Below are 119246 nucleotides of genomic sequence, written 5' to 3'. Positions count from 1 at the left end.
TCCTGCCATTATAGATTTAATAAACAGGATGGGGGAAACTATTCAAACTTTCAACATTTCCTTTCCAGAACCAAGATCACTCCAACCTTAGTCATTTTGATTGCATACGTGCACACTCAGGGCCAAGATACAACCCAATGTGAAATCCTTCACCAAACCTTACTTGGCGCACACCATTTATCTAGAAATTGGAGATCTGTCACCAACCTCCCTCCGTCATTCAACACAGCCCCCGACAATCAAGATCCTTTGGGAGGTACTGATTGATGGAGAACGCTTCCCAATCCCGAGAGCCAGCTATTGATGTCCAGACACGTGATAAACTACACCACAGTCTTTTGTGCACCAGTCCAGCATGTGGCTGCTTGAGGGTGAGATTTTAAGAACGCAAACTTAAAAAAAATATCACCACTCTCAAGGTCAATATTTCCTTAAATACCTTCCAGTGAATATTGATCTGAATAGTAAGGTCAATAGTCTGTTTTTATTCTTATCAATACATTTTTTGTTGCCAGGGATATTTGTTTTAATTACTTGTGTGAACGGTTAAATCGCGAATGTTGGAAATCTGACCTGTAAAAGGAAAAGTGCTTAAAATACCAGTGGACCAGGCAGCATTTGTGGACGGAGAAACAGATAACATGTCAGGTCAATGATTTTTCATCAAAACTAGCAAGCAAGCAATTCAATTGCTAATGTCTTATATATTTTGTTTAAAATTGCTGCTGAGCTGGTTTGGCTTGAGTTATTTCACTCAAATCCAACCACTAAATACAAAATGGGGAATTTTGGAAAATTTTCAGAAGCATGACTTTTCCCTCTTTTACAATTATCTTTACAATTAGCTTATTGTGTGCCATCTTCCTTTTAGCTTCATCTTTGAGGGGTAATTAATTAATGAACGTTAAACGTTTTTGCACCATTTGTCCTTCCTGCAGACCATTTTCTTTATCTATTTTTTTTTTGCTGTTTTTGCAATGTGATGCATCCTGCTGATACAGATTAAAACAAAGTATCTGGTCTGTATAATCCTGTATAATCAATAAATACTGAGGAGGAAAAGTGGAAGCTGACTGTGAAATATTAGGTTTAAAGGCATGGTTAAGATAACAGCCTGCTAACTGAAGTCTACTTTTATCCAATCTATGAAGAAGCAGTATGTTCTTTACATAGTTAAACAACAAATTATTTATAGCAATCATCAGGCAGAGGGGATTGTTTTATTAAATTATCTATCAGAGTAAAGTACTACTCTCTCAAACCAGCTGCCTCCAACTCTCTTTCTGCTTTCTCTGGGTCAGACAATGACAAATGCAATAGTGACTTTATTGGATTTGTCTCATTAACAGTGAGGCATAAAAGCAGACAGTTGGTAGCAAAGATCTTTGGTTGGTAGGTGGAAACAACAGTTACTGTTCCCTCAGGCCACATGCAGCAGTCCTTTAACATCTATGCTTCAGCAGATGATAAGACTCATTGAGAACAAGGAAGGGATTTCTTAGAATTGGAAAACAATGCAGGAAATGCCCTTCAGCCCATCATTCCAATCCTACCTTATTGAATGAAGAATCCAATTATTTCCTGTTCTCCTGATCTTTCCCTAAACCTGCTTAGGTTTGCGTGCTTCAAGTCTTTTTCAGTCGCGGAATGGTTGGAATCCAGAACATATTGTCTGTGTGGGTAGTAGAGGCGGGTATGCTCCCAATATTTAGGTATTAAGTGCTAATAAATGGGTATTTGATGGTTAACATGGACATGGCAGGGCATTGTGCTACTGCATTGAGTTACTACAATTCTAATCCTTTTTGGTCGTACAAAAGTCTTCATTTTTGATTGATCTTTTATCCTGTTATTTTTAACACTAATTGTCATCCTGTCCTCTTCAATCGTAACTTATTCGATCAGTTCATTAAATTTTACATTAAAACATATTTCTCTTTCCACCTTATTTCCCCTTAACATGAGAATGCAACATTTAAATTCTTTATATCGCTAAACAATTTGCAAGTCACACTTTCATCAATCATTTTTTATAATTTTGAGACTGAGCTGGCATATACTATTAGTAAAACTAAACTGTACCATTGATCCAATAATTCAGGTTATTAAATGGACAATACATTTTAACAGCAATAAAAATAGCACATGGTCTTTTGTAACAAGTGAATTTCACCATTTTGATGGCCTTTCATTAAGTTTTATATATATTATTTACATTCTTCTGCCTTTTTAAGTTGTTAAAATAGTCATCTTTATCACTGACTGGCTGCATGGACATACAGTATTGCTCTAAAATCTCATTGATGATGCAACCTATTGCTTCTTGCTAAGAGGTGCCAATGACCAACTTCTAACATTGGACAACACTGGCATCTAGCTGACAATGTAGAAAATTACCCAGATATATCCTGTCCACAAAAAGCAAGACAAGTCTGACTAGCTACAACCCAATCAGTCTTTGTGCAATTACTGTACAAGCAAAGTTGTGAAGGGTATTTATTGTAGGTAGTGCTATAAAATGACAATATAGTTGATTCAACATCCATTAATTCACTCAACATATAGGTGATTCAACATCCGTAACTCACTCAACTGAGTTCAAAATTTGCATCAGACATTGTATTTTAAAACATCTATATCTTTTTCTAGCTGCTTGGCCTTTTACAACTCCTTCAAATCCATTCACAGCCATGAAGACTATTTTTAAATTGTAATTTAGATCTGTGTATTGCACTTATTTTAATAGTTTCAAAAATGTCTTCAGCCAAAGATTTGAGGGAGAAATAATTCAAATAACCACGTGTGTTTGTTTCTGTTTCTACAAGCATGTCAATTCTGAAACAAAAATACAAAGATCCAGAAACAATCTGCAAATCGGCCAGTATCTATAGCAAAAACATTTCATTTAAAATTTAAGATACTGAACTCTTGACAGAACTTTTTGAATTTGGGCAAGTGTTCAACTCAGGGGATTATATACCATATCGGCAAATGCAGTAGAATATTTTGGAAAGATAATTGCTCTCACTCACAGTGCAGTGGATTAATGGCTTCCCACATTGTGACCTTTATCACAATGAATCTTCAGTTTACTATAGTAATATATGAAATGAAAATCTACAACATGTTTCATTAGAAATGTCACACATTTGGATGGAATATTCTCAATTTTTTATCGTAATCAGTACAATTTTAAAATTCTACATTAAGCGATCCAACGGGTTTTCATATTTTGCATAATACATTGTTATGGTGGGCAATTTGTGCATTTTTATATTGATTGGATCTTTGAGGAATTCAATCCATGGAAATCACAATCCTTCTTAATAGAAATAAAAGCACAAGTTGACAGTTTGGACTATTAGGAAAATCCAGTTTTCTGCAGCAGTTCCAGCAGACCGTTTAATGTAGAGTTCTTTCGGGTATGACTTAGCCCACCCATACCAAACCCTGCTCAAACACAAACCTGCCAGACTGAGTGGTTAGTTTGTGTCTTCATTCAAGATGCTGGCAGCACAATGTTAGTTCGCATTAAATTCTCTGTTTGTCCTCTCCATCTTTCAAGTGTAATGCAGAGTTCTGTTTACATGCACATTGAAATTAGTCAATAACTGGAACTATCAGCATCATAGGATTTTGGTTGATAGAATGTGACACTCTGATCAATTGACTTGTATTCTCCTTTAAGATTGCATGTTGTGCAATTCATCATTACTAACTGAATTTATTGCGTAAAGTCCCATTTCAGCTCATTAAAGATGCACAAGGTTAGGCCATTATTGACACCAAGTAATAGGTCAATACTTCACATAAGTGCAACATGCTGGCCTGAATATTTTAACCATGCAGTCTTTCAGTTGAGTCAGTACATTGAATACAAATTGTGAAATAGAATACTTTTGAAGAAGATTATATGCTTATGACAACTTCCATTCTAAAATGGAATATATGGTTAACATATAGTTTATATAGCATTAAAAAAACAAGATTTTAGACAGCAAAGGAAATTCACATCAAATATAATAATAGGATCTAAATCTTCATGGTTGCTGCAGAGATGCATTTTAGAGGCATCCATTCCTTTTGGTGAAACCACAATATTTATAAAATCATGGGGGCAGAAATGGTTTAATGAAAGTTGTTGGTTCCCAGGCGAATTCCAGTCAGTTCTAAAACATCAGCAGAACTGCACCATTCCCAAGTTAAAATAATAAAGGATGCATAAATATCATTACATACTATCCTAGAATATTTCTTGAAGCATTGCACCTGGAAAATCTAAGTGAATGATTACCTTACATTAATGAAAGGTAATGTAACATCAGAGATGTCCTCATTCTTTAGGGAATGGGGGTTCCCCTCTTCTATTATAGATGAGGCTCTCACCAGGGTCCCCTCTATATCCCGCAGCTCCCCTCTTACTTCCCATCCCCCCACTCGTAACAAGGACAGAGTCCCCCTTGTCCTCACCTTCCACCCCATCAGCCGTCGCGTACAACATATAATCCTCCGACATTTTCGCCACCTCCAACGGGATCCCACCACTGGCCACATCTTCCCATTTCCTCCCCTTTCTGCTTTCCACAGGGACCGTTCCCTCAATTTGTTCCTGCTCAATTTGTCCCTACCCAAACCGACCCCTTCCCCAGGTACTTTCCCTTGTACTTGCTAATTAGACTTTTATGTAGCTTATGATGTTTGCTATTCTTTCATAATGGAAATCATAGAGGAAAAGAAATGAAGCAGCTTCAATGTTTGTGTTTTTATTTATTTTCCAAAGACTACCGCTATGTTAATATTACCGAATTACTGATCCTCTTTATCCATTTGGCCCGGCTTTGTGTTTTATTTTTTCCTTATTTTGCTCAATTAGCCTTGTGTCCTTTTTTTCTGAGCAATTTCAGTATTTCCTTTCCATTATCTTTCTTCCTTTCCTCTTGTTATATTCCTGCAGAGGAAACTGCTCCAGTTCCTTCAACATCTCCTTCCATTGTCCTTTCCGATGACTCGCCTAAAGGACATGAATGAGTGCTTACATTTACATTCAAGCAAGTTGCCATGCATACAATCAGATAGCAGCAGAAAATGATCATGCACATGATCGGATGGATAACAGCAGCATGTTCTCCAGCAATCATATAGAAAAGTTGTTCAATGCAGACTAGAATAATTTGTTACTGGTTTGTCTCTCATCTGACCACCTAAATGACTTAGCAAGCCACCCCGCTCAGGGCCAAATGTATGACCAAATGATAGCCTTCCTAGATACTCCCATTCTATGAATGAATTTGGAAAAAAGAAAATCAATTGCAAGTGGAACATTGAAAGAAAAACAGGTGTTTCAGCCTCTTGAACTTGCTTTGTCATTCACTAAATTCATGGCTTACCCCGAGCCCACGGTTCACTGTTACCAAATCCCCATTTCGTTCGAGTCCATTAGTGTCAAGAAATCTATTGACCTCAGTCTTAAGCCTTCCTGTTTCTTTTTTGTTTCTGAATATTAGCCCAGTACACCAAGTCATAGGTACCCCATTCAAGAATTGCAATAGTGAATCCTTGGTCTTTTATTGTTGCGTCCTCTGGTAATTGCCCCCATTAAGAATATTGGAACATGAGAAACTGAACCTGGAGTATTTTTATCCCCTGCTTGAGCCCCCTCTATCATTCAATAAGATCACAGCTGATTCTATGTCTCAGGTTCATGCTCCCACGTCATCCCCTCATAGATTTTCTTAATGTTCAAACGCCTATTGATCTCAGCTTTGATTATACTCAGTGGCCAGACATCCACAACCATCTGAAGTAGCAAATTCTGAAGATTTACTATTCCCCGAGCCTTTCGCTGGACTCTGCAGCTTCATAAAATAACTCCTCTGCATTTATCCCATTAATTCTTCTCATGTCATTTTGTATCACAATGAAATCACCATAGGTCTCATGAGTATGGGTTCAATCTCTCTTAGCAGGGCAACTGCCTTATTCGAGGATCAGGCTATCAATCTCTCCAGCACTCATTTCAGGGCATAGAAACATAGAAAATAGGTGCAGGAGTGGGCCATTCGGCCCTTCGAGCCTGCACCGCCATTCAATATGATCATGGCTGATTATCCAACTCAGTATCCTGTACCTGCCTTCTCTCCATACCCCCTGATACCTTTAGCCACAAGGGCCACATCTTAAATATAGCCATGAACTGGCCTCAACTACCTTCTGTGGCAGAGAATTCCACAGATTTACCACTCTGTGAAAAATGTTTTTCTCATCTCGGTCGTAAAAGATTTCCCCCTCATCCTTAAACTGACCCCTTGTTCTGGACTTCCCCAACACCGGGAACAATTTTCCTGCATCTAGTCTGTCCAACCCCTTAAGAATTTTGTAAGTTTCAATAAGATTCCCCCCTCAATCTTCTAAATTCTAGCGAGTACAAGCAGAGTCTATCCAGTCTTTCTTCATATGAAAGTCCTGACATTCCAGGAATCAGTCTGGTGAACCTTCTCTGTACTCCCTTCTATGGCAAGAATGTCTTTCCTCAGATTAGGAGCAAAACTGTACGCAATACTCCAGGTGTGGACAAGACAAGAGTACCTGTCTTTAGGCAGTGACCAAAAACAGCAACAGAGCCCTGTGATATCACAGCAAGACTCTCATACATTTGTGCTCCAATCCCCCTAGTAATAGAGTCAATAATTCACTCATTTTTACAATTTCTGCATCCTTTTTGCTAATTCAGTGTCATTATCACTGCTTCATTGATGCAACTGTTTAAACAGGGTTGCGTAGATGATGGTGTTGGAATGGGACAAACAGGAAAATGGCCACCTTGGCCTGTAATCATAGAAACATAGAAATTAGGTGCAGGAGTAGGCCATTCGGCCCTTCGAGCCTGCACCGCCATTCAATATGATCATGGCTGATCATCCAACTCAGTATCCCGTACCTGCCTTCTCTCCATACCCTCTGATCCCCTTAGCCACAAGGGCCACATCTAACTCCCTCTTAAATATAGCTAATGAACTGGTCTCGACTACCCTCTGTGGCAGAGAGTTCCAGAGATTCACCACTCTCTGTGTGAAAAAAGTTCTTCTCATCTCGGTTTTAAAGGATTTCCCCCTTATCCTTAAGCTGTGACCCCTTGTCCTGGACTTCCCCAACATCAGGAGCAATCTTCCTGCATCTAGCCTGTCCAACCCCTTAAGAATTTTGTAAGTAATCATATATCATTGTAATCATATATAAATGGGATACAGTTAAGGATATGCCTACATCTGACCACCAGATAACTTTAAGGATCCATCCAGACATCTTTCTAAAAGGACACAAATTTAAAGTCCTGCACTGCACCCGCTTTTATTGCATGGAACACAAAGGCAATTCTACATGTGCAGCAGGTGTTGCTGTTGCTGCTGCTGCCACACAGTTCCAACATTGCAGATTTGTTCCCTAGCTCTGCTACTGTTTGCGTGGATTGGCATATTCTCCCTGTGACCTTGTGGTCTTCCCCCCAGCTGTTCCAGTTTCCTCCCACATCCCAGAGACAGGCTGGTTGAAAGCTTAATTGGCCATTGTAAAATCTCCCTCGTGTTTAGTTTATAATTATCATTTTTATTACCCTAAATGATAATAATTTGAATCCTTAACGAATAGTCCCAACCTGTTTAAAGCCACGTAATGACCAGAGCACAGAGGTAGCCAAACTGCTTGACAGTGGGTGCAACATCTCGGTGTCAAAGCAACCCTTGGCACTAGGTTATGGAGAATAGTTCCTTTTCTCTACACCTCATCTGGTTTCCAGATCTGTAAGCCATCCGAGTTTCACAGAGTACCAAAGTAATAGCCGCAGTATGTCCAGAGAGGCTCGAACTTTACTAATGTAGCTTGTGGTACAGCATCAAATGTTTCTTCATAGAAGATCCATAGTCCTGCACACAGCCATTGGCTCAGCGCCACAAACAGTAATAGTGCAGGATCATTCCCAGAGCTACTGCAATATATTGTATACAATGGTTAATGGACAAGTTACAGTTAAAAACTGGCACCAGTTCAGATCACAAACTGCACTGTATCGCCATGGAGGTATTTGCCATGTTGGTTGCTAAATGCAATCATTGTGACAGGTAATTGTGTCAATTTCCTGACAATGTTGCATTACAAGAAACCCAAATGAAGTCACCATGTTTCTGTAGTGTTTCTTTTTGGCATTTTATGAATCTGGTATCCTAAATAATTTACTGTGAACTACAAATCATTTATTTACTGAGCACTTTCTACATGTTTATCGATGTTTAATTTTGCCTCAGTAAGAGCATGGTTGCAACCGATCAGTAATCAAGTCAGAGCAGAGCTAGGAAGGTCCAAGATTCAACGTACTCCAGGTTATGCTGGCTGATCTCAGGTGACTGACAGAAGGGGTCATTTGATTGGCCTCAGCCACAATCAATTGGTCTAAATCCAATTAAATCATCCCTACCATCCATCAAATGTAAAGGGCATGACAGTTTAGAGGGAGAGGGGCTGCCATTGATGGAGGCATCGCTGTCTTATGTGCCCTGGAGATGGGTCTGAAGGAAATTATTGTTGTAAATGAACCAACTAGTGCAGAATTTCAAGGTGAGGATAATAGTGTAGACACTAGTCTGCGACTTTGTTCAGTTCTACAATTGGAACCATTATGCCCTTAACATGTGGATTCCTCTCCATCACTTCATTGTTCAGCTGGGGTGGAAGATTGCAACCTTCACGTGGTCCGCCCTGTTTCGACGAATGCAATCAACCTGGCGTGCACAAACAAATAAGATCAAATAGAACAAGTTGTCTTACAAGTTTAGGTTGTACATGCCATACGCAAAAAGAAGAAGATTGTTCAGCGTTTCCCAGTTATGTCAAAGATAATCTGGAAACCTATCACCAGCTAGACTGCTCCTTTCTTGTTACAAATGAATAAATGTCAGTTTCACTATGCAATCAAAACATGAATTTTTGAATTCTCACTAGGAATGCCTGGAAGCTAATTTACATCAAATGGGCACATTTTTAGATATTTGCAAAATTTAATACTTGATGGTGCCTAGGCAATCATTTACAGGGTTGAGCTGAAAATACGTCACCGTCCCTTTCTGATTGGAAGCTTTCTTGCGATTTAACACAAAAGGTCTGTTTCACTTCTTCCCATGTCTCACCGATCACTTCAACGTCCTTCTGCACAAAGCAACCCAGAGCAGTCCTTTTTCATGCCCATCTTCCATGTTTCAAATGTTGACATCGCTGTCGTCATCCGTCCTGAAAAGGACGCAAGCTTCCGGCGACAATCAGAGGGAGCCATCACTTGTTGCAAAAGATGATGGTGGTAGCAGAATTAGCTCAGGATACTTCCAGTTTCCAGCCCTGTGGCATGGGAGCTTCTGCTATGGGGCCACTTAGAGCAGTGACCTCAAGCCATCAATTCACATAACTAGGCATCGACTAATTCAATCAGTGTGCACCATCTCTTTTTTTTCTGTCTTCCTATTCATTTAATTAGACGCAGTTTCTGAAACCAGATACATTTTACTTGCTTGTTCTTCTCCAGATAGCAATTAATTAGCGTTAGTTAGCTAGATAAAAAATGCTTTGGCTGAGCTTTTGAGAAGATAATTTTTTTCCACGGAAGCTCTATTAATAGATGTAAACCTTCCCATAATTAATATTATTGTTCAAATGGGCCATATAAATGACTGGTCTGAGAAATGAAAGTCTCATATCAATTCAGCTGTGTATAATTTATTAAAGTAAGTTGGTGAGAGATCTTATCATGCATTGATAATTAAAAGATAATCCCTTTATTGATACCCAATTGAAAATATTAAGATGCTCAATTCCCAGTAAGAGAAAAGGAAATATCAAGACCCAGTTAAGATGATTTAAACCATCCTTCCAAAAAATATTATTTAATTCATTCAATTTGATTTAAGAATATCCATATTTGAGGAAGAATGTGTTATAAACTAATGACTTAGATTCCATATTACACCAAAATAAATGATCAGGCTTTGGCTTCAAGAATGCTGGTTGGGGTATCTGTAATGTTGACACAAAAATGAATGAATATACTGTAAAAAATATGACAAGAAATCTAATGCACACACATTGACAGCACCATCACATCCCAGCACACACACACACACACTGTACAGATTAAGAAAAACTTAGATACTTAGAAAACTTAGAAACATTCCCTGTTTGAACTGTTGCCGTCAGGCAGATGGTACAGATCTACAAGGACAAGGACAAACAGACTTAAAAACAGTTTTTACCCCACTGCTATAAAAGCACTAAATGTAGCCACAAAGGAACTCAGGGGCGATACATACTAAGGGACTGTGGTACACTGTGAAATCGACAGAAGGATGGAGGGTTGGGTGTTTATGCGTGCTATTTTCATGACATTTATTTTAGTTGTTTACTTTTAATATTTTATCTTGTATGTATCGTTAGCTTTTAGAAATGTTTGAATGGTGCACTGAATGGCTGACATTCTTAAATTTTGTTGTACATGGTTCATGTTACAATGACAATAAAGAAACTATTCTATTCTATTCTATTCTATTCTATTTGCTAGACTTAAAACAATATTAAAAGGATTTGGGTGATGCAATACACCTTCACTCGAAGACCCTAGTTTGCATTCAACAGAGTGAAGTAGTGAAATACTTTTTTCAGCAATCATTATTGGAAATCGTTCCAGTTATAGTATATTGTCATTTTCTGGTTCACAGGATGAAACTTGCCACATATAACCAATAGCACTAAAAAGAAGCTGCTTTAATGGTTGATATGGAAAATTAGAACTTAAGAGTTTGGAGAAACAATGACATTTTGCTATCTGCAAACAATTGAAGGAATAATGCTCCCCCAATGGATTTGGTTTTGTATTCATTCAGTTTTATTATAGAGAACTCGAATGGGATGTGCATAACCTTTCAATATCGTAAGGTAGCTAGTTTGTAAAGTAGACCCAAAGCTAGCCATGTTGATGCAATCCATGGGGATTCTGTTGCCTTACAAACAAAATAGATCAAAGAATATGAGTTAACCGAGTAAGATAGATTTCTTTAAGAATGATTTCTCAGTTCATTTCAGAAATAGTTGTCATTGAATATTTTTCCATTTTCCTGGTTGCATTTGAAGACCTAGCTTTGACATATTTCCTTCCAGAATCAATGAACCAACCATGATACGCATCTCTCCAGTTGGCAGTCAGTAATAAATAGTAAAATTATCACAAACATACAAATAGTATTTTTTCACCAACAGCTGACCTTTACAATATGATAGAATTTTATTTATTTGGTCTGCCAACAGTCATAAAACACAGGATACATGAAATGAAAGTGATGAGTGGAAAGTCTAGGATTGGGGATGTGCAAAGATTGGGGGTAGGGAGTGGGGAGTCAGTCTACCCCACGACAGAAGAGGAAGGAGTTGTACAATTTGATAGCCACAGGGGAAAAGGATCTCCTGTGGCATTCTATGCTGCATCTTGGTGGAACCAGTCCGTTGCTGAAGGTGCTCCTCAGGTTGACCACTATGTCAGTTGTATTGTCCAAGATGCTTTATGAGTGCAATTGTTTTCTTCTATGAAGTAAAGCAACTCTTCACAAGCTAATGATGATGGATCCATTAATTTAAAAACCCTCTTTGAATACATTGAACATTGTTAATGTAACTGCAATTATTGCACCCATTACCATTACTTTTTGGAGAGAATATGCTAATCACACTCAAAGTTGACTCACAATTCCATGTAGTTTTGTGTTAATATTGATCATAGAGAGAAAACATGTCCTGTGTTATCTCTCTCTTAGCTTTCCATTAACCTGCCTGTTTGAAAACTAATCAAATAGGTGCTTTGGTCCAATTAATGGAGTGGGGTGCATAGTGAATGAAATGAGGAAGGTTGCTCTCGGTGGACTAATCTATATTTCAGGAAAAGAACATACACTTTAAAATAGAACAAATAAATCAGTTTGATTTCCTGACACTCATATAGGTAAACATCTATATTGTTATCAATTTGTATTGCTGGAGCACAAAATGCCAAAACTGTTGATGCTGGTTTAGAAAGAAAAGACACAATGTGCTGGAGAAACTCAGCGGATCAGGCAGCATCACTGGGGAACATGGATAGGTGACATTTCAGAAATCTGGATGGCACTGTGGCGCAGCGGTAGAGTTTCTGCTTTACAGAGACCCAGGTTTGATTCTAACTCTAGGTACACTCTGTACAGAGTTTGTACATTCTCCATGTGACCACATGGGTTTTTTCCGGATGTTCCAGTTTTCTCCTACATTGCAGGGTTGTAGGTTAATTGGCCTCTAAATTGTCACTAGTGTATAGGATATAACTAGTGTATGGGTGATTGCTGGTTGGCACAGACTATGTAGGCTGAAGGGCCCGTTTCCACATTGCATCTCTAAAACTCTCTCATAACATGTACTTATGTACTTAATAAGACCACGCTTCTTTAATCAACAGTTAACTAAGTATGTTCCTTAGTAATAAGAACATGAGTTATTTCATATATCAGTAGCCAAATTAATCTCAGACATGTCTGGGTAGACACCTTTGCCTTGTGTTACTATGTCCTCGAGGCTGCATGATCTGAGGCCTCGTGATTTATTTATTAAGATTTTCACTGTGAGTTGCGGTTTTCCTTTGCTCGAAGGCGCCAACTAAATGATTGGAAACCTCAGTAGGTGGCCTGTATGTGAAAATTGAAAATTCAGTCACGCAACAGACGTGATAATAAATGTAGGGTTTATAGGATTAAAGGCAGGGCTTCTGTGCAGGAGACAACAAAAACAAAAGTGTAAGACACCTTTGGCATCGTAACATTTCCAAAGATGCTTCACAGAAGCCAGACTAAACTTGACCTGAAGTCACAAGAGACATATCAGGGGACATATTCAAAAGGTCTGCAATATTGATGCATATGGATATTTGCAAATCAAATGTAAAACTTGGGAGGACCATTGGTAAAATAAAAAACTATTGTGAAATGTAGTGTAGAAATAAAATTAGTTCAATGACAGGAAGTGGAAGACATGATAGGTGGATACAGGCGAGAGGTGTTTTTGATAGGGAGATGGTTGGAGAAAGACAGATGATGTGAAAAGGACGAGATAAGGATGGAAGAGCAGATTGTGAAGCTAGAGGAAGGAATATTGTTGAAAAGGGACAGGGGTAGTGGGAAAGAAAGATATGTATGCAAACCCAGGTGGGACACAGGGAAGTGTGTGTGTGCACGCGCATGTAAGCGGAGGGGGAGGGGGGGTGTTATCCAAGTGAAACAGGATATGCTGTTCCTCTAATTTGCATGTGGTCTCTTTGGCAATGAGGAGACCCAGGGCACTAAGGTCAGTATAGGAATAGGAGGGCAAGTTAAAATGGTTCGTAACCAGAAGATCCAGCATACCCTGGTAGACCAAACACTTGTTCAGTTAAACGGCCACCTAGTCTACCAAAAACTAGAACACCAAAAATTAAGGTTAGAGGTAGTGCACATGAACATGTCTCACCTGGAAGTATTGCTTGGGTCATTAGATGTATGTGAGGGAGGAGGTATAGGGACAGGGGTTACATTTCCTGCTGTTACATGGGAGGGATTGGTTTGGGTGGAAATGGATGATTGAACTAAGGATTTGTGGAGGGAGTGGTTTCTGCAGAAGGGGAAAAGGAAGGGGAGAATTGTGTTTGAGCTACGATTCAGAGAAAATGCAGGCGAGGGATCCATCTATGACAGCAGGGGAGAACACTGCGTTTACTAAAAATTCCTAAAGCATCTTGGGGTCAAATGTAGTGGAGGACAAGAAATTGGGAGTAGGGGATAGCGTCTTTGCAGGAGGCAGGGTGTGGGGAGGCGTTGTCCAGATAGCGGAATCTGCAGCACTCAAAGAATCTAGAAGATCTTTCACTTTAAGGTTTCTATTTAGTGATTAAAAAGTAAAATCTCTTGATTTATTACACAAAACCTCCCTGCTATTCGTTGTGCAAGAGCCATTTGTTAACACTGCTTTCACTTCTAAATAGCCAAGATCCATCTTCTTTTTGAAATGCAGTTTGTTCTGGTACTTGTCATGGAAGAAATATTCATGCAAGTGGCTGCCGCCTTACAGCCAATTTACTATGTCATATAGACTAATCGCAATGCTTTTCAGAAGAGATTTCCATACCTTAGACACTGAATTTTCTAATGCCTCTTCTTGCGGGTCACAGTTCTGTGGATACGAGGAATCTCCATTTCTTCATCCAGGTGGTTATTCATGCAAAACCAATGAACAATGTAGGCAGACTAATGAGGTTTTCATTCACAGAGCAATCTTCCAGACAGCACTAGATGGCAATTGCGGACAGAGATTCAGTTTCTCCACCCACTCTCCCTCCGCCACTCAATGAAGCTACACCAATGCAAGCTACATTTCCCTGATCACTGTGGCAGTCAAGAGCAGCGCAGAAAATACATTGACACATTTAACCATATAACATATAACAATTTACAGCACGGAAACAGGCCATCTCGACCATTCTAGTCCGTGCCGAACACATATTCTCCCCTAGTCCCATATACCTGCGCTCAGACCATAACCTTCCATTCCCTTCCCGTCCATATAACTATCCAATTTATTTTTAAATGATAAAAACGAACCTGCCTCCACCACCTTCACTGGAAGCTCATTCCACACAGCCACCACTCACTGAGTAAAGAAGTTCCCCCTCATGTTACCCCTAAACTTCAGTCCCTTAATTCTCAAGCCATGTCCCCTTGTTTGAATCTTCCCTACTCTCAGTGGGAAAAGCTTTTCCACGTCAACTCTGTCTATCCCTCTCATCATTTTAAAAACCTCTATCAAGTCCCCCCTTAACCTTCTGCACTCCAAAGAATAAAGCCCTAACTTGTTCAACCTTTCTCTGTAACTTAGTTGCTGAAACCCAGGCAACATTCTAGTAAATCTCCTCTGTACTCTCTCTAATTTGTTGACATCCTTCCTATAATTAGGCGACCAGAATTGTACACCATACTCCAGAATTGGCCTCACCAATGCCTTGTACAATTTTAACATTACATCCCAACTTCTATACTCAATGCTCTGATTTATAAAGGCCAGCACACCAAAAGCTTTCTTTACCACCCTATCTACATGAGATTCCACTTTCAGGGAACTGTGCAGTTATTCCCAGATCCCTCTGTTCACCTACATTCTTCAATTCCCTACCATTTACCATGTACATCCTATTTTGATTTGTCCTGCCAAGATGTAGCACCTCACACTTATCAGCATTAAACTCCATCTGCCATCTTTCAGCCCACTCTTCCAACTGGCATAAATCTCTCTGTAGACTTTGAAACTCTACTTCATTACCCGCAACCCCACCTATCTTAGTATCATCTGCATACTTGTTGACTTTTGATTTATGTGGCTCACTACAATGAATACAAGACAAGGTCATTCAGATATATGATATGTGAGTAGTCCAGCGCCATTACCAAATCCAACCAACTTCATTTGTCACTTATTGGTGGCATGTTTTCATGTTCAGTGATCATTTACCAACAGGAGATCTGTGCTTCCCATCAATCCCGAGTGAACTGGTGCATGTTTAAAAACAATATTTATTTATATTTAATTTTTTTAAGATTTTACCTCTGGACCAACATATTTAACTAATTCCTGAGAACCACAGACTACACGATTGCTTTGACAAAAAAAAAAGTTTTACAGACCTCTCAGACCCTGCAGACGATTGACTGCTCCACCACACACACCTTAAACATTTGCTCAAACTATTCAAAAATGTGTACATTCAGCACTGTCCAATCGTTTTAAAACCTAGTTATCCATACGGAAAGGAATTTCAAAACAAGAAGAAATGACATTTAAAAGCTAAAGTCCCAAGATTGGAAGAGACTTCCATTTGACTACATTTAAGTGCCACAATCTGCCACAAGCAATGATGGTTCAATTCTATAATGCCATCATAGAGTCTGTCCTCACCTTCTCCATCAAGATCTGGTTTGGCTCAGCCACAAAGCATGACATCTGGAGGCTGCAGCGAATCGTTCGATCAGCTGAGAAGGTTTTGGCTCAACCATCCCCCCATGACAAACTAGCGGCAATCTGCAGGGCTAGGCCCAAACGGGTAAAGCATGGAAGACCCTGGCCACAAACCCTTTGAAGCCACTTCTCTCTGCTTCAAAGATCACACAGCCAAGCCAGCCCACAAAAAAAACACCGCCCCCCCCCCCCCCCCCCCCCCCCCCCCCCCCCCCCCCCCCCCCCCCGCCCCGCCCCCCCCCCCCCCCCCCCCCCCCCCCCCCTTCCCCCCCCCCCCCCCCCCCCCCCCCCCCCCCCCCCCCCCCCCCCCCCCCCCCCCCCCCCCCCCCCCCCCCCCCCCCCCCCCCCCCCTCCCCCCCCCCCCCCCCCCCCCCCCCCCCCCCCCCCCCCACCCCCCTCCCCCCCCCCCCCCCCCCCCCCCCCCCCCACCCCACCCCCCCCCCCCCCCCCCCCCCCCCCCCCCCCCCCCCCCCCCCCCCCCCCCCCCCACCCCCCCCCCCCCCACCCCCCCCCGATTTTGAAATTTATCGACGAGCAAGGAGCCTTTCGACGACTCAATAAGACCAGTCTGTAGCCTCTCACCCTGGCCACAAACCCTTTAAGCATTCCCTCTGGATGATTTTCGGACTGTCAAAGCCGCCACAGCCAGACATAAAAACAACATTTATCGACGAGCAGTAGCTCTACTCAATAACCAAAAGTCTGTAGCCTCCTTTTGCTCTGGTATTTTATTTCATTCACATGTTTTATTCTTAATGTTTTAATGTTTAATGTTTTATTCTTAATTGTTTACTGTATGTTATGTTGTTAATTGCGAGCGGAGCACCAAGGCAAATTCCTCGTATGGCCAATAAACTTACTCATTCATTCATTCTTAATGTGAACCAGCTGCAATCCCTGTAAAGCTCATCATTTCTCAGCAGTATATCAAAGATGGCCAAACCCATAGAGCAAGCTGTCAGAGCAAAAGCTGTAATATATTCATATCTTGTGATTTTCTAATGTTACACATCTAAGCATCATCTGTATGTTAATCCTCAATCTCATTCTCACCTTTGTGGTAGATGTACTAGCCCAAGGGGGTTTCAGCAATGACACCAGAGTCCCTATGGTGGTGAGATCCCATCTTTACAGACATTGTCACCATGCTAGATTAAGATAGATTCACACAAATGCTCAAATCCAGGCAGCACTGAAATACAACACACTGTTATCAATGGAATTGTGTTCCAGCACAATCTGTAGCCTCTGGGGCCAGGATATCCATCATTGTACCAATGGCTTCAAGTAAGAGACCACAGTGTCGATCTAGAAAGGCACTCAGTTCATTGAGTTGATATTCATTTATGTTAGCCTTAAAATGACACAACATTAATAATGAAAACCCACAATCAAAACCGAGTAAAAAAATTTTACATGATTTTTCCATTCCACCACATTTGGCTCTATCAAAGTTGATATCGGCAAAATACAGTGCATTCAGAAAGTATTCAGACCCCTTCACGTTTTCCACATTTTGTTGTTACAGCCTTATTTTAAAACGGATTAAATTCATTTTTTTAAATCATCAATCTACACACAAGACCCCAGAATGAAGAAGCAAAAACAGGCGTTTAGAAATGTTTGCAAATTAATTAAAAAGAAATAAATGAAATATCACATTTACATAACTATTCAGACCCTTTGCTATGACCCTCAAAATTGAGCTTAGATTCATCCTGTTTCTATTGATTATCTTTGAGATGGTTCTACAACTTGATTGGAGTCCACCTGTGGTAAACTAAATAGATTGGCTATGAGGCACCTGTCTATATAAGGTCCCACAGTTGACTGCATGTCAGAGCAAAAACCAAGCCATGAAGACAAAGGAATTGTCCGTGGACCGCCGAGACAGGATTGTGTCGAGGCACAGATCTGGGGGAAGGGTATAAAACAATTTCTGCAGCATTGCAGGTCCCGAAGAGCACAGTGGCCTCCGTCATTCATAAATGGAAGAACTTTGGAACCACCAGGACTCTTCATAGAGCTGGCCGCCCGGCCAAACTGAGCAATTGGGGGAGAAGGGCCTTGGTCAGGGAGGTGACCAAGAACCCGATGCTCACTCTGACAGAGCTCCGGAGTTCCTTTGTGAAGATGGGAGAACCTTCCAGAAGGACAACTATATCTGCAGCACTCCACCAACCAGGCCTTTATGGTAGTGGCCAGATGGAAGCTACTCCTTAGTAAAAGGCACATGACATCCCGCTTGGAGTTTGCCAAACGGCACCTAAAGGACTTAAAGACCATGAGAAACAAGATTCTCTGGTCTGATGAAGCCAAGATTGAACTCTTTGACCTGAATGCCAAGCGTCACGTCTGGAGGAAACCAGGCATCGCTCATCACCTGGCCAATACCATACCTACGGTGAAGCAAGGTGGTGGCAGCCTCATGCTGTGGGGATGTTTTTCAGTGGCAGGAACTGGGAGACTAGTCAGGACAGAGGGAAAGATGAACGGAGCAAAGTACAGAGAGATCCTTGATGAAAACCTGCTCCAGAACGTTCTGGACCTCAGACTGGGGCAGAGGTTCACTTTCCAACAGGACAACGACCCTAAGCACACAGCCAAGACAATGCAGGAATGGCTTTGTGACAAGTCTGTGAATGTCCTTGAGTGTCCCAGGCAAAGCCCGGACTTGATCCCGATCAAACATCTCTGGAGGGACCTAAAAATAGCTGTGCATCAACGCTCCCCATACAACCTGACAGAGCTTGAGAAAATCTGCAGAGAATGGGAGAAATTACCCAAATACAGGTGTGCCATGCTTGTAGCGTCATACCCAAGAAGACTTGAGGCTGTAATCGCTGCCAAAGGTGCCTCAAAGTACTAAGTAAAAGGACTGAATACTTATGTAAATGTGATATTTCAGTTATTTCTTTTTAATTACTTTGCAAAAATTTCTAAACACCTGTTTTCACTTTTTATTATGGAGTATTGTGTGTAGATTGATGATTTAAAATATATAATTCAATCCGTTTTAGAATAATGCTGTAACGTAACAAAAAGTGGAAAAAGTGAAGTGGTCTGAATACTTTCTGAATGCACTGTAGGTGAGTGAATGAACAACGGACCGATCCCATTACAAACAAATGGGTGTATAAATTGTAGGGGCAGTTATTGCATTATGTGTGGTCCTTTCTCTTCACCCTAACGTTTGGTTAAAAAAAACAAAAAACTTTCAAATAACCGGCCTGAATTATCATAGTGGTAAAAAAATGTTTTAATTGCCAGTGTGTGAAGAAATAAAAATCATAGCACCAAATTTAAGGTATCACATTTTCAAAATAGTTTAGAGATATAGACTCAATCCAATACATGCATATGATATATGCAATTGGTGCATATACTATACCTCCCTCACTATTGACAGAAAATAGAATACTAAAATTAGTTAAACTTTCAATTTGATTTGGTATTTTGCTAAATATTAACATAACATCAGGGGGAATGCTACCCAGGGAATATCTTAGGTTAAAAACCGTGCACCGCTACATAAAAAGGCCTTCCTCTTAGGTTTGCCCTTCCATAAAAGGGGAAACCTAAAACCTAGTGTTTCTCAAACATTTTGATTTATAAATTTAACAGATTAAAAATGTAAAACACCGGTTACTTTATAATACAACTATTTTTATTTGCAAAATCATCAAAAAAACTGCTCCACAAGTTGAAACAGCAAAGCAATTACATCCACAAAATATTCCATCTCAATAGAACTTAAGCTTGCTCGGAGGTGGGTTTTAGGGATTTTAATTGGTCCTGCGATGGGCACTATAGATAGCTTGGTGCCTCTTAGTTTGAGTTTAAATATTCTCTATGATTGTGTGGGTTTCCCTCTCCCAGTGCTCGTTTCTTCACACATCGTGAAGACACGCTGGTTCTTAATCGATTACTGAAATCACCCAGGTGTAACTGACTAGTGGGGCTGAGTTGATAGGCGTGTAGGAGAGAATGGGTTACAGGGAAATAGGCATGGAAGGAAATGGATCTGACAACTAGCACAGAACAGCTCCATTTGCTTCATCAAGTTTGTGACACAAAACAATGTGGATTTTTTGGAGGTAATTCCTGAGTTTATGCCCTAAAAGACTGAAGGCTCAACCATCAGTTATGGGATGAAGGGAGTGGGGAATGACCAAGCAGCCAAATATAGTAGTGCAACTGGAGGTTACATTAACTGAAACAAGAAAAGGAAAACATAAATGGTGTAACTAAAAGGATTAAAATTTTCCAATGAGGCATTGAAAAGCCAGACACAATCTAGGTACCCTTGCAGAGAATTGGTGGATTGGGAAGATGGGACAGTCAAGAATTTTAGATAGGATTGGGATGGGCCTAGAAACTATTGGAATTAAAGATTCACAGATGTACGATGTAGGGAATAATGTGAATAACTTAGTGCAAGATAAAGTCCAGTAAAGTCCAATCAAAGATAGTCCGAGGGTCTCCAATGAGGTAGATAGTAGCTCAGGATTGCTCTCTAGTTGTTGGTAGGATGGTTCAGTTGCCTCATAACAGCTGAATCGAGAGGAATTTCTATACTTTTTGCCCGATGGGCGAGAGAAGCGGGAGTCCTCGGGGTGCAAATCTTCCTTGATTATGCTGGTGGCCTTGCAGAGGCAGAGAGAGGTGTAAATGGAGTCAATGGAAGGGATGTTGGTTCATGTGATGGTCCGGGCTGCAGTCACAATTCTCTGCAATTTCTTTCCGTCTTGGATGGAACTGTTCCCAAACCATGCCGTGAAGTTCCCGATAAAATGCTTTCTACGGAACCACTGTAGAGGTTGGTGAGAGTTGATGGGGAATGCCGAATTTCCTAAACCTTCTGTGGAGGTAGAGGCATGGAGGCAAAGGGAATGTAATTCTCTACCATGTAGAAGCATCAAATTAATTAGAGTAAAACTGAGTGGAGCACCCAAAATTAACCAAGGCATGAGTCGTGACAAGAGTGCACTCAGCCCAATCAACCCTGCAAATAACTTATCACTAATATCTGACAATATGCCAAAATTGGGGAATTGTTTATAGGTTGGTCATATGAGAGCCTGACAGTCATACCAACAAAAAAAACCTTTAGGCCAATATCGCATTATTCAACTTTCCTAATTAGTGGCAAATGGTACACAGTTGGAAGAATAACAAAGTGTGCAGGGAACAAACATGAAAAACGTCATAATAGGCTCCTAACCACAAAATGAATCATTACGTCAGAAAACAGCAAGGATAACGACTTTTCTGTATTGATTTGAGTAAATTAGCACTGTACTCCAGATGAGGTCTTCAACATCCATAATGAAAAATGGAAATCTAATTGAAATCTCTTCACAATGCATTAATCTGATATTGCCAACATACACTTCCAGGAGCTCGTCGGGATTTCACATGATATTGAGAGCAATTAGCAGCAATGGTTTTTTTAAAGTATGATCTATAACTTCTTTTCCTGGCATCATCGTGAAGCCACACGATTTTAGTTCTATAAGAAATTCTAATGGGCAATCCAAGAACAAATTCATCGACAACTAATGAATCTCAACCAGATCAGACAAAGGCTCTGAGTTTTTGCTACATACAGTCATCAATGTAGTGGCTGATATGGGAAGCAGAACTATGAACTTTCCCAAACTCAATGAAAGCAGGCACCATCAGAGTAAAAGCCAATCTTGAAAACATTTAATTTCTTCAGCAGGAAATGTAAAAGGGGTAAAACATTTCATTCCCCCCCAGGCCCCCCCCCCCACCCCCCCCCCCCCCCCCCCCCCCCCCCCCCCCCCCCTATCACAGAAGCTTAATCAGACCACCCCCCCCCCCCCCCCCCAGGCCGCCACTATCACAGAAGCTTAACTGCAATTAAATCACTACATCTGAAGTGATAGAAAATCTGAATGCATTGGATAAAAAAGAAAATGGGTCCAGGCAACATCCCAGTTTGAATGTTAGAACCATCTGCTTCAGAATTAGTTGTGTTTCAGCCCAAGCTGTTCTGGTACAGCTACTATATGGGCACCCAGCCACCTATGAACAGCTGTTGTGATACCTAGTCTATAAGCATGACAATTCAACAGTTGCCCCATCGGTATTACCCAGAATCAGAAGTTGCTTTCATTCAAAATGTACCAATTACCTGCTCACTGATTCATCCAAGTGTACTTAACCCCAGACTTGACCTAAACACAGACAAATCATGCCCTCTAATGAAATAAAGTAAGGCAAGGTGAAAAAGGCATCATTGACAATGAGAAAATGAAAATTAAGACCATGGGGAAAATAGTTGAGGGGTTTAAGATGCAAGAGTGTGGGAACCAAAGCCAAACAAATTTAGTTTTTCAAAGGCAATGTCAGCCTCTGGTCATGGCTGCACGAGCCCATCCTGTGCCAATCCAATACCTCTATTTGGTCAGAAATGCTAATGCTCAATAATAATTGCAGAAATATTCTATTCCAATCTCAATTGCTCAGTAAAAAGCAATTGATAGCTGCATATGGCTTGATCCTGTCCTAGTAACACTCACTGACACAAATGCCAAGCAATCAAATATACCCCAGTACTGCCCAAGGATCACAGTAAATCAGGAACAAAAGAGGATTCACCATTTAAATACTGTAGTTTGAAGAGCAGTTCACAGCCCAAATATGCTATAGCATATTGGTGACATTTTCTGCCATCCTCAACTACATAGGTTAGGAATGTAATTAAATATTTACTAGGATGGACATGCAATTCCATAAATAGCAGAACACTCCAAAGTAATGCTTGGCTACCCATCTTCTACGTTTGAAAACATGGAGTTATTCCTGCACGAGTAAAACAAACTACAGCATTTCAGCTAAATATTTATTGCTGCAACTCACCAATATACTGTTGGAATGCACAGCAATAGGAACATACATTGGAATACTACCTGCAAACTTCCTTGCAGGTTGTCTTGAATTTGGAAACATCAATGGTCCTTCATTTATGCTCAAAAGCACTTCCAAGTACAACCATGTGTATATTCACGGTGAGAGACTCAGCAGCCTCTTCAAGAGCAATAGGAGGTAGACAATGAATATTGGCTTTGCCAAATTGATAGTCGTTTAACAAAATTAGATCATCAAACTATTTAAAGTCAGAGGGACAAACATTTTTCTCTTCCAAACCACTCTATACAAATGCTAATATTTATGCCAAATATCATAAATTAATTTCCCGACTTCAATTTCCTCAACTCCAATGGAGACAAATACAATTGGAAAAACAATTAACTTCAAATCCACTGTTATCCGATCTGAGTTGCAGCAGAACTGTTAGGTGGAGGACCAGGCATCACCACAGTTGATTATACCTGGCTGTATATATTTACTGTATTTGTGCACCTCCTGGTGGCAAACTAAAAGAAACTCCAAAAAGTCTGGGGACTAATAACCTAGCATGAACAACATGCTTTCAAATTCACTTTAATTTATCCAAACAACACAATGTGCAGTTAGATGTAGCTACTGTTTGTTAACAAACATCCTATGTTTGCTAACTAACTGCATAAATGTGCAATCAGAATCCTGCATGACCAGTTGGGTTTCTTCAAGTTACTAAACAAAGATTTGGAAATGTTCCGGTACAGGTTTCTCTCGTCTGCAGAAGGCTACATTTTGAAAGATGTAGAAACAATACAATTGATTAAAATGCGTCATGATTAAAATCTACATTTTTATTGCCTGCTTGTGATTACTTGGGTCTTAGGTCTGTAATCCAACTGTAACTCCTTAATAGTATTGTGGAAAATGTTAGGTGTCCTCTGGGAAGTTGACAATGATGAAAATGTGAACTATGGGGTAAACAAGATAAAGTTAGAATGTAATTACAATGGATTAACATCACAAGTTTCAGATGCAATGTGTGGTTCCAAGAACATATATTCAGCAAGTGTAGACCACTCAATCACCTGAAATACAAAATAAATACATTCTGCAAAATATTTTGACAAGAGTTTTGAGTATCATAATTCTTCATCTGGTTTCTGATATGCAAAGAAAGATTGCATTCAAAGAGGAATTTTGAGCTTTTACACAGTTCTAATTTAAAGAATATAATGATTGTTTGACACAATGAATTCACCACATTGTCTAAAGTGCTTAAAAATGTCAAAATCAGTAAAAAAAAAAACAAAAAACAAATACACAGCAGTTTTTTCAGCATGTTAAAAGGAAAACAGGAGTGAGGTTTTGCAGATGGTATCTGACGTGCTGCTTAGATACTGGTCATGTCGTGTTTCTGTTTCCAGTTCAGATACCCAGCATGTGGTGTTCAATCTTCCTTAAGTGTATGGCTTCTTGCCATTCATTATATAAAAAAAACATTTTTTCACGCAATACTGTGATTGCTTCTGTACAAGACGGTTACCACTACTGGTCTTCCCAACCAGAAGTGGTCAATGCAAAATGGAAAAGAGCATGTTAACAACTATAGAATTTTGACATATTGGAGTTTTAATTCATAGACGACTATTCTTGGAAAGGTGAAACATGGAAATCTATTCCAATGAAGTACCCCACTTCTGCGTCAATAGCGTTTTATGATGAAATGACCAAAAAACCTGCACGTTAAAATACCAAGAGTTGAATAGCTCAAACATTATTGCATTTACTTTATTATAAAACAAGAAATTATGTAACTTTCTGTACTGATTTTTATTCAACTCTCATTGAATGTTAAAAATTACAAAAGGATAACACTTCTGCTTCAGGCTTCCTCATACACCTCTGCAAATACAATACTGCTACTGCTGGTGGAAGAGACATACAAGGATCCTCATGAGAAATCTAACATAAAGGGGTCTGTCTTTACACAATCTACAAACAGGGACTTTAGGGGTTGATGAAGCCAAAGCACTATAGAAGTCAAATTCTTTCATATACAAAAAAGCACACAGATTGACTGGAGTTGAATATTCATAATGAATGTATGTGCATTCAAAAAAAAGCCAGGAATGATATTCCTCAGTTTGTTTCAGGCACGGGACAAAACCAAAATTACAGAAAAAGGTGATGGACAGTTCACTAGTGTTTGCTCTTCTTAGATTTCTTGTGTGATCGATGTGGAGATCTGGACTGGGATCTAGATTTTTTTGAAGATTTCCTGGGTGTCCTAGAACGAGATCTTTTGGACCTTTTTGGAGTCCTCGAGCCAGATCGGGATCTGCAAAAAATGGAAAAAAGTCACAAACTACATATAACACTTGTAATTAAAGCACGTTGAGTTATACAGATAGTTGTACAGCAGAGAAACAAGCCACACCAACTTTATGTCCACATACACTAATTGTATTTCCCCTCATTTTATCTTTTATCCTTCTTTATTTTTATCTTAGTCTTTTATCCTTCTGTACCAAGCCTATTTAACTGCCTGATCGAATTATTTTCAAAACAGAGATTGTATCTGACAGCACCACTTTCTCTTGAAATGAATTCTACACCCCAATCGATCAATCCTTTCCCCTCAAAAGCACTATTTTTTTTTTAAATTTCACTTCAAACCTTTGTCCTCTTATTTCCAATATCCCTACCACGGGGGGGGGGGGGGGGGGTATTTTACCCGAAAGGGTATTTTTCTTTCATTTCAGTTGCTACAACAGAATTATGAACTACACCCAAATATTTTTTTTAGATAGTTGCAACTTAGAGATTGTGTAAAATCACATACACAAGAATATAGAATTAGGGATCCAGAAATCCTTGATAAATTAATATCCTACATCTATAATATCCTTTTAGATATTGAGGTCCCATCGACAGAATTACACAGACAAGAATGGGAAAATGAATTGGCTCAACCCATAACGAAAGATATATGGGATGAAAGTTTACAACACATACATCAATGCTCGTTAAATGCCAGACACTCTTTAATACAATTCAAAGTACATCGATTGCACTACTCTAAAACAAAATTAAACAGAATTTTTCAAAATATCTCTCCTATTTGTGATAAATGTCAATGCTTAGAAGCTAATCTAACTCATAACTTTGTAAACTGCATAAAAATCAAAAGATTTTGGATAGATATTTCTAAAACTTTTTCTGAAGTTGTTAATATCCAATTGGATCCTGATCCAAAACTAATAATATTAGGAATATCAGAACAAAGTATAAAACTTACAATAAATCAAATTTTCTTGATTATAGTATAATAATTGGGAAAAAAATTAATACTAACATTTTGGAAAAATCCAACAACCCCCACAATTAAAATGTGGATTACGGAAATGTCTGAGACCTTACACTTGGAAAAAATTAGACTTGTCTTAATTGACAAGTCAGAACTATTTGCAAGAATATGGTCTCCATTTATTGATTTTCTAAAAAGGTAAATTGGTTCAACATGGAAGCTGGACTGAAACTTGAGTCCAGGACTGGATGAATAGTTACACTTTATAATCTACATCGTTTTTTCAAGAAGATGTGATTATCCACAAACACACACAAATAAAGAAATACACAAACAAGATCATACTTTTAATAGGTATATGATATAATAGTGGCACAAAGTGAAAAATAATGCAATTCCATTTTTAAAACATGACACACCAAAGAAAGCAAATAAAATAGAATGCAAAGATCATGGTTCCACACTAGGACTTACCTTTTGGATTTCTTATTTGTATCTCTAGGTGTGTCTTTTTGCACTGATCTAGTGTGTGGGCTGTCTTTGGTTCGTGATCTATCCGACCGTTCTGAACGCGGTGACGGTGATTTCACACGCCTGGCCACACGAGTTGGACTGACAGATGCACTGTGTTTCCTTTTTCTAAAACATATTATGCAATTACAACTCAAAGCAGTTGCCCAAGTTTCAATAGTTTACTTTTGATCAGATACTTTTGAACATTTCAATAGTTTGCTTTCCATCTAATATGCACAAAATATATCGTAAGAAGAAAGAAAACGACACATTTGCCACTTCAAGTGAGCTTTTGCAGGTCATGATTTAAATAGATGTAACACACAAAAGACAATTAATACTAGCATCCAATGATTTTACTGGAATGGGATTAAACTACAAATAATAATTCCACAAAAATATATAATATGCATCCTTTTACTTACTTAATTAATACCATTCTCTTACTTTCTTATGTTAAAGAACACAAAAAAAAACAAGTAGACTGTTCAGCCCTTGTACCTGCTCCAACACTGTGTAGGATTATTGTGGATCTTTTTGTTCAATGGTATGCATTATGTGGATTTGTGAGGATGTTGCCAGGACTCAAGTCTCCGAGTCAAAGGGAGAGGTTGAGAGGCTGGGATTTGATTCCTTGAAGCACAGGAGGATGAGGGGCAATTCAATAGAGGCATACAAGATCACGAGAGGAAGATAGGATAAATGCACAGTCTTTTACCCAGAGTTGGGGAATTGAGAACCAGAATACATAGATCTAAGGCTTGGTGGGGGAGGGTATTTAATAGCATTTAATAGCAACCAGAGGGAAGTTTTTTCCCCCCATACAAAGGGCGGTGAGCATATAGAACGAGCTGCTAGAGGAGGTAATTGGGGCGTCATATCCCAACATTTAAGAAACATTTAGACAGGTAAATGGATTGGATAGGTTTAGAGGGATATGGGCCAAACGCGGGTAGGTGGGATTAGTGTAGACAGGGCATGTTGGTTGGTGTGGCCAAGTTGGGACTGTTTCCATGGTAGACGTCACAATGCCCTTCAATAGATGAATTTCGACCAATCGCCGCAGCCCTCTTTGATAGTGAATTCCAAAGATTCTCTATTCAGTCGGTGAAGAAATTTCTTCCCATTAGTTTTGAACGGATGACTCATACGAGTATTCTATGTTTCAAAGCAATCGTACCTCATTCTTCTAAACTCCAGGAAAAACAGACCCCGCACACTTAATCTCTCACGGGAGAGAATACCGGTTCGCTCTAACAATCAATCTTGTGGACCTTGGGTGCACTCCCTATTTTGCAAGTTCTTAGCTAGGGAGATCAAGTCTGCACACAATATTTCAGACACGGTCTAGCTAGGGTCCATAGAACTGGAATGTGATAACTATGTTTTTGTACTCAAACCATTTTTCAATAAAAAGCATCATCATAGCTAATTTATTTCCTCTGTATCGGTTTGTTCATGTACGAGGACATCCAGGTCTTTCTGAATACCAACCTCTTTCATAACCTTATCTTTTAAAATATGCTTTTTTTGTTTTAAATGTCGACGATTCCACCGTTTTCTACATTATTTTCAACTGCCATGCTCTCACCTATATATAAAATTTGTATTTTCTTGAAATATCTCTGCATTTTCACAGCACACACCACAATCAATTCTCCCATCTGATTCTGAAGAGAGCCTACATTAACTTTATCAAATCTTTTCCTTAACGTTCACACTAATAGAAGCTTCTGTCTCACCTAATTACTCTGTTGAATGAAGAAATCCAAATAAAATTATCTAAGCAAACTATCCCTTTAGGACCTTTTTCCAATCACCCTCACTGGACTATATCATTCCAATCCAATTCTGATCATTTTTGGGGATTGGCAGATCACTTTCTTTCGCCTATCTGAAGTTAGGTGGGGGAGCTGCCACAAGCATTTCAGTACTTGATGCATCCACACATTGCATCTTTTTATGAATTATTGGGAACAATTATTATATTCATCCATGTACTAGTAAGTACATTGCAACAGCAGTGCACAATTTCCTTCGCCATCCAAGCAAAACCATGTTTCATTTGGGAGCCTTTTGAAAATGAGACAATTTAACACTCCCCCTTCCCCAACTACATATTCCAATAGCATTAATATCTTGAACTTTCAAATGGAATAGTGACTGCTCAAACTCTGAATAATTAGGTATCTTTTCACAAAAATGACATTTACGCCTATTTTGATTGCTGGGTTATTACTCTCTGTTGTTTCAATCTGCTTTGAAACCAGCAATATGAAACTACTATTGTAGTTAACCAGATTTAAACACACTGCTCAATGACATGTAGTCATCTTCACTTGCAACTTGGGCTTTTTAGCATCTCTCTACCAAACTAAAGCTCTTAAATACAGAAAAATCCTCAACTGAAAAAATACAGCAGAGAGACAACCCAGGATGGACAGTAAATGTTCACACACCAAGAATAGAGCAATAACAATTTAAAATTGAACAATTTTAAGATAAGCGCGTTAAAATGGTTGAAAGTCATACTTGGAAATAATACCTTTCTTTGACTGAAGGGGAGGAGGAGCTCTCTTTTTCTTTCCTATCTTTTACACGAAACTCAGATTTAATAACATCTTTCTCCTTGTCCTTTTTGTCACGTTCCCTTTCTCTTTCCAGTTCTTTCTCCTTCTCCTAAATGCAACACAAAATACTGAAGTTCAGGTTATAAGATTATGCTACTAAAGTAGCGGAGCACAAATAAAAAGAAAATCCAAAACACCACCAGTCCAAGTGCATGCAAATCAGCTTCTACTAAGAATGCATTATGAGGCACAGAATGCATGGGGAATAAATACATTTACAGAGCAGAACAGTCAATTTGCATCTATAAAAGAGTTTATGCATGTCAAAAGTTAAATTTGTAAATTAAATGTCAGATCATGAAACTGGTTGCCCACCATCATAATTTATAATTGTACTCAGTAACTTGAAAGTGACGAACTAAATAAATCAAATGAATCAAGGGAATCCCGGCAAGATGCACATGGCGAAAGATCCTCCGGCGAGCCGCCGCCCATACCAACAGCAAGCCAGGCTGACACACTGGTGGCAGAGGGCTCCTGAGATTCGCTGCGGAGTCAAACTTCCCAGTCCGCGGACCGAGGCGCGCTCTCTCTCCCTCTCACCTGCTGGCACATGCGGCGGCAGGCCCAGTTGGCCGCTATGAGATAAGACTGTTCGATGAACATTTGTAACTTTGTCAGTGCCAGAAAGATGATGACTGTTGCCTAGGTGAGGTCTGCTGGATGATTTTACGGGATTGTATGCAAAACAATTACAATAAAGTATCATTGAATCATTGAACAAAAAATCGATGTGAATATGCTGGGCTTACCCGCTGAAGCAGCTTGTCTCTGTAATGTTCCACTTGCTCTTGCATGGTCTGACCTGTCTTTTTAGGCCTTTTCCCAGATTCCAATTCATCTTGGAACTTCATTACTTTAAGCTTTAAAAAAAAAAGTTCATTTTCACAGACAGGCACTTTTATAATTCAAAGTAATTGGTTGTAAAATTATTTTGCTGAAAGCAGATTGTTACAACACAAGAAATATCTGCACCTCTATTTCTCGAAGCTTTGCTCTCTTTTCTTCAGACATTTCTGAATACTTGAGAATAGGTCTGTGTTCTGATGTTTCTTCTTTGATTGGGTTAGTAAAATAAAGCAACTCTTCTGATCTGGACATTTGATCATCAATATCATCATCATCTTCATCATCACTTTCTTTTAATGTACCGTCCCTGTTAATTACAGAACATTTTCCCATTGTAAGAGCATCAAAAATCAATGTGGTTTAAATTGCAGGACCATCAATTTACAAATTCCTGCTCTTCACACGTTTGGTGGACAAGTTCATTTTATTTGAAGCTACCCTGTTGCAATAGATTTAAACAGGTTCATTTTGACTCCCAGCATAAAACTAGACGTTTAACAGCTATACGCTGCATTGGGAGGGCAAAGAAGCAAATTTTGTCACAAAGGAGAAAAACAATAAAAGGTTTAGTGTAAGGCTGATGCACACAAACCTCAAATAAAAAGCATCAATGCACTATGTACACAATTTTCCTTATGCAGCCTTGGCAAAACCATTAATATCTGCTGCATAAACAACAAATACAACACAAGTTAAGGCCAGAGTACAATGCAGTGCCTAATTTGTTAAACTAATGAGATTGTAATGAATCATTCATAACATTTCAAAAGCTAACTTTTGAAATAAAATGTCACTCTCCCAACTAGCCTATCTGCATTATAGCATCAACATTTCAACATACGCTGGTTGTTCGTCTTCCTCTGATTCAGTCGGTTGGTCAAAGAGCTCCCATTTTGAAGTAGTAACAGCTGTAAGAAAATTATGCTGTGTCACTCAAGGTAATAACCACCAATAAGCTAATTTCACAGTTTTGGAATTTAACATGAAAACATCTGTCCAATGTATTAACTGATCAACATTAAAAAGCCTTATGCATTCCGAATTACTGAATTTGAGACTTGAGGGAAATACCGTTTAGTTAATTGTTTGATTAGTATGGGTGTCAGGGGTTATGGGGAGAAGGCAGGAGAATGGAGTTGAGATGGATCGGCAATGGTTGAATGGCGTACATTTGATGGGCTGAATGGCCGAATTCTGTTCCTATAACATGAATTTATGAATAATGGCTAGTTATGTTCACGTCCACATCAAGACCAGTGCAAGCTCTACATTATAAACCAAGTCCATTTTTCAAAGATGTGTACAGTAGAAAAATACTATGTTAATATTTATCTGAAACTTACCTTGTGATTCTAACGCAGCTTCATCAACTGCTTCCCATTTTGATGGAGCAACTTTAAATACCGACTGAAACTTCTTTGAGTCTTCAAGGCCATCGACTGACAAAAGAAAGCTAATTTAGCAATCAAACACCATCAAATGAAATTTCTAAATCAAATTCTGATGTAAAACAAAGGCCCTTTTAATTCTGGAAAATACATTAGTATGTCATACAAGCATTCTATTGCATATTATCAGTGAACAAAGATAGTGTCCAGGCATTACCCAACCTCTTTTAATCCGGTCAATGCAAGCAGTTTGTGTTGTTGATTTATCTTGGAAAATAAATAAAAATCTCTCAACTCAGAACCAAGATAAAAATTATCACCAGGACGAATCAGCATCTGTCAACCAAGCTTCTAAATAGACACTGTATAATTATGAAATCAAATGTGTTTTAATCAATAATTATGCATCCACAGGCTCTGACATTAAAGATTAAAGCTGCCACCAAATGGTACACCAATACCTGCAAAGCATTGACCCAGAAATACACATGCATTCCTTTTGGGTGTAAACACAGGAATTCCCTACTTCGCAAAGTTGTGATAATATTTCACCATGAGCCAAAGGAAATTAAGAATAGACAATTAAAGCCCAGTAATTACAGAGCCTAAAGGGCCTGACCCACTTACGCGATTTTTTCGGTGACTGCCGGCACCAGTCATAGTTGCAGTAAGTCGCCGAAGATTTTCTAAATGTTGAAAATCCAGCGGCGATCAGAAAAAGATACGACTCTTTGGGCGACTACTCAATACCATACAGGCGACATGTCGCGGGGTGATGCCTGTTTGGTCGTGAGTAGTTGCCGAAAGAGTCGTACCTTTTTCTGGTCGCCGCTGGATTTTCAACATTTTGAAAATTTTCGGTGACCTGCTGCGACAATGGCGAGTGCTGGCAGTCGCCAAAAAAAAAAAATTGGGAGTTGCGGAGTGAACGGTCTCTGCGGAAGGCGGAAAGGGGTGGAGATGGGAAAATGTGGCTAGTGGTGGGATCCCATTGAAGGTGGCAGAAATTTCAGTGGAGTGTGTTGTCTGCGACAGCTGATGGGATGGAAGGTAATGACGAGAGGGACTGTCTCTGTTGTGACTGGGGGAGAGGGGGAGCAAGGGCGGAGCTGCGGGGTACCGAGGAGACACGAGTGAGGGCCTCATCTATGATGGGAGAGGGGAACCCACGTTCCCTAAAGAATAAGGACATCTCGGATGTTCTAGTATGGAACACCTCATCTTGGGCGCAGATGCGGCGTAGACGGAGGAATTGGGAGTAGGGGATAGTGTTTTTGCAGGATGCAGGGTGAGAAGAAGTGTAATCGAGATAGTTGTGGGAGTCAGTGGGTTTGTAATAGACGTCAGTCAATAGTCTATTTCCTGTGATTGTGAAATCAAAAAAGGGGAGGGAGGTGTCGGAGATGGTCCAAGTAAATTTGAGTGCAGGATGAAAATTGGTGATGAAGTTGATGAAGTCCATGAGTTCTGCATCCATGGTGAGGCCGCAATTGGAGTACTTTGTGGAGCTCTGGTAATAAGACTATAAGGTCAGGTACATAAAATAAAATGATGGTGTCTGGATAGGGTAGGCTGCAAGAATCTTTCCTCCATTTCAGAGGAAGATAAAATTAGAGGACATAGATTTAAACCAAGGGGTAAGAGATCACGAGGGAATCTGACAGGATCTTTTTTAATTCAGAGATTGGCAAGTACTTGGCATACACTGCCTGAGAAAGTGGTGCAAGCAGTGTTGTTAAGAAGCACTTTAATTGCTTAGGCATTGAATGCTATGCGCCGTGCTGGGAGGTGGGATTAATACGGATGGGTGACCACTGATCGACATGGATGTAATGGGATGAATGGCCTGTTTCCATGCTGTATGACTAGGATAATTTCTAAGATACTGATCTCTCTCTCCCTTTCCCTTCTCTTTAAAAGCAATTAATACTTACCAGGCTCGGAGCAAATTGTATACACACAGGACATAAGATTAAAGCCACTTACTAGGAATCCCATCAAGGTCATCATCCAGCACCTTCATAGGTATACCATCTAAATCATCGATCACAACGCTCAAATCAATTGGAACTCCATCTACATCCTCCAATGGGGCACCATCGAGTTCATCCTCTACCGGTGTTCCATCAAGATCCTCAGGTTCAGGCTACCAAAAATAAGCACATTACCATAACCATCTTGGATTTTACACATCAAACCTGCACGTTCTATATCACAGAAGTGATTTTTCTCCTTGCTTTTGTTAAGAGTGCAGAATCTCATTCAGAGACAAAAAAGTTCAAGAAGGTGATTAACCATCTGGGAGGGCGGCAGGGAACGGAGAGCTGCAATTGAATTTAAAGTTTTAAAGATGCCAGAGTTTATATCTGAAACACACAAATGAGGGCTGATTATAGATAACAAGGCCGCCCCATACACCACAAGAGAATAAGATAATTAAAGTACTTTGACACATTACAAGTTTAAACTTCAGGATTACAGTTGTCTTCCTAATATGTCAAAGTTTTATTTTTAGGAGCAGCAAACGAAAAGGACAAAAAAATTCAAGGATCGAAGATCATGTACTTACATGCTTGTGTCATAGAGGCAGCATTTTTGTCCATCGAGTCTACGGCAGCTCTCAGCAGAGCAATTCTATCAGTCCCATTTCCCAGTTCATTATTTCCCTGTAGCACTATTCTCTCTCTTGACCATCCACTCCCCTTTTGATTCTTGATTTACACTCGGGCAAATTACAATAGCCAATTGATCTATCAACACATTCAATTGGACATGGGAAATTCTGGGTGCACAGGAGGAACCCAATGGGGAGAACGTGCATCTTTTGTACTGATAGTACCTACAACAGGATGGGATCTAGATCTCCGAAACGATGAGGTAGCAGCATAAAGTTGTGCAACCACGCAGAAATTTACAAAGGTAGCAAAATACAGATGTTCCACGCAAAAATAGCGAATTACATTGATATGTAATTAGCCCGTGGAGAGTTAATTCAAGGTGGCAATTGATGTATTTTTGAACATATGGGGAACCAAAGCTGTAGCGTTAGTAAAGGGGCAGTGTGATAAAAGACAAGCCAAAATCTTACTGAATGTCAGAGGGGACCAAAGGAGCCAAATGGGAGACACCCGATTTCAGATCGTATTTCCTAAGTTGCAATGTAAAACATCTGCATAATTGAATGACGTTAAAACATGATGCCAATTCACACAAACAACTTGGCTCAGTGATGTCTATTTCCATTCACCATCACCTCAATGGGACAAATATTTTTGCTGAACAATCATATTGTAAAGCATGAAAAGTTACGCATAGGGGATGGAGGAAGGCCAAAAATGTGGACTGATTTTATGTGAAATAAATCAGAATTTAACACCTAAATCATTTCAACTGAGTTGTTTGTAGGCAAAATGTTTGTTCATTTACATTCAACCACTTGATATAAAATCAACTTGCACTAACGATGCAGTAACATAAATCGTCACACTTTTTTTGCCAAAATTCCTTCATGTTAACAACTGCACTGCAAAGAGCAATACATTCCAAATTAAACACCTCTCATTTTTCCTGAAATTAATGGTAGACAGTTCAAACACAAATCTTAATCTGGATAATTTTCAATGCCCAGCATTTTACTCATGTAAAAACAATTTACATAAATTACAAGCTCACTTTACTCGTAAATAAACAGGAAATAAACCTCTGGGGCTCACTTTGACAGAACAGAAAAACACAGAACTAAAACTTTTCTCAAACTTAATTGACACAATTGGAATGCTAAAAAGAGTTTTGATTTCTGTTTAAAGAACTGGAGAAGCTAAGTAATATTAGAACTAAAAGTTCAGAATTATACGTAATTCATTAATAGATTGCTCATTCCCTGGGAGAGAGACATCCAAGTGACATTTTCTGGTGAAAACTTATTGACATGAAAATATGATTTGCTTCTCTTCACACGTGCAGCCTGACCTGTTGAGTTTTTCTTCTTTTCGTTTTAGACTTACATCAAGGTAAGATTATGAAAGTGACAAAATGAAGATAAGGTTATGAAAGAGTTTGATAGGTAGTAGTTGTGCATTTGAGGGCTAGAACAAATCTAAGAGCATGGAGAGTCACTAACAACGTTAACAGAACTAAAAGATAAACACTTTATTTATTCCAACGGTTAAAATATAGAGCATGCCATCCCAGGGAGAAGTGGACAATAATAGTTTACATATAATTAAATATTAGGAAGATGGGATAGGATAACAGAGAGGTACAAGGATTCTTTTGTAGGGACCCAAACAATAAGCATAGACTAACAAGGGGGGTAGATATTTTGCAGCTGTGTAATACTACACAGAAAAAAGGAACGAGAAAATCAACTTAACTTTGGCAATGAAAACATAACAATACCGTGGAATACCATAATAATCAGCACATAACACCTCATTATGGAAAGACGAGGCACAGATAAAATACATGGATTACATGGACTACCTGTCGCTTAGAAACTTCTTTAATTTCTTCAACCTCCACAAGCCCAAGGTAGATATTCTAGGGATTAATGAGGAATGGTGTCATCAGAAGTCAAATAAGTCAAAGAACATTTACACATTTTCATGAGTTCTGTTCACCACAAAACAAGATGTAACACAAGCATTTTTTTCCACTTTAAAATAAAAATTCAGTAGGTTGCTATATTTAAACAGAGGAAGAAAACATCCAATCATTCATAAATACCTGAGGTTTGCAGAGTTCTTTACTTTCCTCTTCGAGATCTACAAGTCCAAGAAAGATATTTTGTAGTTTAATGAGGAATGGGTCAGGATAAACTGTCCAATCTTCCCATGCTCTAAAGCAACCCATTACTCTTTGCTGCAAAACAAATTAGAATATTTAAATATATTGCTAACAACATGGATTACCAAACTAAGACGACAGTTGCGAGAGTTATTTTAAAATATGAATATGATTTAGATTTGGAACTATTTTTTAAACACTGTGCCTTTGCCTTATCTTCCCTTCAATAGTACTTTTCCATTTAGATTTCCTCACTACTTCAGATTGAATTTTTATCTTTTGATTTTCTGACCTTTGGGGAGTTTCCTTCAACTCAACTTGCTGAATCTTTTCATTTTGTTTGCTGACTGAACACAAGCTTGTTTCTCTGACCTTCAATACTGACCATCTCAGTATCGGACACAAACACAATACCCAAATCAGCTCTGGCAGATTCACAAAGCCTTAAAGAAGTCTTTACAAATATTTATTTCCTAACCACTCCACCACCTCTTCAATTATTTATACCTTAAGCCCCGACCGGGAGAGTCAGACACAGCACGAAATACAAACATAATCGGGTCCTATGTTGTGATCCAGTTACAGATACTGTTCCTGTATTAGCTAACAGAGGCAGGCACCATGCCCCAATGTTTTTCCTTGCTAACCCAAGGGTACCCCCAAGGCATAATTTAGGGTCCTTACGAGAAACCTGACTGAAGCCACCTAACTCAGCACAATCTGGGATCATTGAACAAACTTGAACAAACTTGCTTAACCATCGATCAAGACCTAGTGACTCCTTAGACAGCTTTGTGACAGCTCTTTCGTTTAATTAATAAAAATACATATCAAAATCTCAAATATTAACCAAAGTATGCTGCCCATCATTATAATTTTAATATATTTTGACGGGAACAGACCAAAATATGTGTGACTATTAAGTGGGGATTAAAAGCTAGGGATTTAACCTAAAATTGGTTTACTCCGCAATTAATTTTACGTAACATTTTGACACCAAGTTAGAGTCATAAACATACAGCACAGAAGCAGGCCCTTCTCTAAGATCACCCTTCAGGCTCCTATGCCCCGAGGGTTATGTCCGAGTCTGCCCAACCTCTCTCTATAACTCAATCAAGAGTTCCGACAATATCCTTGTAAATTTTTTCTACATTCGTTCCAGCTCAATAACATCTTTCCTATAGCAAGATAATCAATACTCAACACAATACTTCAAGTGTGGTGTCACCAATATCTTGTGCAACTGCAACATAATATCCCAACGTCTATACTCAATACATGTACTGAAGGCCAGTGTGTCAAATGCCCCCTTATTCACACTGCCCACCCGTGATGCTGCTATATGATACTCCCAGGTCTTTCTGTTTTACAACACTCTCCATATCCCTACCGTTCACTGTGAAAGTCCTGCCCTGATTTGACGTCCCAATATGTAACTCCATGTACTTACCTGAATAAACTCCATTTGCCTCGGTCTACTTACCCAGCTGATCAAGATCCCACTGTATTTCCTGATAATCACCTTGATTGTCTACAATACTGCTTATTTTTGTGTCACCTGCAAACTTACTAACCATATTTTGTACATTTTCATCCAAATCATTGATATAGATGACATACTATTACTCACGTGGCTCCAGTCTGATATATTCTTCCACCATCACCCTCTGCTTCCTACCATCACAACAATTATCCTTCAATAGCTCGCTGCCCTAGGATCCCATGCAATCTAACCTTCCAGAACAATCTACCATGCGGGACCAACACCTTGTTAAAGTCCATGTAGACACTGTATACCACACTCATCTACTTTGTCACTACTTTAAAAATCTCAAATTTGTGAGAAATGATCTTCCATAGACAACGCCATGCTGACTATCCCTAATCAACCAGTCTTTCCAAATGCATGTCTACCTAATCCTTCAGAATACCCTCCAATACTTTACCTTGGAACAGGTGGCAGGCTTACTGGTCTATAGTTCCCAGGGCTTTCTTTGCAATCCTTCTCAAATAAAGTCACAACATTAGCCACACTCCAGCCTTCCACTAACAATAATGCAAAACCTCAGCTCGGGCCTCCACAATTTCTTATCCATCTTCCTAGTGTTCCTGGATATACTGACCAGGCCCTGGACAGTTATTACAAATATTCATACAATTCATACAATTTAAGACAACCACATCATCTCGACTGTAAAACAGACACTTCAGCCAACAATGTCCAGGCCAAACATGATGCCAAGTTAAACTAACCCTGCCCGCACGGGATCCATTTCTCTCCATGCCTTGCATATCCATGTGCTTAGCTAAGCCCCTTACATGTCACTATCGTATCTGCTTCCACCATCACCCCAGCAGCGCATCCCAGGAGCAGTGCATTGGAAAAACTTACCATGAACATCTCCTTTAAATTTTGCCCCTGCTCCCCATAAATCTATGTTATCTAGTCTTTGACATTTCCACCCAGGGTAAAAGATTCTGATGGTCTACCCTATCTATGCCTCTCAATTACTATACACTTCAAAACTCATATCTTCTGCGGGTTCAAATGTACATATCCACTTTGGTCTTTGAGGGATCCTATACTTTCCCTTGTTACTCCTTTGCTCTAGATATACCTATAAAACCTCTTTGGATTCCTCTTTATCTTCTCTGCCAAAGCTCTCTTATATCCCCTTTTGCCCTTTAATTTGCTTCTCAAGTATACTCCTATATTCCCAATACTCCTCCAGGGATCCCAGCTGCTGACCCATGCCTCCTTTTTTCTGACCCAAGCCTCAATATTTCATCATCCAGGGTCTCCTACTGCTGCCGGCCATGTCCTCACTCTAACAGGAACTCGCAAATCTTGAACTTCGTTATCTCACTTTTTAAACCCTTCCACTTGCTATGGTCACAGGTCCCAAAGTGCTCTGCATCTGACACCTCAAGACACTTGCCCCGCACTATTTTCCAAGAATAGGCCAAGCTTTCCCCAAGTATAGCACTCGGGCAGGCCCAGTCTATATTACCAAAAATAAAATCTTCTGTCATGAGCTGTCATCATCACTGGAACATTATAGCCATTACATAAACATGGCTAGGGGATGGACATGACTGGCAGCTTAATGTTCTGCAGTAGAGATGAGATATAGATGATGGAAAGAGTGTTGCATTTTTGATTGAGAACATCATGGCAGAAATCAGAAACGGGCTCCCTCAGCACATCTGTTCTGCTAATTCCAGGTGACTATTTGGGGGACTATCGGCCAATGTTCACATGAATCCTTTCTAATTTCTCAGCACCATCCATAGAGCCTCACAGGATTGATCCCTCAATAATTTCATTTGGGACTTTTGCCATGCTTTCTTTAATCAAAATGCAACTCCCCATCCTCTTTATCCACCACCTCTAACCTGTCTGTAGCATCTATACTGCCAGCCATGTCTGTCTCCTAGCCATGTTTCTGTTGTGGCTTTAATATGCAAGTCCCGTGTACCTATTCATGTCCTGAGATCAGTCTTTTCCACCTTGCATTGAAATAAATGTAATTTAATCCAACAGTCCTTTCTTGCTTGCTGCTGTGTCTTGTCCACAGAATCAGATGCCACTGACCTCTATCAACTTCCAGCACCTCGTCTGCCTCACTACTGCTTTGGATCACAACCCCCCACCAACCTAGTTTAAATCCTCCCTTGTTATACTGGAAAACCTGCCTGCTAAGATATTGGTCCCGCTCCAGTTTAGGTGCAACATGTCCCACTTGTATAGGCCACCCCTGCCTCAAAAGACATCCGAATAATCCAAGTACCTGAATTCCTGCCCCAACACCACCTCTTCAGCCATATATCTTTTTTGTCCTATTCACACCATCACTAGCAAACTGTTTCGATTTTAGTAACAAGATCTAATATACAATACTACTACTGGTTAAATCTCATATTTACTTAAGAATTAAGTTTTTTTTGTAAGGTTGAAATAATAGTTAAAATGTCCTATTTAAGTACATTATGTAATCGAATAGTTGTGATATTTCAAAATGATCATGACCATAAAAGCAAATAGCACATGGTAGCTATTACCTTGAAATTCTCAGACTGTAAGTGACCTTGAATTGACTTGTAAGTTGCATTAAGGTTTGCAAATATCTGGCACAGCTTACATTCAAAACTGCGAGAGAAGCAGAAATTTTATTTTCTGGAATAAATTAAACTTTGGTAAAATACAAGAAACATATCTACAAGAAACATTAACATGTTTGAAGAAGGGTACCGTGCTGAAACGTCACCTTGCCATGCTCTTGACCTGCTGAGTTACTCCAGCACTGTTGTATAATTTTGTAAACCAGCATCTGCAGTTCCTTGATTCTATATCAAGTTAGGGCTCAAACAAGTTAGGGCTTTATTCTTTGGAGCGCAGAAGGTTAAGGGGGGACTTGATAGAGGTTTTTAAAATGATGAGAGGGATAGACAGAGTTGACGTGGAAAAGCTTTTCCCACTGAGAGTAGGGAAGATTCAAACAAGGGGACATGACATGAGAATTAAGGGACTGAAGTTTAGGGGTAACATGAGGGGGAACTTCTTTACTCAGAGAGTGGTAGCTGTGTGGAATGAGCTTCCAGTGAAGGTGGTGGAGGCAGGTTCGTTTTTATCATTTAAAAATAAATTGGACAGTTATATGGATGGGAAGGGAATGGAGGGTTTTGGTCTGAGCGCAGGTATATGGGACTAGGGGAGATTATGTGTTCGGCACGGACTAGAAGGGTCGAGATGGCCTGTTTCCGTGCTGTAATTGTTATATGGTTATATGGTTATATTCTAAATATTACTAATTTTTGCTCGGCTTAAAAAAAGATAAACCTTTTAACTTGTTTTGCAATATAACAAATTGTGAAAAACACCTTGAGATTTCATTAAATTCAACAGTTTGGGTGGATTCCTATCCAATCCAAAGATTCTAAAATCCAACAATAACTTAAATTCCCCTTATACAAGTCTTTCCTGCACCATAAATCTGTATTTTCGAAAATGCACTTCACATTAGGAGAGCACGGTGGCACAGCAGTAGAGTTGCTGCCTAACAGCGCCAGGGACCTGGTAAAACTGTAAATTTTCTCCAGGTGCTCTAGTTTCCTCCCACACTCCAGGCAAATTGGCTTGGTAAAACTGTAAATTGGCTCTAGTGTGTAGGATAGTGTTAGTATGTGGAGATCACTTGCCAGCACGAACTTGGTGGGCTGAAGGACCTGTTTCTGCGCTGTATCTCTAATTTAAAATTAATATATTCTGACTTCTGTTGGCTGGTTTAACACTACTCTTGGCAGTTCCCTTTCTGTCTAAAATAATTTACTTTACAATATGTCTTTGTGAAGAACATTGGAGTTTGTCTGAAGTATAAAAAAAACCCAACTCTCCATGGTCCAAGAATATTACAAGTTTATACTTATTTATTTAGAGTATGTGGGAGAAATTGGCAGACCAAAAAGCTTAATGCCCATTCCCATTGCCATGGTTGCTAGCAAGTCTCCTAAGTGTCCCCAAAGGTAGTGGTTACCCTCTTGAACAATTGCAGTCTTTGCTGCACTCTCGGTGCTGTTGAATAGGATTTAGAATACAGGTGATTGGCAGGTGTCTGACACATGTTGATGTTATTTTGACCTCAGGTTTTCAGAGTAACAGGACAACTGCAGCATTGGTGATGGTGAAATTGTTCATCGTAAACTTTACAATGGCTTCAAAGACCCCTCAACACTAAAGACATAAAACATAACAAATGCACCCAATGGCCACAAACTAAAAAATACTTTCAGGTTGTGAAGACCTGCTGTCTTGACACTCGAATGTCAGAACATGCTTAACAGCTGCAATAAAGCTGCTGCAAAATAAATACAAGGTCCACAGTATTCATTGAATGAACCCAACAAAGACACTAATATCACATCAAATAATATTTTTATGTACCTACTGGGAAATATCCAAGAACATTTCTGAAGATAACTAAAGGAGGATTTCTGAACCTGATATGACACATTCTTGAACAGATTAAAAGATTATACTCCCATCTGGAATTTAACCCCTAAATCTCTCTTATATCCTTCTTTCCCCTCCCCCAATTGACGAATCTTCTGAAATTTCCTTGCACTATCAGCATGAATTTCAAAGACCTTTCTTAACTATTTTTCTACTGCTCAATACCTATGTGTTCATTGCTTCATAAAACTCTAAAATATCAATGTATTTTAGGAATACAAATGCAATTACACTGCTTTGAACAGGGCATTTTTTTAAACTGTTCTGGGAAATATATTTTCCATTTACTAATAAATAGGAAACACAATGAGCCGAATCATGCTGGCCGCTTGCCAAGAATTGCAAAGGGAAATACCAGTGATCAATAGAGCATGCCTCAGGAAATATCAGATGTTCACACATGCAGCCAAACATTCTAATGGTCAACTGCTGGAGCATTCAACTGTACATTTCACTCTGAGCTCAGCAGTGAATCCTGCAGCAAAATAGCGACTCACTTAAGAGTGGCACGATTCACTTTGCTTCCAGTCTCAGCTTAAAGCCAGAGGGGGTGGTGTACAAATTACAACCATTTGGATGGGGTCAATGACTATGTGGAAGGTGGTAAACACAGATAATCTATTACTTATTACACTTCATTTTGATTAAACTATGTTTTAATTCAATATAAATTAGTTTGGCTACATTTTTAATTTGTATGCTTTTTAATCATTTAAATAATTTCAATAGTCAACATCAGAGCTGGTAAAATACTTCTTTAACAGCCTTAAAAGGCAACATGCTGTCAGGAATTTTCACATCCACAAAAATCCAAATGTAAATGGATCCCTTGGAAAGTGATTCCAGAGAGTTAGCTGGGTCTGGACTGATTCAGCACTATGGATAATATGGTGAAAATTAAATTAACTAACCGTGCATACTTACTATTTTCTATAATATGAAGCATTTGCAACTTTAGCCGATGAATTGTACAGTACATCAGACACCAAATAAAGCCTGGCGATCTGCAACAGAAGAAATACATTGCTCAAGATACCAGCATCAGCATCTCGTGCCTTCAGAAATGTGTGAATTTTCTATCAAACTGATACCTCTGGTTTCAAACATAATGTTGTGACACATGCAAAGAGCATAATAAAAGTACTGGCAAACAACCACAATGCTCTTCAATTCTCAAGTTTTTAAAAGCACATACATCGACTCTCTTGATGCCTCAAAATCTACCAGAAACTAACAACATTGGACTGGAGTATGCCCAGCATCTGAGTCCCCACAGTCCTCAGCTTTCTCAAGGACAATGGTTGTCTGCTAATACTTGATCACTTTCTTACTTATCTGGAACTAATCGCAATACTTTAGATTCTACTTCTTTGTTGCTATAGATAAAGTGAATGAAACAAAACTCACCTGAAACCATGCAAGAGTCAAGATCAAATTTGCTATTGAAAAGTCACCAAATCATCCAAAACAAATGATAATGAAATCTAGGGGTGTACCATGAATTGACCGATCTTTTACCCACAAATTAAGTAATCATTTAGGAGCAAGTGAAGTTAACGCCAAGCAAAATCTCACTCTTCAAACACTTAACAACATTGTGCCACCTGGTGGCCTTATTCTATGCACAATGCAAGACCAAGGTGTACCAGGTCAAACTAAGTTTATCCATACACAAAATATAATGTAGGTGAAGCATCCAGATAAGAATTTGACAGCTAATAATAATACAACAAAAACCCCAAACCTGCTGGCCAAAGCATAGTTCAACGGACATTTCAGCATTCTGCAATATATTCAACAATTAGATACAAACCTTCTTCGGCAACGGAGTTTTTAAAATGGACAAAGATTCTGCAATACATTCCACAATTTCTTCAGCAGCCTCAGCATGATTCAGGCAGAACACCATAGCATCACCAACATCATTTTTTCGAGGGGTCAGTCCACGCAAGAGCTCTTCCAATTTATCCCTTTGACTTGAATAAAAGTTATTGCATTACAATACAAATAATAATTTAAAAACCTAGGAGTACAGTATAAATAAATTTGTGTTGAACAATTTTATAATTGCTCATTATCAGAAATCAGTGGGTATTTTGGTCTTGTGAAAGCAACAAATTAAGGATACCGGTACCACAGTGAACGACCAACTTCCAGTTTTTTAATGAAGCTTTCCCTAAAATTGCCGGCTGACCTCTCAAGTTGTGCATTGAAAAAGGCCAGGAATTGAAAAAAATTGCACTCCCAGTGATTTGGTCAATACTGAAAGATATTATAACGATTCAATTAAAGGAATCCTGCTATATTCTTTCACACGCATTTTATAGTATTATAAAGTGTTTCTTATAACACTTAAATATTGGAGAGATACATTTAACTCACTCTTCTTTTAACTGTCCTTTCTTTACATTCTCTTCAACACGAGCCTCTGTTTCTTCTGATATTTCTTGCAGATATGGGTTGAGAGGTGGAGGTCGCCAAAACGAACCATTCTTGAACATGCGGAAATCTATGGTTCGCCACCGAGTTGGCGAATCTCCCTGTCAGATAAGTACCAGTATTATGATTTGAATGATGGGATTATCAATTAACAAATTTACAATTTCACAAGCATTAATTTAATATACCTGTAATATGGAATACAATTTCCATCTGTAATAAACATGGGCAGGACTTTGATTCTCAAAAAGAAACCTGAAAAACAATATATATTTAATAATGTAGTATATGTTAAAGTTGATTAATAAAAATTAAATTCAATGTAAAATGTTCTTAAAGAGATGGTAAATAATTTAATGGGAGTGAAAACCTGAACATGGGGTTGCTTATTTCTCTGTTCATGATCATTGCCTCGAACATGGGTCCTTCACGCACGACAAATTCGATCATCCGATGAATTATGCATAACAAATTTCTGCACAAAACAAAATCAAGATAACCAATTCATAAAAATGGACTCTGTTTTAAAGAACTGAAGAACAAGATATAACCATATAACCATATAACAATTACAGCACGGAAACAGGCCATCTCGACCCTTCTAGTCCGTGCCGAACACATAATCTCCCCTAGTCCCATATACCTGCGCTCAGACCATAACCCTCCATTCCCTTCCCATCCATATAACTATCCAATTTATTTTTAAATGATAAAAACGAACCTGCCTCCACCACCTTCACTGGAAGCTCATTCCACACAGCTACCACTCTCTGAGTAAAGAAGTTCCCCCTCATGTTACCCCTAAACTTCAGTCCCTTAATTCTCACGTCATGTCCCCTTGTTTGAATCTTCCCTACTCTCAGTGGGAAAAGCTTTTCCACGTCAACTCTGTCTATCCCTCTCATCATTTTAAAAACCTCTATCAAGTCCCCCCTTAACCTTCTGCGCTCCAAAGAATAAAGCCCTAACTTGTTCAACCTTTCTCTGTAACTTAGTTGCTGAAACCCAGGCAACATTCTAGTAAATCTTGGATACATGGATTGATATTCTAAAATATATCTGTGCAGTATTTTTTCATCAAGCAATTTAGTAACTTGCACAGCATTTTAGTTGCTTTTAGTCACCAATTGGGAAGTAAAATGGCTGTATTATGTTCAAAGGAAAAACCTAGTGTTTTCATTCATGCGTCAAAATGCTTCTTTGTGCCCTTTGAATTTGTTCTTCAAATAATATATTGACCAAGTAAAATCTATAGCTCGCGCAACTTTACCAGTCCTACAAACGAAGCTAAATAAACACATTATTCCAGCATCTTTCTCAACAATCGTGTTAATAAAAACACGTACATTATAATTAATGATGTCTTGAAGTGTTTCAATGATCAATAAGCATTCAGATATCCAACCCAAATTAGATTGAAATTTGAATGCTTCACACATGCAATCATTAACAAATACTCGTTTACAGTTTGGCTTAAAAAATCCTGTAACTTTGTATGCATTACAATGATAACTCTCTGATAAAGCAAGTTTAAATAAAAAAACAGCAAGTTGTGCAAGCCCTGATGCCGCAATACTTAAAGCATATATGAGATTTGAAGAACTGAAGCCTTAAAACCAAAAGCATGCGCAAGAGCAAGTCATTATTCAAGTCAATTGAGAGTCATGTTCAATTTTACAGAATTGGGGTTATTGCCCCCGATCAACCTATAACCTATATTAGTTTAATAGAATTTATGACCTTGGCCTATATTAATCTGAAGATAGACACAAAAAGCTGGAGTAACTCAGGGGACAGGCACCACCTCCGGAGAGAAGGAATGGGTGCCGTTTCGGGTCAAGACCCTTCTTCAGATGCAATCTGTTCAATTGCATTTACTATTCTTCCTGTGCACTGTGTAACTTATTAGCTAATCTTGCTGCTTAATTAACATGCATACCTTTTGGGTATGGTTGAAGGGGAGGGAGAGTGAGAAAGACCATGTAGGAGAAAGCAGCAGCAGCAAGGTCTATGCTACCAGGTCTGGTTCTGAAGGACGGCAGGGTAGAGTGAAGTCAGACAGGGCTATAGTGATATGAGACTTTATAGTTGGGGGGAAGATTCGGGAGATTCTGTGGCCACAAACAGGACTCGAGGAGAGTGTGTTGCGTCCCTGATACAGGATCTAGGATATCATAGAGCAGCTACAGAACATTCTCAAGGGAGAGGATGAGCAACTAGAGGTCATTGTGCATATCAGTTGCAAGAAACAGAATGAGACCTGCAGAGTGAATATGTTAGGAAAGAGGTTAAGAAGCTGATCTGAAGCATGGCCAACCTCTGGATTACCCCCAATGACATTTACGTTGCAATAGAACTTTATTTGCTAGCGAGGATAGGATAGGAAGATGAACTCAAGACTGAGGAGTCTGTGCAGTGGACAGAGGTTCAGGCTTTTGGATCACTGGGATCTCTTCTGAGGCAGAAATGAGCTGTACAAAAGGGACAATTTGCACCCAAAACCATTATTCTGGGGGGAACCATTATTCTGGGGGGAAGATTTGATTGTGCGACTCAGAGTTTAAAATAGATTGGCAGATGGGATGGAGGGTCCCAGATCATGAAGGAAGTATATGAGTAATTGGAAGCAAATGCTGCAGTCAAAGAGACCAAGATTAGCAGATAGGTGCACAGCAAAGTGAGGGAAAGTTCTGGTGTTCTAAACCATTTATTACAATGTTATAGGCTCAATAGGTGAGCAGATGTACTAAGGGCATGGAATGGCACAGGGAACCGCTGCTCTTAACGTTGTATATTAATGATTTGGATGAGGGCATTGGGTTTGTGGCCAAGTTTGCGGATTATATGAAAATAGGTGGAGGGGCAGGTAGTGTAGAGAAAACGGGGACTTTGCAGAAGGACTTGGACAAGTTGAGGCCAGGTTAGTGGCCAAAGAAGTGGCAGATGGAATACAGTGTGGAAAAGTGTGGAGTCATGCATTTTGGTAGTTGGAATAAAGGCATAAACTATTCTATAAATGAGGAGAGAATTCAGAAATCAGAGGTGCAAAGGGACTTGGGAGTGCTGGTGCAGGATTCCCAAAACGTTAAAGCCCTGTCCCACTGTATGAGTTCATTCAAAGAGTTCTCCCAAGTTTGCGCTGATTCAAACTCAGAGATTTACGGTAATGGCCGCTCGTCAGTACTCGGGGCACTCGTGGACATTTTTCAACATGTTGAAAAATCATCACAAGTCTTCCCGAGCATACCGCGTTTCCTGAGTACCCGCCGTTAGCTTTACGAGCCGCTGAGGGACTCCCAGAGCTCCGACGTACCCGCTACGTTCATTCTACGTGCTTACCACTAGTTTGATTATTTTTTTTAAACTCGGGAGAGCACTTGAATGAACTCATACAGTGGGACAGGGCAATTAATCTGCAATTTGAATCGGTAAAGAAATGCATTTATCGGTAAAGAAATGCGTAAATGCATGCATTTATTTCAAGAGGGCTTGTTCAAAACAAGTAATTTTTCGTCACGTTTGATAAGTGTCTGGGAGTATTACATTTAATTTAGCGTTGTTACAAAACCTACCATCAGCAGCGCTAGAGATCTGCCACTGCCTGTGCATGCGATTCCGGAGGCTTTGGGGGGGGGGATTAAAATGCAAGTTTGTAATGGTTGTCGGAGAGGGTTTTCCTCGGGCTGCTAGCTGATGAAGAAAAATCGTTCGCGCTACCGTTTTTTAATTGCAGTATGATTTAATCGCTGGATTGAAGTTAAAAGTAACTAAAAACGCCTTCAACCTCACGTATCGCAATATCAGGACAAAACAAAAGGTATGTCGTTTATTTAACATATTATCTTGCTTTTTGGTGTGGCTTCTTATTTTAATCTTCTGATGCGAAAATGTTATTTAGGCCCCCATATGAATCGGCCGTGTCTTGCCTGCCGATATGGGCTTAAATTTATGGCAACGGCAACATTCCAATCGATCACATTCCAGAAACATCCACTCAAGATAATCAAATTCATTATTTTTTTGCGCAATCATGTCATAACAACATCTAAATCATCTATATTGTGTTATTGTCTATGATCAATATTTTCATACTAAATATCCACAGTACAGTTTTAGTCAGATGTATTGTGCAAAAAAATAACGATTTTGATTATCTTGAGAGTGGATGTTTCTGGATTAATTTATGGGAATTAAACATTAAATTCCTTCCATTTGGCATACAAGTTCATGACAAAGTGAAATTTAAAAATCATGCTATATTGTGAATTCTTGTGTGAATGGGATCAGTTTGTTATTTGTTATTTGGATACATAGGCTATTTAAACGTGTTTGCCTTTTGTTAAGAAATGGATAGATGTTTAAATCTAGTAATTGAATTTAGACGAATTCAATTGATTTGATGAAACTGATGAATATTAATTTTTTGTTGGGTATTTACTATTTGTTTTAGCGTTTAACTTTATAATTTCTACCTTTTTTTCTAAAACTGAAAATAACTTGTTTCTGTTAATGCTGTTCAGTGTTTTTTTTCCTTTACATTTTAAACAGATGTCTCCGAAGAAGAAATGCAAAATTGTCGATCCAAATGCCCAGCAAATGATTTAGACAGCATTCGCAGAGATTATCCAACTTTGGACTACTTCGAATGTGATGATCTACAGGACATTATTAATGGGAAAGTAGTGGGCAGAAAGGCATGTCATGCGTAGTGTGAAGAACAAAAACTTGTAGTTTACAATGCCAAAATTGAAAAGTTGATGAAAAACCAAGGTGTACAGTGTTGCTTATTGGTTACAATCTGAGGAGTATGACGATGCTACTGATAATGATATGCCAATGTACCAGCTAGCAACTGATCTTCTCCATAAGGACTTGGTCTTTTGCTAGAAATTGTAATTTCTTTACCAGTATGTTACGGACTTACAGCATATAATACAATAATATTAAAGTTCTGATCGTGAGAATATCAGTTTTGAATTTTCACGGCAGCCTGGGTGTTTATTACTATTTCCGTCACAATTTTGTAATTAGCTACAATTAGGTAACTAACTAATTATAGGCTTTAATTTCAGGTCATCCAAGTAAGATGTTTCATTTTGTTTCAGAATGCTTCAATCTATAATAACTGAAAATTTCATTCAGCTCTCTTTTTTTCTTAAGAAAGTTATGGGCTTTTGACTGTCCTCGATCACAGCTTTTGTGTTAAGTCAATGGAAAAGCAATCGGGAACAAGATGTTAATTTCCGAGTATGAAAATGACCATACCTTTTTTAATACTGAAGATATGAAAGTGAATTAGGTATCAAATTAAAGTTCCTTTATGCTTTATCTGATGGGATAAATTACAGGCTTGATTTTCAAAATCTCAAAATTCTGTAACATTCCTATTTAATTACCTGCTGCTTCACTGAAGGTATTTCAGTTTGCATCTACATTTGATCAATTCTTATGATAAATCACCTACCAAAAACAACACCGTTCCTCTATTACAACATTACTCTGGGAGAACATTTATTTAAAATCTGACAGAAATTGGAGAAACAAAAAAGACCATTCATTCCATTGTTTTAAAACCTTCACCAACTAATAATGATGTGTGTTTCTTCCAATATTTGGTTTTATAAACATCCTATACAAAATTTCCTTTGCATTGACAATCACTACTTCTGGTAAAATATTCCTCGTTTTGCAAGGAAAAAATAATATTAGGATAAAGCTTAATTTAAAAATAATTATTGCTCAGATTAAATGCATACTTGAAGCATGCAGTTAGTGAATACTGAGTTACAGTACATTGTACTCCATGCATTCCAAAGTCAAACACACACCAAAAATTGGTTAGTTTAAAAGTGTGCATATTTCCAAGCCAACACACATCATTGATCATTCTTGCAGGCAGAATTTGACTTATTTTTAAAAAACATTCATGAGATTATGTTACAGTTGTAAAAGGTGTGGTTGCATTTGGAGTATTGTGTTCAGTTGCAGGAAATATGGCATTAAACTGGATAGAGGGCAGAAAACATTTACGAAGATGTTGCTGGGACTCATGAGCTTGAGCTTCTGGGAGAGGTTGGGCAGGCTAGGGCTTTATTCCTTGGAGTGCAGGAGGCTGAGGGGTTATCTTAAAAGTGCATAAAATCATGAAGGGAATAGATAGGGTGAAACCACAGTCCTTTTCCCAAGATTGGGGAAATCAAGAATAGAGGGCGTAGGTTTAGGATTTAATAAGAACCCACGGGGCAATGTTTCCCACGTAGAGGGTGGTAGCTATTTGGAATCAGTTGGCAGAAATTGTGGTTGAGGCAGGTACAATAATATTTAAAAGTCATTTGGACAGTACTTGGACAGGAAAGGTTTACATGAATATGGGCCAACCCCAGGCAAATGGGACTAGCATATATGGGCATCTTGGTCAGCATGGACAAGTTGACCCCAAGAGTCTGTTTCTGTGCAGTAGGACTATGACTGTCTAGGTGCCGAGAAAAGGCATATTTTTGGTCACTCCTAACGCCCTTGAACTGAGCTGCTTGATAAGCAGTTTCTGGATCTGGATCAGATAAATACTGCAATTTCTTTACTCTGAAGAAAGAAATTAGTGAACCAATGAAATGGTTTCCCACTCACATTATTACTATAGTCTCTAATTCCAGATTATAATTTTTTTACAAAGACAATTATCAAATCAGGTTTTGACTCTTCTGCTGGTCAAGAGCTAAGGCAGTGGATTACTAATCTATATAATTAGTGCACATTGCATCCAATACAAACTGATCTGAATGGTGACCACTCAATTTTAAGAAAGAAAACATTATTGACACAACTGGACGAACCTTTAATCCAGAGGCAAAGGTTAAAGACTATAAACTAGATATACACACTTTAAAAAAAAGATGGGCTTTTTGGTGCCAATTTATTGTTGCATAATTAAGTTAGCAATGATGTTGTATATCAGCAGATTTCAGTAGAACTGCAAATAGACAGTATCTGAAAGCCTACATGGCTAAAGCTATCGATGGAGTTCACCTGGCTTTAGAGAAACTAATAAAATTGATGTTCATGCTTATTCAAATGTTATTGCTGAAGCTGGGATGCACAAAAACCTACAAACTACAATCACATATCAATCTAATCAGACCTATTCCCCAGCTCTTTCCTGATTTTTTAAAAACCCTTAAATATCCATCGACGTTTCTTTTTACAAACACGTGAATCTGTTCCGCCATCCTTTCAGATGACTAAACTTTGCCTGAAGAAGTATTTTCTTCTTATCATCTGACTTCGACTACTACTTTGTCCTCTGGATACTATGCCTCGATATAAATGATAGTAATACATTTTGAAGCTAACAGCTTCTAAGCATTCGTTTAGAAAAATAATTTGTTTCTTTCAACAACCCCAACCTGGTTCCCTCGCCTTGTATCTTTCCATTTTGTGGAAAAATAAATTGAATGAAAACAATTTCCTTTCTGGTTGGTCGCAATACTATTCCATAATCACACAACTATTTGGTATATGGCAGGAACCCACGATAGAAATAAAGCAAAAGGGGAAGGATTATTGTACCTTAGACTTCCTTGCCTGGATAGAATGCAAGTGGAAGCAATAGTCCACCAATTACCATCAGTGAAATTAGGACTTAAAATAAACAAATCTGGATATGATAGCCTGTACTTTAAAGGGTTTATTTTATTTTTTGTATTTTTTTAATGGCTGCAGAAATCGCATGCACATTCTGATAAAACTTATGAGTTTCTGAATTTCTGAAACAGCCCCCAGCAGATTGGCAAGTTGCATGTTTAAGAAATAGGAAAACAGTTTGACACCAAATAGCCAGACTTGTGCCAGCAAAATGCTAGAAACCATAGCAAAATATGTAGAGTAGGCCACCTGGAAGCTCAATGTAATTTTATAAAGGGAAAAAAGAAAAAGTCAATCACAAATATAATTATTTGAGGCTGTAATTTGTAAGAGATGAGAAGAAATAAAACCAGTGGATACAGTCTTATCAGAATGTATTTATTTTTGGCAAAAATACCAGAGTCCAAAGTAATTGGGTTGTACTGTTAGGGGATTTCAACTTGTTAACTGGGTTGGCTTTAGTGTGAAAGGCAGAGAAGGGGAGAGCTTTTGAACTCTTTGCAGGTAGTCTTAGAGAAAATGCACTACTGAAACTAACAGTAAGATTAAACGAGAACTTACCAGTTTGAAGTTTGATCGTTATTTTATGAGGAGTAACGTTGAGGGATTACGTGAAGAACCCCGCCAGGACGCATGCGTGTCATTCTTCAAAGCAGCGGTGTGAAATCACAGATAACTGTAATGACTAAACATAGTAAGATTAGAGAAGAGATACCAGTTGAGTATATGATCAAGGGTGGGAGCGGAGGGCACGCAATCCCTCAACGTTACTCTTCATAAAATAACGATCAAACTTCAAACTGGTAAGTTCTCGTTTAATCTTACTATTTTACTTCGGAGTCACGTGAGTGACTATGTGAAGATCTTAAAGCTCTGTGATTTCATGCCGTGGAAATGAGTCCATGCATCACATCTGCCTTGATAACTGTGGGAGGAATTGTGTCAACATAATTTGGACATGAATTCGACATTGAAATTCATAAAATTTATTAACACAAAATTATAACCCCTATTTATGGGGTAAATTAATTTACAGAACTTAAAATTGTTTCTGCAAACGTTCCAGTTTTCATGACTGGTTTATTGTAAAACAGTTGGAATGTTTTTTCCCCTGACCATCCTGCTGCCTTGAGGATTTGGTCCATTGGTACATCCAACTGTATTGCTGCCGATGTAGCTGCAGCCCTGGTGGAATGAGATTTAAAAATATTAGTATCCACCCCAGCCTGAGTTAGTACCTGTTTTAGCCATCTTGAGATGGTCTGGACCGTCACTCTTTTGTGTGGTTGCTTATGGCTGACTAAGAGTGCCTTCTCATTGCCTCTGATGATTTTCGTTTTCTCCATGTATAACGACAGATGTCTTACTATACAGAGACGGTCATCTGTTGGGTATGACCTAAATTCTATGTTGAGGCCTGCTGATCCCTGTCTGTTCTGCTTTACTAATTCATAAATATGAAAAGTGATATTTTCAGATGTAGCAGTCATGTTGTCCAGTCTTAATTTATGTAATGACTGTACCCTTTGTGCCATGATTAATGCCATTAGCATGACTGTTTTTAATGTCAGTCTGTGTAGGGACAGGGCTGTTGCTGGAGACCAATTCCTGAGCATCTTCAGGACAATACTTACATCCCATATTTGGGAGTACCTGGCTCTTGGGGGATTGGTATTAAAAATCCCCTCATAAGTTTTGTTACCAGTGGGTGAGTCCCAACAGAGTGACGCTCTGTCCCTTGTCATAGGTAAGTTGATAGGGCACTTCTGGCGCAGTTGACGGCACTATAACTGAGCCCCTCATCATAGTGGAGGCCTGCCAGATATTCCAGAACAGACAGGATGTTCATATCTCTGTAGGTGATGATGTTTTTGTGGCAGTACATCTCCCACTTCCTGATATAGACCAGATACTGTTTTTTGGTGGACTGTCTTTGGGCCGCCGAGATCATGTTCACTGTTCGGTCCGTCAGTCCCAGTTGTAGTAGTGGTGTTTTTAAACTCTACAAATTAGTAAATTAAAATGTTTATGGCATGGGTAGCTATCTCTTGTTACGGGATGAAGCAATAAATCTGGTCTATGTGGGATGGTGATACATGGTTCTAATACCATGTTTAGTACCACTGGGAATCATGGTTGAGTAGGCCAATCTGGTACCACCAAAATACCAGACGCAGAGTCTTACTGTATTTTCCTTAATACCCGACTGATGAGGCAGAAAGGAGGGAATGCATAAATAAACAATTTCCCCCAATGCAGCGAAAATATATCTGTCGCCGCTGCCCCAGGGTCTGGTTCCCATGAAACATAATTTGATAACTGGTGATTAAGTCTGGATGTGAATAGATCGATATCTGGTGTTCCATATCGTGCTGTAATATCAGCAAATACTTTTTCATTCAACATCCATTCGATGTTTTCATTAAATTTGCGTGACCTGGTGTCAGCCACTAAATTTAGTCTTCCTGGTAGGTAAGTAGCTGATATCCAAATATCTCTCTGGATACACCATTGCCAAATTGTATAGCCAGATTGTCACACAATGTCGATTTGTTTCCACCCATGTGGTTGATGTATGCTACCACGGTGGTATTGTCTATCTGTAGTCTAACATGCTGGTGATATGACCCAGTACAATATGACTTTAGGCCATGGAATGCACCCAACATTTCCAGGTAGTTTATGCCCAGTGTGAGTAATAATGATGCCTCCTGAGCAGTCCATCTACCTCCACAGCTGGTGATAGAATTGGTGGCACCCCACCCAAGTGCACTGGCATCAGTTTGTAGTACCATAGAAGGGTTACTGACAATGATTGGATTGGAACAAAGCCAGATGTTATCTATCCACCATTTTAGTTCAATTTTAGCTTTGATTTGTAGCTTCATAGGTCTGTCAAAGTGACCTGCATTGATTTTGAGTGCTTGTATTTTTGCTCTCTGTAAGTTTTGGTAATGTAAAGGTCCAAATTGTGTGGCTGGAAAAGCAGCCACCATTTTGCCAATTACTTTTGCTACCAATCTGATGGATGGTTTGCTGATGTCAATGAGGTTATTGCAAGCCTCTATTAATTCTGTTGCCTTTCCCTTAGGCAAAGTCACCGACATGTGAACAGAGTCAATGGTGAACCCCAAATAGTCCATAGTAGTGGAAGGCGTTAATTTAGACTTAACTGGATGGATAATAAACCCCAGTTTTTCAAATAACTGTTTTGTGGCTGTTACAGTTTGTTTGGCTAATTCCAAAGTTTTGCCCACAATAAGTATGTCATCTAGATATGCCATGACCATGTGTTTTTGTTTCCGTAGAAACGCTAGGGCTGGTTTCAAAATTTTTGTGAACAGCCTGGGGGCTGATGATAACCCATTTGGTAGTGCTTTATACTGTCAGAGCTGTCCCATCCAGTTGAATTTTAAGTAACATCTGTGGTCACCTCGTATAGGCACTGAATAGTAAGCATTTTTTAAATCGATGCTGGCCATGAAGTAACCTTTGGAAATTAATTGTTTAGCAGTAACAAAGGTTTCCATTTTGAAATGAATATATTGTACAAATGTATTCAATTTGGTCAGATCTATGATGATGCGACAACCACCATCTTTTTTGTTTTTGGTAAATATATTGGACACGAATTCTAGTGGTTCGTGTTGGGTTTTTTGCAATTACACCTTTTGCGTAAAGCCGCTCCAGTTCAGCTTGTGCCTCTGATTTTCCTTTACCAGAAAGTACGAACATTCGGTTCGGTATATGTTGAACTGGAGGGCTGTACTTGTGTATAAATTCTATCATATATCCCTGGATACTGCTTAAAATGTAAATATTGGTTGTTAACATGCTCCAAGCATTCAAAAAGGAGTGCAATCTCCCCCCAACTTCCATGCTCCCTGTATTTTGTAGGGAACCAGACCCACCTACCTCCATAGTTACCAGTGGCAGTTTTCCTTCTTCCTGTAAGTTCTTCGCTGATGTTGATGCGCTGGTGTCTGGATTTGTGGTTTGGTTTGCGTTGGAGGTCCGCGTATCTTCCAAGAAGGCCGGCCTGGGCCATGGCCTAAAAAAGACTCAAGTTTAGTGTACCGGGCCTTCGAGCTTTCACCAGTCAGTCTTGCTCTATTGGTGGGTGCGTAGGGGTGCCGTCTATGGCTGTAGTGGGTTTTTGTTGGAGTCCCTTTTATTAGTCCCAGGGTTTTTGCTTCCTCATCGAGCTCCTTGACTTGCTTCGAAAGGTTGCCTCCAAATAGCAGTATCGGTGGTTTTATGTTCCCAGGTTTGCACAGACCCGCAAATTTTGGATTCAATGTGGGTTGGATGGCACTCTTCCTGATGTTATTTATCTCATATTGAGTATTACAAAGTAGCGCCAGTGCATCTTGTTGGTCCTGGGACATGTCCTTGTCATCCACTGTGCGGGCAAATGCAGTTATCCCTGCTGTTAGGGATTTCAATTTTTTTTGTAGTTTGACATCCATACTTCTGACTCCTATTCCAATGTGTTTCCATATACAGGTGTTTACTACTGGAACATTCAGGAATATGCAGTTGCCCGGTGCCAGGTGTCTTGATATGGTGTCCAGTACAGCCTGTTCTTGTGACTGATATATAGACATATAGTCTATACTGGCAGCTAGCTTTTGCTCCAGGTTTTGGCCAGTCTGGTCTGGCTGTATAAAGTTGGACACCATGTCCAGTAGGTTTTCTCGTTCCTGCACCCCCTGCACACTTGACTTTTCTTCTGCGGACCCCTCTTCCAGGTCAGCCCAGAACTGACCCGCAGTGCTCCCCTCTGATGAGGTAGAAGCACTGTGCAGCCCTTCAAGAGGTACTGCTGTGGGTTTGCCATAGAGCCCACTGTGACCCGACTCCATCTCCCGGAGCCTGTCACGTTGGAGCGAATGCTCCACACACCGCTCCATCCGGCTACAGCGCTCACGGTCGCAGGCCGCCCGCGGTTGTTCAAAGTCGGACTCCTACGAGTCCATGACCTTGTTTGTTTTTTGTCTAGCCTTACCGCCCGGCCGCGTGGATCTGGCCGGTGCGGAGGTGACATCGGGCACAGCTGATCCCACTATCGGTGATCTAGGTGCCGCTGGCTGCTGCAGGTTGCCTGCTACTCCGCGGTCCTCCCTCCCCAGCTTTGTCGCAGCCCTCGTCTTCTTCGATTTGTCCATGTTCCCCACCTGTAAGTTGGTATAGGAAACAGAATAAAGATCGCAGAGTAAAATCTTACCTGCAGGTTCCGGCTTTTAAACTGCCGCTGCGGGGGAACGTCGTTCCACCGCGCCTGACGTCTCGCAATGCGTGTAGCGATATATGCATGCATCCTGGCGGGGTTCTTCACGTAGTCACTCACGTGACTCCGAAGTAAAATCTGAGAGAAAGAAGCCAAGACGTAGTTGAAATGTCAGTGGGAGAGTAGTTTCTAGATAGTGATGACTACTCCATTTTAAGTTTCTAGGTAGTTATGAAAAGAGTAAGGATGATCCAGAATTTAAGGTCCTGAATCGAGGGATGACATATTTAAATATTTATAAAGAAAGATCTAGCAATAGTAGATAGAGCAGCTACTTAAAGGTGGAAAGTCTACAATTTGAAAAGCGGAAGTTATCAAAAGTAGATTACCAAATGTTTTAATAAGCCCAAATTGTTCCTGTATGGGCAAAATGTATAGCCAGCAATTCTGAAGAATCTTGTAGGTAAAGGGATATCCAGAACTAGATACAAAAAGAAAGGAAGCATTTACAGACAAAGAGAACTAAAAAACAGGGGATGCACTTAGGGAGTGTAGAAAGAGTAGGCAGGACTTAGAAAATAAATTAGGAAGGCAATGTGATAGTTATAAATATTGTGGAATACCACACACAATTTTATATATATGTTACTACTGAACTAACCAGGGAACAAAATGGCATCTATGCATGGAGGCAGAGAACATGGGCATGGCCTTCAATGAATATTTCCCATTTGTATTTACCAAGGAGAAGGACATTGTAGTCGGCCAATTCAGTTATGGGGGGGGGGGGGGGGGGTGGTCACTGAAATTATAGAAGACCATCATTAAAAAGGAGAGAAGACATCTGAAAAGAAGTATCCAAAGCTGCCATGAGAAGAGATTGCCAAGGACCTGACAGATTTTTAAATTTCTGCTGGCCACAGGCGATGTGCCAGATGATTGGAGGAAAGTAAGTGTGGTAGCTTCATTCAAAGACAACTAGGATAAGGCAAGTAGTTGCATGACCAAGTCTAACTTCACCTTCACTGGTAATAGGGAAATTGCAGCAAATTTGATTGTTTTTTCCCCCCAAAGATTTTTGACAAGGTCCAACATGGGAGACTCGTCCAAAATTTTAAAGCCAGTGGGTCCAGAGCAAGTAGGCAAATTGGATCCATAATTGGTTGGAAATAAGAGAAAGATGGCGATGATGGAGAGTTGTTTTGTGATTAGATGCCTGTAACCAGTGGTATGCCAGAGGGATCTGTGATGGGCTCCTTACTATTTATTATATACATTAAAGATTTGGATATGAATATAGAAAACATGGATCAGTTAAGAATGCCTACAACAATTTGTGATGCTGTTGATAATAAAGATAACTGTACGCAAAGGGATGATACTGGTCAGTTGATAAAATGGGCAGAATAGCAGATGGAATTTAATCCTGACAAGTGTGAGGGAATGCACTTTGGCAGGACTAACATGGATAAGTCATCCACAATGAAGAGCAGAGCCTTAGGGAGCATTGGGCTCAATGTACAAGTACAACAATCTCTGAAGGTGGCAGGACAGTTGGTGAGTGCTGCACATGACATACTTTAAAAAAACAACACCGGTAGAATTCAACGGAGGGAAAGTATGCAAGACGAGAAAGGGATTCCAGCCTATCCATCTTCTCCCTATAACTCAAGCCTACAAGTCCAGTTAACATCATGGTGAATCTGTTTAAGAAAGAACTGCAGGTGCTGGAAAAATCAAAGGTAGACAAAAAACTGGAGAAACTCAGCGGGTGAAACTTGAGACGAAGAAAGGTCTCGACCCGAAACGTCACTCATTCCTTCGCCCCATAGATGCTGCCTCACCCGCTGAGTTTCTCCAGCTTTGTCTATCCTGGTGAATCTCGTCTGTACCTTTTCTAATTTAATGACCCTACTCCTATAGCTAGGCAACCAGAACTGCACACCGTTTTCCAATGACTTGAACAACTGTATCACAATGTCTCTACCTTTGTACTCAATACCCTTCCCTATGAAGGCAAGCGTGTCAGTGGCCTTGTTCACCACATTGTCCATCTGACTCGTCACTTTCAGGGAACCATGCACCTGTACTCCCAGATCTCCACTCTGTAGCAGTCGCCAGGGTTCAGCCTTTTGCTGTGCGAGTTCTACCCTGGTTTGAAGTACAAAAGTACTACACTTCACATTTAAAACGCATTTACCATTCTTTGACCCACTTTCCCAACTGATCAAGATCTTGTTGCAAACTGGTAATTTATACTCTTCCCTCTCAGTCCTGATGCAAGGTCTCACTCTGAAACATCAATTTACAGCTTTTGCCTTCACATATGCTGTTTGATCTGCTGAGTATTTTGTTTGTTCTGGTCTGATCAATCTGAATTCTTCTTCAAGAGGTAGTAATGGGATGAGTAGGTAGATAAGGTTTACATTGATTGCAGTACGGCTTTCAGCAAGGGTAGTCATAAGATGTAGGGTGATATCACTGGATTAATGACATGGAAGTGCAATCCAGACAAATGTCCTCACATTTGTCTGGATTGCATTTCCATGTCATTAATCCAGTGATATCACCCTACATCTTATGACTACCCTTGCTGAAAGCCGTACTGCAATCAATGTAAACCTTATCTCCTACTCATCCCATTACTACCTCTTGAAGAAGAATTCAGATTGATCAGACCAGAACAAACAAAATGCTTTAGAAAGCAGAACAGAAACAGAAACAGAAACAGAAAGCAGAACAAACACCAATGCTTTAGAAAGTACTAACAAGGTTAGTACTAAATGGCAAGGGCCTTGGGAGTATTGTAGAATAGAGTTTTTGAAGTGCAAGTCCAAAGATCCTTGAAGGTGGCACCAAAGGTCTAAGTAGGAAATGCTGGCCTTCATTAGTCAGGATTGATAAAACATTGGTCAGACCTCAGCTGGAGTGCGAAATGGAGTGGGATGGTGTGGTCTCGCCACAGGAAAGATGCAATAGCACCCGAGGGGGGACAGAGAATATTCATCAGGATGTTGCCTGGGATGGAGTGCATTAGTTATGAGGAGGGATTGGAGAGGCTAGGTCTGTTTTCAGCTGACTGGAGGAGGTGAAGAGGGGATGTGATTCAGATAAACAAGATTATCTCTTCCACCGGGTGGCGCCAGCAATGGCTGCCTCACCAACAGTCTGTCTGTCCCTTCCTTCAAAGTGTTTTAATAGTATGTGTTATATGTATGTTTTTAGTGTTCTTTAGCTTATTTTATGTGGGGGGGTGGGGGAAACTTTTTCTAATCTGTTACCTCGACGGAGATGCAATATTTTCCCGTATCCTATCTCCGACGGAATGTGGCCTAACATCGAGGAGTCCGTGGCCGTTGCTGGAGACAGACTTTTGAGAACTCCACCGTGGGTGCTTACGGACTTTAACATTCAGGAGCTCATGGTCTCTGGTCAGAGACCGACTTGCAGGAACACCAAGCAGCAGGAGTTTCGATCGCCCCGACTGCGGATGTTTCGACTGCCCTGACCGCAGGAGAATCAAGAGGAAGAAGATTGGACTTTTTTGCCTTCCATCACAGTGAGGAATGTGGGGAATCTGCTGTGGTGGACATTTATGTTAACTTTTATGTAGTTGTGTAGCTTGTTGCTTTTTTTTCTCGTATGGCAATTCACATATCACTGTACCTTAATTGGTACACGTGACAATAAAAGACGTTTGAAACATTCGAAACATAATTGAGGTATATAATTCTGAGGGCTATAGATAGGGTAGATCCCAGGTATCTTTTCTCTTTAACAGGCAAATAAAACCGGAGTACATACATTTCGGCGACCTGTAAACCATTTAGAAGGGATTTGAGGGAGACCATTTTGCACACAGTGACTAGTACTTGGAATGCACTGCTTACACCAATCTCTCTGGTATAGCCGATAATACCAATTAAGAGGTGTTTAGCTGAGTACTCAAACCACCAAGACATTCAAGGCTTTCGGGCCAGGTGCTGGAAGATGAGATCAATATGGATGGGCGCCCACTGATTTTTCCATGCTGCATGCTATGATTATGACTACAAACTGGTATTAATATAGTAGTAGGGGAGAGTTGGGGTCTCCTTTGCATCCGTAAGACCAAGCACAGACAAGACAACCATTTTGCAGAACACTTGCGCGTGGTCCACCAAGGCCTACTGGATCTCATGGTTGCTAAAGGCAGAGCTGCCAAGTTTTGTCAGAGCATTTCAGTATTCTAGTAACTGAAAATCAGTATTTTGCTGAGGAAAATACTTTTTTACGCGGTGCCATTTCGCTGAAATTTTTTTAAATGTACGGTCATACCTATGTAAGAGTACAAGAATGCATAACTTTACTACCAATTGACACGTCTTCTACGCACCTTACTTGACAGTGCATTCATTGCCTTCTCTTTGTATACTGCTGTTTGAATGGCTGCTTCCTGCTTTTAACACCAGATGATGACGTAGAAACCATTTTGGAAGCCTCCCTCTCCCTCCCTCTGTCTCTCTCTCCATCCCCTCCCCCATCCCTACATCCCTCCCTCCATCCCTCTCGCCCTCCCTCTCCTCCTTCCTTTTTTTAGCCCTCCCTCTTATTCCCTCCCTCCACCCCTCCCTCTCTCCCCCTTGAGCCCACCCACCGTTCTGTAAAATCAAGGCCAATCCCAATGTAACTGCAATCCCACTGGTAACCTTTCACCACTAGGCTTATCCAGAATTCTACCACTGCCTGAAAAATAATCAAAGGCTCAAAGAGAATTCCAAAGACTCATTGTTCTACGAGAAGTTTCCTGAACATTCTGTGACCCATAGCTCCTATGTTTAAAGCCCATAGCGCTCCAGCCAGTAGCGTTATATTTAGATTCCACAGCGCTCCAGCCGAAAGTTCTTCATTTAAATTCCCACGCGTTAAATTGACAGCCTCTGTTTAAACCTGGAGTGGGACAGGCAGCGACTCTGGAAAGAAGGAATGGGTGACGTTTCGGGTCGAGACCCTTCTTCAGATTGAACTGAACTCCGTATTTAAAATCCATATTTAACAACACAAAATCCTACATCAGTATTCTTATCGCATTTCCGTACAAAATACAGAAAATCCGTACTACCTGGCAGCTCTGTAAAGGGCCCGTCCCACTTGGCACATTTTTCGGCGACTGCCGGCATCATTAACTGACGTATCAGGTCACCGTAAAATATGTATGACGCGTGATGACGTATGACGCGACGTGATGACGTATGACGCGCAGTGTTTTTTCAAGTGTCAAAACATTTTTTTCATCGCCGCTGGATTTTGAAATGTTCAAAATCTTTTGGCGGCACTGATAGGACGCCGACAGTCGCCGAAAAAAATCGGCAAGTGGGACAAGCCCTTAACTCTCCATCCATTCCAGCACCGAGTTTTCTGTCCTCCGCTTCCCCCCTCACATTGCCAGAGGGAGGCCACACACAAGCAGGTGGAACAACACCTCGTATTCCGCTTGGGACGCTTACAACTCAATGATATGAACAGAAAGTTACTCCAGCATTTTGAATCTATTTTTGATATGAACAATAAATTCTCTAATATCGCCTCCCACTTGCCTGAGCCCCCCGTCTTCAAAATGCACCCCTTTCTCCCACTACCCCCACACACACATAACAAGCTTTGTACCCTCCCCACATCTCTTCCAGCTTTCTGCCCGCTGCTACTATCAGTGTGAATAAGAGTTCCAACACAAAATGTCATCCATGTCCTCCAGCCTCCAGAGATAGAAACATAGAAAATAGGTGCAGGAGTAGGCCATTCGGCCCTTTGAGCCAGCACCGCCATTCAATAGGATCCTGGCTGATCATCCAAAATCAGAACCCCGTTACAGCCTTGTCCCCATATCCCTTGATTCCCTTAGCCCTAAGAGCTAAATCTAACTCTCTTGAAAACATCCAGTGAATTGGACTCCACTGCTTTCTATGGCAGAGAATTCCACAGATTCACAACTCTCTTGGTGAAAAAGATTTTACTCATCTCAGTCCTAAATGGCCTACCCCTTATTCTTAAACTGTGACCCCTGGTTTTGGACTCCCCCAACATCGGGAACATTTTTCCTGCATCTACCCTGTCCAATCCTCTTAATAATATTATATGTTTCTACAAGAAACCCTCTCATCCTTCTAAATTCCAGTGAATACAAGCATAGTCGACCATTCTTTCATCATACGTCAGTCACGCCATCCCGGGAATTAACCTGGTGAACCTACGCTGCAGTCCCTAAATAGCAATAATGTCCTTCCTGAAATTAGACCAAAATTGCACACAGTACTGCAGATGCGGTCTCACCAGGGCCCTGTGCAACTGTAGTACAACCTCTCGCAGTGGCTTTCTTCACTGCCTGCTGTACCTGCATGCTTACTTTCAGTGATTGATGTACAAGCACACCCAGGTATCGTTGCACCTCCCCTTCTCTTAATCTGATACCATTTAGATAATAATCTGCCTTCCTCACATTTATCCATATTATACTGCATCTGCCATGCTTCTGCCCACTCACCCAACGTATCCAAGACACCCTGCAGCCTCATAGCATCCTCCTCTCAGCTCACAATGCCACCCGGCTTTATATGATTTGCAACCTTAGAGATGTTACATTTAATTAACCATATAACCATATAACAATTACAACATGGAAACAGGCCATCTCGACCCTTCTAGTCCGTGCTGAACACGTATTCTCCCCTAGTCCCATATACCTGCGCTCAGACCATAACCCTCCATTCCTTTCCCGTCCATATAACTATCCAATTTATTTTTAGATGATAAAAACAAACCTGCCTCCACCACCTTCACTGGAAGCTCATTCCACACAGCCACCACTCTCTGAGTAAAGAAGTCCCCCCTCATGTTACCCCTAAACTTCAGTCCCTTAATTCTCAAGTCATGTCCCCTTGTTTGAATCTTCCCTACTCTCAGTGGGAAAAGCTTTTCCACGTCAACTCTGTCTATCCCTCTCATCATTTTAAAGACCTCTATCAAGTCCCCCCTTAACCTTCTGCGTTCCAAAAAATAAAGCCCCAACTTGTTCAACCTTTCTCTGTAACTTAGTTGCTGAAACCCAGGCAACATTCTAGTAAATCTCCTCCGTACTCTCTCTATTTTGTTGACATCTTTCCTATAATTAGGCGACCAAAATTGTACACCATACTCCAGAATTGGCCTCACCAATGCCTTGTACAATTTTAACATTACATCCCAACTTCTATACTCAATGCTCTGCTTTATAAAGGCCAGCACACCAAAAGCTTTCTTTACCACCCTATCTACATGAGATTCTACTTTCAGGGAACTGTGCAGTTATTCCCAGATCCCTTTGTTCACCTGCATTCTTCAATTCCCTACCATTTACCATGTACGTCCTATTTTGATTTGTCCTGCCAAGATGCAGCACCTCACACTTATCAGCATTAAACCCCATCTGCCATCTTTCAGCCCACTCTTCCAACTGGCATAAATCTCTCTGTAGACTTTGAAAATCTACTTCATTATCCACAACCCCACCTATCTTAGTATCATCTGCATACTTACTAATCCAATTTACCACACCATCATCCAGATCATTGATGTACATGACAAACAACAGTGGACCCAACACAGATCCCTGTGGCACCCCATAGTCACTGGCCTCCAACCTGACAAACAACCATCCACGATTACTCTCTGGCATCTCCCATTCAGCCACTGTTGAATCCATCTTGCTACTCCACCATTAATACCCAACCATTGAACCTTCTTAACCAACCTTCCATGAGGAACCTTGTCAAAGGCCTTACTGAAGTCCATATATACAACATCCACTGCTTTACCCTCATCAATTTCCCGAATAACCTCTTCAAAAAATTCAAGAAGATTAGTCAAACATGACCTTCCAGGCACAAATCCATGTTGACTGTTCCTAATCAGACCCTGTTTATCCAGATGCTTATATATATTATCTCTAAGTATCCTTTCCATTAATTTGCCCACCACTGACGTCAAACTAACAGGTCTATAATTGCTAGGTTTACTCTTAGATCCCTTTTTAAACAATGGAACAACATGCGCAGTACGCCAATCCTCCGGTATTATTCCCGTTTCTAATGACATTTGAAATATTTCTGTCATAGCCCCTGCTATTTCTACACTAACTTCCCTCAATGTCCTAGGGAATATCCTGTCCGGACCTGGAGACTTATCCACTTTTATATTTCTCAAAAGTGTCAGTACTTCCTCTTCTTTGAATCTCATAGTTTCCATAGCTAATCTACTTGTTTCCCTTACCTCACATAATTCAATATCCTTCTCCTTGGTGAATACCGAAGAAAATAAATTGTTCAATATCTCCCCCATCTCTTTTGGCTCTGCAGATAGCTGTCCACTCTGACTCTCTAATGGACCAATTCTATCCCTCGTTATCCTTTTGCCATTAATATAGCTGTAGAAACCCTTTGGATTTACTTTCACCTTACTTGCCAAAGCAACCTCATATCTTCTTTTAGCTTTTCTAATTTATTTCTTAAGATTCTTTTTACATTCTTTATACTCCTCAGGCACCTCATTTACTCCATGCTGCCTATAATTATTGTAGATCTCTCTCTTTTTCCGAACCAAGTATCCAATTTCCCTTGAAAACCATGGCTCTTTCCAATTTTTACTATTTCCTTTCAACCGAACAGGGACATAAAGATTCTGTACTCTTAAAATTTCACCTTTAAATGTACTCCATTTCTCTTCCACATCTTTCCCATAAAACAAACTGTCCCAATTTACTCCTTTTAAATCCTTTTGCATCTCCTCAAAGTTAGCCTTTCTCCAATCAAAAATCTCAACCCTAGGTCCAGTTCTGACCCTCTCCATAATTATATTGAAACTAATGGTATTGTGATCACTGGTCCCGAACTGTTCCCCAACGCATACCTCTGCCACCTGACCCGTCTCATTTCCTAACAGGAGGTCCAGCACCGCCCCTTCTCTAGTAGGTACCTCTATGTATTGCTGCAAAAAGCTATCCTGCACACATTTTACAAACTCCAACCCATCCAGCCCATTTACAGAATGTTTCCCAGTCTATGTGTGGAAAATTGAAATCTCCCACAATCACTACCTTGTGCTTACTACTAATATCTGCAATCTCCTTACATATTTGCTCTTCCAATTCTCGCTCCCTATTTGGCAGTCTATAATACACCCCTATAAGTGTTGCTACCCCTTTCCCATTTCTCAGTTCCACCCAAATAGCCTCCCTAGACGAGCCCTCTAATCTATCCTGCCAAAGCACTGCTGTAATATCTTCCCTGATAAGCAATGCAGCACCTCCACCTCTTGCCCCTCCAATTCTATCACACCTGAAGCAACGAAATCCTGGAATATTTAGTTTCTAATCACAGCCCTCCTGCAACCATGTTTCACTGATCGCCACAACATCATACTTCCAGGTGTCAATCCAGGCTCTAAGTTCTTCCACCTTTCTTACAATGCTCCTAGCATTAAAATATACACATTTAAGAAACCCACCCTCTCTTATTCTCTGTTTATTGTCTTTTTCTTCTCTCTCCCCTACATTTTGGGTCAGAGTGCTACCATTCTCTGCCTCCTGCCTCACACACTGACTGCTAGCTTTCCCAATTTGAGTCCCTCCCCCCAACCATACTAGTTTAAAGTCTCCCCAGTAGCCTTTGCAAATCACCCCGCCAGGATATTGGTCCCCCTCGAGTTCAAGTGCAACCCGTCCTTTCTGTACAGGTCGCACCTTCCCCAAAAGAGGTCCCAATGATCCAGAAACTTGAATCCATACCCACTGCACCAGTCCCTCATCCACTCATTTATCCTCCACCTCGCTCCATTCCTACTCTCACTGTCGCGTGGCACAGGCAGTAATTCTGAGATTGTTACCTTTGCAGTCCTTCTCCTTAACTCTCTACCTAACTCCCTAAATTCTTCTTTCAGGACCTCTTCTCTTTTTTTACCTATGTCGTTGGTACCTATATGTACCACAACTTCAGGCTCCTCTCCCTCCCATTTCAGGATTTCTTGGACACGTTCTCTCCTCTAAATTGTTAATATACAGTAAACAACTGGGGTCCCAGCAGAGCCTTGCGGCACCCCACTAAACGCTGCCTGCCATTCTGAAAAGGACCTGTTAATTCCTACTCTTTGCTTCCTGTCTGCTAACCAGTTCTCTAACCATGTCAATACCCTAACCCCAATACCATGTGCTCTAATTTTGCACACAAATCTCTTTGTGTGGGACCTTATGAAAGGCTTTTTGAAAGTCCAGATACGCCATATCCACTGGCTCTCCCTTATCCATTCTACTTGTTACATCCTCAAAAAATTCCAGAAGATTAGTCAAGCATGATTTCCCCTTCATAAATCCATGCTGACTTTGACCAATCCTGTCACTGCTTTCCAAATGCACTGCTATAACATCTTTAATAATCGACTCCAGCATCCTCCCCACTGGAAGGCTAACTGGTCTATAATTTCCTGTTTTCTCTCTCTTTTCTTAAAAAGTGGTTACATTGGCTACCGTCCAGTCCACAGAAACTGATCCAGAGTCGAGAGAACATTGGGAAATGATCATCAATGCATCCACAATTTCTAGGGTCATCTCCTTGAGTACTCTGGGATGCAGACCATCAGGCCCTGGAGATTTATTTGCCTTCAGTCCCAACAGTTTACCCAACACCATTTTCTGATTAATGTGGATTCCCTTCAGTCCCCCCCCCCCCCCCCCCCCCCCCCCCCCCCCCCCCCCTAGATCCTCGATCCCCTAGTATTTCCGGGAGATTGTTTGTGTCTTCGTTAGTGAAGACAGAACCAATGTACTTGTTTAACTGTTCTGCCATTTCCTTGTTCCCCATTATACCGTAAGGTCTGAATGACAATAAAGGTATTCAATTCAATTTGATTCAATAAATTCACCTGTCTCTGACTGTAAGAGACCTACATTTGTCTTCACTGATCTTTTCCTTTTTACATACACAAAGACACTTTTACACAGCTTTAATATTCCCCCCAAGCTTTCTTTCATGCTCTTTTTTCCACCTCTTACTTAACCCCTTTGTCCTCCTCTGTTGAGTTCTAAATTTCTCCCAGTCGTCTCGTTTGCCACTTCTTCTGGCCAATTTATATGCCTCTTCCTTGGATTTAATACTATCCTTGACTTCGCTCGTCAGCCATGGTTGAGCCACCTTCCCAGTTTTATTTTTTTGCCAGACAGGGATGAACAATTTATGGAGTTCATCCACGCGGTCTTCAAATCTTTGCCATTGCATCTCCACTGTCAACCCTTTAAGTATAATTTGCCAGTCTATCCTAGCCTATTCTTGTCTCATACCCTCATACGTAGAACAATTAGGGGCCGGTGTGTAGGAGCCATTTATGCTTAAGTTAGTATATTATAGCCATGTCTAGATATTTCTTGTTTAATCATTTTGTATGCTTGTGGGTGGGATTTTATATGTAGAAAGGCGTGTCTATATCTGAGGAGGCTAGCGCAGACTCATAGATTGGGAGTTTTCATTTAGCCTCGAGGGATGGTAAAGACAAAAGTTTTTTACCACGATCACTACCATAAGACTCACTTGTACTCTACATGACACAAATGAAACAGTTAGTAAGAACGAAAAGTTATATGAATCATGTTTGTACTACTTCAATAAAAGACCAATTAATCAAGAAACGACGACCGGAAGATTTGTTTTTGCTATCTGTTAGTGTGTAAGCTATATCTCCACCACATCCCCGAGTAGTAATGGCTGGACAATGGAAAGTTAAGAAATTGCCATCAGTCTCCTTTATTCAAATTCAGGACCCTAGTCTCTGAATTAACCATGTCACTCCATCCTAATGCAGAATTCCACCATGTTATGGTCACTGTTGCCCAAGGGGCCTTGCACAACAAGATCACTAACTAATCCTTCCTCATTACACAATATCCAGTCTAGGATGGCCAGGCCTCTAGTCGGTTCCTCTACATAGTGGTTTAAAAACCCATCCTGTATACATTTCAGGAAATCCTCCTCCTCAGCACTGTTACCAATTTGGTTGGCCCAATCTATATGTAGATTAAAGTCACCCATGATAAATGCTTTACCTTTGCTACACGCATCCCTAATTTTAAGCTGAATGCTATCCCCAACCTACTGCTGTTTGGTAGTCTATCTACCACTCCAACAAGTGTCTTCTGCCCTTGGCTATTTCGCAGTGCTACCCATACTGATTTTAGTGGAGAGATAAGTTTATTTGGCCAAGCTAATGTCTCTCCTTGCTATTGCATTAATCTCCTCTTTAACCAGCAATGCCACCCCGCCTCCTCTTCCTGCCTGACCCATCGTTACTCCAGCACTGTGTTCTGCACAAGATTCCAGCATCTGCAGATCCTCTTCCTCTTGGGTCGTTTTCGACCCAATGGTATATTCTCTGAATCATTTAATTTTCTAATTTCTGGTGACCCATACCCTCAGTGCTCTCCTCCCATACACTGTTACCCAACTACCGAGTTTTGTTTTTTCCTGGTCTCACCTCCTCTGCACCGGGTTCCACTTAGCAGCTACCATTCTCCGTCCAACTCCCAAACCCCTCCACTCCCAAACTCCTGGCAAACGTTCCCGGTCCCTATCAGGACTGATGCAAAATGTTGATCCAAAATGTCCATGCTGCTCAACCCAATGGGTTCGACTTTTGTTCGAATTCCAGCATGTTCTCTCTTCTTGGTCAATCAAGACCTGCTCTTCAGTATGCCATGCTGGCTATCTCTGATAAGTCCCTGCCTTTACAAGTGATCATTAATGCTGCCCCACAGTATTTCTTTTTCCAATACCTGACTGTTAATGTTACACTCATAGCTGTATAATTGCCAGGCTTATTTAGAACATAGAACAGTACAGCGCAAGAACAGCCCCTTCAGCCAACAATACGTCTGTGCCGTACATGATGCCAAAACTTATCTACCTGCACATAACCCATATCCCTCCATATCCATGTGTCTATTCAAAAATTGTTTAAATGCTGCTAAAGCTTCTGCTTCAACCACCACCCCAGGCACCACATCCAGCCCACCAACGTCTTTCCCTCCTCCCAGAGCAGCTTACAATATTTTATTTAAGACTTTCCCATACCTCTGGCTCCATGCACAATTTGCCCATTGTCCCTAATGATCCCCACTATTTCCCCAGTTATTCTTTTATCCTTAATAAGATTATCCTTAATACTATTTTATCCTCAATATATTCCTCCTTTGGATGTACCCTAATCCTAAAGGGATATTTTGGAACCCCTGTGCATTCTGACTTTCCTTTTTAAATGTCTCGCCATATTTTAAAAAGTAATCTTGATGGTCCTCCCTGTCTTTATTCTCCACAACTGGTATAAGTTTCCCTTCGTCTCTTTATCTAACCCTTGTTATCCTTTGACATCCAGGGTTCTCCTTTCAGGGACAAGATCACCTTGAACAGGGCAAGGCCATGTTCTCCTTTGAATAGGATGTGTAGGAAGGAACTGCAGATGCTGGGTTAAATCGAAGGTAGACACAAAATGCTAGAGTAACTCAGCGGGACAGTCAGCATCGCTGGAGAAGAGGAATGGGTGACGTTTCGGGTCGAGACCCTTCTTCATTCCTTCTCTCCAGAGATGCTGCCTGTCCCGCTCCTTTGAATACGTCCCACTAGGCAGATGTAGGCTTACCTGCAAGTGAATGCTCCCAATCTACCTTGGCTAGGTACTCCCTTATGTGAATGAAATTGGCCTTGCCCCAATTTAATCATTTTATTCGTGGTCTAGACGTGCCCTTTTCCATAAGCACTTTAAAATACAGTTATGGTAATTATCTCCAAAATGCTCCCATATTGACAATCCTCCCATCTGACCAGCCACATTCCAAAATAGGTTCATTAATGCTCCTTCCCTCATTGATCCACACTATTTAGGACTATGCAAATGGAGTTATGGATATTATTAATATACTCAAATTAATATTAATGTATAGCGTAGGAGACTGCTGTTTTTCCCATGACGAAAACTATGTGCCTAATTAAACACAAAAATATAATACGATCTATATTTAATTTTAGCATTAAAAGTCAATTACCCCCCATAATAAAAAATACATTATCTATAGAATCTGAAGTATTCATAGCATTATTCATCATAATTAATTTTGAAGATATACTAAAATATGAAAAATTAATACAATGTAAAGTTTCTCAAATAACGATAAACCTTGTATTGTTATGACAATATTCCTTGGTGCTGAATGTGGGAATATTTTAATGAAAAGGAAAAGAAGAATCTGATAAGTACACTGAAACGCGTTCCAAATACACAGTGCCCGAGCTATCTGAATCTGGTGAAAGACTAAATAATATTTACCACAATGCTCTGAAAGGTATGCTTCAAGATTTTTAAAAAACTGTAATTATTGATGTTGCATTGTTAGCTATGAACGCAGCAAATATTCATACTATAGGGTTTTAATTCTTGACAGATAAAAGCAGCTTTTCATAAATGAAACAAACTATTAATTTGGTAACCAAGAACATTTAGCATCCTACCTACCAGTAATACGTAAATAATCAATATAAAGAATCTATGGGAATTAAATTAATGTGGCGATTTTAGAATCCTGCTCCATGCATGAAAAGGCTAAAAATTGGTTGAAAATTAAACTATAATCGTGAAAGATTGCAGCAAATCCATAATATGTAATAAATGTTAGGTTTAATAACGATTGATTTCCTAATGCATCTTTCACTTTCATCTTTCACCGAGACAAACTCTTTTAAGTGTGTGATCTTCCAAAAACCAAAGCCAAACCATGGCAGCCAACAAAAAGAAAAACAATTCAACAAGAGCCAATGAAGATGATTGTACCAATGACTCGTCAAAATTTGAATACTTTCTGCAATTAATCCAGGGTGCTTTGTCCAGGTCCTCGCTGCAAAGACTGTTCAGCTTGTTTTGTTTACCATGGCCAGGTCAAGTGTCATGAAAGTTTATTAAAATTATCATTGGCCAGCATGATCAAATTCTGTTTATGGTCATTACGAATTTTGAATGTGCGTTGCAAGGCAAGGTTCTGGTTTAGTTGAGCAAGGGAACCCTCCTATTGACTTAGCAGCAGTATATTAATCTGAAGCCCATCACAGATAAATGCCATACACACAAGCTAATAATTATTAGTTTTCCTAAAGTCTAAAGACCATGGGATTACAGCACAAATATGCAAATATTTCCCTACATTAAAATATATAAAAAGCACAATTTCATTTCTCAAACTTTCCTACTACAAGATAGAAAAACATCCAGGTCACAAATTTCAAAAAATGACTTAGCTTCACTTTCCCATTCATCCATTGTAAGAAATTAAATCTACAATTGTTTGAACCGATACATTTAAAAGTTTTTTTCTGGAAATCTTGACCTAGACCACAGTTAAAGTTAAGCCCATCAGCACACTTAATATTACAATATGAAAAGGAACACTAACATAGTTACCTAAATGTTTTCCTCTATTTCTCATCAAGGCAATGATACACCATAACAGCCACAGTGCAGTTATGATGCAGCACTGTAACACATCTCATTTGATCCCAACTTAAGTACTTGGTTCATACTTAAGCCGCATCACCAAAATCCTGACCTTCAAAAGTATGTTTAAAAAACCCTCTAATTCAGTGATCTCACACAAGTTCCATTAGATCATTATACGCAGGTTTCAAGCATCCTGAAGTAGAAACAGAATCATTTATGTTTAAATATTCAAAGCATAAAACTAGATCAGAGCTTTTGCTTGTAAAAGCGAGATAAATTTTAATCAAACCCAGGATAAATTTTAACTAACCCATCATTTACATCAATTATTGATGGTACACTTGAGCCAAATCTACAGATCCATTCAAACACTTACAACTTGTGCAATTTTGAAATTGTACTCTTTTGTTGTACTACATTAAAACAAAGACAGACAAAAGGTTTTGAAACAAACTAGTACCGCGTACTTCTGAACTATCTGCATTGCAATTAAAACATAGCATGGGAAACTAACTAAAGGAAATGCACTGAAACGGAACCCACATTTCACATACCCAAGAAGGCTTTGAACATAATTCAAGTGCTATCCAATAAATGGGCAGAACAGAGTTCCATAGTTCAGAAAATCTAATTTATCAAACAATTGGAAGGCAGTATCCACAAGCATATAAAGGGACCATTGCTCAGCCACCCAAAATCTTAGCCCAAAGCACATGATTGACAAATAACCTGAAGGCATTTTATATAAGGGACAATTTCTACTATCAGCAGCAATGAAAAATAAAAGAAGAAACGTGTACCTTTCTGTTGGGATAACCACTTTGACTATGGCGTGCGACAGAGTCTGTATATGAAGTCACATCAGATAATAAAGATAGGATAATATGAGTATTGGAAACTTAAGCAGCAAGTATAAATATAAATACAAATGCATTTAAAAAACCTTCAAGCTAACATTTATACTGTTATAAATAAATACGTACTAAATTTTAAAAAGTACAAGCATGTATTTAAGACAACTGAAATAAGCCACTATAGTAAAGCAGGGATAGAAACACAGTGCCCTCCATAATGTTTGGGACAAAGACCCTTCATTTATTTATTTGCTTCTGTACTCCAGGTCATCCTTTAATGTAAAAACACAGCTGTAATTTCTACACGGTGAAACCAAAATGTATAAAAATGGCCTTTAATAAATTCTGACAATGTGCACTTTAACCACATGTGATTTTTTTCCTATTACAAATCTCAAATTGTGGAGTAGAGGCAAATAAATAAATGATGGGTCTTTGTCCCAAATATTATGGAGGGCACTGTACCTGATAAATACCAAAGATATTTGTCTTTGCAATGCGATGGAATTCGAGCCAGGACAAATGGCTGATGAGAGAATGCTTATGACATATTCCTGATACTAGAAATAATTAATGTGGAAATCTTTCCTGATGCTCAGAGTAATTGATATTTTGAACAGTATATTCAAAGAATATCAGACAATATTTTACAGTATAAATCATATACAGGTAGTTTAAAAGTGAAGTAACTTAATATATCAATGTGGAGTTTTGATTTGAAGATAAGCAGGATTTTCACCTTGTGACATGTGCGTAATTATCACACATTCTAGGGAATAGTCGTTTTCCAAATCTATAATTCACACTCAAATATAATGCTAAAATTTAGCACTGACATTAATTGATGAAAACAAATTGGAATATGGATAAAAAAAATACAAAACTTCAATTGCCCAATTAGCAATCTTTGTCCTCGACCTAATGTGCAAAGTCGAAAGACAAATATATCTGAACAACTATCTAAAACACCAAGGAGATGTACAACGGCAAGGCAAAGCCTTTAGTTAGTAAATACTGTTGATATTATATTTGATATTAGATATTGAAGAATTGAAAGATTGCAACTTCCAAATATTCTATTAAAATTATAATACACCTTCCTATCAAAGTTCTGGTAAAGTGCATAACGTGCACAATGTGGAATTTGAACGCAATGATTACCCAACGTAATTTAAAAAGCCTGTAATTTTTGTGGACAGAAGTGTAAATCCATCGAGAAAAATCCAATTTAATAAATGAGGCAACAAAGTCCTTGGACCCACTTCTTCCAATCGCACACAACTTCACTCATCTCTTCCCTTTATTCCCCAAAATATATTCTAGTGATGAATTTACTAAGATCTGCATGATGCCCCCCCTCCCCACCCCCAGAAGAGATGGGCATGTATTTCTTCTGCAGTTAATCCATTATTGTAGTGTATGGGTTTCAAACAAATATTGATTAAAATGTAGTTTTGGCATCTGTACTTGGGTCACGATGTGGAATACCATTATAGGGCTACATTGAAGTGGAAACATAATTGGGGGGAGGGGGTGAGTGAACCCTGAAGCTTGAGAGGCTCCTTGTACTGCAAAGTGTCCATTGCGTGCTGATGTTGTTTCCATATGTGCTATGAGTCACCCATAGCTTTATCAATAAAAAATGCTGGCTAATGGTTGATCGTTCGTGTCAAATATTTAAAGGCAGAGGAGAGTTCTCTTTCTTAAAGGAAAATAAAGGAAATGTGTTTTTTTAGATTTCTAAATCGTCCCAAAAATAAATAGAAGTCTTCTGCCTCAAAGTACCACCTTAATTGCAAGTTGATCCTCTATATGATGAAGGGTTTAGAGGAACAAAACCTCCCTCAGGGAGAGATTCCAATCATAAACACTGTTTAACATATCTTCCTGCCTGGATAATGGGGGGCTCAAAGCCGAGGCATCACAAGTCAAGAAGCTGAGTTATAATATTCTCTGCAATTTTGAACAAAATATTTATTGTAAAGTTGGTGCTATACAAGTGCAAGTTCTGTATTTTATATTTGTGACAGACAAATTAAACATCTGACATAAAACAAAGTGCTGGAAGATCTCAGTGGTCAGGCAGCATCTGGGGAGGGAATGGACAGGCAGGGTTTCAGGACAGGAGCCTTCTTTTCAGTCTTGATTTAAGAAGAGTAGCAACCCGAAATGTTGTAAACCTTTTTCAGACTGTAACAGAGATTGAAGAAGGGATTCCGACCCAAAACATCCATCCTCCCCAGATGCTGCCTGATCCTCTAAGTTACTCCAGCACTTTGCGTTATGCTTAAGATTCTAACATCTGTAGTTTCTTGTGATTCTAAAAAACTGAGAACGTTGAAATACAACATTCTCAAAGCAGATTACAAATTTCAGAGATTCAAAACACTCCGATATTAAATGCTTTGCATTAAATTGATGCCATTTGGAGCATCTGGGTTAAGAATTAAAAAAAACAAAAAGTTAATTTATTTGCCTGAAGGAATACTAGTAACATATATAGCTAATAAAAACTCTACCACAATCTTTAGATGGCCATGAAAATTTTCACTGACGGACTAAATACCAACGCATGTTAATGGCAGTGAATTCTATTTGAGCAAATTCCTCACCTAGGCTCTTTAAATTACCTTTTCAAAGTCATCTTGATTTTTCGGCTGCATTACTGGTGTTGTGGGATTCTTTAGTCTCTCCCGTGGTTGAGCGTTGAAAGGTAATCCAGATGGAGGTGGCGGTAGGGTTAATTCCATCATGGCAGGTGGAATATAAATGGGATGAGGTGGAATGGGCACAGCTTTCCCCCAGCCCAATTTCATTTCAAATTCCATTATAATTTTCCCTGAAAAGAAGTAAAACGTTGTGAACTGGTGAAATATTACTGTTTGCAACTTAAAACTTTACATGAAGGAGTTTCTGACTTCTTAAACAAATAAATATCTTCCCTATCCTTATGCGACTCTCAAAATTCGAGGGGAAAACAGTTCACGAAACTTTACCAATACAAAGCAAAAACAAAAAAACCCAGAAGAACTCATCGGATCAGGCAGCATCTGTTGTCTGTCCATTTCCTCCCCCAGATGCTGCCTGATCTGATGAATTCTTCCAGCAGTTTATTTTTTTTATTTGCTCAAGATCCCACAGTCTATATCTCAATTTTACCAATACTAAACCTTGTAAACTAAATGAGGTTAAGAATACTTAGCGTCTTCCTTTTGTTAGATAACTAGCTTCCATTCACTGGATACTTTGTCCACTTTTAGACCGCAATAGAAACACACTCCTTTAACTTTTCTCTAGTATTTAGAACCATTCTGACAATCTAAAAGCAGATTTTTAACAGTGGGTACATGCATACATCAGCAAATTTTGCATAACATTCAAATACTTATTCCTCTCAGAATTTGGCACTTTTTGAAATGACCATTTTCACCACCCCTTTTGCCGCTTTAGTCTCTTGCTTTCAGCTCCTCTCACCCTATATTTTTCTGTATATCTTTTCACTTCCTGTTCATTACTTAAAAAATCTCTCTTGTTTATCTTTCCAATGCAGATAATAATTCAGGAAGACAGGCTTAAGTTACAATATCAGCTACATCTGAAATACATTAGGAAAACAAATTACGCTGTGCTGCAAGTGCTCCAAGGAAAATTCAGTTTAGGAGTTCTCCATAGTATGTTGGATGAAAAAAAACAACACTAACGAGCCTGTATGTTTTGAAGCTATGCAGTGGATTCCCACGAGGAGAAACATAGCTGTTGACAAATTGCAGAACAACCTGGTCTTCAACAGCTGATCTTTCAGACAATTGCTTTTCCTTTGACTGTCAGCTACATAATTGATCACAATCCCAACAAATCTATACAGTGTTAAAATGAACACAGGACAATAGAAGCATTACACAGACTAACACGTTGCAACATGAATGGCTAACAAGTACAATCATGGAAAGATTAAAGGAAATACAGCCAGATGTACACAACCAATATTAGTACAAAAACGCATAGCAAGTCTACCTTCTCTACGATGTAATGTTCACATTAGAATACATTTGCTTCTAATTACTCACCATTTAGATTTTTCAAAGCTCTTTCTGCGTCCCTTCTGTTCATGTAGGCTACAAATCCACAATTTCTTTCTCTGGCTCTTTCTTCTTCCGTTCTGGGCCACATAATCTTAACGCTAGCCAAGGGGCCAAAGCGTCCAAATTCCTGACATAGCATTTCTTCATTCATCTATGTATCAGAATGAAACATTGGGTATGGCAACTAAATATAGATGATTAGATATCATTCACTACACAACAATATATCAATTCAACATTTCAGCAATATAATTAATTAATTTTCTTCAAGAATACAGTCAGTTTAGAAATAAAAACTATTATTTAATTTGGTACTTTTTAAAGAGTGGTTTAAAATAAATCAATATGGTGCTTCACTTTAATGGGCAGAGGTATAATAATTCAAATGATTTTGCCTTAAGTTTTCTAATTTCACACAAGAATTTCATTTAAAGTTTATTCAAAGATTAAAAGAAAATTAATGTTAGAATTCAATTGCCACTGGGCACATTAGATATGGCAATGTGTAGTTGGAGAACCATTCATCGTTTTGAATGATGGAAGTACGCAGCATGGAGAAACTCAGCAATAAGATCATGTTTATTGTTAAATGGAGGGATTGGAACATTTAGCCATCTAAAAATAGAAGAGCAACTTACACCAATTATCTTGTTGAAAAATAAATTATCTCCTAAGTAATGAGGAGAAACAAGGAACTGCAGATGCTTATTTACAAAAAAAGACATGGTCCTGGAGCAACTCCAGCAGTTATGGAGAACATGGATAGGTGACGTTTCAGGTGGGGATCCTCCTTCACATTTGGCTCGCTGAGTTACACTGGCACTTTGTGCCCTTTTTTGTAAACCAGTGTCTGCAGTTCCTTGTATCTAGATGAACATGATCAATGGTCATCACATCACTCAATTCCAAGATGGCATCTTAAATCCAAGAGATGGATTCTCTCAATTCAGATCCATCGTTATAATTTTCTGTCAACCAATGCAATGGATTTAGATTTTGCATATAAACTCCAAATATATTGTTGTTATCAGATGATAATTGCATTGGTTTGGTCAATTAGGATAAAAACAGTACCTTCGGATTAATGTTACCAATATACAAATTAGTCGTAGTCGGATCTCCCGCGTCATGAGAACCAGGAGTAAATTCCTCAAGTGCTATAAAGACAGAATTTAATACTTAAGTTTTCAAAATTAAATGCAGATGTTTAACATTTTTTTAAATATGAATCAGTGGTAATTACCATTTGTTTGTCTGTTTCGCCGAGAAGATTCAGCTGAAAAGAGAAATTATTTTTGTCTTGTTATTTAGAATAGAAATGTATTGAGACAAATAAAAGTAGCCAACAAAAAAAATGGCAGCGCCCATTTGGCACAGTAACTACAAATGCAGATCATATCCAACTGACTAAACCGTTTCCTTTTCAATTTTGCAAACCAAACAACATGTAGTGAATAAAATTCATGACATCCGTAAAAAAAATTAGCTTGTGTTTACTGCACTAAATGTCAATCCACTGCTAAATTCACCATACAACTAATACTTGCAGCACCACCGTGTATGCAAACACAAAATGTGGGGATTTTCTCCAGGTTACATTTTTAAGGTACAATTACAGTTGGAAGAAGTTCACTCAGGAATAATGCGAGGCCTTAAAAAATGAAATTTTGAATGATATTACAACATACCAGGCAAACACACCAAAGCATTAGCATACATATTTAGCGTATAGCATTTTGAGGAAACATTATTAAATCTAACTCAAGGACTTCTTTAAATTAACACCAGGAAACCAAATAAACTGAAGCATGACAGGTCTTGACAATTTCCATGCAAAGGTCATTTAGGTAGTGGCTAAGAATGCAGCAGGTACTCAAATGTCCAAAGAAGGGTGGCGATGTCTTAAACAGATTTAAACAATGGTCTGTAACTGCCCACGATAAAAGTAAGTTAATAGGATGTAGGTCTTTATACCTGGAACACTGCAGAACAAGACAATAATGAGAATTTAAAAAATGATTGGGGCTAAAACATATGCAAGCGAGCATGGTGAACAGCTCTGGGCATCTACTATTAGACAGGATATATTGACCACAGATGGAGACCAGCATTAATTTATCAGAATGATAAAGTTAATATCCTAACGTATTTAGAGACACGAGGAACTGCAGATGCTGGAGTCTTAAGTGAAAGATACTAGAGGAACTCAGCTTGTCAAGCAGCATGTGTGGAGGAAATGGACAGATGTGTTGGGTCGGGCCCCTTCTTCAGACAAAAACATCATAGAAACATAGAAAATAGGTGCAGGAGTAGGCCATTCGGCCCTTCGAACGGCCCTCCGGTAGGCGGCGCGGCTCTGGCCAGCAGCGGCCTCTGCAGCCTGTCCGCGTTTTTATTATTTTTTTGTCTGTGTTTTTATGTAGTTTTTGTTATTTTATGTTGGGGTGTGTGTGTGGGGGGGGGGGGGGGGTGGGGGCGGAGGCGGGGGGGGGAAACTTTTTGAATCTCTCCCTGCCCTGGAGACCCGACCTTTCTCGTCGGGTCTCAGGTGTCGTTGAGGCCGCAACGAGGAGCGGCCTCCAACAGGAAGAAGCCGGGGACTCAGGTGTCGACTCACCGTTGCCGTCGCGGGGCTGGCCGAGTCCGGAGCGGGTGGAGCGGTGGAGGAGCGCTGCTGCTGCTGCTGCTGCTGCTGCTGCTGCCGCTGCTGCTGCTGCTGCTGCTGCTACCGGAGAGTCGGAGGCTGCTGCTGCGGGTCTGTGGACGACGGCGCCGGGGGCCCACGGCTCCCTGGAGGGAGACCGCTTCTCAGGGCTCCTGCAACGGCGACTTCTCCCGCCCGAGTTGCGGGGTCGAAGAGCTCCTGGAGCGGGGCCTACATCACTGCCCCGCGCGGCTGGAATGCGGGACTTTGCGAGCGCACACCGGGGGCTCTAACACCAAGACCCGGTGTGCGACCTCGGACCACCCGGCGTGGCTTCAATGGCCGCGGGACAATCGCCATCGCCAGACGGGGGCTATGACTTTGACTCTGACATCGGGGGGGGGGGGGAGTGCAGTGGAGAGATAAGATAAGTTTTTTTTGGCCTTCCATCACAGCTATGTGATGGATGTTTATGTTAAATGTAATTATGTTGTGTCTGGGGTCTATTTGTGTGTAATGTATGGCTGCAGAAACGGCATTTCGTTTGGACCTCCAGGGGTCCAAATGACAATTAAATTGACTCTCTTGACTCACCGCCATTCAATGTGATCATGGCTGATCATCCAACTCAGCATCCTGTACCTGCCCTCTCTCCATACCCCCCGATCCCTTTCACCACAAGGGCCACATCCGACTCCCTCTTAAATATAGCCAATGAACTGGCCTCAACTACCTTCTGTGGCAGGGAGTTCCAGAGATTCACCACTGTGTGAAAAATGTTTTTTTCATCTCGGTCCGAAAGGATTTCCCCATTATCCTTAAACTGTGACCCATTGTCCTGGACTTCCCCAACATCGGGAACAATCTTCCTGCATCTAGCCTGTCCAACCCCTTAAGAATTTTGTAAGTTTCTATAAGATCCCCCCTCAATCTTCTAAATTCTAGCGAGTACAAGCCGAGTCTATCCAGTCTTTCTTCATATGAAAGTCCTGACATCCCAAGAATCAGTCTGGTGAACCTTCTCTGTACTCCCTCTATGGCAAGAATGTATTTCCTCAGATTTGGAGACCAAAACTGTACGCAATACTCCAGGTGTAGTCTGACCAAGACCCTGTAAAAACTGCAGTAGAATCCCCCTGCTCCTATACGCAAATTCTTTTGCTATGAATGCCAACATACCATTCGCTTTCTTCACTGCCTGCTGCACCTGCATGCCTACTTTCAATGACTGGTGTACCATGACACTCGGGTCTCGTCGCCTCTCCCCTTTTCCTAATCGGCCATCATTTAGCTAATAGTCTACTTTCCTGTTTTTGCCACCAATGTGGATAACCTCACATTTATCCACATATACTGCGTCTGCCATGCATTTGCCCACTCGCCCAACCTATCCAAGTCACCTTGCAGCCTCCTAGCCTCCCCCTCACAGCTAACACTGCCCCCAGCTTCGTGTCATCCGCAAACTTGGAGATGTTGCATTCAATTCCCTCGTCCAAATAATTAATATATATTGTAAATAGCTGGGGTCCCAGCAGTGAGCCTTGCGTTACCCCACTAGTCACTGCCTGCCAATCTGAAAAGGACCCGTTTACTCCTACTCTTTGCTTCCTGTTTGCCAGCCAGTTCTCTATCCACTATAATACTGAACCCCCAATACCGTGTGCTTTAAGTTTGTATATCATCTGTCCATTCCCTCCATACATGCTGTTTGATTCACTGAGTTCCTCCAGCAGAATATTTTTTTTTTGCTCCTAACATATTGTTAAAACTGCTTCCTGAGCCTGGTGAGCATTTCCTGGATATTGTATTTTACTTTTAATATCCAGCATCTACAGCCTTTTGGTCTTGGTTTTACCTGAATGAAACCCAGACTTCCGGGGTTGAATTATAAGTTTATAATATCTAGCGTCACATTCCTAAGATGTTATTGAAAATGCTAAAAGGAAATCTGCAACTACATGAGATGCAATTCTTGTAGAATTCTGCAACCACATAAGATGGTTGAGAAATTATTTCTTCTGAATATCTGCATTTCAGTCAAAGAGTTAGACAGCCTTTCAGAAGGGAAGCCAGGAAACACTGTTACGTGATGTGCGGTAGAAATTTGTAACTGATGTATAAAATCGATTGAGTGGTGATCAAATTGGATTGAGTGGATTGCTGCAACAAGGGCCGCTTTTGTTTCCCAGCAGCTTACAAATGAAGATAACTTGCGAAAGAAATGTAGTGCTTTGGTGAACAAAAAGATAAGTGACATTTTAATTCCAATGGCCTTAACCTATTCTAAAGGTATTTTCCAAGAAGAGAATATGTTAGCTGTGGATGTGTTAGATGTAAGGAGTTGAGAAGTTAGATGAGGGAAAAGAGCAGAAAATATTTTTTAAAATGATGGGTTTTGAATGAGGTCTGCTCATTAAGTCCTGCCCATTTTTGTTGGCAAAAATCAGATTTTTAATAATGGCTTCTTTTGACTACCCCTTGCCAACAGCTGCTGAATTTCAGTGCCTTTAAAAATATGAATTGAATTGGAATGACTCGCAATATAGAGCAGATATGCAAATACATCTGTGCAATACACATTAGATTGCATGTTCATTATTCCCTCAGGCAAAATCTCACACTGGGCCACGCAATGCAATGGATCAGGATGGAATGGAGACAATATTTTTCAGCACTGTGCCACTGGGAAATTTTACCCTTTGGTCTAATCTCAAGCAGGCTTCATGCGCCCCCCAGTGTTCAGTTGTAGGATGGCATTATATGCGCGAATAAGCATGTTCGGTATTCCGACTGCGCATACCCAGTTCATAGGTCACTCGCAATAAACATTCTCGCCAACTGTGATGCTGCATGTATACAGACCTGCGTTTCATCCATAGTCAGGATCTAACCCGGGTCTCCAGCGCAGCAAGCACGGTTGAATTGATACTGGACCGTCCCCGTCACCTCCCAAATGGTGACCCTGGTCTGACGGGAACACCGGCCCAGAGGAGTGGCGGCCCAGGCTTACAGCCAACGTGAAGAAGGGCTAACTCCAGTTCAACTTTGCATGTCCCGCCAAGTAACCGACAGCCCTGGACTAACGGGACTCCGGCCCAGAGCAGTGGCGGTCCAGGCTTACAGCCAGCGCGGAGAATAAGTGCCAACTTCACCGCTCCGGGCCGGTGTCCCATCAGTCCAGGCCGTCGGTTAACCCGGCGGGACAGGCAGAGTCGAGCTGGAGTTAGCGCTTCTTCTCCGCTCTGGCTGCAAGGCTGGGCCGCCACTGCTCCCGGACGGTGTCCCATCAGTCCAGGGTCACCCCGGACATCTCCGGCTGCCCCCATACAAGGATGGGACACTTGGGTCGGGGACAGTCCAGTAGCAATTCAACAGCGCTTGCAGTGGCGGAGACCCGGGTTCAATCCTGACTACGGATGAAACGCAGGTCTGTATTCATGCAGCGGCACAGTTGTCGACAATGTTTATAGCGAGTGACCTTTGACAAATCCCACGATTCCTTACATTTTTTGGGAAACTGAACTCGCTTATTGGTATTTGGATAGAACACATGAGAATGCAACTTTCTTGCTCAATGCTATCCCATTTTTCAATTAGAAACTTTGATAATCTATTATCCAGCCGGTCAGAAATTCTGACGTTTCAGCACCTGGCTCACCAGCAGATATTTGTTATGTGCTACGACAATTCATTAGGGTCCCAGTTCTTATGTACTATTTAAACTCACTTGGTTCTGTACGCCTTGCTCTGTTTAAACCTACCTGGTTGTTTCTCATGCTCCCATTAAACCAAACAAATTTACTGAAATGTTCCTGTGTAACATCTTAAAAAAATAATTTAAAACGTTGTTTTCAATAAAATAACAGTCGATAAAACTGAACGTCTGCTGGTCCAGCATCAAAGTCCCAACTGCACCAGATTAATGGAGTTTTATCGTACAAATTCAGTCATGGTTTACCATCTAATTATTAAAAGAAACTAGAATTTTCTAAAACGCAGCAAGTGTCTTATTTGCCTATGTGCATCTTTACCCACTCTTTTGAGCTTTCTGATGGACATAAAGTGCACATCTAAACAATTATTGTTTTGGAAGTTAAATAAAAAGTTTTGGCAGTCCACATCCATTACATGAAAACTAAACATTTAGTTATCTTTGAGGTGAAACCTTAACATTGCAGGTATGTTTCCCAAGAAGCCTGTTGTGAATACAAGAAAAAATTGGTTCTGGAGAGTAACAATTATAAATGTGACATGCTAGGTGACGTGAATTTTAAAAGACACTACAACAGAACAAACTTTATTGATCGAATATGCCGTAAAAACGAGTACTATTTATTTGCAAGAAAATTGACTTTACATATCTGGTTTCCAACAACCAAGTCCTTAGAGAAATAAATAACATTGGATGGGATAAGAATTCTAAAAAGACAAATCTATTTCACTCACAAGAGCGACGACTTTGTGGAGAATCCTCTGACGGCAAGGGTTCAAATCGACTAGGCCTGAAAGGAGCATCCTTACTCCCTTTTGTTTTCTGCCTTTCATCACGTTCTTCCTGAATTCTGAAACCCATATCAAAGCCTTTCTATATAATGCAAGTGTTGATATCTACTAAAAATTGTTACATTAGTGAAAATATTATACACCAAGAGACAGAGAGATGGTACAAAAAGTACAACTATCATTAAGGCTCTCTCATTTGTACCCAATATATTCCCTGCATAGACACAAGTATGCTGCATAATGTTCTAAAAACATTAATGCACAACTTCAACATAAACATTTAAAATATCTAAAAAGTTAGTGTTTACGAACCTACTACTTGCACTGAAATATGCAGAGATATTTTATAGGTAGATAGGTTTATATAAATCACAAGTTTCAGCTATGTACATAAAGAGCACTCTCTCAAATCATGGAGACTCGTGACATGATTGGAAAATGGTTACTGTACTTATACAAATGGCTCATCATTATTTACATGTATATAGATATACATATGCAGACATGGGTGCAACTTCATAAGTAGAAAAAGCAGACTGTAGATAAGTTCTGAATGTATTTTTAAAAAAGTTTGACATTTACTTACTGTTTTAATTCTTCTTTGAATAGCTCCAAGTTACTTTTCTTCTTCTCCTTTTCACCTTTCTTTAGGGTCTGAAAATAATCCAGTTAATTAACATTTAAAAATAACATATTCTCAGGATTAAGAAAGTTAAAATTACATAAAGTTATAATTAAGAGACACATCCCATGATAATTCAATATATTTGCAACTGCCACAGTTGTTATATCAACAAACAGCATCTAATTTATCCCAGCAACATTTCAAACGGCAATTTATAAAACCTGCTGAGAATAAGTGGAACTGTAAATAAACTGAAGCAAAATATTGCAGATGTTGGAAATCTGAAATAAAAACAAAATGCTGGAAATACTCAGCAAGTTAATCAACATCTCCGTGAAATATAGTCACCAAACTTTTACCAGGATTTTAGTTCAAAGAAATAATACCTCCTTACACATTATAAAGAAACTATCTGGAAAAGATAAAAGATAACCAGGTGCAAAAATGGTGGAAAGCATGGCTCACTTTCTCAAAAAAAAACCCAAAAGAGTGGTACAGGCGCACAACCTTTTATCCGAAAGCCTTGGGACCAGACACTTCTCGGATTTCGGAATTTTTCGGATTTCCGAATGGAAGATTTTTAGCGTAGATTAGGTAGGCAGCGCGGGCGGCTTGAAAAGTCTGGAAAGGCTGCCTCCTCCCCGGAGACCGGGGAATCATTGTAAATCATTGCTTAAATGTTAGTCAGTTAGTTTGGAGGGATTTTATGTGGTGGGGGGGTAAAGGGGGAAACTTTAATTCTTAGTCCCCTACCTGGTCGGAGAGGCAGGGAGCAGGCAATGCCTTACCGGGTCGTCATGCAGTAAGCACCGGAGTGCTGTGGCCGCCGACTCCCAACATCGCGGAGCTGGGGGCTGCGGGCGTCCGGCCGCGGGCGGCGCCGGTTGGAGCTCCGACCCCGGCAACTCTACCCCTGGCTGCGCGGCGCTCCAAATCCAGTGCCGCCCGCGGCCGGACGCCCGCAGCCCCAGCTCCACGATGTTGGGAGTCGGCGGCGTCGCAGCGCTGGGATACCAGCGGGGAGCGGGCAATACCTTACCGGGTCACCGTGCGGTAAGCTCCGGAGCGCTGTGGCCGCCGACACACAACATCGCGGAGCTGGGGGCTGCAGGCGCCCGGCCGCGGGCGGCGCTGGATTTGGAGCGCCGCGCAACCAGGGGTAGAGTTGCCGGGGTCGGAGCTACAACCGGCGCCGCCCGCGGCCGGGCACCTGCAGCCCCAGCTCCGCAATGTTGTGTGTCGGCGGCCACAGCGTTCCGGAGCTTACCACACGGCAACCCGGTAAGGCATTGCCCGCTCCCCGCTGGTATCCCAGCGCTGCGACGCCGCCGACTTCCAACATCGCGGAGCTGGGGCTGCGGGCGTCTGGCCGCGGGCGGCGCTGGATTTGGAGCGCCGCGCAGCCAGGGGTAGAGTTGCCGGGGTCGGAGCTCCAATCAGCACCGCCCGCAGACCCCAGCTCCGCCCGCAGACCCCAGCTCCGCGATGTTGGGAGTTGGCGGCCACAGCGCTCCGGTGCTTACTGCATGACGACCCGGTAAGGCATTGACCGCTCCCTGCCTCTCCGACCAGGTAGGGGGCTAAGAATTAAAGTTTCCCCCTTCACCCCCCACCCCCCCCCCCCCCCCACTTCTTCACATAAAAGCCCTCCAAACTAACTGACTAACATTTAAGCAATGATTTACAGATGTTTAAGTGTCTCCCCGGTCCCCGTGGAGGAGGCAGCCGCTACAGTAGTACAGACCTGGGTTGACCGTGGGTCGTTTCGGGTCAAGTTTGGCGCCAAACGCAAGCTTTGGAGTGCAGACGACATCCTGGAAAAAATGTCCGGTTTTCGGAGCTTTTCGGTTTCTGGAACTATGGATAAAAGGTTGTGCACCTGCACTACAATCAATAAAGACACGTATTTATTTATTTATTTATTTATTTATTTTAGATAGGAGTGAGTTCATTAGACATTAGTATAAATGATGTGGGGCTGAGGCAGGATAATGGAATAAAGCTACTGATCAACTCTGTGGTTAACATGATAGAAGAGTTCATTGGTCTATTCCCATTCCTAGATTTCTAGCTAATGGGCCTGTCCCACTTAGGCGACTATGCAGTCACCACGTGGTCGCCACATGTTCGCGGGTGGTTGCCGGGGAGTCGCCTTCATGGTTGTGAGGAGTTCCTGCATTCTGGGAACTAGTGGCAGCCTCATTATGGGTGTCGCGAAGAGCAGCGAGAATTCTCGTATCGTAGGTGGGTTGCCAGGAGGTCCTAGTGGGATGCCAGGAGGTCCTCATAGGTTCCTGTAGGTTGTAGCCAGTGCTGACCGGTGAATTTCATTGGCTCATTGGGGAAAAAAAAACACAAGCAGTAGTTTTCAGAACCTAGGGTAAACGGCCTGGTAATGTTAATGTCCGCCGAGCTTCACAGCCGTCTATATCTGGCTTCTTAAAAGTTGTCTCCACTCCTTTTCCCCCCTCTTTTAAAGGACTTACCTTACACTGCTAGCCGTCTTAATTACAGCACCAACCTTCCTGTTCATCACAATGTGTGTCTGTATCACCTTGGCTTTGCACCGTGTGTATTTCATTCAGACAGCGCTCTCCCCGCTAGCCCTGTCCCCGCCTGCATAACGGGCTGGTGAAGGAAGAGGTGTGTGTGTGTGTGTGTGTGTGTGTGTGTGTGTGGTGTGTGGTGTGGTGTGTGGTGTGTGGTGTGTGGTGTGTGTGGTGTGTGGTGTGTGGTGTGTGGTGTGTGGTGTGTGGTGTGTGGTGTGTGGTGTGTGGGTGTGTGTGGTGTGTGGTGTGTGGTGTGTGTCTGTGGTGTGCGCGCGTGCGTGTTCCACTCTTGACAGTCGCCGTTCCAGTTGCCGGTTTTTCAGGCAACTGGCGGCAACTTGGCAGCCGCCGGCAGTCGCCTGAAAAATCGCCTAAGTGGGACAGGCCTATAAGAACTGAGAAATCTTAATATGTTCTTATTCTGAATAAAGAATAGAATATTTAACTCATCATATAGGCAACAGCTGCACAGTCTTGAGAATTCATGCTGGCTTGATCGGTTAAATACTGAAGTTCGGCTTTAAAAGTACAAATTAATTTTAAAAATAGTTCTATGCCTATCCTATCTAACACACAACTATAAATCAGTTAACGACCGACATAAAGTCCTTCAGCTAATCTTTAAACAGAAGATTTTCTTACAAGTTTTTAAAAACCTATGTTAGTCTTCAGAGTCTCTGAAAAAAATCAATAACCGAATAGGGCAACATTCCACACAGTCAACAATTCTCTCGCAGCTCAAAGATAGACAATAGACAATAGGTGCAGGAGTTGACCATTCGACCCCGAGCCAGCACCGCCATTCAATGTGATCATGGCTGATCATCCCCAATCAGTACCCTGTTCCTGCCTTTTCCCCATATCCCCCGACTCTGCTATCTTTAAGAGCCCTATCTAGCTCTCTCTTGAAAGCATCCAGAAAACCGTCCTCCGCCACCCTCTAAGGCAGAAAATTCCACACTCACAACTCTCTGTGAGAAAAAGTGTTTCCTCGTCTCCGTTCTAAATGGCTTACCCTTTATTCTTAAACTGTGAACCCCTGGTTCTGGACTCCCCTAACAGGAACATGTTTCCTGCCTCTAGTGTGTCCAAACTCTTAACAATTTTATATGTTTCAATAAGATTCCCTCTCATCCTTCTAAACTCCAGAGTGTACAAGCCCAGCCGCTCCATTCTCTCAGCAATAGACAGTCCTGCCATCCCGGGAATTAACCATGCAAACCGACGCTGCACTCCCTCAATAGGAAGAATGCCCGTCCTCAAATTAGGGGACCAAAACGGCACACAGTACTCCAGGTGTGGTCTCACGAGGGCCCTGTACAAACTGCAGAAGGACCTCTTTGCTCCTATACTCGACTTCTCCTGTTATAAAGGTAAACATGCCATCACTTTCTTCACTGCCTGCTTTACCTGCATGCTTACTTTCATAGACTGATGAACAAGGATCCCCAGATCCCGTTGTACTTCCCCTTTTCCCAACTTGACGCCATTTAGGTAGTAATCTGCCTTCCTACTTAATCTGCCATGCAACTGCCCACTCCCCCAACCTGTCCAAGTCACACTGCATTCTCATAGCATCCTCCTCACAGTTCACACTGCCACACAGCTTTGTGTCATCTGCAAATTTGCTAATGTTACTTTGAATCCATTCATCCAAATCATTGACGTATATTGTAAATAGCTGCGGTCCCAGCACCGAGCCTTGTGGTACCCCACTAGTCACTGCCTGACATTCTGAAAGGGACCCGTTAATCCCTACTCTTTGTTTCCTGTCTGCCAACCAATTTTCTATCCATGTCAGCACTCTTCCCTCAATACCATGTGCCCTAATTTTGCCCACTAATCTCCTATGTGGGACCTTATCAAAGGCTTTCTGAAAGTCCAGGTACACTACATCCACTGGCTCTCCCTTGTCCATTTTCCTTGTTACATCCTCAAAAAATTCCAGAAGATTAGTCAAGCATGATTTCCCTTTCGTAAATCCATGCTGACTCGGACCGATCCTGTTACTATTATCCAAATGTGCGGCTATTTCATCTTTTATAATTGACTCCAGCATCTTCCCCACCACCGATGTTAGGCTAACTGGTCTAAAATTCCCTGTTTTCTTTCTCCCACCTTTCTTAAAAAGTGGGATAACATTAGCTACCCTCCAATCCACAGGAATTGATCCCGAGTCTATAGAAAATTGGAAAATTATCACCAATGCATCCACGATTTCTAGAGCCACTTCCATAAGTACCCTGGGATGCCTTAAATACCCTGGGATGCAGATCATCAGGCCCTGGGGATTTATCAGCCTTCTGTCCCATCAGTCCACCCAACACAATTTCCTGCCTAATGTGGATTTCCTTCAGTTCCTGTCACCCCAGATCCTCTTGTCACTACATATTCACATATAAGAAATTCACATATTCTGAAAAAGCATAAAAGTAGCAGCCCAAAGTCCAAATTGAGCACTTCCAAGATGATAGCAAGCAGATAGACACAAAATGCTGGAGTAACAGCAGGACAGGCAGCATCTCTGGAGAGAAGGAATAGGTGATGTTTCGGTTTGAGAAGTGCTTCAACCTGAAAGAGATGCTGCTTGTCCCGCTGAGTTATTCCAGCATTTTGTGTCTATCTTCGATTTAAACCAGCATCTACAGTTCTTTCCTACACATGATGAGCAAGCAGTATGTCCAAAGCAGTGTGTCCAAATATTGAACAGGAATTCAATTGGAGTACTTCATCTGTTCAAAAATGTTACCAGACTTACACAAAGCCAACTGACAATAATTATCTGTTTTATTTTTTATCTAATTTTCACACAAGGTACTAACCTACTGGCGGAAATATTCTACTACAACTGTTAAAAGCTGTATTTTTTGTTTGTCCTGGATTAGTTGGGCTGACTCTAGCAACTATCAAGCAGTCATTCTTCACACGTAACACTGAGGTAAGCACACGAGACTACCACGGTGAACACCACAGCCTCGATCTTGAATCAGCAGTGTTGCATGTACACAAGATCAGTTAATAACCCAGACAATTTCTATTTATTAACTAGTTGCAACTGACTCTTTGGATAAATGACTTATCCCAAAAGAGGCATATGTTACATATTTAAGAAAGAACTGCAGATGCTGGAAAAATCGAAGGTGGACAAAAAACTGGTGAAACTCAGCGGGTGAGGCAGCATCTATGGAGCGAAGGAATAGGCGACGTTTCGTGTCGAGAACCTTCTTCAGACTGATGTCTGAGAGTTGGCACCTGGCCTCAGACCGGTAGAGGTCAACGTGCCAGACTACTACGACACCTTCCTTGCCGGCAAGTTTAATCACCCGGTCGGGGTTGTTGCAGAGTGCAGCAGGTTTAATCATTACATGGTGCATTAATCATTACGTTACATGTTGGTACAATCTCTCTTCCCTATGAAGGAGACAAACTAAAGATCTATTTCCAATTCTCGTGAAACCCAAAATGGATGGCAAATGACTATTCAGAAAGATCACTTCTGATAAAAGTGGAACCTGTCGAAGCCAGATCTAACATCATCACAAGAGGTTTTGCAGTGCTTTATGGGTGGGATTTAAATTAGCTTGGCAGGGACATAAAAAAAACAAACACAGATACAGAAAGGTCAAATATAAAGTTGTAAAGGGAATACAGCGACCCAACAAGAAAGATCTTAAGGCTGAATAAACAAAGACAAGAAAAAGGTACAATAAAGAAATTCAGCATCCATACACCACAATGGAATGTGCATGGTGAATAAAGTTAGAGAACACACAGATAATACTCCATACAATTAATACTTGAGTCTAAAAATGAATTAACATATGCTTGAAATATAAGGTCAGGCTGCATCTGTGGAGCAAGAAACAAAGAGGCCAGTTCAGACAAACCAGAAAGGCTGGTTATCTGAAATTATTGAATTCACCATTGAGTCCCAAATTCTATAAAATGTCTAGAAGTGAGGTTTCATTGGCAAGAGGCCAAATACAAAAGGGTCAGAGTAGGAGGGGTTTGCAACATTAATATGACAGGCATATAGAGAACAAGAATATTGCTTGAGAGCTGAATAGAACTGCTTTGCATCAGCAGCAACCAGATCAGTGGTACAACAGGGAAGTTTAAGCTACACAAAAATGCTGGAGAAACTCAGCGGGTGCAGCAGCATCTATGGAGCGAAGGAAATAGGCAACGTTTCGGGCCGAAACCCTTCTTCAGAGTCTGAAGAAGGGTTTCGGCCCGAAACGTTGCCTATTTCCTTCAGAGTCTGAAGAAGGGTTTTGGCGGCCCGAAACGTTGCCTATTTCCTTCGCTCCATAGATGCTGCTGCACCCGCTGATCTTCTCCAGCATTTTTGTGTACCTTCGAGTTTCCAGCATCTACAGTTCCTTCTTGAACAGGGAAGTTTAAGCAACTGGTAGATAGGAGCTTCTTGATTCAGGGGCACGGACAGGCATTTCTGTGGAAATATTCCAGTATGAGAGATGGAGGTAAGAGATGGAAGAAGAGTTGTGTTATTAATTAGGAAGAACATCACAGAGACACTCAGTGGATAGAAATCAGGACTTTAAAAAAACAGGATGGGGTTATGACAAAAAATATTTCACTGACTCCACTGAATCTGACCACCCATATCTGAATTTGAAGGTGCCGAGTATCATCTGCATCCCGACTCAAAGTTTAATTACAGAATTTACAGGCTCTCAATACTTAATCATCGACTAGATGGCAGGCAATTATACTCTGATCAAGGATCACAAACCACAGTTTTCACTGTTGTGCACCACTGAGCAATTCAAACAGTGGCAGCTAAACTGCATTGATGGACCATCAGTCACACCAGGTAACTCTGCTGAGTTCACAATGTACTCCCATTGAGAGCAGAAAATATTGCACGTGTACAAACAACCCACTTTGGAGATGAACTTCTGGCAAGTTTACTTGCCTTCTGGCAAGTTTACATTTAGATTGAAGGATGCTTATGTTCAGCAGATGGTAATATCCACACACAAGCACAAGGCGGCTACGCTCACTGGTGTAGGATTAATCAAGGCATTGAAGATCACTGGACATCCTGCTCAGTGCGTTTTGCCTGTAAGCCCCAGTACTGGTGTAAATTCGGAAGCAACTTGGACTTTCAGTGAAAGGCCATTATTTTTCTTCCTTCAGAATAGAACAATTCATCCAGCTGGTTTAGCTGATCAATGCACAGAGGAATTGTCTTTAATGTTTGGATAAGATGTAGATGATAAGAAGAACTAGTTTCCTTTAACAAACCAGTCAATTTCAAGGGGATATAAATTAAAGCTCATCTTTAGAAAAATTGGATGGAATTTTTCCAAGGGTGGCAGAAGCAGAATTCCTCAATTGTTTAAAAAGTGCTACAATGGGCACTTGAGATGCCATAACCTACAAAGCCGAAAAAAAAAGAACTGGGAAATCAGATTAAACTGGATGAAACCCACAAACGTAGCTGATTGTCCTTGTGTGCTGCAACTTTGTTTTTATGCATTATACAGTAATCAAAACATGACACTTACTGGCTTCTTGGGGTCAGATATGAAAGACGGTGGAGATGATTTATCTGGCATTAAGTTCTTTATCTCTGGAACCCGTGTAGAAGGCTTGTATAGTTTCCCTTTCTGTTCCTCGAATCGCTCTAATACGCAAAAATAAAGTTTTGTGCTATTAAGTATTTTGCTCTCAAACAACGCAATGGGTTCAAGCTGTGGTACAAGTGTACTCATGACCAACTCATGTTAATGAATGTGAGCTTTCATACTATCCTCAGCAGGCTCTGCTATTGGTAAAAAGTCACTAATGTTCTAATCCTAACTATCATTTCACTAAAATGTTCTTGGAAAGACTGCCTATTTTGTTCACCTGCTTGCTCTTTAGCATCATTATTATGACTCGTGACAAAGGCAGCACATTATCTGCTGAGAGTATCTTGCCCACTGGTTCCTGAATTGAGAAGCGATTTCAGACTTAACTTAGCAACCTACGGACACTGTGCTATTCAGAAAAGATAATCCAATTACAGTGAAGCGTTAAAAAAAAGTTATTAGTCTATTATCAGGAAAACTAACAAACCAAATTTTGTTTTTTGTCAAATGTATGTGCAGAAAATCAATAAAAATCTACGCGGATTTGCAGGAGATTGCACTAATTGTCACACAATCAGTGACTTCCTCCTTATTACTCAAACAATATATTTAGCACACTCACATCTGCCAACATTTCCATCTGATGCAAGAAATATGCTTTAAGCAAGTGATCCTCTCCCATTATCAGATTTATCCAACCATTCAAACCAAAACTACTTGCAGTACTTATGATGACCAGGCCAAGATTAAATGCAAAATAATAGAAGTCAGCAGAATATACACTGTTAAGAGGCACCAGAATAATTCCAAGATTAGTGGTTGAAAGATTAATTACATACAGTGCATTCAGAAAGTATTCAGACCCCTTCACTTTTTCCACATTTTGTTGCATTACAGCCTTATTTTAAAATAGATTAAATTCTTTTTTTTTTTAAATCATCAATCTACACACAATCTACATACCCCTGAATGAAGAAGCGAATACAGATGTTTAGACATTTTTACAAAGTAATTAAAAATAAATAACTGAAATAGCATTTACATAAGTATTCAGACCCTTTCCTATGGCACTCAAAATTGAGCTTAGGTTCATCATGTTTCCATTGATTATCCTTGAGAAGTTTCTACAACTTGATTGGAGTCCACCAGCAGTAACTTAAATTGATTGGACACGACTTGGAAAGGCACACGCCTGTCTATATGAGGTCCCACAGTTGACAGTGCATGTCAGAGCAAAACCAAGCCATGAAGACAAGGGAATTGTTCCGTAGACCTCCGAGGCAGGATTGTGTCGAGACACAGATCTGGGGAAGGGTATAAAACAATTTCTGCAGCATTGCAGGTCCCGAAGAGCACAGTGGCCTCCATCATTCTTAAATGGAAGAACTTTGGAACCACAAGGACTCTTCATAGAGCTGGCCGCCCGGTCAAGCTGAGCAATCGGGGGAGAAGGGCCTTGGTCAGGGAGGTGACCAACAACTCAAATGGTCATTCTGACAGAGCTCCAGAGTTTCTCTGTGGAGATGGGAGAACCTTCCAGGAGGACAACTATATCTGCAGTCTTTATGGTAGACTGTCCAGACGGAAGCCACTCCTCATTAAAAGGCACATGACAGCCCGCTTGAAGTTTGCCAAAAGGCACGAGAAACAAGATTCTCTGGTCTGATGGAACCAAGATTGAACTTTTTGGCCCGAATGCCAAGCGTCACATCTGGAGGAAACCAGGCACCACTCATCACCTGGCCAATACCATACCTACAATGAAGCATGGTGGTGGCAGTAGCGGCAGGAACTGGGAGACTAGTCAGGATCGAGTGAAAGCTGAACGGAGCAAAGTACAGAGAGATCCTTGATGAAAACCTGATTCAGAGCATTCTGGACCTCAGACTGTAGCGGAGGTTCACCTTCCAACAGGACAAGGACCCTAAGCATACAGCCAAGACAACGCAGGAATGGCTTCATTACACGTCTGTGAATGTCCTTGAGTGGCCCAGCCAGAGCCCAGACTTGAACCCGATCGAGTATTTCTGGAGGGACCTGAAAATAGCTCACTATCCAACCTGAAAATAGCTGCACTCCCTATCCAACCTGACAGACCTTGAGTGAATCTGCAGAGAAGAATGGGCGAAATTACCTAAATACAGGTGTGCCAAGCTTGTAGCGTCATACTCAAGAAGACTTGAGGTTATAATCACTGCCAAGGGTGCCTCAAAAAAGTACTGAGTAAAGGGTCTAAATACTTATGTAAATGTGATATTTCAGTTATTTCTTTTTAATTACTTTGCAAAAATTTCTAAACACCTGTTTTCGCTTTATTATTATGTGATATTGTGTGTAGATTGACGATTAAAAAAACTGAATTTAATCCAGTTTAGAATAAGGCTGTAATGCAACCAAATGTGGAAAAACTGAAGGGGTCTGAATACTTTCTGAATGCACTGTAAATATTTTCAATTAGACTGGACATTTTTTTTTCCTGAAAAGCCTGCTGACGCGTTTACAGGACAAAAATTACCCATTTGTTCAAAATGGCCCATGATACAAATCTTCTTCTGAATCACCCTAACTAATATTATCATTTCTTTAGATTTCTTTCTCAAGCTCCTTTACATAAAACTAGTTACTCAAATTTAATGTAAAAAATTTCTCGCTCATTATAAATGAAGCTATAGTTACTGGTTTGCTTTAATATTATGCCTCAACAACGTGTCAATAAAGGGATTGTCCACATACTTTTGCTCCTCTATTCCTCTTAGAATATATTCTTAATGTTACATGACGAGAATCTTTGTTTCAAAATTCAATTCACTCTCTTCCAAAGTTCATGTGCAAATTTCACTTTTACAAACATGAACGCAATGCATTTTCTCCTCGCCTAACACAATTCTAACATAAAGTTCTCTTTTTGAAATTCTATAATCCCAATGTTCAACTTCCATTTTCTAACATGTACAAGTTGACAACAGACATAATAACCTAAAAAAGCAAAATGTTGACGATTTGTTATATATGGAATATATGCCACAAATTAGACATAGCATGTGTGGATGTTGTAGGATGTTTGAATGCAACCAAAATCATTAATTAAACAAGTTACAATTAAATTTTAAACCAGTAATAGCTGGAAAAGACAGGAAAGAAAATATGTTAATCAGATGTAAATGTTTTGTTGTGTAATAGAACAATCTTGTACTAATCTGAACATATGGTTGTAGCATGCAAACTATTTGTAGACCTGGCAGACAATGATCCAATAATTACACATGGTGTGCCAGAATCATACAGTGTGGAAACAGGCCTCTCTGCCCAACTTGTCCATGCCAACCAACATGCCCTAACTACACTAGTCCCACTTGCCTGCGTTTGGCTCATATCTCTCCGAACCTATCCTGTCCAGGAATCTGTCCAAATGTTGTTTAAATGTGATAATACCTGCCTCAACTACCTCCTCAGGCAGCTCGTTCCATATACCAACCACCCTTTATGTTAAAAGGTTGCCCCTTAGATTCCTATTAAATCTCCTCCTCTCTCCCCAGCTTAAATATATGTCTTCTGGTTTTTGATTCCCCTATTCTGGGTAAAACTCTAAACTCTCCCATTCATCCTATTTATTAATCTCATACAGCTCTATAAGATCACCCCTCATCCTCCTGCCTCTAAGGAATAAACTCCTGGCCTGCTCAACCTCTCCCTATAGCTCAGGCACCCGTCATTGTAAATCTTCTCTGTACCCTTTCTAGATTAACATATTTGCTTTAGCACGGTAATCAAAATTGAACACAATCTAAATGTGGCCTCACCAATGTCTTGTACAAATGTAACATGACCTCCCAACTTCTATACTCAATATTCTAACTGATGAGGGAGAGCCAATGTGCCGAAAGCCTTCTTGACCACCCTATATATCTATGATGCCACTTTCAAGGAACTATTTGTCTGCACTCTGCTCTACAACACTCGCCAGAATCCTGCCATTCACTGTCTATGTCCTGCCTTGGTTGGACTTTCCACAAATGCAAGATGCCACACTTCCCTGTATTAAACAAGCATACCTCAGCCCACCTGCTCAACCCATCAAGATCCTGCTACAATTTTTGACAGCCATCAACACAATCTGCAATACCACCCACTTTAGTGTCGCCTCTAAACTTACATGCCTTGCACATTTTCTCCCAAATCATTGATATGAATGACAAACAACAATGGGCTCAGACCCAACCCTGAGGCACACCATTGGTCACAGGCTTCCAGGACATAATACAACTTTTCACCATCACCCCGTTTCCTTCTATATACGTCTCCAGCTCTGCCCTCAACAATCTTTTGGGTACGTCTTCAAAAAACTTCAGATATGTGAGATACGATCTTCAACATAGTCGTGCTGACCATCCCTAATCAGCTCTTCTCTATCTAAATGTATGTTTATCTTACCCCTCAGAATAATCTCTAGTAACTTTCTGTTCACAGATAATACTCACTGGCCTGTACTTCCCAGGTTTTTTCATGCAGCTCTTCTTAAATAGAGGCACGACATTTGCTACCCTCCAGTTTTGACACCTCACCCACATTTAATGATGACTCATTAATCTATCATAGGGCACCTGCAATTTCCACTCCAGCTTCCCAGTGTCCTGGGATAAATTTAAACAGACCCAGGAGATTTGTCTACCTTCATACATGTTAGGAATTTCAGCACCTCCTCAATCATAATACTGACTGCTCTCAAGACACTTCCATGACAGCCCAGTCCTCATGTCTTTCTCCATGGTAAAAACAGAGGAGAAGTGCTCATTGAGGACCCTGAGCATCTCCTGTGGCTCCAAAGTTGACCCCTTTGATTCCCCGAGAGGTTCCATTCTCTCTCTGGTTACCCTTTTCCCCCCCTTAATGTACTTATAAAATCTCTTGGGATTATCTTTAATATTATCTCCCAGTCCCTGAGATATCACCTGTCCCTTTTTTACCGTGATCCTCAGTTCCTGAAATTGCTCCAGGGATACTTGATCCCAGCGGCCTATAGCTACCCCATGCCTCCTTCTTACTCTTGACTAGAGCTTCAATTTCTCCTGCCATCCAAGCGTCCTTATCCCCCCTGCCTTCCCATTCACTCTAACAAGAACATGCAGGTCATGGACTTTTGTCAACACACTTTTAAAAACATCCTATTTTCCAGACGGTCCTTTTCCTTGAAGCAACCTGTTGTAATCAACTTGAGCGAGTGCCTTAGTTTAGTTTAGAGATACAGCGCGGAAACAGGCCCTTCGGCCCACCAAGTCACCACCGACCAGCGATCCCCACACATTAACACCATCCAACATAAATTAGGGACAATTTACACATACAACAAGCCAATTAACGTACATACCTATACGTCTTTGAAGTGTGGGAGGAAACCGAAGATCTCGGAGAAAACCCATGCGGTCACAGGGAGAATGTACAAACTCCGTACAGACAAGCACCATAGTCGGGATCTAACCCAGGTCTCTAGCGCTGCAAGTGCTGTAAGGCATCAACTCTACAGTCGCACCAATGAGGCCGCCCAAATGGCTCAAACAGGACAGGTATTCCTGTCTAATACCTACCTTTGCCCCAATTTGGAATTTTAACTCGTGGGCCCACCCTGTCCATAACTATCTTAAACCTAATGTTCCATCTCTTGGGCAGGCAAATAATTGTTGGCCAACTAAATTTCAAACAAGGTTTCAGAAATAACGCACCATTAAAATTTCCCAAAAGGGAATCATGGCATATTGATTCTTCCACATTGATCTTTTGGACTTTTTGACAGGATACAATGATCATTCTAACAACATTACAGGCAAATCTTAATTTGGCTGCAATATATTCATGCAAACATCTTCACTCACACCTGCTTTTGTCACAAGAAGTCAGACATTTCATAAATCAATAACAAGGACATGTTCTCACAAACTACCCATTAGCCATCTCCCTCGTCTCTGGAGATTTCCCCTCTGGCAAGAGGCAGAGTTGCATCTTCAACAAAATTGAAGGAATTGATATAAAATTTGCAGTATTGTTAACCATCTTAAATGTTCCAGACTGACAAATTTAATAGGACTTGGTGTTTATTTCAGATATCCACCAACAGCTTTGCTAAGGAAATGCAAGTGCCAATTATGCCTAGTTCTGTGCAGGAATACATTGACCCCAAAATGCATTGGGTTCAAATGTGACAAAGTAGTTAGGGATACTGGTTAAAAGTAATAATAACTTCCTTTCTAAAACAGAAAATAGAGGCAAATGTATCTGAAGAACATATTAATAGTCTCAAATAGTTACAAAACACCTCTTAGGCAAACAAAGAGAGTCAATTTTGATTTTTCGTTCCAGGATTATATCATGTCTATATGGATAAAATAAGTTATTAACTTCTACCACAGGTAAATGGTTCAAGCGTGGACTGGAACATTGTAAAATAATTTGCTTCAATTCTTTCTGATCAAAAAGAAACATGACACGTTTTCAACAAAGTGACTTTCCATCTTCATTTTGATTTAAAACTGATATGCATAATATTACAAACTTACCCTTTGTAGCATTTACAATGCCTCCTCTAACAAAAGCTTTTACTTTACTGGAGTCAGCCCCCTCAAAGGAGGCCAAAAACTCTTCATATATCTCTGCTGCAGCCTTCTCATCTTCCTGGGGAGGAAAAACAACTAATTGTTAATTTCTTGTGTTTTACCAAATTTTGTGCAATGCATTTAAGATCATTTAGATACCAACACATTCCATTTCATACCACCACACTTTTTGTCATACTGGTTTGAATAAGGGCATGCATAGCAAACTGCAAAATTTGTTATGCATGCATATAAATATACATGTTAATACAACAATAGACAATAGGTGCAGGAGTAGGCCATTCGGCCCTTCGAGCCAGTACCGCCATTCAATGTGATCATGGCTGATCATCCACAATCAGTACCCAGTTCCTGCCTTCTCCCCATATCCACTGACTACACTATCTTTAAGAGCCCAATCTAGCTCTCATGAAAGTATCCAGAGAACCTGCCTCCACCGCCATCTGAGTCAGAGAATTACACAGACTCACAACTCTCGGTGTGAAAAAGTGTTTTCTCATCTCCGTTCTAAATGGCTTACCCTTTATTCTTAAATTATGGCCTGTGGTTCTGGACTCCCCCAGCTTCGGGAACATGTTTCCTGCCGCTAGCGTGTCCAAGCCCTTAATAACCTTATATGTTTCAATAAGATCCCCTCTCATCCTAAATTCCAGAGTATACAAGCCCAGCCGCTCCATTCTCTCAGCATTTGACAGTCCCCCAGGAATTAACCTTGTGAACCTATGCTGCTCTCCCTCAATAGCAAGAATGTTCTTCCTCAAATTTGGAGACCAAAAGTACACACAATACTCCAGGTGTGGTCCCACTAGGGCTCTGTACATCTGCAGGAGGACCTCTTTGCTCCTATCAACTCCGCTTGTTAGGAATGCTTTCTTCACTGCCTCCTGTACCTGCATGCTTACTTTCATTGACTGATGAACAAGTATCCCCAGACTTCCCCTTTTCAGAACTCGACACCATTTCAATAATAATCTTCCTTAATGGCCGACAACCTACGACAGCACCTACGTCAGGAGAAGTCAAGCTACGCTCATGGACATCAAGCCGAAACGTTTTGAACATTTCAAAATCCAACGGCCACCAGAAAATCGCTACGATTCTTTGGGCGACTGAGGAGACTACTCACGACCATACAGGCGACACCTCGGCAACAGACTAGTCGCCTAAAATATCGTGTAAATGGGACAGGGGCATTAGAGAGATCAATAGCCGTTCATTAAAACTGTTTCTGAAACTTACCCTGTCCCAATTGCTGCCTGGCCTGGTGTGTACTTTCAGCACTTTTTTGTTTTTAACTGAAGGAATGTTCCCAATAAGACTTTGAAAATAAATGAATCCCACAAAAAAAGGCACGGATGAAAATTGATTTCCACTCAGGGAAAGCATACTTATCATACAATAGTGCAAATCCTATTCCATGACCCATGTTGACCACATGCTGAAAATGGTCAAAGTTTGTGGGCACCGGAAGCAAGAAAAAATGTAACTGCCAAACAGCTTTTTGTGTCCTTTGTATTCCTGGGGGACAAGTGGTAGAGAATGGAAGCACAAACAGATCTGCACATTTCCAACAATGATTTAAATTTAGCAGTTTCTTTCCATTTGTATCTATTGATTTTCCCCGACATACATTGTGCAAGTCCAAAAGATTCCATACCTTCTTTTTTATTTCCTCTTGCTCTTTCTTACTAAGGGTTCTCTTTGAGGAAGTCGTTTTGCCAGTGCTAGGGATTTTTTGTTGATCAAGAGAACTCTGGATAAGAGAAAACACAGAGAGTGCAATTTGTGAGAACTAGCAAAGTAAAAATTGTTTTCAGGAAAAATGAGCAGAAAACCCTGAGATAACATTAACACTATAAACTTTACGCCAATGTAATCTCCATACAACATAAAAGTCCATTCATCTACATAATAGAAAGCACTGCAACTCCATCAGCATCTATGGAAAGATAAGTGTCATATTAGTTCAAACTACTTCTATACCTACATAATATTTTTCTTATGGACAACCGTATTCACATTCTATTTATCTTATACAAATGCTTTGAGAAAAACAGCATTTAAATCAATTCAGTTCAAATGAAAAGCTACCTTCTTGGGCATTCGCTGGCAAACCAGGATGATCAACGTGGAAGTACTCAACCGGTCTGGTTTCACAAGCATCGAAGCAATGAGCATAAAGGCCCAGCTTTGGTGGACAGGCCATGTGATCGAGATGGATGAATCCCGCATGCCTCGTCAACACCAGTACGGAGTTCTGTCACAGGGTCAAAGGAACACAGGGCGCCCAAAGAAACAGCCTAGCCCCAAAAGAATTGGAAACCGGTGCCAGTGACAGGACTGGCTGGCTGGCTGGCGTACAACCACAATAGTCTGTGGGCCGAGGAGCTTTTTTGTGCAGTTTCATGACCCAACTCACGGAACTACATGAACTTTTCACATATTGTGTCAAAATATTATATAAAATCATCCCTGAAACTCGTCAAGAACAAAACTTGCGCATTTTTTATTAAATTAGAGAAAAAACGAAAATATTCGGGTATTTTTAGTCCATCAAAGCACGGTTAACATTGAGTCGGACGCCAGTTGACCAATCACGCGCTTTGTTTCAGGCTAGCTAGGCAGGGAGCACACATCATGGCTGAGAGTACTTCTACTTATGCCTGTTTTACTGGAGATTCTGATGAAGGTTCTTTGTTGTCCTGTGGATTACATGTCGTTGAAACTTGCAGCAGGGTAATTGAATTTAGTGAAAAAAGCATTAAGAAGTCTGAAGAATGTGCAGCTAAGTGGATAGAAGTGGAAGAAAGTCTTGAAAGCAAAGTCGCTGCTAAGATGCTGCAACACAAAGAGGACAGCCAAGTCGTGGAACCAGTCAAACGTTGTGAATCAACTGGAACTGAAAGGTAAGATCTAACGTCTGAATTTATGAAAATTAATCTGTATGGACTTTAATTAATTTAATTGCACTCTTTTATAATGTGAAAAAATGAGATTTGGAGGCTGTACATTCACTCATTCCCTCATTCACTCACTCACTCATTCATTCATGAAGTTGAGGGCCTAAACTATGTGTGTCCATAACAAAGTAAATTAAAACATTTTCACTAATACCAGCTTGTTGTAGTCTAATAAGTCATTAACATCTAATCTCGGAGCTGCCTGCGATCACTTACCGAGTAAAAGTGCTCCGACCGCGGGGCCTAGGTACTTAACAACTAAGTAGCGGCCGATTCGCGAAAGTGGAGTTTGGATCATCTCCGCGCGGGGGGGGGGGGTTGCCGTCCGTAGCGGCCGTTTTCAGGCCCCGCGGGAGAACAACGGAGGAATATTCACTGCACTTTATATTTCACTGTTTATTTGGTAAAATTATTTAAACAGCGAGTGAATGACTTATGATAATGGCATGCTGGTGAATGACAGTGCGACAGTCCACCCACCCATCCACACATACATACACACATCCATGCATACACACACATACATGCACACATACATCCACACACACACACATCCATCCGCATGCAGACATACATGTACACATCCATGCACACACATACATCCACACACATACATCCATCCGCATGCAGACATACATGTACACATCCATGCACACACATACATCCATGCACACACATACATCCATGCACACACATACATTCACAGATACACGTTTGACAGGTATACACAGAGAAACACACAAACTACAGATACTCAAACAATGCAACAATTTTAGGGTTATTTAGGTTAAAGGTAATAGCCCTCATTTGCAAAGGCACCATCGTGGGGGTCTCTAACATAAATATAGGCTCATTGTAGCTTAAAATGAATACTCATCGAGTAAATATCAGAGCATTCGATTCTTGGTCAGAATGTGACATTTACATCAGAAATAAGACAGGTCTCTTACAGGTCTGTCACCCAGCCTGGCACTGCCCCAGCCCCACTATGGCCGTTACCCCCACTCTCCCCACTATGGCAGTCAGTGGGGTTCAGTAAACGGGGGAACCCATAGGATCTGTCCTGACCCTTTAATTAGGCAGGTTCATGAGCCCTTAAAACCTGGGACCTCTGCTGCAGTCAAATTAAATTTCCTATTAAAGCGACTGGAAGATGCCTTGCAGGATTGTCCCCCAGCCTGGAACTGCCCCAGTCCCACTATGGCCGTGACCCCCCATTCTGCACACTGGCAATCAGTGGGGTTCAGCAAAGGGAGAAACCCACAAGAACTGCTCTCACCCATTAATTAGGCTGGTTCAGGAGCAGGACCTCTGTGACAGTGTCATTAAAAAAACACTCACAATTATATATATATATAGTTTAATGGACTGCAACACGGAAATAGGCGGCCCATGGTGTAATATGGGCATTGGCCACTAGATGGCGCATACTTTCCCATTCTCATTTTCTAATTAGTTTAATTATTTAATGTGCAACATTTGGCACTGACAAGTTATGGCTTCCTTCTCAATTATATTCCATCTAAATTTGTGGAAAAGTCCATGTAGTTCCGTGACGTGGGTCACAAAAATGGATTTCTAGACACATTTTTGATGCTCGGCCCACAGCCTACCAGGAAGACAGTCAGTAGTTTCGAAGACAATTGCTGAAGCCAACTCTATAGTGCCAGAGGCAGGAGGAAGGCTGCAACCCACATGTGCGGCTCGCACATTGGACTCGTGAGCCACATTCGATCCCACAAGCCATGAGACTGTGCAAGCATGGTATCGTTATCTATGATTGGCCACCACCATCACTTCTATATCTACTTAATATTTTTCTTCTGGCCATCAGTATTCGCATTCTATTTATCCCATACAAATGTTCTGATAAAAGCGGCTTTTTAAATAATTCAGTTCAATTGAATAGCTACAAAAAAGCAACCCAAAATGTGGGTCTATAATGTTATACTAAACCCAACTGTATATACAAAATTCATGAAAGAGACAGAAAACAAGAACTTGTGTTTTTGCAAAGAGTAAATGTAACTGTGCCCATAGGTCAAACGTAGAACACTTTGACTCATTCGCTGCTGATCAATCGCTCCACGTCGAAATTGTAACAGCCTTCTGAAGTGTTTCATTGAGTCAATTCTTGGAAATTGAGAACACTTGTCACCTGTACTGACAAAATTACATTCCTGCCATGGGATTCCCTGAAAAATAAAGTTGGCATTAAACTATTTCCCAATTAAATTTTTCAGAAAGGTTTTGAGCAATTTTTTTTTAAATGACTGTTTTCAGGATTTTTGTTATTTGTTATTACGATACAAAAGAGCCTCAGTTTGTCCACCCTCCATTTCATCTCCAAAACAATGAGCTCCCCTTTTTTCCAGGAATCCAATGATAAGGTATCCAAAACAAACAAACTTAAAGACACTGACAAAATTACTCCATGCACAGTGCCCTCCATAATGTTTGGGACAAAGACCCATCATTTATTTATTTGCCTCTGTACTCCATAATTTGAGATTTGTAATAGAAAGAAAAATCACTTGTGGTTAAAGTGCACATTGTCAGATTTTAATATAAGGCCATTTGTATACATTTTGGTTTTACCATGTAGAAATTACAGCTGTGTTTACACATAGTCTCCCCCCATTTCAGGACACCATAATGTTTGGGACACAGCAGTGTCATGTACATGAAAGTAGTCATGTTTAGTATTTTGTTGCATATCCTTTGCATGCAATGGCTGCTTGAGGTCTGCGATTCATGGACATCAGCAGTTGCTGGGTGTTTTCTCTGGTGATGCTCTGCCAGGCCTGTATTGCAGCCAACTTTAGCTTATGCTGGCTTTGGGGGCTAGTCCCCTTCAGCTTTCTCTTCAGCATATAAAAGGCATGCTCAATTGGGTTCAGATCGGTGATTGACTTGGACACTCATGAAATTACCTTTTCTTTAGCTTTGAAAAACTCCTTTGTTGCTTTAGCAGTATGTTTGGGATCATTGTCTTGCTGCAGAATGAACCGCCAGCCAACGAATTTGTTTGAACTTGAGCAGATAGGATGTGTCTATACATTTCAGAATTCATTATGCTACTTTTCATTGTTTCATCAATGAAGATAAGTGCACCAGTACCTTCAGCAGCCATACATGCCAAGACCATAACACCCCCACCACCATGTTTCACAGATTATGTGGTATGCTTTGGATCTTGGGCAGTTCCTTCTTTCCTCTATACTTTGCTCTTGCCATCACTCTGATATAAGTTAATCTTCGTATCTTCTGTCCACAAGACCTTTTTCCAGAAATGTGGTTGCTCTTTTAAGTACTTCTGTGCAAACTGCAACCTGGCCATCCTATTTTTGCGGCTAACCAGTGGTTTGCATCTTGCATTGTAGCCTCTATATTTCTGTTCATGAAGTCTTCTGCGGACAGTGGTCATTGACAAATCCACACCTGACTCCTGAAGAGTGTTTCTGATCTGTCGGACAGGTATTCAGAGTTTTTTTTAATATTATAGTGAGAAATCTTCAGTCATCAGTTGTGGAGGTCTTCCATGGCCTGCCAGGCACTTTGCAATTACTAAGCTCACCAATGCTCTTTCTTCTTTGTGATGTTCCAAACAGTTGATTTTGGTAAGCCTAAGGTTTGGCTGATGTCTCTAACATTTTTATTCTTGTTTCTCAGTCTCATAATGGCATATTTGACTTCATTGGCACAACTTCGGTCGTCATGTTGATAAACAGCAATGAAAGTTTCCAAAGACTGGAGGAAAGTCTAGGTGATGAGAGCTCTCTTATACCTGCATTAAGGAGGCAAATCGGTCGGTGGGGGCGCTGCAATGGCAGCAGCCCTGTCAGCAGCGCGTTAGTTTTTTTGACTTTTTTAATATATTTTAGTATGTTTTAAAGTATGTTTTTAATGTTTCTTTGTGTGTTTTGTGAGGGGGGTGGTGTGGGGGAAACCGTTTCAGCCGCCTCCTCGATGGAGAGGCGACTTTTTCCAGGTCGCCTCCCCGTGGCCTAACAGCAAGGATCGGCGCGGCCTTTCCCGGAGACGCGCCCGGGGCTTCAGCGGCGGGCGCAGCGTGGACTCTCGGCGTGGGGCAGGCGAGCCCTCGCTGGGGCTCGCTGGAGGGGAGCGCTCCATTTCGCTGGCCCGGGGCAGCCGGCAGCCTGAAGCCGCGGTCTGCAGAGCTCCAGCTGGCGCGGCGTCTACAGCCCGGGATCCTTCGTGGGGGACCCGGGGGAAGAAGAAGCCATTACTGCCGGCCCGCGGCCAACTTCTACCGCGGGCCCGGCATGGACTTACCATCACCCCTGGAGGGGAGCTTCGACCGCCGGCCCTGGGGTCTGCAGTGCTTCTGGCTGCGGCGCGGCGGGAACTTTAAACTTTAAATCTTCGACCACCGGCCTGTGGCCTACACCAACTTAAAGCAGCGGGGGGAAAATGGAGGAGGACTGGCCAAATTGTGTGCCTTCCACCACAGTGATGAATGCTGTGGTGGATGTTTATGTTAAATTTTTATTGTGTTTTTGTGTGTGTTCTTTATAATTGTACCGCTGCTGACATATTCATTTCACTTGCACTTATGTGCAATGTGACAAATAAACCGTATTGTATTGTATTGCATTGTAATTAAACACATCTGAGCAATTACAAACACCCGTGAAGCCATATGTCCCAAACATTATGGTGCTCTGAAATGGGGGACTATGTATAAACACAGCTGTAATTTCTACATGGTGAAACTAAAATGTATAAAAATGGCCTTTATTAAAATCTGACAATGTGCATTTTAACCAGATGTGATTTTTTTTCTATTACAGATCTCAAATTATGGAGTACAGAGGCAAATAAATAAATGATGGGTCTTTGTCCCAAATATTATGGAGGGCACTGTATATGTAAATAGCTACACACTGCCGCTTGAGGCTTCCTCCACTGCTTCAGTTTATGGCATCTTCCCAAAGGGATATTTGCCAAATTGTTACATTTAGGATACAAATTAACCAAATTACTTAGTGGATTGATTGCCCTCATGCCAGCAGATATGAAAATAAACCTGCCTTAGATTTACCAACAGGATAAACATCCTCACCACATTGACCCCTATCAAGTTCCCTAAACTATGTATTTCAATAAAATCATCTCATTCTTTTGAACTTCCAGCCCACTCTACCTTTCCTCTGAGATAACTTCTTCACCCAGGAGTCAATCACTGAAGCTTTTCTGTACTGTCTCCAAGTATAAAAGATTGAAAAGTGAAACCCTCTGCTGTGTCCAGTTGTAATAAGACTTCTCTACTTTCATGTTTAAGAAGGAACTGCAGATGCTGGATAATCGAAGGTACACAAAAATGCTGGAGAAACACAGCGTCTATGGAGCGAAGGAAATAGGCAAAGTTTCGGGCCGAAACCCTTCTTCAGACTGATGGGGGGGTTCTCTACTTTCATACCTCATTCCTGTTGAAGTAAAGGTCTCATTGCATTCTCAAAACACTTGCTGAGATTTCATGTACCTTTGCATTTCTAGTATGTTGGGCAACCAAATCTCTTGCGATGTTAAGCCATTTAATTACCACTATTTTTCTACTCTTCCCACCAAATAGGATTCTGCATTATCAGGCCGCGCTGCCATTTTTCTTTGAAGCCCTGGCCATTCATGCCATCATCATGTAACCATTCACAAACCAGTTCCGACTAGCAAAATGGTAAATGTATGCAAGATGGTATATATATATATGCAACCAGTTCAGATATCAACAGCCAGAGAAATGGAAATGGTTGGTGCAGTGTCCTCCCTGGAGAGTTGTTTTGGAGAGCCAACACATCTCACAATTGAGGGCAGCCAGAGTGCTATAGCCTTGCCTCTCCCTGCCTAGGAGAGGAGAGGCATAGCCGCCATAGGCTGAAATATTAACACAGAATGCCATAAAATCCATTCTGGTCCTTGCCAAAGGTCGACGACTGAGAAAGGGCAGCATGCAGTTCCCAACGGGTAAAATAGAATAACTTCACAATTAACAAATGCAAAATATTTATAACAAATTTAGTTTAATCGGTTCCAACCCTTCAAACACAAATGTTAACGGGCATTTGCAAAGTTCTACAAGAAAATCAATTTTAATTTTTGTAATTTTGATTCTCCTTGTCACACATCACCTTCTTTAACCACGGGTGAAATTCCAGAATAATGTTGTATACTTTTATGAAGGACAGGCCAGAGAACTACAGGCTGGCGAGTCTCACGTCTGTGGTGGACAGATTACTAGAGGGGATTCAGAAGGACATGATTTATCAGCTTTTAAATAGACTGCATGGAAGAACTACAAAAATTGTTCATCCCAGTTTGGCAAAAGAATAAATCAGGGAAGGTAGTACATCCGTGGATAACAAGGGAAATCAGGGATAGTATCAAAGCGAAGGATGATGCGTACAAATTAGCCAGAAAAAGCAGCATACTGGGAGAAATTCAGAGACCAGCAGAGGAGGACAAAAGGCTTAATTAGGAAAGGAAAAATAGATTATGAAAGAAAACTGGCAGGGAACATAAAAACCGACTGCAAAAGTTTTTATAGATATGTGAAAAGAAAGAGATTAATTAAAACAAATGTAGGTCCCTTGCAGTCAGAAACAGGCGAGTTGATCATGGGGAACAAGGATATGGCGGACCAATTGAATAACTACTTTGGTTCCGTCTTCACTAAGGAAGACATAAATAATCTGCCGGGAATAGCAGAGGTCAAAGGAGTTGGAGGAATTGAGTGAAATCCAGGTTAGCCGGGGTGTTGGGTAAATTGAATGGATTAAAGGCCGATAAATCTCCAGGGCCAGATAGGCTGCATCCCAGAGTACTTAAGGAAGTAGCACCAGACATAGTGGATGCAATTAGTAATAATCTTTCAAAACTCTTTAGATTCTGGAGTAGTTCCAGAGGATTGGCGGGTAGCAAACGTAACCCCACTTTTTAAGAAGGGAGGGAGAGAGAAAACGGGGAATTACAGACCAGTTAGTTTAACATCGGTAGTGTGGAAACTGCTAGAGTCAGTTATTAAAGATGGGATAGCAGCACATTTGGAAAGTGGTGAAATCATTGGACAAAGTCAGCATGGATTTACAAAAGGCAAATCATGTCTGACGAATCTTATAGAATATTTCGAGGATGTAACTAGTAGCGTGGATAGGGGAGAACCAGTGGATGTGGTGTATCTGGACTTCCATAAGGCTTTCGACAAGGTCCCACATAAGAGATTAGTATACAAACTTAAAGCACACGGCATTGGGGGTTCAGTATTGATGTGGATAGAGAACTGGCTGGCAAACAGGAAGCAAAGAGTAGGAGTAAACGGGTCCTTTTCACAATGGCAGGCAGTGACTAGTGGGGTATCGCAAGGCTCAGTGCTGGGACCCCAGCTATTTACAATATATATTAATGATCTGGATGAGGGAATTGAAGGCAATATCTCCAAGTTTGCGGATGACACTAAGCTGGGGGGCAGTGTTAGCTGTGAGGAGGATGCTAGGAGACTGCAAGGCGACTTGGATAGGCTGGGTGAGTGGGCAAATGTTTGGCAGATGCAACATAATGTGGATAAATGTGAGATTATCCATTTTGGTGGCAAAAACAGGAAAGCAGACTATTATCTAAATGGTGGCCGACTAGGAAAAGGGGAGATGCAGCGAGACCTGGATGTCATGGTACACCAGTCATTGAAAGTAGGCATGCAGGTGCAGCAGGCAGTGAAGAAAGCGAATGGTATGTTAGCTTTCATAGCAAAAGGATTTGAATATTGGAGCAGGGAGGTTCTACTGCAGTTGTACAGGGTCTTGGTGAGACCACACCTGGAGTATTGCGTACAGTTTTGGTCTCCAAATCTGAGGAATGACATTATTGCCTTAGAGGGAGTGCAGAGAAGGTTCACCAGACTGATTCCTGGGATGTCAGGACTGTCTTATGAAGAAAGACTGGATAGACTTGGTTTATACTCTCTAGAATTTAGGAGATTGAGAGGGGATCTTATAGAAACTTACAAAATTCTTAAGGGGTTGGACAGGCTAGATGCAGGAAGATTGTTCCCGATGTTTGGGAAGTCCAGGACAAGGGGTCACAGCCGAGACGCGAAGAGCTTTTTTCACACAGAGAGTGGTGAATCTCTGAAATTCTCTGCCGCAGAGGGCAGTTGATGCCACAGTTCATTGGCTATATTTAAGAGGGAGTTAGATGTGGCCGTTGTGGCTAAGGGGATCAGAGGGTATGGAGAGAAGGCAGGTACGGGATACTGAGTTGGATGATCAGCCATGATCATATTGAATGGCGGTGCAGGCTCGAAGGGCCGAATGGCCTACTCCTGCACCTAATTTCTATGTTTCTATGTTTTTACTTCAACCCAAACAACCATTTGCAGGTAGTGCCTTTTTCCTCAAACTAACCATATTTTCATTTTCAAACCACATTATGGGTACTCACAGTTGTGGAGACATTTGTTCAGTGTTATTCAGAGCTCTGATTGAGGCATACCAGTTGCAGAGACTGATTGAGGCACACCATCTGCAGAGACTGATTGAGGCAGACCACTTCCTGGTTTTATAGTCCCTCCTCCTCCCTCCAGCAGGGGCAGTAGAGAGAATGGGGAATTTTGTAAAAACATTAATATCTCTGTCATTTTTCATCAACGGGAAAAATCCGCGGCACACATGCGGCGGAGGGGGGCTCTGAGCGAGGTGGCCAAAAATGACAGCCGTAGGTGGCGGCGTTCTCTCGGAAATCGCAGCACAGATGACCAAAACCGGTCAAGAACAGACTTTTAGTAATATATAAGATGGACGAGGGAATTGAATGCAACATCTCTAAGTTTGCGGATGACACAAAGCTGGGGGGCTGTGTTAGCTGTGAGGATGATGCTAGGAGTCTGCAAGGTGACTTGGATAGGTTGGGCGAGTGGGCAAATGCATGGCAGATGCAGTATAATGTGGATAAATGTGAGGTTATCCACTTTGGTGGCAAGAACAGGAAAGTAGACTATTATCTGAATGGTGGCCGATTAGGAAAAGGGGAGATGCAACGAGACCTGGGTGTCATGGGACACCAGTCATTGAAAGTAGGCATGCAGGTGCAGCAGGCAGTGAAGAAAGCGAATGGTATGTTAGCATTCATAGCAAAAGGATTTGAGTATAGGAGCAGGGAGGTTCTACTGCAGTTGTACGGGGCCTTGGTGAGACCACACCTGGAGTATTGCGTACAGTTTTGGTCTCCTAATCTGAGGAAAGACATTCTTGCCATAGAGGAGGTACAGAGAAGGTTCACCAGACTGATTCCTGGGATGGCAGGACTTTCATATGAAGAAAGACTGGATAGACTCGGCTTGTACTCGCTAGAATTTAGAAGATTGAGGGGGGATCTTATAGAAATTTACAAAATTCTTAAGGGGTTAGACAGGCTAGATGCAGGAAGATTGCTCTCGATGTTGGGGAAGTCCAGAACAAGGGGTCACAGTTTAAGCAAAAGGGAGAGGTCTTTTAGGACCGAGATGAGAATTTTTTTTTTCCCCACACAGAGTGGTGAATCTGTGGAATTCACTGCCACAGAAAGTAGTTGAGGCCAGTTAATTGGCTATATTTAAGAGGGGGTTAGATGTGGCCCTTGTGGCTAAAGGGAGCGGAGGGTATGGAGAGAAGGCAGGTACAGGATAATGAGTTGGATGATCAGCCATGATCATATTGAATGGCGGTGCAGGCTCTAAAGGCCGAATGGCCTACTCCTGCACCTATTTTCTATGTTTCTATGTCATTATCCAAAAATCTATTGATTTCAGTCTTAAAAATTACTCCGTAATTTGGCATAAAATTAATAAAGATACTACCCTTTAGGTGAATACATTTCTTCTCACACAACTTGGGGAATCGTCATCCATGCTGATTAACTGTTAACCCTTTGTCTATTTTAATTAAATAGTCTCTCATACGTCCACAGAGCATGTACACACTTGACCTCTCCTCATGATGCCATGCCAGGAATTAATCTGATGTGCCTTTTGTGTACTCCTATAGCAAATACATCCTACCAAAGGTAAAGAGACAACATCTGTACACAATACTTGGGTGTATCTCACTCGGGTCCAGCATAACATCAAAATGGCATTTTAATTTTTTATTTTAAACTCAAATCCATTTGCAATGATTTGCATTTTAAACATTTGTCATTTTAATTGCTTGCACCTCATGTTAACTTTGAGATTTATGTATACATCAATTTTTAATAACTTTGTGTGGTACCGCATTGATTGCCTTGGGAAAATCCAAATACAGCACATGCAATACCCCCTGCTTATCCATGTTGTTAGTTAGAATCTCATAAAGCCAACAAATTTGGCCAGAACTTGAGTATTAAATACTGTCTGGTCATAACAACAAGAAGTCTACGTAGATATATGAAGTTTGCTGCGTGAATATTGGATAGACCCAGGCTGTTTTCTTTGCATCATGGGAGGGTTGGGGAGACTTATCTGAAGTGTACAAACCTATGAAAGGAGTGGATAGAGTGAATAGTAAGGACCCATTTCCTCAAATGAAATATCAATAATGAGGGCACATGGAAAAACATGAGGAATGAAGAAAAACATTTTACTCGGAACAGTTTGGGTGTCTGGAACTCACTGTCTTAAGGAAAGTTGAAACAGAATCCTTCACCATGTTTAACAAAAGAAGTACATGGAAGTAAATCAAAAGGTCACAACTTATATAGAACTATAAATCAAGATTAAAAAACTGGAATAAGCTTCTCATAACTACAACCAACCACCTACTGTGCACATACATGATGGGTTGAATGGGCCCTGCATCATCTGCATTGTAAATTTCCTGTGATTTTATAAAGGCATTGAGTAATTTACAATCTTAGACTATACACCTAGGTAACATCAACAATTCTGGGTACCACACTAAGATACATTGGCCTTGAAGAACAATCACCACAGATATACCAGAATTATATTGGACAAACTAGGATTGTGTTTTTTGGAATTTCAAAACCCTGAAATGATTAGTTAGAATTACCATATAAAGGAAGCCAATAGGTTAGAACCAAAATACCTATATACCCAATTGTGCACCTTGATGAAGGAAAAATGTTATTAATGAGAGCCAAGCCTCTTCATTCCAAAAACCATGGCCAATTAGTTTGGAAAGCATTTCTTCAAACAGTTGTTCTTATTGAATTATTAATACGAATGAAAATTGATGGATTTTTGTTCAAGGCTAAAGTAAACAGGGACTACATTTGGTCAGGTCACAGATCAGACCATGATTCAATTAATTACTGAATTGAATCAATATTGTGAAAAGCAGGCTTCCCCTACCACATTTCTACTTATACTTAAACTCACTGGGCATGACTAAAGTTTCCAAAAGAGACAAATATAGGGCACGCAAATGAGACTAAGAAAGAAATCTATTACGACTAGTTTAGTTCAGAGATACAGCGTGGAAAAAGGCCCTTTGGCCCATCGAAAGCATGCCAACCTGCGATCCCCACACAGAAATATTTTCCTACACACACTAGGAACAATTTAACCAAACCAATCCAATTAATCTACAAACATGTATGTCTATGGAGGATGCAAAGAAACCGGAGCTCCCAGGGAAAAACAAAACGCCATACAGACAGCACCCGTGGTCAGGATCAAACCCGGATCTCTGGGGCAATAAGGCAGGAACTCTATAGTTTAGATATATAGCGTAGAAACAGGCCCTATGGCCCACTGGGTCCATGCTGACCTGTACACTACTTCTATGCTACACAGCAGAGACAATTTTACAGAAGCCAATTAACCTACAACCCTGCACGTCTTTGGAATGTATGAAGAAACCAAAACACATGCCGAAAACCCACAGTCACAGGGAGAACGTACAAACTCCGTACGGACAGCAGGCGTAATCAGGATCGAACTCCATGGTCTATGGCATTTTAAGGCAGCAAAACTACTGCTGCGCCATTGTGCCGCCCTATTGTTTGAGAGATACAGCATGGAAATAGGTCCTTTGCCCCACTGACAATAGACACAATGTGTTTTATTATGGAACAATCCCACTGTCACCCGTGCACATCAATCAGGAAATTTGACCAAACAGTCACAAATCTTTCACCTTAAATTTTTTTTTTTTCGTTTTTTTTTTAAAAGGAGCAAATTACATCATCAACACTCTACAAATGACATTTCTATTAGTCATTTTATGCAAGGCAACTATACACGCTTCCAGCAAAGCATATTTACTTTGCAACCTATTGCTACTTCTGTTGAGGGGCCGGTATCTGGCTGAAAGACTAGATTTAATAAGATCACTAAAAGCAAAGACCAACAGTTACAAGATTAGCCAATGGAACACCACATATTATTAAGTCATTAAGAACCCTACATTACTGGACTGCTTTGTGTAACATTGTAATTTTGCAGAAAAGAATTACCATGACAGAGTAACAAAAATTCCCTGGTCAATTCTTACCTTCCCTCCTGCACCACCCCCTCCCAGGCACTTTCCCTTGCAACCGCAAGAGATGCTACACTTGTCGCTTTACTCCCCTCTCAACTCCATTCAAGGACCCAAGCAGTCGTTCCAGGTGCGACAGGGGTTCACCTGCACCTCCTCCAACCTCATCTATTGCATCCGCTGCTCCAGATGTCAGCTGATCTACATGGGTGAGACCAAGCATAGGCTTGGAGATCGTTTTGCCGAACACCTACGCTCAGTCCGCATTAACCAACCTGATCTCCCTGTGGCTCAGCACTTCAACTCCCCCTCCCATTCCGATTCCGACCTTTCTGTCCTGGGCCTCCTCCATGGCCAGAGTGAACACCACCGGAAATTGGAGGAGCAGCACCTCATATTCCGCTTGGGCAGTTTACACCCTAGCGGCATGAACATTGACTTCTCCAATTTCCAGTAGCCCTTGCTGTCTCCTCCCCTTCTCAGCTCTCCCTCAGCCCTCTGGCTGCTCCTCTTCCTCCCCCCCCCCCCCCCCCCCCCCCCCGCCCCGCTCCATAGATGCTGCCGCACCAGCTGAGTTTCTCCAGCACTTTTGACTAGCTTCGATTTTCCAGCATCTGCAGTTCCTTCTTAAAGACTATTTTTAAATCAATTATATTCCCAAAATCAGAGCCACCTGTAAATTGATTATAAGCAGACCCAATATTAGCCAAACAGTAGCTGCCAAACAGATTTAATCCACTGGTAAAAATAATTCAGAGAAATGTACATGCCAAGAGACATGATCACACATTCTGACATTACACAAACATAGAAAGGAATACGCTACAAAGTCATTTTTGACTGTTGTAGCTCATGTAATCAGCCAACAGTTCAAAGAAAAGAAAATGTTTAAAGCAAAAATAACTCATTTTCATTATGTTGAGGTATATCAATTATGTCCCAGATAGATAGATTAACCATCCCATGGATACAGGATTCCTTTTGTCTATTCACTTCAAACAATCTCAATTCAACCCGTCTGCTTGGCTTTGTTCTTGACAAATGTTTTTTCTTGCTTCACAACTTGTCTATATTATTGATCAAAGGTTAGCAAAAATGACTACAAACAAACTTAATTTAACAAAGATATCCAAAAAGTTAAAATGCTGCAAGAATGTAATAATTCACCTAAAATCCAAGAACTCCAAACTCCTTGACAAGAACAGGTTGAATGAAGCACAAACAGATCAAAACACAAGCTTGATTTCCTAAGAATACTTCCAGCTAACCATCAGCTCTTAATTTGAGAGTATCCATAGATTTTATTTCACAGGTTAACATTCCTCCACAACAGTGCAAAAATAGGTCATAGCCAATTTAATGTAGAACTCTCATGCTACACTTTATGGTATACAAAACATGACAGTCCTTATTTTCTGTTGAAATATGAATTAATTAATGGTGATACAAGGGTTCACAATTCCAGAACATCTCCAGCAAATTATCCAAAAATATTAAATATCAAAATATTAACTTAATACAAAAACTAAGATCACACAATATATCTGATTATCTAGTCCTCCAAGATAAACTTTTCATACCACTGTATCAAGATTGTTGAACCATTCAGGTATTACATCTCATTTGAAATTTACACGCATTTGCCTTACAAAAGTTTGACTTGTTTTAAAAAAAAAAAAAGAAAAACACCATGCCTTTGCATTTCTTATAGCCTTGCAGATGTACAATTCAGCAATATATTACATGCTCGTGTAGAAGTAAAATTAGAACAATTAACATGATCAATTCTCAATCCATTTAACCAACAAAACTGACTTATTTACAGGCACAGAAGATCGCGGAATGATGAAATATCCTCCAATGATTCTTCTTCACAAAATCACCCAATTTAAGAATAGTTTTTGCTAAACCTTTACAAATATATTTATTAAAATGCAACATGACATCAATGAGTAGAGGTCAAATGGCATGGCTTTGATTTCACAATGCACAGAAACCATTTGTGCCACTAAAGAATAGAAAATAGCTGCACATTACTTTACCTGCCTATAAAATTAAAACCTGTTGCATTAAATCTGGCAAAAAGAACAATAGGATGAGATTGTTCCTCGTGTCACCTCTGCATAAAAATGCCCCGAACGTAATTAGCAGATATAACAATTTATGTTGAAAGGTATATTTAATGAGGGTGAGTGAGATATTCAAACAACTAAGCAGATGACGGACTTCGGGAGCTCTCTAAATCACCGCTGGCGCTTTGGCCGGATAAAGAGCGTGGTAAGGAATCCAGAGGAGAGTGAATCTCTGCAGTAGGCCTGAACCGGCCGAACCTCAGTCCCCGGGCTCGGCACTAGTTACGTGCGGACACCTGCCTCAGTGAATTCCCACTGAACAAATGAGCACGATTAAGAGCTCTCACAGCCCGAATGATCGGGGCCAACAACCACCACCATCACCACCACCGACAGACTGGTGGAGCGATTCAGGGGCCGAGGAGCAGCCGCCCTCGTCCCCCTCCCCAAGGCCCGCTCCTTCCTCGCGTGGAGCATCCTGTGCCCTGGGCTGAACCGACCTCCATCGTCAACCCAGGTTGAAGAGACGGGGGCAGCACTCCTCGGCCGCACCGAACGCCAACTCCGCCAGCCCAGCCCACGTCCCGTACCTCACAAGAGCCGCACACGCTGTCTTTCCCCGGGCACAGGGCTGTTTTGTCCGCCATTTTCCTTCCTCACGGGTTAATCGAGCACAGAGCGAGGACGGGCATGGATGGCGCGGGCGGGGGAGGGAGGGAGGCGCCGCCGCTTGGCCGGCCCGTCCGTCACGTGCCGTAACGTGCCGTGACGCGACGCCGCTCCCGCCTCTCGCTGACACTCAACAACGGTCCCTCCTCGTCTGTGGGGGATTTACCACAGTCTCTGGTCAATGGCCTTTCACCAGAAACCCAAACACCGCGGATGGACTTTGACTGTAAGTTCTGCGTTCAACTCATACCCCGGAGACGAGAATAAAACATAAAAGTGCTGGAATAACTCAGCCGGTCAAGCCGCATCTCTGAAGGGCATGGTC

The 119246-nt window shown here is 40.7% G+C and overlaps 1 protein-coding gene across 1 annotated transcript; it reads right to left on the bottom strand.

Annotated features, from left to right (window-relative positions):
• Positions 1-24734: 24734 nt before the first annotated feature.
• Positions 24735-118979, bottom strand: u2surp (U2 snRNP-associated SURP domain containing). Its single transcript, XM_055645678.1, has 27 exons — positions 118843-118979; positions 102408-102503; positions 100694-100808; positions 94080-94198; positions 85958-86025; positions 85315-85430; positions 79468-79500; positions 79299-79381; positions 78210-78375; positions 76773-76981; positions 74089-74132; positions 45254-45358; positions 45072-45138; positions 44827-44984; positions 44258-44420; positions 43369-43448; positions 40497-40584; positions 36375-36509; positions 36132-36188; positions 33636-33795; positions 31605-31700; positions 31103-31169; positions 30388-30568; positions 30165-30275; positions 29328-29461; positions 26744-26908; positions 24735-25300 (listed from the first exon to the last, which is right to left on the bottom strand). Exons 1-27 carry the CDS (start codon positions 118897-118899, stop codon positions 25162-25164), a joined length of 3012 nt encoding a protein of 1003 aa, XP_055501653.1. The 5' UTR covers positions 118900-118979; the 3' UTR covers positions 24735-25161.
• Between the last annotated feature and the right edge of the window lie 267 nt (positions 118980-119246).

Source organism: Leucoraja erinacea, chromosome 14 (assembly GCF_028641065.1).
Source record: "Leucoraja erinacea ecotype New England chromosome 14, Leri_hhj_1, whole genome shotgun sequence".
In the NCBI taxonomy this organism is placed as follows: Eukaryota; Metazoa; Chordata; class Chondrichthyes; order Rajiformes; family Rajidae; genus Leucoraja; species Leucoraja erinaceus.
The sequence above is the reverse complement of the archived record's forward strand: the minus strand, read 5'-3'. Positions and strand labels throughout refer to the sequence as shown.

Excerpts from the sequence above, each read along its gene's own strand:
- u2surp (XM_055645678.1), bottom strand. The coding sequence starts at position 118,899 with ATGGCGGACAAAACAGCCCTGTGCCCGGGGAAAGACAGCGTGTGCGGC. Across the intron at positions 86,026-94,079 it reads TATCTGACCCCAAGAAGCCA|ACCCTAAAGAAAGGTGAAAA; the intron begins GTAAGTGTCATG and ends GATTATTTTCAG. Across the intron at positions 25,301-26,743 it reads ACAAATAAGAAATCCAAAAG|ATCCCGATCTGGCTCGAGGA; the intron begins GTAAGTCCTAGT and ends CATTTTTTGCAG.